We start from the raw sequence: 135,204 nt of genomic DNA, 5'->3' as shown, positions 1-135,204 counted from the left end.
TCATTATTCATGTAGGAACATGTGTTTTGGTAAAATCCCGGAACAGTTAAAGTAAAGCTAATAGGTTTGCAGGTTGAATAATTCAGCAAACAAATTATCAGACAACTTCTTGATATCGTTTATCCTTAACGATCTGTGGATGTGTATGAAAATTTGGTCAAATATTAGGCAGGATAACTTACGTGATCAAATAGTTACAGGAGGCTAAGGTAACTAATGCGACCCAAATCCCAATAAGAAGCAAAAACGACATTTTAGGTAAGCATTTAGCCCGCAGCACACACGCAAACAAATTAATTTTGACGGTTCTGAATTTGAGATTTAGAGAACAGACATCAAGAAAAATTTGGTAACGCGCCTAGCAACGAATTTTAAAAAGCACATCAAAACTTTCATCGAAGCATTAATTATTGTGATTGAGGAAGCGCTTCACAATTTTTTTTTCTTCAAAAACTTCATTCCATAATCAGCATATTCAGATTTCAAGTCAACTCATGCAATTGGGAGAAACCTTCAAGGAAAGCGGAAGAAGTGCAAGTTACTCTTCGAAGTCCCGACACTCGCATTTCTTATTCATAAAAAACCCAACAAAGTGCATTTACTAGCTCATGCTCGTCAACAATCTTACGAATAGTTGTGAATCCGATTGTCTCAGTACACACATGAGTTGTAGTTGAATGGTTTGTGTAAGTTACACGCATCTCCCACTCATACTTGCAAGTGCGTGTACTCACACGCAGTTTTCTTGCTTCGCGCGTGCAGCCTTTTAACTGCACGCATTTAAACCAATTATTAAGTCATGGAGCTAGTGAAGCACGCTAAACGTGTCAATTTGCGATCGCGTTCTACTCGAATATGGAATTACAAGGAAAGTATAAACCACAGTTAGAAGAGGGCACTACTAAATCTGTTTCAACCAAGCTCTTTTTTTTTTTTTTTTTTTTCTGTTTTTTTTTTTCAAGGGATGAAATTATTTTACACCGCAATTCAACGGTTTTTGAGCTAAAAGCTCAAAAATTGGTCTCCCCAGGGAAAACGCACATCACATCGCTAACGACTGAAACGAATGCATAAGTGTGAAACAAACCAAAAAAGGGACAAATTTATAGACAAGATAGAATGGGATGCCAAGGTCTAACTCAAGATGGCTAGGCTAATCGGCTTTTCCTTATGAAAAGTTCAAAAGGATACGTAAAGTTGCTATACAGTACAATAAAGACATCTCTGATCTCTCACTATTCAGCTTCACTAGTTTTCCAAAATAACCTGGCGACTTCAGCGGGTAAAACGAAAACTTAGATTACAGATCACCGTTCCATGGGGCAATTTTATCTACTGGGCTTTTCTTTCCTTAGTGTCTTCACAATGTTCACGCAACGCTGTGGTTAATTTCTACAACTTTTCTCTAGTGTATGGATCGCTTTCAAAATCAGCGGCGTAATTTTTGGGGATTTCAGTAGAACGGAGGCAAGCGCGAGTTGGGCGCGAAGTGTAAGTCATTTCTTTAGTCATTTGCGTGGAAAAATCTAAAGCAAAAGTTAATATCCTTTCAAGTTCAAGTGGATCGTTTTAAAAGTGAGCTTCCTGACTTACAGAGACTTTGGCTTCACCAATGGAGTAAATAAATCACCATGCAACTTCTTAATCTTGTTATTATCCAGCCTCCTAGAAAATAAGTGTTTTTTGAGAAACTGGTCCATTATTGATTTAATAAATAATTACGTCTTAAGCAAAGAAATAAGGCAACCTTAACCTTATTCCGGCAATTAATTAGCCTCAAGACTGACAGCAATCGGTGTGAGTATAATTTCACACACATTCGGTAATTGACAAAATTATGTGCAAGTGGTGTTTGAACACAAATAGAGAGGAATACATTCTTTAAGTATCAAACATGAACTTATGTTTTGATTTTTTTATAATTCAGCCAACTCGATGTTGCTATTGTAGACTCCAGGTGGTAGCTTCTCTGGCTGGTTGTCTCCCAAATCTCATATCATAAAAATGTAGCAAAATATTATCGAGGTTGAGCGTAAAATACCTCTTTTAATGTATCCGACGGGCAACTAAAACGCTAATTTGACTACGAGTTAGAGAAGGTTATGAATATTAAAATGCTCACCGTTTAGGCTACCTTAAATCAATTTTGTAGGAAAATTCATTGCCTGACGAGGGAATTCCACGTTAAATTGCACGCGAAAACCGATATCGCGAAGCGATGAGTGCGATAACGGTTTTCAAGTGCAATTTAAAGCCGAGTTAGAGAAGGTTATAAAAAACTAGGTGAATATTAAAATGCTCACCGTTTAGGCTACCTTAAATCAATTTTGTAGGAAAATTTATTGCCTGACAAGGGAATTCCGCGTTAAATTACAGGCGAAAACCGATATCGCGAAGTGATGAGTGCGATAACGGTTTTCAAGTGCAATTTGACGCCGAATTCACGAGTCAGGAAATGGATTTTCCTTGAATCGCATAATAGAATAAAAATAAGAAAAAAAGAAAACAGTCATAATATTATTTGTTTTCATCCTGAGCGCGCGCCAGAAAGCCATTTCAAATTCAACTGTCAGAACTGTCATTGCGTTAGCGAATAGGAAGCAAGGTCAGTCGACACGTTTGAATCTTCGACAAATTTTTATTTGTACCTTGTGCTTGTTTTTACATTTGTTTTCAAACTTTTTAAACAAGCCTCACACTATCTTAAGGATAATAGTGATATTTCACTAAATTTACAAGCCGTTTATCTTTAACATCTTTTTTCAAATTTCCAAATCCTTTGCTCGAGAAAGAAAATAAGTTGCACCTTTTACCTCTTTGGTGGCAAAACTGAAAGAAATGAAGTGTCCAAGCGAAAGCACTGAAAGTGTAACATCGCGATTGACGGTATTTATTTCTTTTTCTGTATATATGGCAATCGACCCTGGCTCTTCTTCCGTTGTCGCTTCTTCGTCTTGTTTGGTTGAACTTTCGCTTGCTATTTTCTGGGCCGTGTTCAGAGGATTTTCTTGCTTTTTCGCTGTCGCGATGGTAGATTGTATTCCTCTGACCAGTTTTGATATATACGGTAATTGAGATCGGATTTCTAGAAAACTTCAGAACCGTGATGACAAATCAATTTTGTGATTCTGAACAACATATGATTTGGAGTTGTTCATTGGACCATTTTTCTTTTTGTTTTGTTTTGTTTTGTTTTGTTTTTTTTTTAATTTGGTGGGATAAATTAAACTAGGAATGAGCCTAAAAAATTTTTAAATATTATTGTGAAGTCCCTAATGAAAAAAAAATTAGCAAATTAGTGAACTCAAATAATTTTTAATATGCTTAAAATGTTGATAAAACATCTTTTGGAATAGAAACAAAAGCATACTTATTTCCAGATTTCTCTGCTCTTCCCATATTTTGAGCAAGGCCAATTCTTAAAGCGACTTGAAATTTCTTGAGTTGTCGGCGTTTGTTTCCACTTCATGCCTGTAAAGGCTATTCTCCAATCATACACTGTTTTGCCTGTCGGCGGTGATCCGTAGAAAGAGGGCTGTTGTTAAAATTGGGAATGGGGAATTGGGAATATGCAGAAAGTCTCTCAACAGAAAAGTGTCCCAACAGAAATAAAAATGAAAACATTCTTTACACATAAAACCTGGAATTGTGATTTGATTTTTTTACAATTCGGCCAATTCGGTATTGTTAGTGTAAACACTTGGTGGTTCTCCTCTGGCTGGTTTCTCACAAGTCCCATAGAAATAGAATGTGGCATAAATTTATTGAGGTTGAGCATTTAAGGTATCAAAAAAATCATTTTAAATTGTATCGATTGGCGACTTAAAAGTGTATTTATACATTAGAGTTCGGTCAAGGTTACCAACATTAGAAACATTTTAAAAGCTTACCGTTTAGACTACCGTAAATCAATTAAAAAATTTATTAAAGATTAGATGACTACAACATGCTAAGGTACTGGAGGAATCCAAAATCCAAAGAGACGAATAAAGCTATAATTTAGGTGATCATTTAACTTCTTGTCTGCAGTTCAAGTTATGCTGTTGTTATGGATGTAGTTTCCTCGTTGTTTTCCCATTGGAGAAGTGAGAGGATTTTCTTTTCTTCCTTGTACGGCTGATCTTTTTCTGTCCTGGAAATGTCTGCCATGCTGAGCTTTTAAATTGCAAACTTCGAAAAGATATTTAAACAGTTGGTACAATTAGAGAATTGTGGTCTGACGTACTTGATCTGACATTAAAAATATGCCGAGTAGCTGCAAGTGGTGCATACCAATGAAACGAGAAGCCCGGCGACTCACAATATTGTGCGATTTGTTTAACGATTGTGATCGGGGGGAGTGCTCCACAATTTTGGTTTGTTTTTAATTCAAAAATTCCATTTTATGATCATTAAATTCAAATCTTCGAGTGAACGCGTGGCAATCGGAAGAAACTGTTCGAAGAAAAGCGGAAGCAGTGCAAGTTAATCTTTTAAGTCTTGATACTCGCATTTCTAATTCGTAAGAAACCCATCAAAGTGCAGTTATATATGCTCGTGCTTGTCAAAAATCTTACGAATAATTGTAAATTCAATTGTCTCAGTGCACATGTTTAATGTGTATACTGAGTTCGTAAAATGATTTGTGTAATTTACGTTTATAACTCACACTTGCAGGTGCGTGTAATGACACGCAGTTTGCGTGTTGCGCGCGTGCAGCCTTCTAACTGCATGCATTTTAAACTAATTATATAGTCATGGAGCTAGTAAAACACACAAATAGTGTCAATTTCTACTCGAATATAGAATTACCAAAAAAGTATAGACCAGAGTTAGAAGGGGGGATGACTAACTCTGTGTATTAACCAAGCTGTTTTTTAAAGGATAAAACTATTTTACACCCTAATTCAATGGTTTTTGCGCTAAAAGCTCAAAAATCGGTCTCCCCAGAGAAAACGCACATCACTTCACTTACGACTAAAATGAATGCATAAGTGTCACATAAACCGAAAAAAGGGCAAGTTTAGAGACAAGATAGGATAAGATGGAAAGTTCCCACTCAAGATGGCTACAGTAATTGGCTTTTCATTATTAAAAGTTCTAAAGGATACATATAGATGCCATACATCATTGATCTCTCACCATTCAGCTTCATTAGTTTTCCAAAATAACCTAGCGATGTTGGCGGGTAAACGAAAACTGAGAACGCAGATCACAGATCCATAGGACAATGTTATTAACATGGGCTCTTCTTTCTTTAGCGTTTTCACAATGTTCACGCAACTTTTTAGTTAATTCTACAACTTTTGAAATTAAATCTTACTCAAGGTGCTGGCTTACACTTTTTGGTGTATCGATTGTTTTCAAAATCATCGGAATCTGAATTCTGATCTTTACCCTCGGAAATCATCGGGCCCTATGAGGAACATTTTCAGGGCTTATCTTACAACAATTTTTCCAATACTTTTTATGAGTATTCTCAATTTTTGAGGTCTATCCTTCCCTATAACTTACTAATTTACTCCAGTGTGATCTGAACTGAAATAAAAAGTCTGTTCAGAAAAATTCAGCCGAAGGCAATCTCGAACGCGCTTGGCTTCTGGGCAGTATGAATCGATGCCCGTGAGTGATGTAGGGTAGTGATAAATTTGACGGGATTGTGAATTCGATAAACCGAAAAAAGGTACGGACTTAATGGTTAATTACTTGACTAAACCTCGGCTGCAAGACCGCTGAAGACACTTCATAAGCAAACTCTATTTCAACTCAACTCTGTGTTCAAACGCTTTTGTACTGTATGGTTTAAGGAAATAATTAGAAAAGAGTCAGTTTCTTATCATGAAACATTCAGAGGAGATAAATAACCGAAACAAAGCCAGGACGAAAAGAGGCGCGAACTCGAGAGGTTAAAAAGACCGATACCCGTAATACGATTTCGACAAATTTCCCCTCTTGAAACAGACTAGTAGCGTATGTAGAATGGACGGAATTCTGTGAAATTGACCAAATGAAGAAAATGAACGTTTTAATTTATTATTTTATTATTATTATTTTTTTTTATGCAATACTTTTCACTCAGCTGACTCGGAAGAGTAACTCGGCGGCAACTTTTCAATTCTCGAACTACTCGACATATCGATTGTCAGTAAAATAAAAGGAATGCAGGAAAATGCAGACATAGTTTGAGAGAGTGATCTCTGATAGCTGACATTGTGCAATTTCATATTTCTGTTTATGGGCTGTTTTGCGTCAGGGCTTTCAGAACGAGGCATATATCCCGTATACTGTAATTCATATTTTTGTGTTAAGCGCGTTCTTTTTTTTAAGGCTTGAAAAACGATATTTGAAGTATTCCGCGTCTGAAGAACGAGGTATCTTTCAAGTCATTTGCGTTTGATATGGGCTGTTCTGCTCCATGGCTTTAAAAAAACGAGGCATACTTAGCTATGTACCACGCTTGCTTCATTTGCTTAAATAAATCGCCGTAAGTCGCTGTAAGTCATTCGCGTTTGATATGAGCTGTTTCGCTTTATGGCTTTAAGAATATAATTTTGCCTATTTTATCGGAAAACTACGTTTCCCATGGGAATCTATTGATGCGTATTGGAAATGTGCGGCAAAAAAAGTCCACATCTACTATTTGTTTTTTTAGTGCTAAGGTCCAAGAAAAACAAAACAGAAAATTAGTTGAATTTTGTTCCACTATTAGTCTTTAAATGTGATGGCCTGGGTTCGAATCTCGTCTGAGCTTGAATTTTTTGTTTTAATCAACTTTTCTGCAATTGGTAAAATTGCAGCTTACCTGCGAGGATCATGTCTTTATTGATTTTAATCCGCAAGTCAAAATAAACTTATTTCATCTCAGATTCATATCGAAAAGTCGCGCAGTAAAATGAGCCTTCGTTTCGACAATAAAATGTTTCTAAATGTTTTGTTATACGCACTTAAAAACATTTGAAGGACAATGACCAGAACATAACTGAAGCAAATATTAAAGGGCTATGAAACATCCTATAAAAGTAAATAAGCATAAGGGCGGAAGAGTTAACATTTACTTCTGTAGCTCAGTTGGCAGTAATATTCTGGGAGGCCTGGGTTCAAATCCCGTCCGAGCCTGAATTTTTCTTAGTCTTCCTTTTCTGCAATTGGTAAAATTGCAGCTCACCTGCACGGATCATGTCTTTCTTTAATTTTACATCGGCAGCTCTAAAATTTTTCTTTTTTTTTTTTACAAATACACAGCTTAAACTTGTGCAAAGAAGAGAACCTTTGTTTTGACAATATACTGTTTGTAAATGATTGAAGTGTAATAAACAAAATATCCCCTGTTTGACCTAACCATGTGTTCTCAAAGTGGAAAGGGAGAGGTGGGAATGTTTATTTTGAGCAGTCATTGTATGAAAAAAAGCCCGAATTGATTATTTTTTCCTGATAATTGCTTACGTTAAGGGAAAGGCTCCATGAAAGGTGAATTTAAATGGGATTAGTAACGATTGAAATCGGATTTTCAATGCAGCCGATCCCATGGGCCAGTGGGGAATAAAAATTTAGAACCGAGTTTTGGCAAATACGCGATGTGATTTGTTCGATTTTGATCTGAATATTACGAACTAACAATATGTTCTCAAAGTGGGAGGGAGGAAGTGGGAAGGAGGAGGTTGGAATTTGTTGATTTTGCTATTCTTGTCAACTTCAAATTTCTTTTCGACTGGCTGAGTTTTAAACACTCCATCTTTCGGTAAATTGCGTCTCTCTGAACCCCTTTTGAAGCTAGTGGGATTAATAAAATTTTAAAAGAAACTGAACCCACTCCCACTAATAACAACGGCGATAGGATTTCTATTAAAATTTGAAACATTTGTGAGTTGTAAACTGGCCCCTCTAGTTTATACGTGTGACTGGGTCTGTATAAGCTTCTTAAAAATCAGTCTCATGGGATAAGCAATAAATGTTGTTTACTTACAGATCAAACAACTTGGTGTTGTAGCTGAAGACTCCACGTGGTAGCTCTGCTATCTGATTGTCACATAAATACCTATGTAAACGATATTAAGAAAGACAATAAAGCAAATTAATAACCTCATAAACTTTTAACAGACCTACAGAGTTTGCAAAGTACATCTGTGGGAATAGAAATTAACTCTCAACTTTTTTCCAGACATCTCTCCTACTGAGAAAGCCCTTGGGAATTTAGGTCAAATCCTTCGATACCTTGGTTACTGGTCATAATTTATCGCCCAAGTGGGCGAAGGGGAGGAGTCAGAGGATTTGAGATGTGTTGTGATAAAATTTAACTGATCCCCTTGTATCAGTCACTATAAAAAATGTGGTCTTATGTGAGGGGAAAACACCATGAAAGGTGAATTTAAATGAGATTTTGAAAGATTGAAATCAGATTTCTGGTATATTGCATAACTGTCATTTAAAGATAAAGGTATACTTGTCCTTCCCAACAACATTTTTTGTAAAATATTTTGAGATTAATATTATCATCTTGGACTGGGGGTCGCAGTTAATTAATATCTAGGAGGCACGGGTTTGAATCCCGTCCGAACCTTTATGTTTTTTAATGCTTCTTTTTTTCAATCAGCTGAATTGCAGCTTACCTTCAAGGAACATGACTTTATTTTATTTCCAATCCGTAGGTCCAAAACATTTCATTGTAAGAAAAATGAACCTTCGTTTTCGACAATAAATTGTTTTAAATGATTTACTGGACGCACTTCAAAACATTTCTCCAGTATAATGAGCACAATATTCCCGTTTGACTTTACAAAATGCTTGCATATTTGTCCTTGGACATAAGTTGTTTTTTTTGAAGCTCACATTTGTTCTCAGCTCGTGCCCGGCTCTCCGTTCTTTTTCGGAACAGATAATGTGTTACACCTTGAAATTGTTATAGATTGTCCCAGCATGGGAGGGGGGGGAGGGGGGTGTTGAATAGATGTGGCGTCCATCTCTTCTTTCGTAGTGTTTTCCCTTTTACAACATGGTGTCAGAAGTGAGATTCCGATTGGCAATTGGTAAACTTGCAGCTCACCTGCGAGGATAATGCCTTTCTGTGATTTTACATTGGCAGCTCCAAAGAAATAATTTGCGCAAAAAAGAGAACCTTTGTTTTGACAATATACTGTTTGTAAATTATTCAAGTGTAATACCAAAATATTCCCCTGTTTGACCTAACCATGTGTTCTCAAAGTGGAAGGGGAGAGTTGGGAATGTTTATTTTGAACAGTCATTGTATGAAGAAAAGCCCGACTTCAAAAAACATGATCTTGCGTGAGGGGAAAAAAAATCCATGAAAGGTGAATTAAATGGGATTTTGAACGATTGAAATGGGATTTCTGTTGAATTGCAAAACTGTTATTTGAATATAAAGGTATACTTGTCTTTCTAAACAACATTTTTTGTAAAACATTTTGAGATTAATGTTATCATCTTGGACTGGGAGATGATATGGTCTTAGTTAACTAATATCTAGGAGGCTCGGGTTCGAATCCCGTCCGAGCCTTTATTTTTTAAGGCTTAGTGAAAGAGTTACAACAGAGAGGATATGTCACATTGGGAGCCTAGAGTACTGTAATAAATGTCAGGACCAGTCAATATCAGGGATCAACAACGAAGGACTAATGTCAAAACTAAAAAATATGGGCCGCAGAGATGAAACAACGAAGGGCATGGTCTAGTATAAGACAATGCTACAGGTAGCCAAGAACTTTTGGCAATTGGAGAAGTCTAAAGCAATAATGCAACAAGCTTACGTCCCCAAGAACAAGTAAACTACACAAACACAAAGACACCCCAAAGTCAGAGCAAAAATGAGGTCAAGATCAGTCTATCCGCCAGCGCAAGGCTGACACCTGTAAATATTGGGCAGGTCTGCACACCCGTGCTCTGTATGCCCGGCTTCAAAGAGAGCGATGCTCTAAGAAGCGCTGTGTGAGAATCGGACATTTTTCCGGTGCATGTCATATGGGAGCACCTTCTTTAGCCATACCATCTGAGGCACCAAAATCCAGGCACACCATCTTGATGCCAGTTCAGGGGAAGAGTATGAAATCGATCTCTTTGCAGTTGATATCAAACCAGAAATATACGCCCAAACTGTCTACAGCACTTCATAAAATCCAAAAGACGCGGCCCTGGGGCGTAATTGTTCAGCCCCTTGGAACTGAGACATAAACAAATGAATCATGCTGCAATTAGATACTGCCTCCACATGCAACACACCACCGGATGTAATTGCTCAATCGTTGATCCCGCTAGGGCAGATGATGAAAACTTATCTCACCCATAGCAAAGCAACCTTATTCAGCCATGAAAACTCTTACCTCAAACCTATGGGTAAAGGGCAAGCCACTTCTCCCTTCTAGCTCAGACTGTGCAAAGCTGATACGGGTTAAGATCCCTGCAGATGAAGTCCATTGACGTGGAACATCACCTGGTAACGGAACACTCTCAAACCTCCATCCTGTAGCCTCAGAACAGCTGCCAAAAACCGAGATCTCGCACGCCCAAGACATCCCTTTCCCACCGGAACCGATACTTGCACCGCACATGTTTGATTTTTTCGCATCCAAACATATCGTTTCCATCCCGCCCTGCTACGATCACTCTGGAGTGGGTACCTAAAGCATTTCCTGATATGCATACCAGTTGAAACAGTGTGGGGAGCCTTTAACTTTTAATTTAGACCTGCTAGTCACCCTAGACCATGACGCTATCCACAGGCAGCCGCTAGCAAGACATGCCAAAATCAAAGAGCAGTTGGACAAGATGAAATGCGAAAGAAAGATATGGCGAAAGTCCGAGCCAAAAGCTTGAGTGCAGTGACATGACTATTAAGGAGGCCAAGGACGAATTTAGAATCTGTTTAGACCCATCAAACAACATTAAAAAAAGCAATGAGAGGCCCCAAGCATCCAATTCACATTTTCGGTGTTAGATTTCACGTGTAGTGTCATATGGCTTTTGATATAAATAAACCGTGAAAGTTCGGACATTGGCTTAACTACCCACGACCCGAATTTTGGCACCGGCATTTTTTTATAAATAATTTCCACCGTCGTCAAGCTTTTTTATGCCCGAAATTGATTTTTTCGTTGTACCATGTTTCATTATTTATCAAGCAAGTTGATATTTTGTTACCACTGAAGTAGATGCGAAGAATGTAGGAGGAAGCGGTTTGGCATAAAATAATTAAACTAATTGTGCGTGCACACAGTGATGTCTCTGATCAGGTATTTTGAGGTCGTTAAACGCAAAGATTATCGAATAAAACCACTTGATATATCTCTCGGTTAGAACGTGCGCTATGATTGGTCCATTTAGTGCGCCGTAGTTCACTGTTCGGCTCGCTAAATTCAAAAGTTTATTTTCACCGCCAAAATGTCTTTTTAAGAATAATTTTGAACAGACTTCTGCCGTTTGTCTTCCTCCAAAAGCTCTAAGGTAGGTCCAGCTCAATCTTAATCTGTCTTAAATCTTTTTGTTCTGTCTGCACCGTGAAATCTACCTGGTAACTTCCCTGGAAACGCCACAAAACACCAATAATCGGATGCTAATCGTTAGAAAGATCATTGTGCTGTTTTCGATCGCATTGATTAAATTTATTCATTCGTTTGACGTTGACATTGACATTGAACAAAGTAAGCCGTTAGTTCGCACTTTCTATGCAGAAACACGTTGTGCTTTGCTGATTTCGGGAATTTCAAAAACTCTCGAAAAAAGAGTTACTTAAAACATGTTTTATCTCAATTTCTTGCAAAAAAACCTTCGTTTACGTCAACTGTTATTTTCGTGCAATTTTGTACTATTATATTAACTATGGGTACTAAACGAACATTTTGAACTTTTGACACCTCAAAGTTCAGTTTTTATTGGAAGCCAATAAAATGTTCTAATGCTTAGGATTTGTTGCGCAATCATCAATGGCCGTTCCGCTTGGATTGAAATCTTCCTCCCTTCTATTTGAATCAAGAGATATCATAAATATCTTACTAGCCTCGCTTTTCTCGGTCCCTACTGCAAGTTATGGATTCTCGTTTTTCCCCCGCGCTTCGAGCTTGGGCCATACATCCAAGCGGAAAAAACTCGGTCCGTATCTTACAGTACGGACCTCGAACTCGGTTAGTAAGAGGTACGTCTGGTGGGAAATTAGTGCTCACGAATCGCTTTGAAACGTAAGAAAGCCTTGATTCTCCTAAATGAAAACTGATTTCAACGCTACGAACGAGTACGATTTTGGTTCCCTAAGTATACTAACAGAATGGTTACAACAAAGAGAGGCGCTTATGGTGCTTGCAAAAACGATTACCAATATCGCGATCCTTAGTAATAAACGCAAACGGCGATTCCTTCAAGTTTTTTCATTTTCCTGGAGCAGTTACACAAAAGGAGAGAAGGCAAAGGTGGAAAGGGTCATGTCATCGAAGTGCGTCATTCAGGTACGCAAAGGACAGATATGTGTACAAGAATAAACAAGAATAAAAATGACGGAGATCTTAGTATTCCTTTACCTCGTCCGTTTGACTTTCTTTAAAGGCTGCACTTTAGCTACATATACATGAACACCCTCTTGTATGAACTGGGTTGTTTACAAAGATTTCACATAAACATCAATAGGCATTTATCTCAAATGATAGATAAGCGGCGAGTCCCTGCCGAATCGGTGGAGTGGTACTCAAATGATTAAAAATGTCGTGCAATCTAAACGGCAGCGACGCGTTCAAATTGTTCACAATCTTCAGGAAAGATGATTTAGGAATTTGCATCTCCTGGATTATTGAATGGTTTGAGGAGGTGGTGTCGTCCTTTTAGAAATCTGGATCCATACGCAGAACCAATTTTTCGATTGCGGAGGCGATTTCCACAATCGAAGTTTTCAACTATCTGCTCGCTGAAATCCCCCGGTACCTGCAAATATTTTTTAAGTTCTGCCACATTCATAGCGTTGAAATCGGTTATAATTTTGTTTACGCTTCGTGCTACATTTTTCGCATCTATTTTGGCGGAAATCAAAGAAATCAATTTTAAGTGTGAACCAGCTTCACGACAGTGGGAATTATCTACAACAAAATGCCGAAGTCCATACACAGAGTCGTGGGTAGTTGACCCAATGTCCGAACTTCTGCTGTTTGTTTACATCTAAAGTCAAAAGTCACTTCACGTGAAATCTAACGCCGAAAAGGTAAATTCCCCGTTTTGATGGTATTTTGCCACAACTGAACGGTGCAAATTATTTTGCGGTAGCAGATGCGATATCTGGTTTCACCAACTTACTTCAGATCACTAATCAAGCTTAGCCACAATTTTCCATACTCCTTAAGGCAGGTTCTAGTGGTTATGTCTACCTTAGCGAGTCTCCAGCGGAAACGAGGAATATCAAACAAAACAGCAGAAAGCCCTGGCAGGACTGGAAGGTCTCTGCAACATTGCTGATCGTGTTCTTTTATATGGATGTGAAATACAACAGGAGGAGGCCGAGAAAGATCATGATGAGAATCTGCATAATTTCCTGCTGCGAATGCAACAAGTCTAACTCAAGTTGAACCCCGCCAAGTAGAGGTTTAAAACCCCAAAAGTGATTTTCACGGGATTCCAGCTCAGCCCTGAAGGAGTTAGCCCTACCCATGGTAGAAGCAATTTTAAGTATGGTGAATGCTGAATTTCCTCGCAAGGTTTTGTCCAAACTTGAGTGATGTGATCAAGGCTTTAGGAGAATTAACCTACAAAGACGTCTCATTTCAGTGGACTGACTCACATGACAAAGCTTTTGTTGAAGCTCATTGCTCAGGGCCCTGTTTTGTGTCATTTCTATTCTCAGTTGCCTACAACCCTTCAAGTGGATGTGTCTAGTGTTGGCGTTGGTGGACGGTTATTGCAAAATGATCAGTCTTTGCTGAGTTTCTTGAAGTGTACTGGTTACATGAAAAAGTTCTTTTTATTAATTTTTGTATTGCTTAAGTCGGGAATAGTACATGATTATGTACGCTCATGCTTGTCAAAAAGCTTGCGAATAATTATGAATCCAATTGTCTCAGTACACACATTTAATGAGTTGTAGTTGAATGATTTGTTATTTACACGTATTTACAAATTACACTTTTTTTTTCAAGGATAAAATTATTTTACACCCTGATTCAATTATTTTTGCGCTCAAAAATCGGTCTCCCCAGAGAAAACGCACATCACATCACTTACGACTAAAACGAACGCATAAGTGTAAAACAAACCGAAAAAGGGCAAATGGCTACGCTAATTGGCTTTTCATTTTTAAAATTTCAAAAGGATATGTATAGTTGCCATACAGTACGTTACAACAATTATTTTTAATACTAAATTTTTGAAGTCTATCCTTTCCTTTAACTTACTAATTTACTCCAGAGTGCAAGACCGATCTAGACTGAAATAAAAAGTTTGTTCCGAAAAAAACAGACGAAGGTAAATTCGAACGCGCTGGGTTTCGGGGCAGTATGAAATAATGGTAGTGACAAATTTGACGCTATCGTGAATTCGACTAACCGAAAAAAATGTACCGACTTAATGGTTACTTGACTAAACCTTGGCTGCAAAACGACTGAAGACGCTTCACAACCAAATCCTATTTCAACTCAACTCTGTTTCAAACGCAGTTGTACTAAGGTCTAAGAAAATAATTATAAAGGGGTTAATTTCTTATCATGAAACATTCAGAGGAGATAAATAACCGAGACAAAGCCAGGACAAAAAGGGGCGCGATTGGGAGAGGTAAAAAAGACTAATACCCTCAATACGATTTTGACAAATTCCCCCACTTGAAACAGAATAGTAGCCATGTAGAATGGACGGAATTCTGTAAAATTGACCACATAAAGAAAATGAACGTTTCTCAATCTTTTTTTTTTCAGGAAATACCTTCCCCTCAGCTTACTCGGAAGAATAACTCGATGGCAACTTTTTAATTCTCGAACTACTCGACTTATCAATTGTCATAAAAATGGAAGGTATGCAGGAAGCTGCCGACATACTTTGAGAGAGTGATCTCTTGTGACTGACATTGTGCAATATCATATTTCTGTTCACCAGCTTCGTTCACCACGCAAAGGAAATGATAAAACAGCTTTTACTTCTATCAAATTCAGTATCTAACCTCGTTTCATGGCCTGACGGAAAAGACATATTTTGTGTATACTGCACATGCCAGTGCAAAACGTGATTTGAGTCGAAGAACGCGGTATGTTTCACGTGATTTACCCTTGAAAGAAGTCGTTTTTGTTCCATGACTTTAAAAACGAGCCATATATTTTACGTAAGCTGCATCCAATTTTTCTGCGTTAAGCGCTGTTTTGTCTAAATGGCGGGGAAGAACGCAATATAAACCAAGTCATTCGCGCTTGAAATGAGCTGTTTTGCTTCAGGGCTTTAAAACCGAGGCATATTTCCCGTATACTGTACATTATATTTCTGTGTAAAGTGTATTTTGCTTTGAGGCTTGAAGAACGAGATTTGAAGTCATCTGCGATTGAAAAACAAGTTATCTTTCAGGTCATTTGCGTTCGATATGGGCTGTTCCGCTCCGTGGCTTTAAAATCGATGCATATTTAGTAATGTACCACGCTTGCCACATATACCTACGTAAAGCGCCAATAGTCGCTGTAAGTCATTCGCGCTTGATACGAGCTGTTTCACTTTTTGTCTTAAAAAACGAGGCGTTTCCCACGTACACTGCATTTAACTGTGTTTTAAAAAAAGCGAGGTTTTTTTTCCGTTGTCCGCGCTTGAAATGAACTGTTTTACTTCATGGCTTTAAGAATGGGCCATACTTCATGCATACTGCATTTGCTGGCGTAAAGCGCTATTTTGCTTAAAGGCTCGAAAAACACGGTGTATATTCAAGTCATTCGCCCTTGAAACGAGCTGTTTCGCTTCAAGGCTTTAAGAACGAGGCATATTTCGTGTATGCTGCACTTGTTTGAGGTAAGGTTTACTACGAGACCAGTAATTCCGATGGACATGAATGGATTCCGTTGGATTCCCATGGATCCCATCGGATTCCATTCGACAAATAGATACGATGGATACCATCGGACAACATTTCTGCCCTCTATGATTTTCATCTGACTTCCGGTACTCTTTCGCGTCAATCGTATCTTACCTCCGCTGAAGGGTGTTAAGAATATAATTTTGCCTATTCCATGGAAAACCTACGTTTCCCATTGGTGTGTATTGAAAATGTATGGCAAAAAGTCGAGATCTACTTTTTCTTTTTTTAACCGCTTAGGTTAAAGAAAAACAAAACAGAAAATTAGATAAATGTAATGAGATAAGGAACGATCGAGAACTGATCTCTGGTGAAGTTTAGAAAAGTGATTTAAAGATAATAGATAAATCATGTACTCCTCGACAATTTTTAAAGTAATGGCAGTGGTAACTTTGGAGACGCGATTCTTGATGTTACTACCCTGGACTGGGTAAAAATATGTTCTGAATAAATTGAATTTAGATCTCTACAGTTTAACTCGTGTTGTATTATGAATGGGATGGAATCAACATTAGCTGCTTACAAAATATAGCAATAAGTGTTGTACAAAACACAGTTTTTAAAGTTTGAAATAAAATAGTATCAATAGTATCAAATATGAAGCTACAAATGTTTCACTTACAGGTAAGTCAACTCGGCGTTGTTAATGAAGACTCCAGGTGATAGATTTTCTATTTGGTTGTCAGACAAGTTACTACAAAGATTAGGCATATGAAAAAAAAAAAAACGTAATTAAGTAGTTAAAGCAGGTTAAAAAATTAATATAATGCAAATCCTAATAAGAAGAATACAAAGATCATTTAAATGAGCCTTTAATTTTTTTTTCTGCTGTTTTTGTCCTTGTTGTCCTTATAGTTGTTGTGTTTCTCTCTACAGAGGCGAGGGGATACTATTATGATTTTTTCCGTCCATCATTATCCAGTTCGGGTTGTTTACACGTTTCTTCAATGCTCTTTTAAATGCAAGTGCCTTTATTTGCCGATTACTTGACTGTGTTTCCAATTATATTTGTCTTTATATTGAACTTGAGTTGTTAAATGATCTAGCATTGCGATCGTTTTGTGTCTTACGTCACCTGCTATGCTAATAGCTTAGAGTTCTAGAACCTGTGTGATATTCATTATTCATGCAGGAAAATGTGTTTTAGTAAAATCCTGGAACAGTTAAAGTAAAGCTAATAGGTTTGCAAGTTGAATATTATCAGACAACTTCTTGATATCGTTTATCCTTAACGATCTGTGGATGTGTATGAAAATTTGGTCAAAGATTAGACAGGATAACATACGTGATCGAATAGTCACAAGAGGCTAAAGTAACTAATGCGACCCAACTCCCAGTAAGAAGCAAAAACGATATTTTAGGTGAGCATTTAGCCCGCAGTACACACGCAAACAAATTAATTTTCTGCGTTCTGAATTTGAGATTTAGAAAACAGACATCAAAAAAAATTTGGTAACGCGCCTGGCGACGAATTTTAAAAAGCACATCAAAACTTTCATCGAAGCATTAATGATTGTGATTGGGGAAGCGCTTCACAATTTTTTTTTCTTCAAAAACTTCGTTCCAAAACTCCAAGTATATTCAGATTTCAAGTCAACTCATGCAATGTGAAGAAACTATTTGAAGGAAAGCGGAAGCAGTGCAAATTAATCATCAAAGTCCCGACACTCTCATTTCTCATTCATAAAATAAGGACATCTCTGATCTCTCACTATTCAGCCTCATTAGTTTTCCAAAATAACCTGGCGACTTCGGCGGGTAAAACGAAAACTAAGATAACAGATGACAGTTCCATGGGGCAATTTTATCAATTAGGCTTTTCTTTCCTTAGCGTCTTCACAATGTTCACGCAACGCTGTAGTTAATTTCTACAACTTTTGAAACTAAATCCTACTCAAGGTGTTGGCTTACATTCTCTACTGTATCGATCGTTTTCAAAATCAGTGGTGTGATTTTTTGGGATTTCAGTAGAACGGAGGCAAGCGCGAGTTGGGCGCGAAGTGTAAGTCATTCCTTTAGTCAATTGCGTGGAAAAATCTAAAGCAAAAGTTAATATCCTTTCAAGTTCAAGTGGATCGTTTTAAAAGTGAGCTTCCTAACTTACAGATACTCTAGCTTCACCAATGGAGTAAATAAATCACCATGCAACTTCTTAATCTTGTTATTATCCAGCCCCCTAGAAAATAATTGTTTTTTGAGAAACTGGTCCATTATTGATTTAATAAATAATAACGTCTTAAAAAAAATGAGGCAACCTTAATCTTATTCCGGCAATTAATTAGCCTCAAGACTGACAGCCATCGGTGTGAGTATAATTTCACTCACATTCGGTAAGTGACAAAATTATGTGCAAGTGGTGTTTGAACACAAATAGAGACGAACATATTCTTTAAGTATTAGACATGAACTTATGTTTTGATTTTTTTATAATTCGGCCGACTCAATATTGCTATTGTAGACTCCAGGTGATAGATTCCCAGCCTGGCTGTCTCCCAAATTCCATATGATAAAAATGTAGCAAAATAATATCGAAGTTCAGCGTAATACTTCTTTTAATGTATTCGACGGGCAACTAAAACGCTTATTTGACTACGAGTTAGAGAAGATTTAAAAAACTAGGGGAATATTAAAATGCTCACCGTTTAGGCTACCTTAAATCAATAATTTGGGAAAATTCATTGCCTGACGAGGGAATTCCGCGTTAAATTGCACGCGAAAATCGATAGCTTACAATGTAGCTGAGGGTGAAAACCTTTAAAACTCGGACTGTCCAGTTTTTTTCTCTTTGAGGATTTTCGCCTCTGCTCACGTTTTAATAACGTAATTTACGGAACCAGGCATGTTTACGAACCTTGGTTTGGTTTCGCCTGTTGCTACTTGCCGACTCGCTCGTTCCGAAATTTCATTTTCAATTATCGAAAAAAGCTAGAGAGAAGTCCCGGAAAAGGTCAGACATAGTACAATTTGGCAGATGGCGTGACAGCTTTAGCTCAGCTCTATGCTCTATACTCTCATAGAGCACGCTCTTTCAACCAATGACAGCGCGCGTTATATCCAAACTTTATTATAAATTTCCCAAAGGCACGCGCCTTACGTCACACGTGTGCACTGTTGAAATATAATGCCCGCAACCTACGTCATCGGTACGAGCGCGGGCAACTTACGATACCTTTTATAAAAGAAATAAAAAAACTTTTTCCTTCGAGCATTGTTGAATTATCTAAGCACTTGGGAATTTTTTCAGAACACTCGAGAAGTGCGAGAAGATTCGCCCTCGGCTCGTGCTTTTCCGCACCTCTCGAGTGTTCTTAAAAATTCCCAAGTGCTTATATAACTCAACAATGCTCGAGGAAACAGTTTTTTTATTTCTTTTGTAGTAGGCATGAGACATACCTGATTAAATAGCTACAGCAGGCTGAGATTCTGGATGCAATCCAAATCTCAATGTGAAGAATAAAGCGACATTTAGGTGAGCATTTAGCCTGCAGAACCGGCGTGACTTTTTCGGGATTTCAGGCGAACGGAAGCAGGCGTGAGTTGGGCGCGAAGTGCGAGACTGTCGAAGGCCTAAATGTAAATACTGTCCTAAATGTAATGACATTTGGTCCTAAATGTAATAAAATTTGATCCTAAATGTAATAAAGTCCTAAATGTAATAACATTTAGTCCTAAATGTAATAACATTTAGTCCTAAATGTAATAAGCCTCCATTGCAATCGTTTAACTGCCCTAGTGCATTATTGTTATAGCAGACATCCACATTGAGATGTTAAAAGTTAAAGTTAAAAAGCCAAACCGTTATACTGATGAACAATTGACATCAAATGACAGCTAGAAAAACAATGAGTGCGCTGACCAATACCTCCCCATATATCACTAGCTCAGACTCTTGAGTACAATTGATTTTTGAAAAATGTGATAAAGTAATATTTGAGCGATCGATGACGGAGTTAACAAGTCATAAACCAAATTACAAACTTGGACAAGGGAGTCCTCTAGCTTGTAGGTCCGGCAATTTGCAGCTCAGATTTACATTTTTGTCTTTCCTTGCCTGAAATTATTTTAATGTCCATAAAAATAAACCTTCGCTTTCAAAAATAAATTGTTTTTAAAGGATGTAATGGAAGCTCTTCAAAAAATGTCTCCAATATAATGAGCACAATGTTCCCGTTTGACCTAACGAAATATTTCTATATTTATCCTTGAACATTAGTTGTTCCTTGAACCTCAGAGTTTTCATCGTGCCCCGCTCTCAGCTCATTTTTAGGAACAGATTATGTGTTACGTCTTCAATTTGTTATAGATTGCCCCAGCATGGGGGATATTGAATAGACGTGGCGTCCATTACTGCTTTCGTAGTGTTTCCCCCTTTAGAACATGGTGTACGATTTACACATGCAACCGATACTTGCACTACTCATGTTTGATTTTTTCGCATGCAAACATACCGTTTCCATCCCGCCCTGCTACGATCAGGCTGGAGTGGGTTCTTAAGAGAGGATGTCAGCATCCATCTGACAAATTTGAAATATTGTGGCAAGTCGCCCAAAATTCGTTTTCACTTTATATGCTCGTTCTCGTCAAAAATCTTACGAATAATTGTGAATCTCAGTACACATGTTTAATGTGCATACTGAGTTAGTAAAATGATTTATGTAATTTATACGTTTTTCAAACTCACTCTTGCAGGCGCGTGTAATGACATGCAGTTTGCGTGTTGCGCGCGTGCAGCCTTTTAGCTGCGTGCATTTTAAACTAGTTCTTTAGTCATGGAAAAAAAACACAAATAGTGTCAATTTCTACCCGAATATAGAAAAAAGTAAAGACCAGAGTTAGAAGGGGGGACTACTAACTCTGTGTATTGACCAAGCTGTTTTTTATAGGGTAAAATTATTTAACACCCTAATTCAATGGTTTTTGCACTAAACTCAAAAATCGGTCTCCCAAGAGAAAACGCACATCACTTTACTTACGACCAAAATGAATGCATAATTGTCACACAAACCGAAAAAAGGGCAAGTTTAGAGACAATATAGGATAAGATGGAACGTTCTCACTCAAGACGGCTACACTAATCGGCTTTTCATTATCAAAAGTCCTAAAGGATACATATAGTTGCCATACATCATTGATCTCCCACCATTCAGCTTCATTAGTTTTCTAAAATAACCAAGCGATGTTGGCGGGTAAACGAAAACTGAGAACGCAGATCACAGATCCATAGGGCAATTTTATTAACATGGGCTTTTCTTTCCTTAGCGTTTTCACAATGTTCACGCAACTTTTTAGTTAATTCTACAACTTTTGAAATAAAATCTTACTCAAGGTGCTGGCTTACACTTTTAGGTGTATCGATCGTTTTCAAAATCATCGGAATCTGAATTCTGATCTTTACCCTCGGAAATCATCGGGCCCAATGACAAACATTTTCAGGGCTTACCTTACAACAATTTTTCCAACTTACTTAACTTACTAATTTACTCCAGTGTGATCTGAACTGAAATAAAAAGTCTGTTTAGAAAAATACAGACGAAGGCAATCTCGAACGCGCTGGGCTTCTGGGTAGTATGAATCGATGCCCGTGAGTGATGTAGGGTAGTGATAAATTTGACGCGATCGTGAATTCGATAAACCGAAAAAAAGGTACGGACTTAATGGTTAATTACTTGACTAAACCTCGGCTGCAAGACCGCTGAAGACACTTCACAAGCAAATTCTATTTCAACTCAACTCTGTGTTTAAAATTTGAATTTGAATTTTGAATTAGCGTTAGAATTCTGTGAAATTGACCAAATGAAGAAAATGAGCATTTTTTTATTATTGTTATTATTATTATTATTATTATTTTTAAGCAATACCTTTCACTCAGCTGACTCAATTCTCGAACTACTCGACATATCGATTGTCATTAAAATAAAATGAATGCAGGAAAATGCAGACATAGTTTGAGAGAGTGATCTCTGGTAACTGACATTGCGCAATTTCATATTTCTGTTTATGGGCTGTTTTCCGTCAGGGCTTTCAGAACAAGGTATATTTCCTGTATACTGTACTTCATATTTCTGTGTTAAGTGTGTTTTTTTTTTTAAGGCTTAAAAAACGAGATTTGAAGTATTCCGCGCTTGAAGAACGAGGCATCTTTCAAGTCATTCGCGCTTGAAATGGGCTGTTTAATAGTTCAGGACTATCTTACTGACTAACAGGAAAATGCAGACATAGTTTGAGAGAGCGATCTCTGATAGCTGACATTGTGCAATTTCATATTTCTGTTTATGGGCTGTTTTGCGTCAGAGCTTTCAGAACGAGCCATACATCCCGTATACTGTACTTCATATTTTTGTGTTAAGCGTGTTCTTTTTTTAAGGCTTGAAAAACGATATTTGGAGTATTCCGCGTCTAAAGAACGAGGTACCTTTCAAGTCATTCGCGTTTTATATGGGCTGTTCCGCTCCACGGCTTTAAAAAAACGAGGCATATTTAGCTATGTACCACGCTTGCTTCATTTGCTTAAATAAAGCGCCGTAAGTCGCTGTAAGTTATTCGCGCTTGATATGAGCTTTTTCGCTTTATGGCTTTAAGAATATAATTTTGCCTATTTTATCGGAAAACTAAGTTTCCTATGGGAATCTACTGATGCGTATTGGAAATGAACGGCAGAAAAAGTCCACATCTACTATTTGTTTTTTTAGTGCTAAGGTCCAAGAAAAACAAAACAGAAAATTAGGTTAATTTTGTTCCACTATTAGTCTTTAAATGTGATGGCCTGGGTTCGAATCTCGTCTGAGCCTGAATTTTTTGTTTTAGTCAACTTTTCTGCAATTGGTAAAATTGCAGCTTACCTGCGAGGATCATGTCTTTATTGATTTAAATCCGCAAGTCAAAAGAAACTTATTTTATCACAGATTCATATCGAAAAGTCGCACAGTAAAATGTTTCTAAATGTTTTGTTATACGCACTTAAAAAAACATTTGAAGGACAATGACCAGAACATAACTGAAGCAAATATTAAAGGGCTATGAAGCGTCCTATAAAAGTAAATAGGCATAAGGGCGGAAGAGTTGACATTTACTTCCGTAGCTCAGTTGGCAGTAATATTCTGGGAGGCCTGGGTTCAAATCCCGTCCGAGCCTGAATTTTTCTTATTCTTCCTTTTCTGCAATTGGTAAAATTGCAACTTACCTGCAAGGATCATGTCTTTCTTTAATTTTACATCGGCAGCTCCAATTTTTTTTTTTTTTTTTACAAATACACAGCTTAAACTTGCGCAAAGAAGAGAACCTTTGTTTTGACAATGTACTGTTTGTAAATGATTGAAGTGTAATAAACAAAATATTCCCTGTTTGACTTAACCATGTGTTCTCAAAGTGGAAGGGGAGAGGTGGGAATGTTTATTTTTAGCAGTCATTTTATGAAAAAAAGTACGAATTGACTATTTTTTCCTGATAATTGTTTACGTTAGGGGAAAGGCTCCATGAAAGGTGAATTTAAATGGGATTAGTAACGATTGAAATCGGATTTTCAACGCAGCCGATCGCATGAGCCAGTGGGCAATTAAAATTTAGAACCGAGGTTTGGCAAATACGCGATGTGATTTGTTCGACTTTGATCTCAATATTACGAACTAACAATAAGTTCTAAAAGTGGGAGGGGGGAGTGGGAAGGAGGAGGTTGGAATTTGTTGATTTTGCTATTCTTGTTAACTTGAAATTTCTTTTCGACTGGCTGAGTTTTGAACTCTCAATCTTTCGGTAAATTGCCTCTCTCTGAACCTTTTTTGATGCTAGAGGGATTAATACAATTTTAATAGAAACTGAATCCCACTCCCACTAAAAACAATGACGATGGGATTTCTATTAAAATTTGAAACTGGGCCTTGGCAAATATGCCAGCTGGGATATAGATTTGGATCCTGCCACTATGAGCTGTAAACTGGACCCTCTGCAACGCATGGACTTGAGGGCAATTAAACTTTGAAACCAAGATTTAGTAATTACGTGAGCTGAGATACTGGATTTGAATTCCAACATTACCAACTGCTATGGTTTACACGTGTGACTGGGTCTGTATAAGCTTCTTAAAAATAAGTATCTTGGGATAAGCAATAAATGTTGTTTACTTACAGTGTAATCAACTTGGTGTTGTAGCTGAAGACTCCACGTGGTAGCTCTGCTATCTGATTGTCATGTAAGTACCTACGTAAACGATATTAAGAAAGGCAATAAATCGAATTAATCATCTCATAAACTTTTAACAGACCTACAGAGTTTGCAAAGTACATCTGTGGGAATAGAAATTAACTCTCAAGTTTTTTCAAGACATCTCTCCTATTGAGGAAGCCCCTGGAAATTTAGGCCAAATCCTTTGATACCTTCGTTACCGATCATAATTTATCGCCCAAGTGGGCGAAGGGGAGTTAGAGGATTTGAGTTGTGTTGCGATAAAATTTAACTGATCCCCTGTATGAGTCGCTACAAAAAATGTGGTTTTGTGTGAGGGGAAAAACTCCATGAAAGGTGAGTTTAAACGGGATTTTGAACGATTGAAATCAGATTTCTGGTAAATTGCAAAACTTTGATTTAAAGATAAAAATATACTTGTCCTTCTAAACAACCTTTTGTGTAAAATATTTTGAGATTAATAATATCATCTAGGACTGGGAGATGATATGGTCGCAGTTAATTAATATCTAGGAGGCACGGGTTGAATACCATCTGAGTATTTGTGTTTTTAAGGCTTCTTTTTTTCAATGGGCTGAATTGCAGCGCACCTGCAAGGACCATGACTTTATTTTATTTTCAATCCGCAGGTCCAAAAAATTTCATTGCAAAGAAAAATGAACCTTCGTTTTCGACAATAAATTGTTTTAAGTGATTTACTGGACGCACTTCAAAAAATGTCTCCACTATAATGAGAACAAAATATTCCCGTTTGACTTAACAAAATGCATGTATATTTGTCCTTGAACATAAGTTGCTTCTTGAAGCTCACATTTGTTCTCAGCTCGTGCCCCGCTCTCCGTTCTTTTTCGGAACAGATAATGTGTTACACCTTCAAATTGTTATAGATAGCCTCAACATGGGGGGGTGCTGAATAGATGTGGCGCCCATTTCTACTTTCGTAGGGTTTCCCCTCTTACAACATGGTGTCAGAAGTGAGATTCCAATTGGCGATTGGTAAAATTGCAGCTCACCTGCGAGGATCATGCCTTTCTGTGATTTTACATTGGCATCTCCAAAGAAATAATTTTTTTTTACAAATACATAGCATAAACTTGCGCAAAGAGGAGAACCTCAGTTTTGACAATATACTGTTTGTAAATGATTCAAGTGTAATAAACAAAATATCCCTTTTTGACCTAACTATGTGTTCTCAAAGTGGGAAGGGCAAGGTGGTAATGTTTATTTTGAGCATTCATTGTATGAAGAAAAGCCCGACTTCAAAAAATATGATCTTGCCTAAGGGGAAAAAAATCCATGAAAGGTGAATTTAAATGGATTTTGAACGATTGAAATTGGATTTCTGCTGAATTGCAAAACTGTTCTTTGAAGATAAAAGTATGCTTGTCTTTCTAAACAACATTTTTTGTAAAACATTTTGAGATTAATATTGTCATCTAGGACAGGGAGATGATATGGTCGCAGTTAATTAATATCTAGGAGGCCTGGGTTCGAATACCGTCCGAGCCTTTACTTTTTAGGGTTTACTGACTTTTTAGGGTTTACTGAAAGAGTTACAACAAAGAGAAGATGTCACAGCCTGGATCAGACCAGTAAAAAAAAAAAAAAAAAGTAGGAGCCTAGAGTACTGTAATAAATGTCAGGACCAGTTAATATCAGGGATCAACAACGAAGGACGGATGTCGAAACTACAAAATATGGGCCGCAGAGATAAAACAACGAAGGGTATGGTCTCATTTAAGACAATGTTACAGGTAGCTAAGAAGTTCTGGCAATTGGAGAAGGTTAAAGCAATAATGCAGCAAGCTTAAGTCACCAAGAGCAAGTAAACTACAAAAACACAGAGACACCCCAAAGTCAGAGCAAAAATGAAGCCAAGATCAGTCCAACCGCCAGCGCAAGGTTGACACCAGTAAATATTGGGCAGGTCTGCACACCCTTGCTCCGTATGCCCGGCCTCAAAGAAGTTATTCTCTAAGAAGCGCTATGCCAGAATCGGACACTTTTCCGGTGCATCTCATATGAGAGCACCCTCTTTAGCCATACCCTCTGAGGCACCAACTCTGAGGCACCAAACTCCAGGCACACCATCTTGATGCCAGTTCAGGGGAAGAGTATGTAATTGATCTCTTTGCAGCTGGTATCAAATCAGAAATATATGCCCAAACTGTCTACAGTACTTCATAAAATCCAAAAGGCGCGGCCCTAGGGCGTAAATTGTCCAGCCCCTTGGAACTGAGACATAAACAAATCAATCATGGTGCAGCTACATACTGCCTCCACATGCAACACACCACCAGATGAAATTGCTCAATCGTTGATCCCTCTAGGGCAGACGATCAAAAACTATCTCACCAAAAGCAAAGCAACTTTATTCACCAATGAAAACTCTTAGCTCAAACCTATGGGTAAAAGGCAAGCCACTTCACCTTTTTAGCTAAGACTGTGCAAAGCTGGCACTGGTTAAGATCCCTGCAGATGAAGTCCATTGACGTGGAACATCACATGGTACTGAAACACTCTCAAACCCCCATCCTGAAGCCTCAGAACAGCTGCAAACAGTCGAGATCATGCACGTCCGAGACATCCCTTTGCCACCGGAACCAACACTTGCACAACACATGTTTGATTTTTTCGCATCCAAACATACCGTTTCCATCCCGCCCTGTTACGATCACGCTGGAGTGAGTTCTTAAAGCATTTTAAAGCACAGTTTGGGGGCCTTTCACTTTTAATTTAGACCCGCTAGTCACCCTAGTCCATGACGCTATCCACAGGCAGCCGCTGGCAAGACATGCCAAAATCAAAGAGCAGTTGGACAAGATGAAATGCATAGGAAAGACATACCGAAAGTCCGAGCCAAAAGCTTGGTGCAGTGACATGACCATTAGAGAGGCCAAGGACGAATTTAGAATCTTTTTAGACCCATGAAACAACATTAAAATAGCAGTGAGAGGCCCCAAGCATCCAATTCACATTTTCGGCGTTAGATTTTACGTGTAGTGGTATATGACTTTTGATGTAAATAATCCGCTAAATTTCGGACATTGGCTCAACTACCCACGACCCGAATTTTGGCTCCGGCATTTTGTTATATTTTTATGCTCGAAATTGATTTGTTTCGTTGTACCATGTTTCATTATTTCTTAGGCAAGTTGATATTTTGCTACCGCTAAAGTAGATGCGAAGAATGTAGGAGGAAGCGTTTTGGCATAAAATAATTAAACTAATTGTGCGTGCGCGCAGTAATGTATCTGATCAGGTATTTTCTGGTCGTTAAACGCGAAGATTATCAAATAAAACCACTTAGGGACTTGTCAGAAATTAGCAGGGGGGGAGGGGGGGTGGATTTGTCTTCCTTCGAAAGCGCTTAAGGGTAGGTCCAGCCCCCAAGCGATTCCATGTCCTTTTTCATCGCGTCAACAAACATCGACTCAATGTCAACCTGTCTTTAATCTTTTTGTTCAGTCTGCACCGAGCAATCCACCCGGCAACTTCCCTGGACACGCCCCAAAAAAAACACCAATAATCGGATGCTAATCGTTAGGAAGATCCTTGTACTGTTTTCGATCGCATTGATAAAATATATTCATTCGTTTGATGTTGACATTGACATTAAACAAAGTAAGCCGTTAGTTCGCACTTTCTACACAGAAACACGTTGTCCTTTGCTGATTTCGGTAATTTCAAAAACTCTCGTTGTTTACGTAAACTGTTTTTTTCTTGTAATTTTGCATTATTATATTAACTATAGGTATTAAACGAACATTTTGAACTTTTGACGCCTCAAAGTCCAGTTTTTATTGGAAGCCAATAAATTGTTCTAATGCTTAGGATTTGTTGCGCAGTCATCAATGGCCGTTCCGCTTGGATTGAAATCTTCCTCCCTTCTATTTGAATCAAGAGATATCACAAATATGTTACTAACCTCGCTTTTCACGGTCTCTACTGCAAGTTATGGAATCTCGTTTTTCCCCCGCGCTTCGCGCTTGGGCCATAAATCAAAGCAGAAAAAACTCGGTCCGCATCTTGCAGTACGGCCCTTGAGCTTGGTTTGTAAGACGTACGTCTGATAGGAAATTAGTGCTCACGAATCGCTTTGAAACTCGAGAAAGCCTCGATTCCCCTAAATGAAAACCGATTTCAACGCTATGAACGAGTACGATTTTGTTTGCCTAAGTATACTAAAAGAATGGTTACGACAAGGAGAGGCGCTTATGACGCTTGCAAAAAAGATTACCAATATCGTGATCCTGTGTAATAAACGCAAACGGCGATTCGTTCAAGTTTTTCCATTCTTCTGGAGCAGTTACACAAAAGGAGAGAAGGCAAAGGTGGAAAGGATCATGTCATCGAAGTGCGTCATTCGTGTACATGAAGGACAGCTATGTGTACAAGAATAAACAAGAATAAAAATGACGGAGATCTTAGTATTCTTTTACCTCGTCCGTTTTGACTTTCTTTAAAGGCTGCACTTTAGCTACATAAATATGGACACGCTCTTGTTTGAACTGAGTTGTTTACAAATATTTCACATAACCATCAATGAATAGGTATTTATCTCAAACGATATATAAACGGCGATTCCCTGCCGAATTGGTGTAGTGTAATTTGTACTCAAATGATTAAAAATTTCGTTCAATCTAAACGACAGCGACGCGTTCAAATTGCTCACTGTCTTCAGGAAAGGTGATTTAGGAATTTGCATCTCCTGGATTATTTAATGGTTTCAGGAAGTAGTGTCGTTTTTAAAAAGTTGGATCCGTAGGCAGAATTAATTTTTGACTGCGGAGGCGATTTCCACAACTATCTGCTCGCTGAAATCCCCCGGTACCTGCAAATATTTTTAAAGTTCTGCCACATTCATAGCGTTGAAATCAGTCCTAATTTTGTTTACGCTTCTTGCTACATTCTTCGCATCTACTTTGGCGGAAATCAAAGACATCAATTTTAAGTGTGGACAAGCTTCACAACAGTGGAAATTATCTACAACAAAATGCCAAAGTCCGTACGCAGAGTCGTGGCTAGTTGACCCAATGTCTGAACTTTTGCTGTTTGTTTACAACAAAAGTCACGTGACACTGCACGTGAAATCTAACGCCGAAAAGGTAAATTCACCAACTTACTTAAGATCACTAATCAAGCTTAGCCACAATTATCCATTTACACGCATTTCACACACACACCCTTGCAAGAGCGTGACGTGACAAGCAGTTTGCGCGTTTCGCGCATACAGCCTCTTAAATGCATGCATGTTTATTTTGTTGATCCAAAGCTTATATTTCCAGCTCTTGAATATGATAAGTTCCTCAAGCCATTAAAGCTGGCTATTGTCGTAAGGAACTACGCTTAAATAGTATAGTAGTAGAGTTAAAAGATTTCTATGGTCTCTTTATGCAACGCTGCCACTCGCGAATCGTCCCTGACCTCTCTTTTTCCCTCTGAATAACAAGATGCATTTTAAGCTCGAAGAAATTTGCACAAACATCTCGTAAATGGCAGGAAGCAAGTCCTTTGGCAGGTAAAATAGTGCTGTCATGTGAAAAATATTTAGGAAGGCGATATTTCACATCACCATTGATGAGATCAGTCTTTTTCCTACGAAGAAAAGGGGGGGGGGGGGGGGGTTGAACCGTTGAACCGTGATTCTGTCCGTGATATCTCCAAGCTTGTTGCCAGAGTCCTCTCCCTTCAGAGGTCTGGAACCAAAGGAGAAGCTCTTTCACCTCTAATTTTTTTTAGAGAAATCAAATATTTATTCAAAATACTGAGTTTCTTGAAGAGTACTGGTTACATTCAAAAGTTCTTTCTACTATTTTTTGTACTGCTTAGGTCGGGGAACAGCACTTGAGCTTCGCTCACTCGTAAGAGATACTTTCAGCACTCGAAGATAAAATTCGTTTCCCCGCGCGGCCATGTAACATCCTCTATATATGCACTAATACTCGTCAAAAAGCTTACGAATAATTGTGAATCCAGTTGTCTCAGTACACACATTTGTGACCCTCCACGGGATTTCAGGGAGTAAGGTGAACGCACGCTCACGGTACATTAGCACGTAAAACAAAAGAACGAGCTTTTAACACGTTAGCTGCTTGTAAGTTACTTACCTCATTAACTACTACGGACGGAGTTTACAAAAAGGTGAAATATCTAATACACTCTTTTCTTATTAACAGACAGTCTACTTGCCAAACTTTAAGCGTTATAGATTCCTTTGACTGTCGTCACCTAACCTGTTTGTAAATGCATTATTTTGGGCAGGTAAATTATTTTCTAGTTTGCGTTTTATGCCTTCTTTATTCTCTTAATAATTAGCAATGTTTACATGCAAGGATTAGTTAAAATCAAAATAACTCAGAACGCGGTTTTGTTGAACAATGGCTAAACTCTGTTCAATTAACCGACCCATAATGTTTTTATGTTAAATGGTGGACTAATTGTGCCATCTCAGTGTTTTCAAAACAAACTAGTTTTCGTAAGTCTGTGAAAAAGAGTCCCCGTGAAGAGAACATCAACAGAAGCAAGGGCGGCAGTAGACATCTTAGTTCCCTTCGCTAAAATTGCGTACAGTTGATCATCTTCCGCTTCCGCTGGCCTAGCGCTAAACTAATCTTCTGCCAGGGATTCTAAATCTTTTTCGCAGTTCAGAAGGTATGAGAATTCACAACTTTGAGATTGCATTTAGAATCTTGATAATGAACGATTACGAAGCGTTTGCTTGTTCCTTTGTGCGTGGAAACGTTTTATAGTGTAAATGACGTAACTATGGAAACCAAAAGCAAGTAAATGCAGACACAGGGTCCAGAGGAGTTTGAAATTTTTAAGTTTCCTCAGTTTGCGAACTGAAAAACTCGTTAATATCTTCGAAAATTCTAATTTTAATTATCCTCGTGTTACAGTTGCGTTACGCAAGGTATAGACCGCAGTGCTAAAGACTAAGAGCTCGTAAGATGCCAAGATCAGCGTACGGTAAATAATTTGCGGCTTCGCTCGGAAAGCTTCATTCAGCGCCGGCTAACTAGCGGTTATTTATTCTAAAAATACCGGTTTACATAGAGTGACGAACAGCGACCGCGTAGGGGAAAAGATTCACAAAGATTCGGTACTGGGCTTATTAACTTATTAACTCGCCTGCAACTATTCAATTCCCGAACTACTCGACATATCGATTGTCATAAAATAAAAGGAAAATGCGGACATACTTTGAGAGAGTGATCTCTTGTGACTGACATTTAACAATTTCATATTTCTGTTTACCAGCTTCGCTCACCTCGAAAAGGAAAAAATTAAATAGATAATACTTCGATCGAGTTCAGCATCTAACAACCTCGTTCTTTGTCCTGACGAAAAAGGCATATTTCACGCATACTGCGTACGTCAGTGCAAAACGCGGTTTCGCTTAATGAGTCGGAGAAAACGATATGTTTCACGCGATCCGGCCTTTAATGAGTCGTTTTGCTTCATGGCTTTAAAAACGAGGCATATTTTACATAAGCTGCATCCAATTTTTCTGCTTTAAGTGCCGTTTTGACTAAATGGCGGGAAGAACCCAATATAAATCAAGTCATCCGCACTTGAAATGGGCTGTTTTGCTCCAGGGGGTTAAAGAACAAGGAGAATTTCCCGTATACCGTATTTCATATTTCTGTGTAAAGCGTATTTTTGTTGGCTTGAAGAACGAGATTTGAAGTCATCCGCGCTTAAAGAACGAGGTATCTTTCAAGTCATTCGCGTTTGATATGGGCTGTTCCGCTCCATGGCTTTAAAAACGAGGCGTATTTAGCCATTTAATAAGTTTGCTGCATTTGCCTTCGTAAAGCACCGTAAGTCGCTGAAAAGCATTCGCGTTTGATATCAGTTGTTTCGCTTTATGGCTCTAAAAACGAGGCATTTCCCACGTGCACTGCATTTGACTGGGCTTTAAGTAAAAAGGCGAGGCATATTTCCGTTGTCCGCACTTGAAATGAGCTATTTAGCTTCATGGCTTTAAAACGAGGCATATTTTACGTACGACGCATTCAATTTTTCTGTGTTAAGCGCCGTCTCACCTGAATGGCTGGAAAAACGCAATTTAATTCAAGTCATCCGGGCTTGGAATAGGCTGTTTCGCTTCAGGCCTTTAAGATCGAGGTGTATTTCCCGTACATATGAAGTGCAAGTCATTCCTTTTTTCACTTGCGTGAAAATATCTAAAGCAAAAGTTATATCCTTTCAATTTAGAGTAGATCGATATAAAAGTGAGCTTCCTGACTTACAGATACTGTAGCTTCACTAATGGAGTAAATAAATCACCACACAACTTCTTAATCTTGTTTTCTTTTAGCCACCTAGAAAATAAGTATTTTTTGAGAAACTGGTCCATTATTGATGAAATAAATAATTACATCTTTTAAGATATTTTTGCTTAAAAGCAAAAAATACGGCAACTTTAACCTTATTCCGGCAATTAATTAGCTCTGAGACTGACGACAACCGTTGTGAATATAATTTCACTCACATTTGGTAATTGACAAAATTATGTGCAAGTGGTATTTGAACACGAATAGAGACGAGTAAACCCTTTAAGTATCAAAGATGAACTTATGCTTTGATTTTTTTATAATTCGGCCAACTCAGTATTGCTTTTGTAGACTCTGGTTGGTAGCTCCTATGGCTGGTTGTCTCCCAAATCCCATGTAACAAAAAATGTGGCAAAATATCATTTTTATTACGTTGATCCAAATAGTACTACCTGCCCTTGAATTTGATAAGTTCTTCAAGCCATCAGACCTGGTTATTGTTGTAAAGATCTACGCTTAAACGCTAAAAGAGTTCTACGGTTTCTTTATGTTCAACACTGTCATTTTCAAATTATCCCTGACCTTTTTTTTTTTTTTTTTTTTTTTTAACCCCTCTTGATAACAATGTCACTTTTAAGCTTAAAGAAATTTGCACACAAATTTGTGGATGGCGAGAAGTGAGTTTTCAAGGGCTGAGGTTTTTCGACTCCCTTGTCATGGAGAAACAATTATTTCTTCAATTCCACGTAGACCCATAGGTAATTTTTTATCGTTATTATTATTTTCATTTTTTACGTTAAAAAGAAGTTCAACTCGAAGTCTGACTCGAAGCATAACTTGAACTCGGAATCCAAAAAGCAAAAGGAGGTGGACTGTATTCCTCTGACCAGTCTTGATGTATACGGCAACTGAGATCGGATTTCCGGTAAACTTCAGAACCCCAACTTTTGGATGATAAGTAAATTTTGTAATTCTGAATAACAAATGATTTCGAGTTGTTCATTTAACGTTTTTTTTTTTTTTTTTTTTATTTGATTGGATAAATTAAACTAGGAATGAATGTAAACAATTGAACAAAAATTTAGCAAATTACTGAACTCAAAAAATTTTAAATACACTTAAAGTGTTGATAAAACATTTTTCGAAATAGAAAAAATAAAGCAAACTTGTTTCCAGTTTGCTTTACTCCTCCCACATTTTGAGCAAGGCAAATCCCAGAAAGTTGAATAACGAGTCTTTTTTTTTCCTATTGTTTTTCCGGCCTATTCGGTAATTGTTAAATTTCAGCTCACCTGCGTCTGTCATGGGGCTCTTTGATTTATCTCACTGCAAAGAGCATAAGTTTCCTCCACGAAAGAGATAAATCCTCGCAAATTTTCCTCACTCCAAGCGTGTGGCTTTCTAGCTCAGTTAGAAGCAGCGCCCAGTGAGTATCTTGGAGGCATGGGTTCGAATCCCATCCAAAGCTGAATTTTTTTAAGTCAACTTTTCTCCAAATAGTAAAATTGCAACTCACCCGCTAGGATCATTATTTGATTTTAATCATTAAGTCAAAGGAAATTTATCTCATTCATCAAATTCATATCGAAAAGTCGCGCAGATGAACCTTCGTTTTCGACAATAAAATGGTTGCAAAGGTTTTGTTATGCGCACTTTAAAAACATTTCAATTACATTGAACGGAATATGACTGTTTGACTAAATTAAACAAGATGCCTGGATACTTGTCCTTGAACAAAGTGGACAAATATTGAAGAATTTCTTTCGGTCAAATGGAAGCGACGGTTCATACTATTATGAAAAGTAACTGATAATCCGTGTTTTGGAATACTTCAGGTGGTAGGTCTTCTATCGGGTCGTATCTAGTCTGTAGGTCGAGGATATATCCTGGATTTGAGTTAAACATTTTTATTCCCTCGTGTATTTTTGTCGTGCATTTTCCATCTGGCCTGGAGAAATTTAACATTTTACGATAATTGTCCGTAAAATGTTTGGGACATGCGATCCATTTCGAGAGTCATTCTAAGTTTACTATTTTTAGCATTAATGTGACCCTTAACAGCACCATTACTCCTTTGGTTCTTGCCAGTGGTAGTGTTCATGCGTACCAGTCTCACTCGTTCCAACTTCTCTTCCTAGAGGAAGACACTGGCCACATGGTATTTATAACAGTTTTGTCTGCGGTTAGGTTTGTAGTCGCCTTAAAGGTTCAAGTCACGAGTTTTTGTGACGGCTTCGTAGGTCTGTGTGGCACGCTGATATTCAAAATTCCATAGGGATAGGGAGTACGAGGAAGTTGGAATTTATCTATTTTTCTATACCTGTCAAGTTCAAATTTCCTTCAAACTGCTGAGTTTTGAACTCTTCAGCGGTGGGTAAAATGTGTCTCTCTAACCAATAGTATCTAATATGAACGTATACATGTGTTACTCACAATATTGTTAACTCGGTGTTGTAATTGAAGACTCCAGGTGGTAGCTCTTCTATTTGGTTGTTATCCAAGTCACTACGAAAAGGATATACACTGCATATAAGTTCTATTGTACGTTAGTAAAAACCAGGTTTTTGAAAGAAAGCATATTAAAAACTGGTAAGATTTTTTAGGAGACCAGGAACACCTTTTGTTTTCTCATCAAAAGGTGTCTCTTTTTGACGAGAAAACAAAAGACATATACAGTTGAAATTTGTTTGTTTTCCAACACCAGTTAAATTCAATTTCTCGTCCATCTTTCTGTAGATTGCGTCTCTCTAAGCCATTTTGGAAGTTTGTGGAATTCATAACAATGGGGATGCGATTTCTCTTAAAATTTGGAACTAGGAATCGGTAAATATACCAGCTGGGATGTAGGATTTGGATCCTGCCATCATGAATTGTAAACTGGCCCCTCTGCTACGCATGGAGTTGAGGGCAATTAGAATTTGAATCCCAACATTACCAACTGTTGTGGTTTAAACATGTGACTGGGTCTGTATAAGCTTCTTAAAAATAAGAATAAGCGATAAATGTTGTTTACTTACAGTCGAATCAACTTGGTGTTGTAGTTGAAAATTCCACGTGGCAGTTCTGCTATCTGATTGTCATATAAGTACCTAAACGATATACCGATAATTTCAGGTTGTACCTGACTTTGTAAACCAATTAGATTCAACTGATGTTGAAATTAGAAGATGGCCTGAGTTAAACATAGAGCAGAGACAGTTGCATTTTTTTATATGTGGATGATGATTACTAGTGTGATCGTCCTCATCAACGTAACTGTTTTTATTCTTGCTTCTTGCTTGTGCTATGTCAGTTGTTTGTTGAAAGTCTTACCATAATCTCCCTAATAATGAAGTAAGATGATACTACAAGTGATATTGTAGACCAGTTATGTAAAGGCTTGATCTTTATCAGCGGTAATGTTTCAAGTCATTAATTAGTATCGCATCTTCATTGGTTTCTGTGCCACTCAGGTATCATTGAAAGGCTATGGAGTGTCCTAAGAGAGTAAATATGCATTGGGGCAAGGGGACTGAGGTTTATTTATTCAGCACGGGAAAAGAGCGAGACCAGGAACTAGGGAAAAGAGTTACCACCTGGTGCGGAAGAAGAGAAGTACGTCTAAACATCATTTACAAAGTTCTTTGAAGTCCTTTAATGCAGCTGAAACTGCATGGAGCTGGAGCTTGGAGAACTATGATTCTTTTAAGAATTCGAAAAAGATCATTCTTTCGAATGGCTAAGTTTCTCTATACAAAAAGTCTAATTTGATCATTTTTTTATTGTTTGCGTCAAGGGAAGATACCCGTGAAAGGTGTTCATCTGACTTGTTTTGAAACTCAAAGGGATCAGTTATGACTGAGATCGGATTTCTGGTAAAAAAAAAGGAGCCGTGACTTGAAGATTAAGGTAAATTTCTCTTTCTGAACAATTTTAACATTTCTGTAAAGAGAATGTAAAAAGTTTATCAGTTTGTACTCTCTTGGATTGATATTATGACATTAGACGAAGTGATGATATGGGCTGAATAAATCAGATTAATACAACATAAAATGCATCCCTCCGACCATTTTTTGAAAGCAACGGGATTGATAACGATTGGTTGGGATTTCCATCAAAATTTTGAACCGGGGTTTAGTAAATATGCGAGCTGGGACAGAGAATTTCAATCCCGCCGTTTTAGTGCCTTTTAAATTTACAGCTCTTGTAGGTTGATCAATGAAGTAAATAGATCACCACGCAATTTTTTGATGTTGTTTCAGTGTGAAAATTTTTAGGTGTTTTGAAATCTGAGAATATACTATTGTTACCAGTTATAGGGATGTGCTCGCATAGGCAAATGAGATAGACACTAAGAAGGCGGAAGTCGTCAACAGCAATAGTTAAGAAATTATCTCTAAGTTACTGATGGAAAAGGATACTTTGATCTATTTAACTGAAACGTTCTACAATCTATGTCGAACAGCCCCTGAGTTTAAATACCCGTACGCTCAGTTTTAACAAAAAGGATAATTTTACTAACTCTATATAGAGCAAGGACTCAAAGAAAGAGCTCAATACCAGAGTCAAGGAGATTAAACTGTATTAAAGAGATTTTCAGATCATATTAGAGACAATTTAAAATATAAACTTATAAATCTGTTACTTACAGGTAAAACAACTCGGAATTGTTATTGAAGACTCCAGGTGGTAGCTCCTTGATTTGGTTTCCATTTAAATACCTAAGAAATGAACATAACTGAATTTAAGATCTCTCTCATTCATTGGTAACTATGATTCCTAGAATAAGTAAAAGTTAAGCAATACTTTTTTCTTTGTAACCGTTTTCATTTTTAAGAAAAATTCCATGAGATGACGGATAAATCTTGTTTTTCTTACTATCTTTTTTTGTATTTCCGTTGAATGAAGAACTGAAAATGGGTAAAAACATCGTAAATAGTGCTATAGAGTCCCTTACCGAACAAAAATAAAGCACATTAATCAGCTCATAAAATTTTAACAGACCTAAATGATTTGGAAAGTACATCTGTGGAAATAGAAATTAACTCTTAACTTCTTTCCAGACTCCTCTCCTTCTGAGGAAGACCCTGGGAGTTAAAGCGAAAGCTCTCGAGACCTTAGAAAACCGGTCATCATTTATCCTCTGGGTGGGCGGGGGGCAGGGGTCAGAGAATTTTGTTTGTGTCATTATAAAATTCAACTGATCCCCCATAAGGCTATGCAATATTATTCTGATCCCGCCTGAGCCAATTTTGTGGCAGTCAATTTTGGTAGTCCACCTTTAAACCTAATGGATGATGACTGATCCCACCCGGCTCCTTTGTTCCTCGAAGCTCTCAGTTTCCCTCGAGCGCCGTGCTCTGTCTGCGGACAATTATTTGGGCATATTTCGGATACTGGTGTGCCGAAGTATGATTTGGTTGTTAACGAGAGGGTCATCTCTGTTTTTCTATTGAAGACTCCAGGTGGTGGCTGCTTCATCTGATTCTTTTCTAAGCTCCTGAGAAAAGGTTGTTACTTAACTCTCAGATGAAAAAAGGAAAATACTTAGCTGACGGCCGTTGAACTTGTTTTATCTGTGTTAAAGGTTGACTGGCTGAATTAGTTGTACATATATCTGAACGTGGTTTTCTTGTAATTGGCCTGTGTAACATGGGAATATTTAAGGGTTGTAACTTACAGCATTCGCAGCTTGACCAACTGAGAAAATGAGTCATCTCGTAACTTCCTGATCTTGTTCTTGCGTAGCCATCTAAAGGAGTTGAAACTTTGTTTAGCCACCACACAAGAGAGTATCACTGCTGTGTTGGTAGAGAGAGCAAAGAGGCGGGAGGGGTGGGCGACGCTATACAGCTAAAGCGAGAAAATCTGCGAGGAGGATCACCTTCCGTATTCTTCCTGCCTCATTTTATCACAATGGCCGAACAGGATATCTAGCGTATGCAAATAAGACAGATACAAAAAAACAAACAAACAAACAAAACTGCATAAAGATAGCGAATGAAAATGTTGCATCTAGACCACCAACATCCTGTGATAGCCTTGTTTTGGTTACCTCCATCTATTCAACACTGCCAATCAACAAACCAACCCCCCCTGTTTTACTGCCATGGCTCATAACTGACTACACCCACCAAGCGTCAGACATTAAGCAATACGTAACTCATTGCGCGTCATTATCAACATAAGCATATATATTGTCTACTCACAAGATGGCCAACTCGGTGTTGTTATCGAAGACTCCAGGTGGGAGCTCCTCTATTTGGTTCTCATCCAAATCCCTGAATGGGGGATTAGTATCCTTGAGTAAAGTCGACCGTTTCAAGTTTGTGTATTCCTTTCCCCTTGCCCCCCACCCCCCCCCCCCCCCCCCCACCAATTATCAAAAAAAAGAAGAACTGATACTTACAATTTCTCCGTAGAAAAGGGCAAGTGACGTGGAACAGACTGTAAACGTTTTCTTTTACATTCAACGCGGGTAACGGCGCGCATAATTCCAACTGCCGTGGTACACCAGCAGGGATATGGACACCCTAGAAAGAAAGGAAAAAGATATGCTTTTATCATCGTATCGTTTGATGTAAGTTAGAGAATACCTGTTTGTCTATTTTGTCGGAAATGCTGCAAGAGTGCATTTGAGTCCTCTGATAAAGCCTCAAAGTTCCTCATGAACACTCAATACTAAAGCGGGTAAGTTCCAAGAGAATCTGTGGTGCTGCGTCTGTCGCTCTGACGAAGGGCTAAAGCTCGAAACGTTAGCTTTCAAACTCTTCACGGTGGCCACTTTACGACATCAACTCAGTTGATAATACTAGATTACCCCGTAACAATCAATAACAATCCAGTCTAAGGCAAGATAATTTTATGCTGGATCAACAAAACTATTGTGTCAGCCTTTTAGGTGCGAAGACAGGTTAAAAAGCGTTAGGATTTGTTAATTTACTACCAATGTGTAGAAACTCTGCAATTTGCGATATATTTCCCTCCTAGCCTTATTAGGTTAAGAATCACATTTTTATAACTAAAACTCACTCTCGATGACAAGACGGATTCGTTTCTTCTGTGTGTTCACCTCACAACTGTAATCGTCATTGTTTTCTCCAGTGATGTTCAGCTTATACTGTACACTTGTACTGTTCTGTACCACAGTGCCGTTCTTTCTCCAAACAATGACCGGTGCCGGTGCTCCTTTTGCTGGACACCAAAGAGATGAGGAATGATTGAGAAGAACGAACTGAGTCTCGGCCACTTTATCAAGGTTGGGTTTGACTGGAAAAAAATAAAAAAATAATTGTTCTTCGCAATTACAAAAGCAGTTGAGTACAAGAAGCACTTGCTATGGCCATTTTTCCTTTATCACAGGTGTAAAACTCCCAAAATGCACATTGTGTCTTTCAGTGGGTTAAAAAAATTCAGTTAGTCAATACTTGCCTGTTGCATTAGCTGTTTTGTTACTGTACGAACCGCTGAAACGGTAATTGGATGTATCTGATTTTCTCAACCACAAGCTCTGTCCACTGGATCGCACAACACCAGAAATTTTTCTCCCACAAAAGACACCAAGAATACTGGAAGACTCGTTGTATCCATCGCGAACCTCAAGGTACATGTTATCAATGCATGGTGTTGGATTTGAAGTCTTCAAGTTGAAACTCAGTTCCACATAATGTCCTTTTGGAGCTTGCAAGAGTTGAGTTGCGTGAAACGATGGGACAACTCCCTGAGGGCGTACTTCAACTATTAATGCAACTGCTTGTAAAATCAAGAGAAAATGGGAGTACACCTCACCAATTCAATTGAAACAGAGCATCTCGAGTGAAAGCTTGTTTTCAAAGACGTTTATGGAAACGCTAAACTTGAAATGACGTTTCTATTAAAAGCTATATACGTTAGACACCACGGAGACTTGTTATATGAAAACTATATGGAAGAGACATCACATAGTGCTGAGCAAAAGGGGAACAACAGATGAAACTGTATCAACAGTATCACACATTCAAAAAAAATAAAGGAAGCTTTAGACTTAACCCTTCCCTAGTATGCATAAATATTAATCTAATATAGACCTCATTCGGCATGAAGTCTTTCTCAACTGAAACTCTTTCGACTGCTTAGCGTTCACCTCATTTCACTGGACGTGTGTGATTTAGACCGGTGAGAATTCAACAACAGAGAGCCTGCATTTTTTAAATTTCTCTCCGATTTTTGAGTGATGAAATACGCCTCCTTTACTTTTGGAATTGCCAATAGCTGATATGATTTGTGGTCCCTTTGACAGACGGCTCTGCTTAGGTCGATAACCAACCGCTCTTCGAGAAAGGAGGCAAAGCTCCTCTCTCAAATAGACCGCTGACCATGTAAACATTGCCTCCCTTTGTTCTTCACTTATCAGATGCCAGTGCATGCTCAAATAACAAATCAACATTTGCAAGTTTCGAAATTTCCGAATTTTCTGTGGTTGAAAAAGAATTTCAAATGGCTTCGACCAAGTTTACGGTCAACATTCCGAGATTATTACATCTTATAGCGATTTTGAAATTCGCCAAGGGTGAATAGTGTTCGTAACTTAAGCGGATTACTCGCCGATGCTTTGAAACCTAACATGATCTGTAGATATTCAGAGATATCTAGACGGCATTGACGTCATTAACTTCCTTGTTTTGAATTTTAAGCACTCAAATTAAATATGCCGATTTCAGCATCGTGCATCGCGCAACTAACGAAAACAAAAATTGGTAGGAAGAAGATATCGCAGGTCGATTGAAATAAACCACAATAAATTCTCATCGCTATTAAGAAATTTCTTTCCCTTAAATACATATTTCATCTTTCTTTTCGGTGTCCGGTTTGCTATCAAAATTTGTTGGCTGAAATTTTCCAATTAAGCGTCTTTTGGACAGGTTTTTGCCATAGGAAATGTAAATGACATAATTACGCGAGCGTGCATTCGGTGCCGAACGACGAAAAGTGAAAAGATTCTGAACACCGTTGATGAGGTTGGTTTTTTCTGTTTTCTTTTTTTTTAATATATATATAATTTTAGAGATGATTGTGACGTAGTACATGGTATTTGGAAATTGAACGAAGAAAAGCAATAACGTATTTTGTTTTGTCGACCATATGCACTGGATAAATTACGTCACGAACATGGTCTGCAGCGCACGTAAACCAGCGATCAGACTCGAATGAGAGGCGAAAATCAACTTCGGCGCTGTGTTGTTTCATAATTTCTCAGGGAGCAGTAACTCTATTTTCGTAATGTCCCTTAGTAAGATTTCTCCACAACATGTCTCTCCCGTGCGCGTGTCGCTCGCTTTCTCCCGAGTTGACCTTTTTCGGGCCAGAATATTTGAGGAAAACGTGTGGTATTCTCATAAGAACGCATACTTTAAGTCTAAACGTAGCAATTTCCGATCCTTTGAAGTAGGTTTAAATAAAACATTTCAGTGGCTTTAATTGACACTCTATGAAATAAAGACAACAGTGCTTACAGAAAGCAATAATGAAACCCCAGAAAGTCCTTCTGGACACCATCTTCTTGTTTTCAGCAATTGGCTGATGAGAAGTTTGAAGATTGAGTTGAGTTTAAATAATATAATCAAATAAAGTAAAATGATCGGGAATGTATTTAATTTATCTGGTAAAATCCCCTTGTATGTTCTTAGAATCTCACTGGAACTTCTCTGAGCCACATATTACACATTTGACAATAAGAACAATTTGAATGATTATAATATTATGAAATTATCCTTTTGCCAGAAAAGAAGGGTTGTAAATAAATTATTTTTATGTTTACTTCTCCCCTACCTTTGCAATTACATTTTCCCCAATGACGTAATTTTAAGGAGGTTTTTTTCTTCAGTTTTTCTTTCTTTTATTTCCGCTGCTGTGTATGAGCCAGAAAGAACGTGTCGCGGAAAACAGTTCACCGGATGTAAAAACGCGAAAATGTTGTTATTGTTATAATCGCAGCGGAGAATGTCTAAATAAATATTAACAAGTAGTATGGAAAATATCAGGAATCAATGGAAAAATTTCTATTTTTCCCTTTTTAAGGTTGCGCAGTATTTGATGTCAGACCTGAGTAACCATGAATTTTTCATCGGCTCTTTAAGAAGACTTATGTAGTTATTCATAATTGCAATGTTTACATATTGAGGTTGCAAAATACAAGTTTTGTTTTCATAAAGTCGAAAGATCCGCCCTTAAACTGGGTTATTTTGCTGTCAAATTTCACTGACGTCTGATCATATCTTTTCGTGTATCGACCTTTTAAGTATCAAAAAGAAGTAAATACCTGAAATATATTTCCGCTGCTCCCTCACTTCGATTCAGATCGAATGCCTATAACAGCGATGAAGTCATATAAAGAAAGCCGGCTGCATACAGCTTTTTCAGATCATTATCTTAAAATGAAATTCTTATGAAAGAGTTTTCTATTAACCTCAAGTCGTTATGGACAACGTCGTCAAACATCCGTCCCATAACGTCTGCAATTATGCCTTCAGCCAGTTTTGCATTTCTATGAACATTTCAAGGCAAAAGGTCAACTCCGGGAGCGCACACAGAAAAGACACAAAAGCCAGTGCTTCAAAATAGTTCAAATACATCCGGCCCTCGGCGAAATTAATGCTTCGGAACGCACTTTTCAGTATATTTCAATCTTGTCTTCCCTCTAAACAACATATCTTCGCCTCTTGGAAGATTTTATAAATATTATACAAAGATGCATGTTTTGTCATCACCGTCAGAAAGTTTACGATGGGGAAAAGTGATTGAATGTTTAATTTATTTCGCCTACCTAGACTAACAGATACATGGGAAGTGCTAGAATGAGAACAGACGCCGTTGAATTATCATACATGGGTCCTAAAACTATGATAAAACTGTCCGTAGATACGTCCAATCCAACGATTAGTCCAGATATCACAGGCCTCCTTAGTCGTGCTTAACTTCAAGAGACAACTCAGCTGCAAGAAATTGGCAACAAATCTAGCTGGATTAACATAATTCCACCAAATAAAGGCAAGAGTTTTATGGGAAAAGTATCACTGAATTTATATTAACTTATAAGGGAATTGATCGCTCCTATATAAGAAACTGAGCTTAGTTAATTTCTAGCACCTTTCCTTCCTATGATGTAACATCAAACAGTCTGGCAGCCTCCATTTGTAAGGAGTTACAAAAGAAATTAATTGCAAGTTTATTTTATACTGATCAAGGTGAAGTTCTATGAAGCCAAAATATTTTCATCATAGTCAAAAGCCTGCGCAAATAGGATTCTCCAAAAAGTAAATAGTCAATCTTTTGATGCGATCGTTCTTTCAAAAATGTTTCTTAGCCTTTCTGTTTATGCCGCTAGTATTTGTGACCTTACCAAACTTTGCAAAGTTTATAAAGAAGATTTTGCAATAGAAGCTACATATCAGTTGATTATGTTATTCACGAACTTTAAGGAAAGAGAGACCACTGTCTTTTTATAATGAATTAAAACACGAGGATTTCTTACTTTATAATTTTCATCCTAGTTCTGAAGAATCACTGATATGTGCGTTTTATTTAAAAAGCAGTAATAATAATAACAATAATAAAGACACTAAAAAAGATATGTCCACCTTCCAATCAGATCCTGTTTAAGACCAAAGCTGTTTTAATAAATTTAAGTATAATTTAGTTATCATTGTGAAGTCTTTGATTTCTCATATTTTTTTAATTTTAAATCCTTCTATTTGTTTGAAGTGGAACATCTTGATATCATTATGAATTGTTAATATTATTGTCATTGTTATTATTACTCTATATTTTCATTAATATTGTCACTGGTAGTTTGCTGAAGGCTTACACAAGCAACTTCTAAGATAGAAATCATGCTGGTCGAAGTTTAATGTTGATGTGCTTTAATCAATAATCCTGTCCCCGAAATGGTTGCCATCGCCAGCAGCGATTGTCTCATGCACTGCCTTACTATTTTTGGTCAAAAATTCCAACAACAATAAAAATCTGCAGCAGTATTTTTTATTAAATGGGTGTAACCTTTATCGCGATAGCGAGTTTCGTCAACCCAGTTTGTGTGATGACGTTTGTTTACTGGAACATATTCACCGTTGCTCGTTCGCACGCGCGAAGAATTAACTCTCAATCGACGCAATGTGATCCTGTAGGATCGGGACACTCCAAACGAAGGTTGAAGTGGGAACTTAAAGGAGCAAAGACTTTGACCATCATAGTCAGTCCCCGCTGTTTGTTTTTTATCTTGTGTACACGTACATGTCTTTACAGGTAACAGAGACATTTACAGTTATTAATCATGATATTCTCTTTCTTCGATAATGTAATTCGCTCTTCAACCCTCTTATTTACAGTGGTATCAACAGACAATTTCGAGCCGGCATTAAAAGTTTTCAGTTGCATAGGAACGAGAGCAAAGAAGAACTCCAAACAACGGCTGCCACCAGAACGTAAAAGAGACATGACAAGATGGCTTACGTATCTTAAGCATTTCGTAAGGATTTTATCAAATCGATATCAAGATTTTAATCAATACCAATCTTCGATCTGTTTTTGTCAGAATCCTACTCTGGCCATGTTGGAGATTGTTTCTTGGAAAGTGGGAGGCTGCCTCCTTACTTAGAAGCAATTTTCTGAGTCGAGAAAAAATATATATTCCCAACAGCAATTTTGCGAGTGGCTCGACGTGTTTAACTTCACGAAAAAAGCAGACCTCTGGAAAAGCCGCGTAGAAATGTGCAGAGGTTTATCAGGCGCGACCAGTATATTTTTATGCTTTTCCCGTTGACGCGCAACTAGTGCTTAATTCTTTTAAAACAGAGATGTACCAGCTTCTTCTCTTGATTTACAAATATGCTCATATTGTTACGGTTTGATGTTTTAATATGCTCTGAATCAAGGCTCGTGAATCAAGACTCGCCTCACAACCTTGCAATTCGATGATAACAACCGTGAAAGTGTTCTTATGGTAACCCTCAATGAGCGCAATCAAAATATCACCATAACATTTCGTCCTAATTCATTGTGTACGTAAATTAATCTAATAACCTCTTAGGGAATTCTTATAAATAAACCGTAGGCCTGGTGTTGTCATTAGAATTCTCACGCAATCGTAATTCGGACGAATTAACGGTCTGGTGAGATTTACCTGATTAGAACTGGTCTCATGGCGACCTCAATAACTGACTCAAATTATTACTAATGTTTTGTCCTTACGGAGAAAGTAAATTTGATTTGCAGCCCTCCTAAGAAACCTTGCTAAACAATTCATGCCTCTATCCCATTAGATTCGCCAAGTACGTATATCAATGAATTTAATTTACGTCTTGTGATTTGGTATAGTTTTCCTTTTTGATACTGTTTTCACACTCATAGCAGTGAAATCAGTGTAAGATCAGTTGTAGCCTGGGAACAGGCTTGTTGGTACATACCTCAGAGGAGAACAGCATATCACTTATTAGATAGTTAGCAGCGCCAGTGGGCATAATAAAGCGAATCCTGTGTTCTCATTGGGTACCCGAACGAGCCAGATGGCCCCATCTTGCCCGCTCGGGATTGCCCGCTTTGATTCCACGCAAGAAAAAATTTTATGTTTAGCAGACTTAAGTAGTTCATAGTTTTTGGACAATGCCGCGTTGGAGTGTAAAAAGCGGTAGAAGGAAGTCAAAACAGAGAAAGCATAAACAATTCTCAGGAGTTTATTCGGTGCTCTAATTACAGTTGGCTTTTTTTTCTTCGCTCTTATATTCTTGATTCGTGTTAAAGCGAAATATTTTCGCTACAAAGTAAAATCCTCTGTTGACCAAGCTTTTCCGGTCAAGATGGCTGGATAGTAGCCTCGTTCTTTTATTCGTAAACGCAAACCAAAAAATTTCGGCCAATATCTAGCCATCTTGACCTCACGCCTCGTCAAACACGTATTTTTTATTTCATGTATATTAACTCGTCTATGAGGACATTCTAACACTTAACTAATATTGTGTCCAGAAGTTACAACTGTCTACGTTGTCTATGGTAGATGCAGCTATCGACAGTGGTCGACACTGTCCACAGTGATGAGATACAGTTATCTGCATTATAGACAATGGACACAGAAGATACAGCCATCTTCGTTGTCCACTGCGAAGCCAGTCAATTGCTCTGTCTACAGTATATAGAACGATCCACAACATCTACTCTTTACGTTTAAATTTTTCTGGGTAATTTCTTTGTTAAAAACATGTTCTGTATTGTTTTCTTCAGACATAGCGAGCTAGTCAGCTGATTTCCACCTTTGGCCGAAATCACATGTGCTTCACATGATATTTTAAGCATCGCACACGTTCTGTTCGCTCTGAATCTCACATTTATCATGTGTTAAGCGGTCAATTGTCATGGTAAAAGCCACTTTTTTACCTGATTACCGTCAAAATCGCACAATAATAATTGTCTTAATGGTTTAAATTTCCTTTTCCGATTAGTGCAAGGCAGGGCTCATAGGGTAGGGGCACATTTAATCTATGATAACAAACCTGCCTGTGGTAAAGAGGTCACTTGTGTGGTAACAAAATGTGCAACAATATATATGAAGAAATTGCAGCTTGTATGTCAACGAGCATGCGATAATTGCTAGCGAATGAACCACTTTCACGGCCTCAAGAAGGGAAGGGTCTGAATCTCCCAGAACTCTGAGCGCGCGCGTTCTTTCCCACGATGCACCTTGAGCAGGTACCGGCCGGTGTCGGACTTCTGACCTGCTTAGGTAGTTGTAGGATTCTCTCGTAGAGGAACTTTAATTCGTTATGGTTCAAGTTCAAAAGAATGTCTGCTTGATTGTTATCGACGGCTGGGGCATCTCTGAAAACAAAGAAGGTACCAGCTGTTTTCATGTCGGCAAAACATATCTTTTTGTGGACTTCATTTCAGCAATTTGTAGTGCGATCGATTGATAAATTCTGTATGTACTGTACATGTTTGGAACATATGTCTTCACTTTCATTGATCCGGCGATGTTGATACTGAGAAATGTTTATTTAAGAAATATGTTGCTTTTGTTCATGAACATAAACATGGTCTTGAAAAATTTATGTAATTTTTTAGTGTGCGAACTTGACAGAATTGTCACGTCACGCTCTGACTCTCATTAATCTATTTTTATGTCAATATTTGAATATCGCCATGTTTCTGATTTTTACATAACTTGCTAATGTTTAATGTGTGTAGTAAAACGTTTACAGACAATCAAATTCCCATAGATTGCGAACCGAAGCATTTTGTGCGCACAATAGTTCTCCGAATCCAGACTCGTTGTTGCGTGACATCTCGAGTGTATTAGTAACGAATGTTTGGTAAGAATTCAGCGTTCAGTGTTTGAAAATGTCAAAATGTTTAGCAACATGAAAACTTTTGGCTTCCATTCTTAAACCTGAAGGGTTGAAGACTGGAGACCAAAAGTGTAACATTTCTGAAAATGTGAACCAGAGAATGATTTTTACATAGATTTATAGATTTAAACTTGGTTTTGCCATGATTTTTACATTTTTTAACCCTTTAACTCCCAAGATCTAAATGGTAATTCTCCTTTTAGTCTGTCATACAGTACTTGTGATGTTAGTTTGGAGAATTTGAGATTGGATCAACTTATAATCCCCTAATTGATTTTTTTCTTTATTCTCATCACTTATCTGCTTGATATTGTATTTACATTGTAGGGAGAAATTCTGTTTTGGTCACTCATGGACATTAAAGGGTTAAAATTAATAATACATGTTTGAAAATTTATACCCCAGTCATATCTAAGCCTTTGGGTGCTGTATCTTATCAATATCCTACACTCAAATTTGATGTTGTTTGTAGGTTCTATTTTTTCAGAGATAAATAACTGTACTCAATAAACAACCAAGTGGAAAAAGGAAATAAATCAGTGATGCTAAAACTTAAATAATGTCAGAGTGTGAAGCAATCTCATTCACTTACCTGCCTTCATACAGGAAATGCCATTGCTAATGCTACGGTACCAGTCATGGATGCATTTTGCACTGGACAAAACAATGCTTACACCACCCTAGATGCTTCTGGTTTGTCAGTTGGCTTACCTGCAGGACTTATGGGTAACAGTGAAGTAGGACATCTGAATATTGGAGCTGGAAGAGTTTTGTACCAGGTGTGAAATATAGGAAACTATGCCATCATATCCTGATTATTCGTATAATCAAAGCTATAATAAGATTCTCAAACATGATTGGTTATGACCAGTCAGATTTCAGTACTAATTGGACAGCATATGCATCATGCTTGTAATTAGACAGTGCAAGTGTCATGGCTATCTAATTGGATCATAGGCATCATGTGTGTGCACTGCTGTTATGATGCATTTTGTAGAATTAACTGTATCTTACAGAGTTACAATGAATGGCTAGTTTGTTTTTCAAATTTTGTCACAGTTTTGATGAATTGGCAATAGGACTTTGTGTTGCCCAATATTGTCTGTAATTGTACTCATAATGAACATGTTGGACTCCTGTTTGGTGGTCATCCCATTTTGTTAATCACTCAGATTACACACCAAATTGGATTCTACTGAGTCCCATTACCTTCAAAACACGACTTGAAGCACGTGGTTACCCAAAAAGCCTAATTGAAAAAATGTTAACTGAGGTCTCGTTTGCTGCAAGGCAGTCGACACTTAAAAAACAAACCAAAAAAACTACAGGCAAAATATTGCCTTTTGTGACAGCATACCACCCAGGGGTTAAAAATTTAAAACAAATACTGATGCAAGAATGGAACCTCATCCAAAATCAGCCACTGCTGAAAACAATTTACAAAACGCCTCCGATTATATCATACAAAAGAGGTAAATCGCTAAAAGACATACTCATCAGAGTGAAGCTTAAATTAAAGGCTTTTGCGTCGCAAACGTAAAACCACACAGGGGAGTCTGTGTAGGCCTGTCTATGACCTTTTCAACCTGTGATTCTTTATAATCAGTAGCAGAGTTTAGGGAAGGAGGGGGAATGGGGTGAGAGATTTGTGATCCCTAAAAAAATAGACCCATGTTGCCATGTGTTTATTCAATGTTATAACACATTAGACTTACTATGGAAATTCTGATTGGTTGAGAGCATGCAGTCAATAGCATGTGGTTGATATCTGTAGCAGATATTGGGTTACCATGTCAAGTTCAAAGTTTGGCTAGTTTCCAAGCCCTTCATCCATGCACATGTAGTATTCTCAAAATGTTTCGAACTCAGAGAGAAGTGCCTGACTTCTGCAGATTGTTTAGCAAATTTACAATAGAAAAAAATATTTGATTCACTGAGTTTTTATCAAACTTCATGTCTGCGTTATCTGCCTCAGCCTTCTGCTTTGGTAGATAACTCATACCTTGGCATTGATACTTCATGATATTATGCACAACCTCTTCCAATAATTGTTTAATCAATTGCAGATGATGCCAAATAGGGTTACAACAAAAGAGGGGCACTTAAGGCACAGCTGAGTGTGTCACTGATGTTCTTATCACACTCTTGTATGTGTGATTAAAAAGGAGCATAAAGTTTTTAATGAAGGTGTCATCTATATGTCTGTCTTCCAGTGGATCAAAATTAGGAGCCAATCAAAATACAAAAATAACTCTGAGCTCATTATAATTATAATAATCAGGTATCAAAAGGCAACAATGATGCATGAAAGTTAAATATCTGATTCAGGTTATTCTCCTAGGCAATGACAAGACACTGTTTTAGGACCCTTAATTGTTAAAAAAAACTGCCAAATGAATTTGATTCAGATTTATGAGCTGCAAAAAAAATTGGATCATGAAATAACACTCAATCAAACTACCCACAGCCAGTTAAGGTTTTGAAGCACAGTGATTTGGATGGAGATTCAAAGTGTTCTGTAGACACATCTTTTAATAATCTGTCTAAAAACATCATTGTATAAAGGAGATGGTCCTTGTTAATAAGTCCATGGAGATTGGGTATGTTTAAGCCAGTGACATAGTAAGGGTCCATATCAATCTGTACACTTATAAAATTTGTTTATTACATTTGTAATTAAAATTATGGCTACTCTTAATCACTCATGCCTTACATTATTGTTTGTCCTTTTTTTCGGTAGGATATTGTTAGAATTAACATGACCTCTGACAATAAGGAGTTTTCAAAAAATGAAGTTTTTGCTGAAGCAGCAGAAAAAGCTAAGGCTTCTAATGGAAGGTTTCATTTATTGGGTTTGGTGAGTAACCATGTCTTAGTAAGATCATTTTCATATGTCTGAACTATACACTAATAATCAACAATTAACTCTTTAACTCCCAAGATCTTAATAGTAATTCTCCTTACTGTCTGCCATATAGTTGCTGCAATGTTAGTTTGGAGAATTTGATATTGGATCAACATATAATCCCCTAATTAATCTTTTCCTTTACTCTCATAACTTTTCTGCTTGATATTGTATTGATATTGTAAAGAGAAATTCTGTCTTGATCACTCATAGGAGTTAAAGGGTTAAGTTATTAATCAAGTGAAGTAATCTTGATCTTAAGATCTCACAGGACAAATATTTAACTCGACTAAAGAGGTCATTCATTTTTCAAGAGAGTGAGATAAGGAAAAGATGTGAGCCCTGCTAAAGGAAACAAAACCTGGGCCTTTGGATTTCGCCGTCAGATGCTCTACCAGTGCAAATTCATTGTTGAGTGGGAACATACATTCATGGGTAATTGTGAAGAGGAGCTCCCCAAAAAACCTGTCGGCCGACTGTTGGTCAACTGTCGGCCGACAGGTTACCGACAGTCTACCAACAGCTAACCAACAGGTTACCGACAGGTTAAGAAAAAAGAAAAATTGTGTTAAAAACGAACAGTTAACGTGACATAACAATCCGTAATGGTTCAGGTTCAGAGACAACAATGCCCTTTATACTGCTAAGATCAACCAAATTGAAAGTAGTCAATCATCAAACATCTGAACATCAATTACACTGTACACAGATTTTTGATTATTTGGACTCACTTCTCTGGTCCCATTTTTTAGGAATTCAATATGAATTAATTAGTCAGATCTGAGATCCTTAACAACTTTTTACCATCAAACAAAGCAGTGTACTGAATCAGTGTTGATTCTACTCCATTAAATTAATACAACTTCAGTGAATGCTAAAATTAGCAATGTACATACACTGTTAGTAGCAGCTTGAAACAAACTGATTTAGGTCAGCATTTTAGGTTGTAAAATGTTGGTTGTCATAAATTAAAGGTTTTTTGTAGGTACTTTGGGAAATTTTTGTAGGATGCACAATGATGTGAAAATGTCCTTTAATTCTTGGATAATATTGATTAAATAATATTGGTTTTATTTTAGGCTCAGTAAGGAGGTATTGTGTTTATTATCCTTCTAATATTTTGCCATGCACATGAAAAATGTTTACAAACAACTTACCGTAAGCAGGGGAAGTGTTCTTTGGAGTGTTCTCTGCAGGTACAAACTTTATGAAAAAAACAATATCTTCCTTCTTCTGCAACAACCACAAACACTCCCTTATCTAATTAAATAATTTGAAGGCTTACATTGTATCATGATGGATTCAAGGTTTGAACATTGGGGAATTTCATTTGGCTGATATTCTTGGATATCACCTAGTTTTAGCTGGGGGATATTCAGGCACGTGTTGCATTTAGACCAGTTGCATAATTGAGCAAAAGGATTTGATGGATCATAATTTCAATTATCCAGACTGTTCAGCCCAGTCTGCACAAACCCAGAAGATAAGGTGGGACTGTACTTGCACACTTGATGTGAAAGTATACATTATGGACAATTTTTTTTTCTACAGGTCAGTGATGGTGGTGTCCACGCCCACATCAATCATTTAGAGTCAATGATTGATGCAGCTAAGGAGCTTGGTGTTCCCAAGTGTTATGTACAGTTTTTTGCTGATGGAAGAGACACATCTCCAACCAGTGGAGGTATAAAATATATTGAAGGAAGCTACTTCACCACCACACTATCCAATAGTAATTAATTGTAATAATAATGATAATAACTAGTGTCATAAATTAAGTGCCAATCAATTTGAGGCTTCAACATCCCCACCCCATCCCGCTCTCTCCTTTTCTGGGCAACCCATGGATGTTTTGACCATTATCTGTGCCTGGGGTGGGGAATTTGAACCTAAAGTGTCATGTCTTTTCAGAAGAATACAAGTGTATCTTTAAATATGGAGATGTTTAAAGGTAAAGAGTTCATTCAGGTCTGCAAGGTCTCGTTTTTGAAAGCCTGGTCAATGAGTAGAAAGTCAGAGTCACTGATTTTGCCTCTAAAATTAAAGAAGAAAACTGACCATTTAATCCAACACTTGGGTATGGGCATTCAAACACGATTTTGCTCCCAGCAGGGATAGGAATTAGAACAAACCAATCTTCAAATACTCAAATACTGGGTTGGGAGAGGAATGTTGAAGCTTTGAATTGATTATTAACAATTAGATCTCGGGAGTAAAACCCATCAATGAAAGAAGTAACAAAATCCCTGCTTTAACATTTTTTAAGTGACATATGTGGAACAAGTCTTGAAGAAGCTGAAGGACATCAATTATGGCTCACTAGCCACAGTTGTGGGCCGTTACTATGCAATGGACAGAGACAAGCGTTGGGAGAGAATCCAGATTGCTTATGAAGCTTTGGTGCAAGGAAAGGGTGAAGAAACTACCCCAGATAAAGTTATTGAGGTAAAGACAGACAGTTGACTGATTAAAGACTGTGCAAGGTGTATCTGACCAGCTCAAAGATCCTTCAATTAGGCATGCAATTCCTCCACCTGCTGTTTATAAATTGTCTCTGTTTATATTATGTTTGAGTTTGCTTTTTTTTTTTTCATTTAAGGTTATCAAAGGTCGCTATGAAGCAGAAGGAGACAAGCGTGAAACAGATGAATTCCTGAAACCCATTATTGTGGACCCTGAAGGAAGAATAAGAGGTTTGTGTTGAGTGTTTAAAACTGATGAGAAAGCAACTGAGTATTAATAGACAGTACATATTTGATTTTTTTCACCATAAGATGCAAGAACACAGTTTGCTATAAATCACATGGTACAAACTTTTAATTAACAAATTGTATTTTTTTTATCTTCTAGTAAAAAGTATTGCTTTCCTCATTAAAGTATTACTGCAATATCTTTTACTAAAAAAGCTTAGTTACTTTCATCAGTTAAATGCTTATGATATCCATCATGAATTATTTTGGCTATTTATTTCTCTTCAGATGGAGATGTCCTTTGTTTTATTGACTTCCGTTCTGACAGGATGAGGCAAATCAATGAAGCTTTTGGAATAAAGCCACCTTTTGAAACAAATGTTATTCCTTCTAATCTTGTAAGTATAGTATCTTGTTATTTGAAGAAAGAGGAACAAAATAATATTTCAGTAAGTCAGGAGTAATGTAATGGTTAGATACTTAAAAAGGACAACTGTTATGGGACACTAGGATCCAAATTTGGACTCTAGCATGTCCAAAATCAGCTGACATTGTCCAAATTCGAATGCATGTGTTAAAAATTAGACATGAAATGTGTCTAAAATCTGAAAATACATGTAGTTTCTAAGATTGGGCAGTAGTGTCTGAAATCCAACACTTGTGTCCAAAATTGGATCCTAGTGTTAAAAGTAAGACACATGCCCAAAATGGGATGTAAGTATTCAAAACTGGATGTTAGTTTGTGAAATTGGATGCTAGCATCTGAAATTGGGTACTGATGTTTTAAATTGGATACTAGTGTCTAATATTGGATCCCAGTATCCAATAACTATTTCATTCAGTTGTCACTTTTCAAGTATCTAACCATTACATTGCTCCTGACCTACTGAAACATTTTTTCACTAGTGTCCAAAATTGGACACTAGTGCCAAAATCTTACCTCACCTATTGTCTAAAATAGGACATTTGTGTCTAGAATTGGACAATAGTGTCTAGTATAGCCCTCTAGGGTCCAAAATCAGACAATGGTGCCCAAAATCAAATACCTGTGTCCAAGGTTGGACCTTTTTTAATTGCATACTGCGGTATATAAAATTGGACGCCAGTAACGAAAATCACTTAGCAATTATTTCCAAAATTGGACGCTAGCATACAAAATTTGACATCGATGTCTAAAAATGGACACTAGAGTTGAGGGTGCATTTATGTTTTTACTGATCAAATTTTAATTTCTCTTTAATTTCAGCATCAAATTACCATGACACAATACAAAAAAGAATTTCCCTTCCCAGTCATGTTTCCTCCTTTTACTCCAAAGAATGTCTTAGCAGAATGGTTATCTTTTCACAATGTTCCTCAGTTTCACACTGCTGGTAGGTACTTGACAAAAATTAACCCTTTAATTCCCTTGAATAATCAAGACAGAATTTCTCTTTACAATGTCAGTATAGTGCCTAGCAGACAAGTGATGAGATTAAAGAAAAATATCAGTTGGATTATTAGTCAATCAAATTCCAAATTCTCCAAACTAACATTATAAGAATTGTATGGCAGACCATAAGGGGAACTTTTCTTATTGCAAATGAGATCTAGGGATCGAAAGGGTTAAGATCACATCTCAGGTTTTTGTTATAGACCTGAAATTAATTTAATTTATAAAATGCTTGTCAGGTTGTGATCATTGCATTGACTGTAGTTGAAAAGAGTAACACAGCCAGTTATTTCCTGGTGCAATGGGCTGGGATCATTAGTTTTGATTTCCTTGGGTAGAAGACAGTTAAGTTTTAAACATAGTAATGTCTGTGCCTGTCCAGGAATAAATTAAGGTCATAGAAAGTGAGGGGTAGGGAATGATTTTTAATGGACCATACCTCCCTGTCATGGGTCAGTGCCAATAAGACAAGTAGCTTAGTAGATTATGGGCATGGTTGAGCATCAGTACCCAAAGTTTATGCCTGTCTTTGCAGTTGGGTTGTTCTTTCTTACATCCAGGCATTTCATTTACATAAAAATATGCAAGGCAGTTCTTTTTTTTTCCTCTGATGGTTTTGTTGCATCCATAGAAACTGAGAAATATGCACATGTAACTTTCTTTTTCAATGGTGGCGTGGAGAAACAGTTTGAGGGAGAAACTAGATCAATGGTTCCTTCACCAAAAGTGGCCACATATGATTTGAAACCAGAGATGAATGCTGCTGGAGTTGGAGAAGAGGTAAAAATAAAGACCAAAAAAAAATCTTTGATGTTGTTACTTAGTTTGTAAATGTGAAGGCTCTCTAGCAGCTTCTCTGTGGTATTTCAGGTGTTGCTCCCCCTTAAAGGAGTGGCACCATGTCCTGGATAAATTCAAAATAGACAAGTCAACTGCATGACCTCGACAATGCCAGCTACTATGAGCAGTCCCTCCCTTTTGGCAAAAGTCCATGGCATGAGTTAAAAGAAAATCAGTGAAGAAGAAATGTTAGTGTGCTGTGTGGGACTCACGCAACAGACTTTGCCAAAAAGGAGGGACTGTTCACAGTCTAGCCAAAAGTCAAAATAATTTATTTAATATGTAGTTTAGCAGGAAGGACCCAAGCTTCCATGCTGAATTTTTTTGATATTTCTATTAACAGGTGTGTAACGCTGTTAAAAGTGGCAAGTACCCATTTGTAATGTGCAACTTTGCTCCGCCTGACATGGTTGGTCACACTGGCAAATATGAGCCTGCAATCAAGGGTTGTGAGGCAACTGGTGAGTCAACAGTGTTGTACAATCAGTTACAACACTATGATGGTTATGCCTTTGAAATTTGCCAAGATGAAAAAGCAAGTGTTTTTTTTTGGACACAGATAAAGCGATTGGTGAGATTGCCAAAGCATGTGAAGAGACAGGCTATGTGTTGATGATAACGGCAGATCACGGTAACGCAGAGCAGATGATGAGTGAGAAAGGTGGTCCTCATACTGCGCACACTACAAACAGAGGTTAGTTGTTCACTTTGTAAACTAGTGAACACTCAATGTGAAAGAAGCAATTTTAAGTCTTTATTCAGGGAAATGATTGGGTGATGGTAACCTGTAAGTCTTTACTGCGCAGGAGGTGCTCATTGGAAAAAAATCTTTGCAAAGTCTAATGAGTACAGCTTGAGGCCTATTATATTTGATGGTGATGTATTTAAGATTCCAGCCCACTGACATGCTTTAGAAGAATAGAATCAGACATAATTTACAGGAAAAAAAAGGGGGGGGTGAAAGGGGTGGTACTTGGGATGAATAGGCACTAACCTTCCCCCGTTTAGAAGAAGTTTCCAGTTTCTTAAGGCCGGTTAGAGGTGGATATGCTCACTTACAAAAGTCAGTCACTAGGTTGGTAATGATTTGCTCTTGGCTTTAATTTTCTTTCAGTTCCTTTTATTATGACTGGGGGACTTAAGTTTAAAGAAACTACCCACAATGCTGCTTTGTGTGATGTTGCTACCACTGTACTAGATGTGATGGGTCTCCCTATTCCAGCAGAGATGGGTGGACAGTCACTACTGGCTAAATAGGGTGTGGCTTCCTTCAGTAATCATGGGTAGTCATCTGCTTTGCAACTTTATAGAAAACTTAAGATGTGGATTTCCTTAAAATAACTGTTAGTAATCACAGAAGTTTATATGTTTTAGTTTTTTTCTTGATAGACAAAAAGTGTGAGATGTGTTTTAAAATGATTAATGATAAGCGCAGTGAAATATTCCTTCTTATAAAGGGCAACTGAATTCTTAACCCCTTAACTCCCAAGATCTCATAGGAAAGTCTCCTTACTGTCTGCCATACAGTTCTTGTGATGTTAGTCTGGAGAATTTAGTATTGTATCAACTTATAATCCCCTAGTTGATATTTTTCTTTATTCTCATCACTTGCCTACTTGACATTGTATTAAAATTGTAAGGAGAAATTCTGTCTTGGTCACTGGGAGTTAAAGGGTTGAAAAAATAAAAAGGTAAGTGACAAGGCAATAAAACAATAAAGATGATCTTGAACTGGAATCATACTATAAGGCCTGGGGTTGCAGATATTTATTTTGAATTTTAGCCAATGAAGTCTTATACTCCCAGCAAATCAACATGAAATTATATAGGAATGCTATAAAATTGCCTTTTATCGATAACTTAACTATATGTTATAACTTATTTTTCCCAATTAATTTTGCCAACTTAGTGGTAATCAACTGAATGAGTATAATTAAGGCCTGAGTATTATCAGATTAAAATGAGAATGAAATCTCTCTGGAAATCACTTTTCCTGATGTAAAAGGATACATAACCATTATTTGCCACCACAGACCTACTTCTAATTCTTAACACCACCTGCCTCACTGCAACTCTACATGCGGTTTTTTCAAAGGAAGGGGTTGGGTCCTCCTCAGAATACTTTGAAGGTGTTCCACCTAGTACTTTGCATTAGTGTCAAAGTCAATAATTGCAAAGAGTGGAACTATACATCTTTTTCGTTGACGCTGTGCCTTTCCATTTTTTATCAGAAGTTGAAAGGGCCAAATAAATATGTTACAACACTTTTGTGGGTTCCTCAATACCCAAAGAGACCATGATGAACAGATCTAGACCTGTTTTCAGACCCTCAAGCTGGAGAACCAACTATACCTTTGAGGCTGATAAATACTTAAATTGCCTATAAAGGAAATTATGCATTTCCTTCCCTTCTATACCACTTCAGAACTAAGGATAAGTGTCAACCTCCTTACTCAGCAATTGGGTGATAATAATATTACACTGTTTAGTCTACTACTGACAATAACTTGATTCAAAGTGGTTGACATATCTTTATCATCCAGTTCACCACTTGTAGCGATCTGGAATGTTGTTCAGAAATTCTTCTTCTGCTGGCGTGTTCTCTCTTCCCAAAGATTTGTTCCTCTGGGGATACCTCCCAAACTTGTCAATAACTTCCTGTTATTAAAAAAATATATTACGTGTACATGGAGTGAACTATTGTGACTTATTTCAACTAATAATAAGTGTCCTGTTTGTTAAAGCACAACTTTATAAAACAACCATGTAGCACATATCAGTGTTTGATTTAAAGTGTATATTTAAAGAGTGATCTTTTTTTTCTGGCTCTGGGTTCATACAAAATCCTCTTCTTCCGGAGGAAAGCTTCAATCTATGTTTGTCTGATTAGCCTGTTCCAGGCCCCCAGTCAGGATATTTTAAGCAAAGAAGCAGATGAGCAACAAATGGCACTTGTTTGTCAAGGAAACAGCCACCTGATCCCTTCCATTTTGTGTTTACCCACTCTTTCACTTATGAGCTTAGCACAGGTTATTTTTCAATGCCTTAGCTAAGACACATTTGGGGATAAATACAATGGTTACACTGCACTTAAAATTGTATCATTTGGGACAAGTAATTGTTTATCACCTAGGAGGGAGTGGGAGGGTTTGCAGGAATTTGGGGAACTTGCATGGTTTTCAGGTAAAAGGTAGGGGGGGGTAAATCATTGCTACAGAGTATAGAGATGGGTACTACAGAAAATTGACTGCCAGCAAGGGAGGGGGGGGGTCACAAGAAGGAGGGAATCAGGCAACTTTGGTTGTGACACAACCAAAATCCCCAACCACCTCCTTCCTCCAGGCAATAACCAGTCCTTTATATAAAGTGTTTAGGCTGCTTATGTCTTTAAGCAGTCCATTTCATCATAAATAACAGGCCCAGGGTCTTTCCAGAGAGTTGGGAAACTCTGAGTTGTTGAGTTAGATTGAATTGCTAATACAGCAGGTTCCTACAGCCCCTGATTAAGGGCAAGGCCAATAGACATGCATTACCTTGTGTCTTGTAGCAAATTCAATGTAACCTTTAGCCATTTCTTCATGCTGTGTACCTTTAAAGTCTTCAGCTAATTTAGACATTAAACTCACTGATAACTCCTGTTAATAAGAAATAAATGAAACCTGTGATTTAAGTCCTAAGTGGGTGTTTCAACAATTAAGCCTGCATGTCCCCAATGTAATTTTTAAGTTTATACTCTCAGGTCTCAAAAAAAAAAAGAAAAAAAAAGAAAAACCAGCTGAACACTAAATATAGGCAAGCAAGATAAGTTTAACAAAACAGATTTAAAAGTGACTAAAGAAAACTAAGGCATGTTGAGAGTCCATGTTTTTTAGGCCAAGACAGGACTTGTATTAATCAACAAAAATTGGAAATTGTAAAACTTCCTAGTTTATGCCTGATCATGGAGTGCTTGATCAGGCATTATAAAAAGGTGAAAATATGCTTCATAATCTGTATTGACACAGGATCTTGGACTAGGAAACCTGCAATAGACAGGGAACCCACTCACCTGATCTTCCTTGCTTTCACTGTGTTCAAATGGCAAATATATGAAGCCTCTCTCAGCAAAATGAAATTCCAAGTGGTTGTGAGTTTTACCATCAATAAACTGTAAAGCAAAGTAATCAGATATGATGAATTCTGAGGTTAAATCTTTCCCATCAAACCACCCTGTTGATCTGAAGGTAATTGCAACCTCATAGTTTATATTTCATGTTTTTTGTTATTGAAAATTATTAACAGTCTCTCTCTCTCTTTCCTTGTCCTTTTCCTTTTCCAGCTGTCCACATTCTGAAACAGTCTGGCATTAATAAAGAAAAAAACCTTGGAAACAAATTAAAAGTTTACATTCAAAAGCCATATGCCATGACCTGATGTCAGTGCCATGTTTTAGATTCCTCACACACTCTCCAAATCACAGCAAATGAGGTTAACTAAGACTATGACATGAGCAGAATGACTCTCACCTTCCTGGCAATTTCCCTAGCTCGGGTGTCACCTGAAAAAGCCTTGGCACTATTCTGTTCAAAAGAACAGAAAAACATGTTATAGCTATTATTGTTTGTATCTTTGCCATGATCTCCTGAACAATTTTGGTATATGAAAAGTATGTTTTGAAAGCTCGATCAACGAGGGAAATATTTTAGGGTTTCCGTCAAAGCCCCTTCACTGGATTAGATAGTTTACATCAAAAAGAGAATTGCAAAAATAATCAATCTATAGGTGCAGTAACTGGTAAGTCTCTTTCGGGATTCTTCTCCTAATCACTACCCTAATTAGCTCTTGAAAAAAAACTTGGAAACACCTCAGGCATGACAAGAACAACTATTATACATTAGACTTACAAATGAAAACTCTGATAGGTCAAGTGCATAGTCAGTCAATATACAACGGCATGTGAACTCCATAGATAAACCTGCAATATCTGCAACAGATATTGGGTTATCATGTCAAGTTCAGAGTGTGTCTAGTTTCCAAGCCCCTCATCTGTGTAGTCTCGCAAACTCAGAGAAAAGTGCCTTCTTTTGCAGATTGTTCAGAAGATGTATAATAAAACAGTTGTTGAATTTGGTTGTGTCTGTGTTACCTGCTACAGCCTTTGGCTTCTGCAGATAACTTAGTCCTTGGCATTCATAACTCATGATATCATGCTCAACCTCATCCAATAATTGCTCATTACAACCCTAAGACCTAAAGCGCTGCTGTTAATTGAATTAAGTGGAATAGTTTGTTATTTAACCTACCCTGAAAATACTCCTAGTAAACTGGTCAGTGAGGATGATCAGTGCCAGTGATGGCTTGGGCTCAGTTTCCCACTCTTTCAGTTCTCCTTGCACAGCTTTTTCAACCTGTAACAAGACAACTACCATTACATGTCACTTTAAATAAAGTGATTGTCGAAACATGTATGCTCAGATCTCTCAGCTTTTCCAAGAGCCAAGGGCGTGGTTGTAAATGGGTAGGGGAGACTAAAGGGTGAGGGAGGAGAGAGACTGGAATATATTAGGACTGCCAAGAAAAATTAATGAGCCATAAAGAATAAAACAGCCTTTAACATGTCCCTTCAGAGCCCAGTTCTTTGAAAACCATGCTCTTCCCCCATCCATGCAGGAATGTAACCAATTGCCACCTCTTGTTGTTTCTGATCATTGTTTTCACTTACCAAAGATGAAAATTTTTGTCTGATTTCTTCATCCACTTGAGCTCCACCGTGAAACCACTTTTTTTCAGCTCCAGGGCTGAACCAGTACTCAAGGACATTTTTCCAATGGTCTGAGTCATTACCAGAACATAAAGACCTAGTAATGACTTTCACAACTGCTCCACGTTTTGTCCTATCCGACGAAGAAAAATTTCATAAAGCAAGTTTAAATATCAGAGAAAATCTTTCGTGGTCCTGAACCTTCACTACAGAACAGCTGTATATTTAGTTCCTATGAGTGCCCTGATTGGTCAAAAAACCCACCGTTTTATACACTGGTAGACCCATAGAATTTTATTTTTGTTGTTGTTTTAAGTTTATTTCATGAAAGCAATAGATATATCGATTATAGATTTACACCGGTTTACAAGCGTACCGGAGGCGAGTGATGTTCAAACGTGCGAGTGTTCTCCTAACATCTGGAGTGGGTTACTTCGCTGCTAAACCGATATAAAGTGTGTTCTGTTATTCAATTAAAGTAAAGATCATTGAGTTGCACAGATAACTTGAATGTGCAGACGCGCTTTTTGTGGGCACCACTCAATCTTTCGAGATTTGCCAATTATTATCTCAATAATTAAACATGTGGTGCAAAGTGACAAAGCTGACACCTTCAGCAATAAGAAAAAGTTTGTTGAAAACTTACAACTCGGTTGGTGTACTTAATAGTACACCAACTTACCATGTTACCATAACTTACCATGTTTTAAGCCTCACTGGGCTAAAAGTCTTGGTAAACACTGCACTAGTGACAAAAATAGCGGCCATCTTTTTCGTCGCGAGTGTCACAAAATTGCGTGACAGTCAAGGAACCTATCGCGCTCGGCTAAAAATACAACCCGTTGATAATCCGTTAAGCTTGTCGCAGAAGAGCTCGTAACAGCTTAGTAATTCGAGGTGGAAGAGAGTTTTGAGAATAACTGAAGATCTCCAAGACTCGGTAAGTTCCTGAAAAATTCTATGAAAATACGATGGTGAATTTGCCATCGTTAAAAATCGAAAACGGAATGCTTTAGTTACCTGCGCCCAACAGCTGGTTCTTTCATGCACACTCAGACAGCGTTTGTCTTTGTCTTCTGACATATCATAGAAAGCCTCGTTTATGTTAAATGTTTTGAAACCATGAACTGTTCAACTTCTTCCTGGGCTTTCTTTTAATTTGTGGAAGCTCATACAAACCACACGAATGGTCAACTTTTCCTAGTTTTACAAGATGTCGTTTCGATCAGGTGTAAATGCAAATTCATGTACTTCAATCCTGATGGAAAAAAAAAAAAAAATGAGAGCCTCGCTCAGTTATATGTCTTCTGTTTAGCATAATCGGTTCTCATTCTGAGCACTTTTTTCTCTCAAAAGAAAAACGATTTGAATCACATAAAAAATAATTCGCAAATGATTTGGCTTGCATTACTTCGCGACATATAAAATATTCATTTCCTTTCTTTAGACAGAGCACCCAATTCCTGAAACTTCCGTAAACAACATTCGTATAGCGTATAGCTATGATTTTTTTGCCCTTTGCTTTTTATTTTGATTTTCTATCCTTTTAAGCTACAAATGATGTTTCGTTTCATATGGCGAGCTTGGTTCGACTGAGATTTACATATACATGAGGCGAAAATTTGTTTTTCGTGATGTTCAGTCGATTAAAATTCAGTCTGCGCGTTATGTCACGCAGGGTGTTTTGGTGGCACGGGTGGTCACGCTTTTAACGCAAAGGTTTGTGTTCCTGTTTGTTTTCCTCGTCAGCAAAAAGACCATGTTTAACAGTCAATATAAGGAAGCTAATGATGTGTTGAATTACTGGTTCGGAGGAGGGGACCGTTCCAAGCGACCAAAATGGTTCGGAGGCGGAGAAGAAGCTGCTAAGGAAGTAAAAGACAAGTTCGGACCGCTGGTAAGTTGAAAATGTCGTTTCATCAAACATCAAGTAGTCTACTTTAATCGATGCACAGGATGCTTACCATTAAGCCAAAAAGTCTTTAAATTTCAGTTTTATGGCAAGTGACAATGTAATTTTTCCAGAAATCTCGTTGGGAAATTGTAGAATACCTACAGATGTATTTTAGTCCTCCGTTTCCAGGCTAGAGAGGGACGAAACAGCTGATAGATTATTAATGGTGCGCGCAATCTTATCCGATGGGTCAAATTGGGAAAAACCATAACAAGGAAAACGCGCCAGAGAGGTCAAGTCACGATTGTTTTTATTTTCACTTTTGCTGACTGATTGAGACTGAGGGTAGCAGAGTTAACAAGACCACAGACGAAGTTTAATCAGGGTAAACAGGAATAAACCTCGTCCTGTTATTCTCTTTAGGTAGTGAAGTGATGCACAATTGACTCATATAAAATACTATCTTATCGCTTGTAAACAGAATAATTGAGAGATGGTAAGTTTTGAGCTCGGTAACTGATATAAATATAGGTGTTTTTCGTCTTTCTCTATTTCTTTGCCGAGCTCAAAACTCACCATCTCTCTTAATTATTCTGTTTACAAACATGATGCTATCAACATTTCTGATCCTAGCAACATGTAGGCGCGTGTCACGGGGAGTGCGGAATCCGAAGGTCTGAGATTCGGTTCCCCATGGCAACTCAGAATTTTTCTTTGTCCCATGCTCATGAAAAGACAGAAAACATCTTTCTCTACCCTATCTTTTTTTTCAATCTCACAATAATGATGATGAGAAAAGTCTCTCTTCTCTTACAAGTGATTCACGTGAATGTGTTTAAAGCGAGAAAAGGAGACACTTTTTCTTTGAACCTTTTCTCTCTCAGGTGGAGAAAGCCAGAAATGACGAGTTGAAGCACTGGGAAAATGATGCTAAAGCCACATTAGCGTTGATCATATTACAGGACCAGTTCCTACGAAGTCTTTTCAAGGTTTGTATAACTACACGCTTATATCCGATTGACCGACGGACCAAAAGATGGCACGTCAGACCGACCAGTCGGCCGACCTATTCAACCGAGCGATCGACCTATCGAACGACCGAAAAAGGAATGAAACACTGATAAACCAACCAGCCAAAAAACAGATCAGGCGAAGGACTTTGTCGCGTAATTTTGTACAATTTCGTTACGAAATAAGAAAACATGCTACTGAGATTGACATTTTGAAGGCGCGTCGGCCTTCGACATTTTTTTGTAAGGCGTGTCGCTTAGATGTGATTTTTCATTAAGCATTACGACAAAAATAGATATATATTACACTAGAGAAGAAGTTAATCGAGACAAAAAGTAAAAGCGAAGTGGTCTTCAGTCAGAATAATTATGTAAACGAGAGAGCGTTTGTCAGTTGTTCTAATTGAATCAGTTTACGACAGACTTATTGGCTGAACATTACAGTCACAGCCGAGAAATCGAGTTATCTTGTAAATTTGACACTTTGGTATTGTCAACCGAGTTAATCATGTAAATTGACCATTGTAAAGAGTTTCTAAGCTAACCTTTTTTTAAGCGTTAGCCCTTCGTCAAAGCGAATAACGAAGGGCTAAGTTTCGAAACATCAGCTTAGAAACTCTTTACGGCGGCCAATTTACAATATCAACTCAGTTGAAAATACCAAATATCTTGTTATACTACCCCACCAACGCAGGACCACAGTAACCGAAAGGCTTTAGAAATTTACCCCTTTATTCACTTATCGAGTGGGTGAACCCGATTTTACTAGAAAAAAAAGAAGGGTGGGAGAAGGAGGTCGAAAGTCGAGGACAATCTCTCGGATGTTAAATTTGAAAGTGCGCCTCTAAGTCGAAGATTAGTAGCTCAGCTGAAAGCTGATGGATAACGCTTACTTTAGAAAATTTCGGGCAAATTAATGTCCATGCATATCATGGAATACCCATCTTAAGATAGAAGGTATTTTTTCCAAATTGTTTCGTTCGGTTATTTCAGGGCAGTCCCACGGCTTTCTCAAGAGATACATATTGTGAAGAACTGGCCAAAAAGGTAAATAAAGTTTCCTCTTCTTCTTGCCAGTATATTACCAGCATTTTTACCTCTTTTTAACATTTATTTCTCACCTTTTCATTTCTTGGTGTTAAAAGTTTATACAACGCGAGACACACGATCATCTAAAGTTCAGCGCCGCTGCGAGAGTTTTCATTTATCTTCCACTGGAACACAGCGAGAACAGAGAGACTCAGGTGAGTCAGCGGCAATAAGATTTCTGGCCGTGCGTATTGAAATATACAAGGAAATATTTGTCATTCTCGTCCAGTCACAGTGCCATAATTTGCTTTTCGCCTGTCCCTGCAAGTGCCGTAAACCACGTTTCGGGAATGCATGAACACTTCTAGACCGAGGAGTTGGGCCAACGGCGACTACTGTGACCACAATATTCCAAGTTTAAGTTACGAGTTGTTTGAAATGTTAAAGTGGAGACTTCAAGTCAAATTGACTTCTGCGCGCGCACAAGCATAATCTCGCTTCATTTTGACCCAACCGTTTACTTTTTCGCTGTAGGAAATGAACGTGCAGCTGTTCGCTCAGTTAGAGAAGGACTGCAAAGGGGGCGAAGACGAGTCAAGTGGAAACGTTTGGTACAAGTTTGCTTGTCTTCACAAGGTGAGAATACTGGTTGGTTTACCGATGGGAGTTGACAATTATTTTACGCGACGTGGGAAGCAAGGATTGCAGACCGATTTTCGACAAATTGCAACCGACAGGAACGCAGAATATTAAATAAAGATAACAAATTTTAAAAAGAAATTGACGAAAGAGAGAAGGAGAGAGAGGGCTAACTTGCCAAGTGATGGTTTGAATTTGCGTGCAATGCGCACCATCTGCGCCAGTGATCATATTTTGAAAACGCTCCAAATCCGCGAAAGCCGAACCAAAGCCAAATTGAATTCCCTGACCGCATGGAAGCCTTCAATAAAGCGGGCAAAGAGCTCAGAACAAAATCCCAGCACTACAATGAATCCATTCCTTCTTTCTTTTGTATTCAGGAGGTAGTGGATCAGTTTGGGCGTTTTCCACAGCGCAACAAAGTTCTTGGCAGAGAGAATACTCCAGAAGAGGACGAATGGCTGAATAATCTTCCCGATCGTTTTAAATGGTGAAGACGACAGACAGCAGAGTAATAACAAACCAGCAGTCTAGATGATATCTAAGATATACACCCTGTAGATAAAATGCGTCGATTAGATCACAGCTTTAGTCCGGATCCCACCTTCACGTCTTATCAGCCTTTTAATCCGACTAATAGAGTTTTTCTCGACATTTTGGTTTTTAAATCAAAAAAAATTCTTTGACTTAAATCTAGAAGTCGATTTACATTTGTAATCAAAACCTGTAAGAGCACGACCAAAATTCAAACTTTGAACATTAAAAGATGTCGCACACTACCCTAGCTGTGTTTTGCAGAAAGCTTCCATTTCCTAGGGCTGCTTAAAGTTCAGTACGCGTTCGAGAAAATTTTGATTTATTATCTTGCTATTAAACAATTGTTCCGCGAGCGCGCGTTAGATATGAGATGATACTCAGATAGCCGTAAGGCCGATTTGGCTTAAATCATTTCATATCCAACAAACTCAACAAGTGCGGGTGGAATCATTGTCTTACAGTTACACAGTAGGATCCGAGTACGAGATTATTCGCTGGGTTCATGGGGCAAAAATGTTAATTGAGCACTTTGTCACCCACTTCAGTCCCTATTTTGAGCTACACAAAGTTGTTGTCGTCTTTATTTAAAGAAAAAAAATCGTAGCTGATCAAAAACAACTACATGCAAAAGCACAAAATTCGACAACTATAGTCTGGGACAAAATATATCGAATTTAAGACTCTTAACCCGCCATTCTTCCATTTCAATGATGGGATTCTATCGCGTCAGCGGCCTTTATAAGGCTTCGTTTATGATTTTAGAATTTATGTCACCTTTATTTCTGTCCAAGATTATTGGCATACTCTTTATATAGAGAGAGAGGATGTCATGAATTTCCAGAATAAGAATAGAATTGGCTTCTTGTGGTAGCAAACTTTTATCTTAACACCGATAGTAATTCTTCACGCTATATCAAATCACCTCAAGTATTGTCACATATTGTGATTGTTGTATTTATTCTTGATATACACCAAATACTAAGACCACAGCAAACAGAGAGTTGTTAATAAAGCTACATTCCGCAAAGTTGTCGGCTTTCTCGTCCCAACAGCACAAACTTCCGATCCGAATCGATTGGCCCATCTTCGGACCAATGTGTGTCACACACACGATCTTGTATCGATCGAAGCCGAGCAGTTTGACTTGAGATTTTACTTCTTCCGAGATTTGCAGTGTTAAATCCCGACACAAATTCGGATCATAGCTCACATTTGCGAGTCTATTGGCCAACACTACTTCTGCAATTCTCTTAGCAGCAACTGTGAAGGAATCGTAGAGGTGGATAAATAAAACTGAGATATGCAACTTTACAGTTTAAGACCAACAAGAAATAAAAACGTACTGTATGTGACAGGAAGAGATCATCATAAAGTGAGCTCAATTTCAATTTTCTGATGATTAAAACTAATCTGTTATCAGCTGTTTCAATTGCACTTATTTTCATAAGTATTTCATTTATATAAAACCATTATATTTATTTATATCAGGATGCATTTTGGGATTTTGAACGTGGCATTAATTTTTTGTCTCAAGAGGGTGATGAGTAAAGAACTCATATTTAGATTTTATTTGAGACCTTTCCGCTGTTTACAATGCTAAAAATATACCGTCTCCATACGCCCTTTAAAGTAACATCGTGAGAAGAGATAAGGAGAGTTTTCTCTATTGGATTAAATTTACTACTGCCGAGACAACGTTGATAATAATTATTAATCACAACTTTCTTTCCCAATTTTAATTTATACTTTTATCTTACTTTCCCATGTTTTTTTTTCATGGATTTTAAAGTCTATTTCACATTTTCGTCTTTCGCAGAATATTTTTGCTTAAAGAATCCATCCTGAGAGTGCCCTGTATTTTTAAAATCCACAAAAATCATCAGGGGTATATTGTTTTTTTAGGCAAAGTGGGGCCACGTGATCTCTTCCCATTGTCAGTCAACGTGGTTGTTCCTTCTTACAGGAGAGAGGAATGGGAAGATGTGTTATAATGAGGAAGTTGTGCACAAGACCAATATCACTTCCCTGGCATCACGCCACAGAAAGTTAACATAAATAATCTTAATAAAAAAGACAAAATAAGATTGCATCAACACGCTTATACTTAAATTAAACAAGACTAGACCATAAATGATAACGTTTACCGGGAGAGAATTTCTTCGCCGGGTCGGGTCCCACACGATATGTGTTATCCAATTTAACAATTTCCGCTTGGCTGTTTTGTTTGAGCTCTGCTTCTTCTGAAAACTCTTCGTCCCGAATTGTACTGCCACTTCTCAGTCTAAGACTGTCATATCCTGACTGCTGATTTAAGGGAGCTTGGGGTGGTTTCTTGACGAAAAAGCTTCGGGTCGAAGTAAGTCCAAGGCTAGCTTTTCTAGATTTTGTTTTGCTCGGTTGACCCTGGAGCGCGTCCGCCATGTTTGAAGCTTCCAGTGCAGTCATGTTAATTCGTTACTAACGTAAGGCAGCCGATGCCAAAATTTCTTTCGCAATCTTTCTTACTCGCCGAACGTAAAAATGATAGAAAAATCAATGATAACAAAAGCGAACTGAAAGCTAAGTTTTGCTTGCATTGGCTTTTTCTCGAAGACTAAATGATGCGTAAACTCGCGTACCCTTTGTTTGCATTAAGAAAACATGCTGTCAGAAGTGATGATTAATGTTCCATAATTGTCCCTTGGGAAATTAACTTCCGAAAGTCGGCATCTAGTAAAGACCCGGAAAAATTGCAGTAATTACAACTTCTTAATTTTTTCCCCGCAAGCCATTGGGCTGAGTAATTATTAAACTAGTAAATTCTAAATGGACTGAATAACACCGTGAAAAATAATTAGATTAACCATCAAGAAACAAAAGTAGGCAAAATTTAAAGAACAATAGGATGTCTTCTGCCTTGAATAAGTTGTCGGCTCTGAAAAGAATCATTAGATATGAGAAAGCCGCGTTCTTCGAGGCTTTCCCCCAGAACTTGTGCTAATAAAGTTTGAGAAGTCACCAAAGCAAATTAAAAGGTACCATCTTGTTCTGATGATCAAACCTGTGAAGATGCGAATATCGCTAAAACGGTTACCTGCGTTGGGGGTTTGGGTGAGGAGAGGCGGTATGGACATGACAAAGGACAGTAAGAGACAATGATACAACACCTCAGGTCAATAAGCATTGATTTTATCATTGTTACAGTTATCTTTTTATAACAGCATTTCCGATTTATTTCAAACCATATATCAGTATCGTGTGCTCAGTGACAAAATTGACCATCAGATAACAAGTAATCTTAACAACCTTTAGTGACAATCTTGAAGTTTTGCTTTAAAAAAAAAATACTAACCTCAACTCAAAGGAAGAGACCTAAAAAAGCACAAAACAGTTTGATTCACCATCATCTGACAAGATCAAAATATGGTAACCGATAAATTCACCCCATTACAGGTTCGCCTCCAATCAACCTTTTAATGTAGGGGGCGAAGTTGCAATGAGGAGAATTAACCATTAACCACAAAATACCCATCTTCATCACAGTTTTGAATATGGAGTTTGAGTCAAGCACTTATGTCAAATTATGTCACTGCGCATAAGAAACTTATTATAGGTATGATTTTCAGATTGACTGTCTGCAGAATAGATCCAGCCTTCCTTTAAACCTATACATCAGAAACAAAAAAATCTCCTTTCTTTTCTCTCCATTCACTACATTTATTATTATACGGCGAATATTATGATGTGCTGAAAGAAATGTTGCACAAGAATATCCTTGGCGTCTGATTGGTTGAGAGTGTAACGCCAGTTCTTTAGACCAATCACAGAGCGAAGTAAAGCAAGGCCAAAGCGGTCAGGATTACTTTCGTTTAAATTCCTCTATGAGTAAACGCATGTCCAAATACCTTTGGCAATTGTAAGCTTTTCCTCCATCTTGATTAGTTTGGTTTGAATAGGAAAACATCAAATTCCGAAATAAATCCATCTGACATCATTTTTAGACTCAAGCTTTCCAGTCCTCCGGGAGTAATGTCACATGTACCTTACATGTAGCTGAAAATGTTTTGGACGAACAATGCGTTCTCTTTGCATTGGTGGATGCGATTCCTCGAGGATTGGTTGTTCTTTCGATCAAATTTGCACTTTCACCGAATTTTTATACAATGGATTACACCAGTAATTTTTTGTGTTTCTCTCAAGGTTTCTAAGGTTTATGAATTGTTAGCAACAACTACTTCTAAATTAGCTTAGCTTCTCCAACTAACCAACAATGGTCTCCCTGAGTTTCAAGCTAAAATAGATATTACAGAAAGAATTTTTCTTACGTGTACGATCCTACCGTTAAGAGCCTTTTTTGGTCACAATTTCGTATTGTAATTGTTATTATCAAATATGATAGCTATACAATTATTCTTACGGATTAAATACTTCAAAACATTTTTCTGTTGCTATAAGTGCCAACGACAGAGAATTTCTTAAATGTATAAACCCGCGTTTTTACAATACAATAATACTGTGAATAAAGAGATCAGTTGAGAAATACTTATCGTCATTTTCGCCCACTCCCAAATGCACCCAAATTTAGAGTTGCCACGAGAACTTTCTTAACAAGAAAAAAGCTTTACATCAATGGCAATGAGATAGTTACGGAAAAAAGGTCCAAAGTCTTTTGATTTTTTTTTTTTATCAAATTTTGATTAGTTTTCCAATTGCAAAGATGGCTTTCATGAAGACGATGCTATAATATATTCGGTCGTGCAAGTTTCACCGGCATCATGGAACCAGATAATGCTGTTAAATATCCTGCATTGCCACCCTTAACGAGGCAGCACGGCAATGTAACTGTCTTGATTCTACAGGAATTTTAAAAGTTGTCCACGTTCATCTTTAGAATTGCCATGATTGAATTCAGCTTCTTCACATTTTTTTAAGGGGAAGATTTCAAATACCAAACCAAAACATCACATTTTTTGTCTGGATTCGTAGTTGAAATCTCTTCTAAAAAATATCATTTATCATTATCAGTTTCTTTTTTAATACAATAATATCATCGATTATATGTTGAGACATGAATAGTTATAGCAATTTCCCATAAATTGAATCATACTGAATATTATGTCAGTCGTTAATTTTTCCAAAACTAACAAAGTCCCTGTATATGTGCTTGTCACTTATTGTGGTACTTGTATTTGGTAAATAGCACCATTGCCAGAAGATCCAAATATTCGACCAATGTCAGGAGACTGGCGCCAAGAAAGAGACCAATTTGACCTCCCACGTCACCTGAAAAATGATGTTAACTCGTATGTTAAGATTGAGGACGACTTCCGGCCTTAGTATTCTCAGTGACCAAGGAAACACTGTGAGTTGACCCTATTGTTAAAGTGCTGGACTCTGGGTCGAGAGGTCTGGGTTAGAACCATGACCAGGTAATTTGTTTTCGGGTAACACTTACAAGGCCCTTCTCCAGTCAGGAGTATACCTGGGTTCAAGTAGCCAGTCAGAGAAACCTGATACAAGCATCTCATTGTAAGGATTATATCGTAAGTGGTGCATTGTAAGTAATGTGTCGTAAGAAAGTTTGTGTATTTTAAGTAATGTATGGTGCCGTAAGTAATGATAAAAAAAGTGAAAAATGACAGTAATCAAAAAAATGATACCCACCTAACAAATTGTACAGATCGTAACTGGGAACCTGTTTCACATCAGAGTAAGTTAGAGATTCGAAATAAATCCTCAACTCCAAAAGGTTATCTCTGAAATATAAGTAAAAAAATCAAAACATAAGAAGTAACTTATACGCGAACCAGAGATAGAGACTTTCATTCTTCAATCGACGACTTAATTATTGAAATATTGACCTTTTAAACCCACTTGTTACTTTCATTTTATCCCTTTGCCCTTGTTAAGTTAACCGATTCGCTCCCTCCCCCCCACCCAAGGAAAATGCTGTTTCGTGATTCCATTGATTGATTCATTGTTCATTGATTCCAACATTGAATGGGGGAGGGGGGAGACGGGGGTCTTCTCAATGATTTAGAGTGTGGTAGACACAGGAGTGTTCTAGTATACATATAAAGGACTCTTCAAGTATGATGTGTCCACTAATTTTGACGCTGATTGTAGCTATAGCTAAATAGCTATCAGTGGTACATAGGTTATCAAGAATGATTCAAACATCTAAAATGCAGACGTTTTTATTCAAAAACGTATATAGTATGAGGACTCAATAAAGTGACGCCTTGCGATGTCACACTACCTGAGGAATCGCCTGTTTTCTTCGGGTGTTCCCGTCAAATTTTTCCGCTTGGACAGAAGCAAATCAGCATAAGCATTGGCTGGATAGCGAGAGTACGACAACTGAGCTGAAAACTCCACGCTCTCACATGCCACAGGACACCTATCCAACTTCTTGTCTTCGAAATGCACTGAAAGTTTTCATACAGAAAGAAATTGCACAAAGGAACCTATTTCTTAAGAATCTGAAAAGGTAAGATTTTCATTTAGATCATGTTTCGTGATAAATTGCAACGGCTATGAAGCCTGACTGATTCCTTTGTTTTGATGTTTGTTTAGGCTTTGGAATTGGCATGAACAATTTTTTGATAATCCGCGGAACAGGCCTTTATAATTAACGCTGCAGGGAGCACGTTTCTCCTTCCGCAGAGATAGCTGGGACTAGTCGAGAAGAGGCCGAGCTCTGACACTCATTATCATCACCAGACCCCTTACAGACCTCACCTCAGCTCACTTAGTCACAACGCGTTCAAGAACACATGCGAAAAACCAAACCGCCAGAAACAAAAGGTTCTACACTGTCGGTTTGCTTAACAACAAACTTTCACCTATGATTTTAATATCTATGACAATAATTCTTCTCTACTAACTATGATTTAAGCCTTTGTTACATGAAAACCTGGTGCAGTCTAAAGTTTGAAGCATAATCTTTTCTTACAGACAACATTTCGAACTAAAATCTAACGTTCTTGTCTAAATCATAAATTTTTTTCCTACTCCCAGAGTCAAGAATCATCTTTGCCTTGACAGCAATGGCTCTATTACACAAACGTATCTTACCCCAAGCCGGCCACATGCACTTTTCGCTCGTAACGAGATCGCAGACAGGAATTCCTTCATCAGCTCCTGCAGAAACATTATTGGTGAGGTCATGAGCGGAACACTCACTCACTCACTCACTCGCAGGAAAATTGATAATAATAATAATAATAATAATAATAGGATGGTGGAAAACATAAAGAAAGTATTAGAAGCGGCTACTGCGACAGAGATTCAAAAGATCTGCGTGCTGGGATCTGCGCAAATCCTCAGAAAGGTGCTCAGTGTATGAACAGAATGATTGACTCGAGTGGCTGATGCCCTAGGTGCATGGTTTGCGCCTGACTGATACACAAAGAGAACACCAGCAAAGACTACGATAATTATAATAATAACAATAATAATGATAATAGTGGCAATAAAAAATAATTGTAAGGACTGAGAGGAGTTCAACCTATGGGAAGCGTATTTTTTATCACAATTGGCATTAATACCGCTATCTGATTGGCCAGTTTGCCGTTGTCGATAAGAGTACAGACAACGCTGCATGCGTCAACGTGTAACGGAAGAGTCAAGCAATGGTCACGCAATGGTCACGCACTGAAAGGATCGATTTACTTGTTTCATTTGTTGCGGACTCACTTAGCCTCGCCTCGTGAGTCCACAACATTTTGATTACTGAAAAAAGACGAATATCGTTGTTGGTAATAGTACAGACAACGCTAAACCACACTCGATTTGTTGAACCGAAAGAGGGAATGAGAGCTTAATGTGAGAACAAGCTCAGTGAGAAGCGGGAGAATAGAGAGAGTTTATTTTCGCACCTGATCGGTTGAGACGATGTTCAAGTTTTTCAGACCAATTATCATTGAATGGAGTGCAGCAAAATCAATGCAATTTCTTACTTTTTCGAAACTCAGTCGAAAATAGCTTTAATGGGGAAAACAGTTGTTATTAGTATGATTGCTCCGCTGTCAAGAGAGATGCGTGCGCTTTGATTGGTCGAAGATTGCGTCATATCCAGCACTAAATTTCAAAATGGCTGCCTTACGCTTTGTCAGTTTTACCGAGGAAGTGATGAAAGCGGTAAAGAAAATGAAATTCGGAAGAGCACTTCTTAAAAGAAAGATATGAAGTTTATACTAATTGAATTGAGTTTACCTATCAAGTTCTAGTGAAAACTGGCTATTTATCGCGGTACTAGTGATGAAAACAATTAAAACAGAATGGTTTCAACATCAAAACGAATATTTAAAACCGAATTCGAAAGAACCTGAGGAATTATACTAAAACAATTATTCGTATCGAGGATTATTCACCAATATTCATATCGCCTTCGGCGAAAAAAATAGTTAAATATCTGAAATGATATCCATGTATAATTCGTCAATGAAAGCAGACTTACCAGGCATGAACCAATCACGGCACTTGCAAATTTCGACAACATAGCGGGTAAGTTTGTCCAAGAAACATTTGGATTTGCTGTATTTGTCAAAGAAGCGTAGCTTTGGCATCCCGCACTTGGTTCGGTAAGGTGAAGGCAAGTTCGTGATCTGGAAAATATTTCCAATACATCAAGAGAGAGCAAAATTGCTTGTAACAGTCTAACTCAAATCTTTTGATTGTATTCTGACCCCCTTCACCACCAATAAGCGACATTTTTTAAACAATAATCGAATGGAAAAACAATGGATAAATAAATAAATAAACGGATGGGTAGATAAATGAATAAATACTTAAATGAATGTATCTGATTAAACTTTTGAGAATGATTGAAGTTTGTATTTCGACTTGAATTCCCTCTTTTATTCGGCAAAAAGCATTATAACATAGCCAGTAAATTTGTGTAATCAAATTCAATTGCGCGAGCGTGCTTCATATTCCTATTGTGCACGTTCATGACATCAGCAAACAAATCCCTCTAAAAAAAAAATCTCCATCGGGTTGAAAATGTTGTAAAACAATTGGTTCACTCAAGAAGCTAGAGTTGCTCTCGGCTGCGCCTCGAGCAACTCTTACACATCTTTCGTGCTCTCCAAACTTCCCGCGTGCTTCATTTCTCAATGAACGCACGCTGACGTATGAACCAACTGTTAAATGTCAATGTCAGCAACATTAGATTTATTAAATCAAGAATACTCCGGTTCACTATAAAGCTACGTTACCGATCAGCCATCTTCCAATTACTCCACCAATTGATTGATTTAGTTTGAGGCTAGCCGCTTCAACAGGATTACGTTTTACATTTTAATTAAGAATCGAAATACGAGATCAGGGCGTAATTTCTACAAAAATCTCAAGCACGCAATACATTTCTCCTAAAAAAAAGGCTTTTTGGATGAAAATTTTTACTAAATAAGGACACCTTGCTATAAATGTGCTAATTCAATTTACTTTCCATTGTTGAAAGGGCAAACCGAAGACAAAATATTAGTATTTCAAATTAAGACTTTCTTGGTTACGATGAAAAAATGAGGAAATCTTATCAATACATCTTTGACTCAATTTTAGAATTAAAAGTAACGATAACGGTGTTGATTAAATAACTTTTACATTTCTTGCTCAATTAAATACAAAGCAATATTTAATCGTGTTGTTCTCAGTAGAGATTTCATCTTTTCAACTTCCCATTTTTAAATTTCCTCAACCAACTTTAACTAGTTGAAAGAAGTATTTCTAAAGGGGGAAAAAGAGTTTCAAACGGCATCGAGATACCGCATTTCTGTTAACGAAAACTTCAAAACATGAATTAGATATAGCCGACGCCATGAAATTAGAAATAGATTTTAAGTTGTTACTTAACTGCAAAAACTATAAGTAAATGAAATCTGAGCGCACCTTTTTCTTCTTTAGTTCCATGTATGTCGTAAACCCAGGAGATACGGCTAAGCCCTGCATTTTAACTGGAGTTTCATCCTGGTCGTGCAAAATAACCTTGAAGCCTGCGCTTTCAACAGCAAAATAATAATCATAATGCTGAACATCGATGAGAAGACGTAAGCCTTTGTCTTCACCCGTTCTGCTCGTCAAAAGGGCCGAGCTATTTTTACCGGAGTTAAACGTAAAACAAACATCTCCATCAGCGTTCTTAAACTCGGTAAAGTTTTTATGGTCACATTTTAAATCTTTTTGCCATTCACATTCCTGAATCATTTCGTCAAGTCGATGGGCGGCATTTGACAGTGTGTTTGTCATTTCTTCTCCTGAGATTTCCTCCATGAGGTGACTGACGTTTTCTCTCTTAATTTTTTTTCTGAAATATAACTCGTGAAAACGAGTTCCATTCATTTTGGAGAAGCGAACATCATTGTAATTGCAAAGAGTTACCGCAGGGAACACCAAACTGTTCTCGTAGACAATAAGCGTGGTGGTGGTAAAAGGGAACTGAAAGTAATTTTTAATACTCACTGTACACTTCTCGAAGAATAACGCGAATGCCCCGAGTAGTAATAAAGTCCATATTACACGGCGCACAGGTGGGTTACCTGAGAAGCAAAAGTGAAACCCATGCAACGTGCACGAGTCCAGAAAGGAAACCCACAATTCGTGAATCTTATCAGACTTCTTCTTTTCATCCAACAGCTTCTTGCAGCTTTCATAATCGTTGTTCTTCTTGCATTTCTCGTAGTCGTTCTCAGGAAACCCCCCTTCAAACACAGCTGGCCAATTTGTCTTCAACGTTTCCGTCACGGCTAATTCTTTACCGTTCGTCTCCGACTTGATGTACACGACAGAAATGTCCTTCTTGCAGTGATTGCAAAACGCATACACATTGTTAGTTCCCGGGCTGAGCTTGTCACCACCTTTGATGAGAATCTTAACATCCCCCGTCTCCTCCGCAGAGGAGTCGTTCTCGTTGTATAAGTTCGACATTTTTCTTTTTGCGTCTGCCCCAGCAAACAACGAACCTTAACCAAAACACCACACGGAGATTGCCAAGCCAAACAGCGTCACCTCAAAAGTTACGGAACTTTGCTAGAACGTTGTCATAAATAAAGGCCAGAGAGATCATTTGAACCAAAACCTTGAAACTTTTTCTTATATATATATTTATTTCTCCATGTCGGCCTCTAATTAAATCTATCTCAGATCTGCTTGGATGAAGTAGAAAAAACCAATCAGATATGGTATTCAGTGCACCATACCTGTTATTCTGCCCATTAAACCTGAATTTGCATGTCAAAGGAAGTCATAAATTTAAATTAGTCGCGTTGTTATATTTCAGAGGATAATTTAGACAGACAGGTGGTAGAATAGCCGAGAATAACCGCACATATCACCCTCTTATTTCTCCCAGTCTAACGCAATTTAACGATACCCCACTTCTTCTCTCACCACAAAGCACTGACAGGAGTTTCTAAGAAAGTTTTGCCGTGTCTAGTCCATTAAGCAAAATAACCTACTTGCATTTATCATTATTGACACTGCTCTACGTATTTTGGAAAATACGTGATTTATTCGTCTTAACGTATTTAAATTGTCGTCAAGTAATAAATTATATGTCATCCAAATATGATGGCGAGTTAATAATATAAGACCGTTTTTTATACGACGAGATAATTTCAAGCAAAAATCTTCTTTCTAACGGTGCGCTGTCGTTCCCACTGAGTTAGTCCGTAGGACGCTTATTGAGAGGCCTTTAAATTGTCGCTTTTTTATGAGGTAGACGCCCACAAATGTTATTTATTATTAATATGCTTTGTCCAATTTTCACGTAAAATCACCAAGAACGAAGAAAAATACTAAAATAACACGAACACGATAAAAATACAGCGACAGGTTGAGAAAAAGGATGAAATATCTATTGTAAAATTTAATTGACAAGTAGTTTGTTTGGCTCGGCGGCTGAGGACACTTCATGAACTTAGAAAGAAAGGAAAACAGTGAAGAAAAGCGAAAACAATAATGGGACGCTACAATCAATAGATGGTTGAGTGAGATTCCTTTTATCCAATTTTGATCAGAAGTTTCAGAAAAACATCTAAATCACGAGCCAAATTCAAGAGATATAGAGGGGAATATTTTCCTATTTTCAATTCCTATACAAATCCATCAAAACAGGAAGAGGCGGGATTTAAGTAAAACCTCCATAGTTGCTGAGACATGAAAAAAAGAACCTCTGAGTTAATTAAACATATTCCACGATAGCATTTATAAAAACATGCCACAATTTCAAGATGGGAAAGACTGAGGTCATGTTTTACTCAGACCTTTGTAAAATTACCCGCTTCTCTTGTCGATTTTTAAAAAGGAAACGGAATGCAAATTGTAAACCACAAACGGTAAAATTAGATTTTTCGGTCATTTTTTCGCAGTTTATATCATTCGTCTCCAAATAAGCAATAAACGTCCCACTAAGCTCAAGCTGAAATAGAGATTTCAGAAACGACTTTTTTTTTTTAACGCAATCTCTCCCGTCGGGAGCTTTCCTTGTCAAAATTTGGTTTACTAATTGTTTTGTTTTTAAATATGATAGCTAAATTATTCTTCTTGTGGATTAAATGGTTCAAAACATTCTTTTACTGTTGTTAGTATCAACAAGGTCGACAAATAATTTTTTGAATACGTTATTCAGTGTTTTTGGCCATCAGACCTTTTGGGACTTAAAATACAATAATCGGCGAGTTCTTAGATCAGTTACGATTACCAAATTTTCATTTTTTATCTCCCACTCGGATTAAAGGCTGTCACAAGAATTTTCCTGAAAGCATGGAAAAAGCTTGGCATCAACATTTAGCTAGCTGGGAACCTTTCCTTTCGTTAGATTACGTTTTTGTCAGCTTTCCAATTTTAGTGATGGCTTTCACAAACATAATGCTACAACCTCTTTGGTCCTCAAAGTTTCAAAAGTATCCTAAACCTGATAATGCTGTTAAATTACCAGCATTGTTTCACTTAGCGGAAAGGCATTGCAATGTAACAGTCTTAAGTTTACAGGAACTTGATTTCATAAATTATCCAGGTTTGCGTAGAAGATATCATGAAATTATCCAGCTTTAGCATTTTTTGCCCAAGAAGTATTTTGAATATCAGAAGTTGATATTATAATGTTTTTTGCGTTATAATATAACCGAGAGCTTTTTCGGTGAAATCTCTACCGAATAAATATAATTTATCATAAACAATTTCTTTTCTAAGAAATACTTTTATGTACAATCATAATAGTAATTTCACATAAATTAAATTATACTGAATATTATGTTAGTTATTATTTACTCCAAACTAACTGAGTCCGTCAATGTTTTCTAATCACTTATTGTGATACTTGTATTTGGTGAATAGCACCATTGCCAGAAGATCCAAATATTCGACAAACGTCAAGAGACTGGCGCCGAGAAAGAGACCAATTTGACCTCCCACGTCACCTGAAAAATGACGTAAACTCATAGGTTAAGACTGGGTACAACTTCAGGCGTTAGTAATCTCTGGTGTTTTAAAATCTGGTGGGTCGAGAGGTCTGGGTTCGAACAATGGCCGGGTCTTTCGCTTAGTCCTTTTCACTCACAGGGCCTCTCTCCCCTCAGGAGTATAAATTGATAACCCTAAATTGTCAGAGTAACCTGAAGAAATACTGAGGAAGGGCTAACTGCAACGGAATATCATCCCACCTAAGCAAAGTGACAGGCGCCTAGCTGCTTCATGATACTAAAACCGTACAGAATCATGTATGTTACCCACTCCCCCCCCCCTTTTTTTTAAACCCGAAACCTTTCCTTGATATCAATAAATGGTTTGCCTGGTTGAAATGAGGAGGAGGTTTTTCTTATGCAAAAAAAATTGTCTCGGAATTAAGCTTTATGATGCGATGAGTGCAGGATTACGTCCATACATGCAAAGCTTGTATTCAAACTACAAGTTGGTCGCAAGCTGAAAGGGAGCAGGGGTGGGGGAAGGGGGCTGGGAGGTTTAAGAAAATTAAATGTTTCAGCATCGTAGTGTTACAGGAGTGGGAAATTCATCGTAGCAGCTCGTTGTAAGTATTATATTGTAAGTGATGTACTGTAAGCAATGTAATGTAAGAGAGTTTATGAAATGTGAGAAATGTTGCCGCCGTGAATAATGCAAATATATATATATATATATATATATAGTAATAAAAAGGAAATAAAAAGTTTCCTACCTAACAAACTGTACAGATCATAACTGGGAACCTGTCTCACATCAGAGTAAGTTAAAGATTCGAAATAAATCCTTAACTCCAGAAGGTTATCTCTGAAATTCAAGTAAAAAAAGTCCAACAATAAGAAATAATTTCATGAATACCGGTGATTGTAATTCATAAAAGAAAACACAAATACACAAGAAAAATAGGTACCAATGTTGGACACGCGATCGTTTGTTTGTTTGTTTGTTTTTTTGTAAGCACCAGGCGCTACCCCCGTGTGGAGACTGGAACGAATGATAAAGTTTTGTTTTGAGCACATGGAAAATGTCAGAAGTGTGTTTTAAGCCGGGACCCTGATAGAATTTCCTACGCCTAGGAATCTCCAAATGTTGCATTAAGGTTTAGAAATCTGACGTCACACTACCTCAGGTACTGTCTGTTTTCTTCGGGTGAACCTGTCAAATTTCTCTCTTTGGAAAGAAGTAAATCAGCATAGGCATTGGCCGGATAGCGGGCATATGACATCTGAGCAGAAAATTCCACGCTTTCACAAGCCACGGGACACTCGTCCAATTTCTTGTCCTCGAAATGCACTGAAATTTAAACACAGTGTTTCTGAAAAATCTACTAAATACAATTTTCGTTTTCTGCCATAGCTAAAGATTAACTGCAAAGGTCATGAAGCCTAACATATGTCTAGAACTGACCATGCACAATGTTCAAGAGCCCACCTGGTATTCTGATCCAGCTGATCAATAAAAGCATGCAATTATTTCATCTGGGCTCGCTGTGTTAACGCACACAATATAAGGCAAAACAAAAGTAAAAGGTTTTGCATTGTCAGGGAGCTTACAAAACTTTTTCATTTTGCTTGTGCTGCTTACATAATAACGTTCCCTTACCAAGTATGATTTTGAGCCTCGCTACTTAAGTAACTGCAATAAGATTGAATCCTTTTCTTTTCTCGTATATTACATTTAAACTTAAAACAAACGCTCTTGTTTGTCTAAATCAACATGTGTGTGTGTTTTTTTTTTCACTCTCCCCTAAGTCAAGAGACATCTTCGACTTAACATCACTGGGTCTATTCATGAACACTTCTTACCCCAGGCCGGCCACATGCACGTATGACTCGTTTCCAGATCGCAAACAGGAATTCCGACATCAGCTCCTACAGACAAATCAATAGAGATGTCAAGCCCAGAAAACTCACAACGGGAAAACGTCGCCCATATATGGAACGACAGTGAGATTTTTGTTAAAAATTTACAGATCCATAAGGGTACACCCTTCGCCAACCAACATCAAGTGTCAAAAGACAGGCCCTCTATCGGAATCCCCAGGGTAAGAGAAAGAGAGGGCGACCAGTGAACACCTGAGGTTATAACCTCGAGGTTGACATCAGAAAGACCGGCCATTCGTGGAGGTAACTAGAAAGGATAGCTAAGAACAGAGGTCTCTGGCGAACTGTTTTTGACGGCCGATGTCGTAGGAGGAGCAATAGGCTTAGATAGATAGATAGATAGATAGATAGATAGATAGATAGATAGATAGATAGATAGATAGATAGATAGATAGATAGATAGATAGATAGATAGATAGATAAGCATCATCTGTCCAAAGAAAAACGGGCACAAAGGATCCTTATGGGCCAAGTTCCATATTATGCATCAAGCTAGCTCTTTATATCGCAAATTCCCTAAGGTAGCGATAGACTAAATGATCTTTCGCTTTTCCGTTTGAGCTGACATGGCATCAAGTTTGCTTGTGATTTCGGTTGTTAGGTTAATTAGGTAGGAAGTGGGTAAACTTGATTGATGGTGATGTCATTAAGAGGGTCTGAGTGGAAGTGGACGGTGGGGGGGAGGTCATTACGTCAGTTGTCGGATAGAATTTCATTAATATGTCGGTAGTCGGTAAAAGTTTTCGATCTTTGTCGGTAGTCAGTTAATCTCAGTTAATGATTAAAAAAATGCAAGTTAATTATTCATATTCGAGTACCAGACGCTGTTGTGGAAATGAGGCCGCGCTCCGACCCGGTCATAAAATAAGTTTGATGACAGGAAATTCTTTAACTGAAACTTAAACTGTAAGAGGTTACCTCTAAGGCTAAAATTCTTTTTTTTAGAATGCAAGTATCGAAAATGTCAGAGCATGTTGGTTAGTACTTACTTGCCGCTTATAAGTAATCTTTTTTTGCGTTTTGGTTCCCATTTACATTTTCGCCCATTTTTGTTAGTCCGTTAACCCCATTCAGACTCTTCGTAAAGGCAAGATTAAGCTCATTAAGTATCATAGAACCAAAACCGCAGAAACCAAAACGGCCAATTGGAGCAAAGGAAAATGTCATAAACTTTGCATCTGATTGGTTGAGAGGATGGCACAAGTCTTTTTGGACGAATATCACTGAGCAACAGACAGGTCAAAAATCAGTTGATGATTACTATAGTATGGTAACTCGCTCAGTGGAGAGAGAAGCTAATTGCTAATATTTGAAATTATTTTAATGTCGAATTCGTCAACTGAAAGCAACTGACCTGGCATGAACCAGGCACGGCAATTGCAGTTTCTGACAACATAACGAGTCAGTTTGTCCAAGAAACATTTGGATTTGCTGTATTTGTCAAAGAAGCGTAACTTTGGCATCCCGCACTTGGTTCGATAAGGAGAAGGCAAGTTCGTGATCTGGAAAACATTTCGAACACACCAACAATGAGGAAAATGGCCGAAGACACTACAGAATAACCATTTTTTGAAACAATAATGTCATTTAATATAGGTTTGCTGTTTTGCGCCTGGAAGTAATAGACTTCCGGTAACTCAATTTGGAAAAATTGACAATTGAAACATTTAAGTAAGCTTATTAATGAAAAGTGGAAAATTTAAATAAACAATTATTGCATTTGTATTTGCTGGAACAAGATTAGTTATAGCTAACTCATATCCAATGTACGCTCATAGAATAGTTATTAAATGAGAATGCTCGTGATTGTATTTTTGAGAATAGTTGAAATTTATCTTTTCCACAGAGACTTTTCCTGTTGATGCTAACAGCATCAGATTCATTAGAATACGACCACTTTCTCCTTTTGGCGAAGAGAATATCAGTGGGGAAAAATAGAAAAAAAGAAAAAGGAAAAAAAAGGATTTGATGCTAGCGCGCCGCATAGAACTTTGGGATTGAGCTCCGCGAAAAGCACTACTTTTTGTGCGCCTTATACCATTAAGCGCTGAAATCAATTCTTTTTACACTGACTTTATTTTACTCGAGCGTCGCACATCGTTGAAAGGCAAAGACGGTTCTACATAATTATTGATTGAAGTATATTCTGGACCCTCTGTGACACCGGTCAAAGCTATCGATTGCCTCAACAGAAATTTTTTTTAGTTTTTAATAAAGAATCAAAACAGATATCCGGACGATCGTTTAAACAAAAAAAAAAAACACCAGTAAGCAACTCATCCTCTAAAAATAAAAATAAAAACGCTTTTGAATGAATATTTCAGTAACTATGAACACCTTGCTATAAATGTGCTAATTCGATTCATTTTCTATTGTTGAAAGTGCAAAGCGAAGACAAAACAGTATTATTTCAAATCAAAGTCTGTTCTCGCTTACGATCCGGAAAGTAAGCAATCTTACCATTTAAAGCTTTGAGAAACAATTTTAGAATTAAAAGTAAGGTTATTTTAACCTCTTCTTAACAAAAATTGAACGATAAAAGTGTTTGTTAGATAGCATCTGCATTTCTCCTATGGTATCACGAGTAAGTAATATTAATCGTGATGTTCTCAGTAGAGGTTTCATCTTTCATCATCATTATTTTTTTGTATGATTTTATCAGCTAACTTCAACTTTTGTTGATAAAAACCTTCTTGAGATAAAAGAAAACTTGAAACAACAACTTCTAAACGGTGTTCCAATACGGCATTTTTTTCGTCAACGAATAACATGAAAATAGAAATTTAATATAGCCGACGTAATGAAATTAGAAATAGCATTTGTGTTGTTACTTAACTACACCAAACTACAAGTAAATGAAATCTGAGCGCACCTTTTCTTCTTTAGTTCCATGTATGTCGTAAACCCAGGAGATACGGGCTAAGCCCTGCATTTTAACTGGAGTTTCAATCCTGGTCGTGCAAAATAACCTTGAAGCCTGCGCTTTCAACAGCAAAATAATCATCATAATGCTGAACATCGATGAGAAGACGTAAGCCTTTGTCTTCACCCGTGCTGCTCGTCAAAAGGGCCGAGCTATTTTACCGGAGTTAAACGTAAAACAAACATCTCCATCAGCGTTCTTAAACTCGGTAAAGTTTCTATGGTCACATTTTGAATCTTTTTGCCATTACATTCCAGAATCATTTCGTCGAGTCGATGGGCAGCCTCTGTAAGCGTTTTGTCATTTCTTCTCCTGAGATTTTCTCCATGAGGTGACTGACATTTTCTCCTTTAATCTTGGTTCTGAAGTAGAGCTCATGCACAGTGGTTCCATTCATTTTGGAGAAGCGGGCATCGTTGTAATTGCAATACTGACTTCGGGAAACAGCCAAGCTGTTATCGTAAACGATAAGCGTGGTGGTGGTAAATGGGAATTGAAAATAATTGATATACTATCGGTACAACTTCTCGAAGAATAAGACGCGAATGCCCCGAGTAGTGAATAAAGTCCTATATTACACTGGCGGGTCACTAGGTGGGGTTGCCTTGAGATAGCAAAAAGGTGAACACCCACTGCAACGTGCATCGAGTCTGGGCAGAACAGGAAACGCGCGGCATCAATTTGTGAATCTTATCGAGACTTGCTTCTTTTCATCCACCAGGCTTCTTGCTAGCTTTCATAATCGTTGTTCTTCTTGGCATTTCTCGTAGTCGTTCTCACGGAAATCCCCTCTATCAACACGAGCCCAGTGGAGACCAGGCCTAATTGGTCTTCGAACGTCTCGCGTCGACGGCTAATTCTTTACACGCGTTTCGTCTCGACTGTGAGGTAGCACGACAGAAATGTCCTTCTTGGCAGTGATTGCACAACGGCATACACATTTTTAGTTGCTTGGGCTGAGCTTGTCACCCACGCTTTGATTGAGGATCGTTAACCTCCCCTTCTCCATCCGCATAGATGAGTCGGTTCAAGTCGTTGAACAAATTTGACATTTTGCGTTGTTCACGTCTGCCACAGCAATCAACTGTCCTCGCAGCCAAAACACTAACAGTATCGGAAATTTCTCAGCCAAGCACAGATACCTCCTCAAAAGTTAGCGGAACTTCGGCTTAGACTGTTGTCGTAAACTTAGGGCTAGAAAAGATCTTTTGATCAAAAACCTCATATCGTTTTCTTATATATCGCATAGTCGGCCTTTAATTGAATCTATCTTGGGTTCTGCTCGGATGAAGAAGGCAAATACCAATGGCAGATATTGTGTTCAGTGTCAGGGCCCTACCTGTTATTCTAGTCTATTCTACCCATTAAACCTGAATTTGCATGTCAAAGAAGTCATAATTTAGGGACGAGTGTTGTTTTAGTTAGGGAATACATTTAGACCAGACAGGTGGTAAGAAAGAGGGGCCGGGGGGAATTACACCACACATATCAGGCGCCTGTGACTCTATTTTCCTTTTCTAGTTTGAACACGCAATTTACCAGCAAAGTTTCATTCTTCTTCTCTCACACACAAACGCATTGTGCAAGAATTTTCTCAAGAGAAACATGCCCTATGCGGCCATTGTCATATTAAGCAAAATAACCGCACAGCGCATTTACATCATTATTGACACTGCTCTCCGTATTTTGGAAAATACGTGATTTATTCGTCTTGACGTATTTAAATTGTCGTCAAATAATAAATTATGGTCGTCCACCTAAGGAGGTGAATTGACAACATAAAACCGTTATTATACTTCGAGAAAAATTCGAGCCAAAAATTATCGCCCATCGATGCGTTGTCATTCCCACTGAGTTGGTCCAGAGGAAGCTTCTCGAGAGGCCTTTAAATTATCGCTTTTCGATGATTTAGACGCACACGAATGTAATTTATTATTAATATGTTTTGTCCAATATCCACGTAAAATCGCCACGAAAGAAGAAAATAGTAAAATAACATGAACATGATTAAACTGCGGCACCAGGTAAAGAAAAAGGCTGAAAGAACGACGGTAGAATTTAATTAACAAGTAGTTTGTTTGGCTGCGCGGCTGAGGGCACTTGTGTGAAATTAGAATGAAAGGAAACAATGAAGATACGCGAAAACAATAAATGAGACGCTAAAATCAAAAGATGGTTGTGTGTGATTCTTTTTTTCTAATTTTCAACAAAAGTCATTGAGAAAATTCTTAACTCCATACCCAAATTTACTAGTATGTCCGGAAATATTTCCACATTTTCAATTTTATGCAAATTTGCCACAACAGGAAAGAGGAAGATTTTAGAAAGACCACCATAGTTGCTACGAGATAAAGAACCTCCGGGCTAATTGAACATATTCCACAAAAACATTTACAAAGCTATTCAAAATTTTGCAAAATCATCCACGTCTCTTGCTGTTTTTAAAGTGGAAACGGAATGTAAACTGTAACCATTACACTAAGTTATCAAGTCTAAAATAATGTTTCTCCCCCAGGAAAAAAGAAAAAAATAATTCTTTTAATTCATATTATTAGGAAATAACCGATTTTAAATTATTTATTCACCAGTGTGTATGCCGCGATTTGGCGCAAGAACCGCAAGTGATTAACCAAGAATTTTACATGGAAAGTTACAACCATAAAAATTAGGACTCCAGTGAGAAAAGTGCTAGAGCAATTTCTTTTTTTTCAAAACAAGAGAAAACAAAGGTCATGCCAAATTCCTGGCACCGGGACACAAAACGTCTATCGCGGAATCTAGTCATTAAGGGCAAATTTATCAAACGAACGATTTGCACCTCAACTTAATGACATTCGGCCCGATAACTAGTGATTTCCACTTGAAATAACTTCAGCAAATGGGATTGAATTTAAAAACTCTAAGAGACTTATCAAGCACTGTCTTAAATCGCCGACGTTTGACGTTAATAAGTTGTATCTCTTGTGGAAAATAACAAAACAAAAATGTTTTCATGCTGCGAAACATCAAAATTAGAAGTTCCATCTCATTATACAATAAAATGACAGAAGCAGCGGTTCAAAACTTAGCCTTGTGTAAAAAGGGTTACTATGCTCACCAGTATAGTCACCAAAAACTGTGTATGTTTATTCCACTGATGCTGCCTACATTTATCTCGGGGAAAAAATAACATAGAAATAAAAAAAATAATAATAAATAAGAAAGCGGCAGTTTAAACTACCCTTGCCGCAGAGATAATTAGCGAGTTTTGCACTGGGATGACAGACAAGGGAGATAGGAGTGAGTCTCGATTAGATGCTTAAACCAGAGAAATCTTTACAGAAAAAAAAATTTTTTTATTCAATTTTTTCAATCAATCACATACTTGTCTGTTGCACGTATTTCTTTTGGACAGTCTACTTTACAATAACATTTAAAAAATCACCACAACAGTGGGTTCTCCTTCACATCGTTGGGCTCTCAAATACTACGGCGCTACAATAACAGCATATTTGTGAACAACATTCCTATAACTCATGGAATTTTTGAAGGATGTTTAGGAACTTAATTTATCCCTGATTTACAGTCGGTATATTGCATTTCACTTTTAAAATGTAAGTGTTCAACTTTTTCTTCTAGCATGTTACTTTTCGCGGTGGACTCAACAAGCTTGTTTATAAATAATAATTGATGCAAACCTACATATTTTGACTGTATTCTCGAGCGGTATTTAGAATGCTGTAGCTTTAGGCTGAACTCTTCAGTTTTTAAGTAAATGTCTTGCAGAAGAGAATCAAAACCTTCCCAAAAATACCCTAATCAAAAACTGAACAGTGAAATAGAGTCTTGTAAGACCAGAACAGCTAAAAACTTGATGTTACCCTGTTCATCATACAGAATCATCACCATTGTTTAGCAACTACTTTTCTTCGTGTTGTTTAAGCTGAGTTTACTGGTTCGAGCAGTTCTATATTTAAAGACTTGGCACGTCGACATGTTACACCACAAGAAGCCAGTCTTGGTTTTCTCACCGAAGTTTTCCGAAAAATTTTTAACACAAGGATTGTTACTGGAGGGACACTTGATTTATCTCTTGTGCCAGTTTTTTTTATTTTTTATCCTATAATTTCTGAATGTTTCACTTCTTCAAGCAACGGCACAGCTTTTGATGCCATTAATGGATGCACTTGTTATTATATATTTTCCAGACGCAACAATACCTCACTCAAAATAATTATAAAGTCACCTTTACCCCCATCCATTTCCAAAAATAAAGTAACCATTAGTTTATTTTCTTCTCTCCCATCCGCCAACTCTTTGCACGTTTCGCGTGCGTTTGTACAGTCCTCAACGGATCTTAACAGGAAATCTCCGGCGCGCCCTTGAGGAACCTTCCCTAGCATGCTGCAATTGCCTCCATCTCTCCCCAGAGATATCTTCACAGAATTCCTTACCACCAGACGATTTGTAGATTGAAACAGAAAATATCAACACAATGGCTGGTAAATAAAAGAAACTCGTCACACATCTGTGCTTTTGCCGCCATACTTTGACTTTAACCAACTGACAACGACCATGACAAACAGATCAATAACCTCCAACAACGTGATGAAACTTGCCCCAAGCACGAGTCCCAGCTGGCCACCAGCGTCACCTGTAAAATACGAAAGTTGACTGTTAGACGACAAAGCGTCGACAAGTTTTGACGTTGGGTGCATCGTTCACAATGGGCGTTAATGACTGTTCTATTAGTAGTTGATGGCGATTTGTGGTTGAGGAATAGTTTGTTTTCCTTATGGGTGGCACGCTATCGAATCAACTAAAACGTATTAAAATTACTTGTTCCAGGTACGGACAACACAACGGACAAGATCGCCGGCCCCAATGAAATAAATATGTCGATGTCATCTGCCTTCCTCTGGTAACACTCGATACTGTTTCGACAAGTGTCACAACAAGTTCTTGAAATCAAGTGCTCCAGATCACTTTAAGACTCTATATCTCATTCTTCCAAGCCTTTAAATAAGTTTGCAAGAGTCCGCAGTTTTTTGGGAATTGATCCTTCTGCAGGATCCAAAATTATATATTCGTTGAGAAAATGAACTTAATATAAATTTTCCTCTTTTCCTTTCATAAAAATAAAAAAAAAACACAAACAAACAAACAAAAAGTTGCCTTACCTACTAACTTGAAGAAGCCATAGGAAGGGGTTTGCTCAAAAACATCGATTCTAAGCTCGCTGAAGAAGAACTTTAACACAACGTAGTAGTCTCTGCAAAGACAAAGTTTAACAGCTTAATATGTATCAAAGAATTTTTTTAAGATAACTAGAAAACTTCGTATCCAAGACGTCTTCAAAATAAAAACACTTACAACATAAATTTAATAACTTCGTCCGTGTCATTAGGTAAGTTTCTGCCTTGTGTGAGTTTCTCGTATTTTTGCTTTACTGGAACCAGTTTCTGTGGCAAGTAAAGAGTTTGAGACAACTGCGCTTCATATGACACCTTCTCGCAGTCTACTGGACAATCAACCGGGCTATTCATCCTGGATTCAAATTCCTCTGAGAGAAGAAAACAGCAAAAAGAAAACTAGGGTGAGAAAAAAACTTTGAGGTATTTCGTTACACTTTTCTGCAATGTAACGGCTGTTAAACAAAACAAAGCGATTTGGATAGGAACAAACAAATTTAGTTGTGGTTTGGAGCAATTCTTTTATTTTAGCGTTGCAAATAATCTGGGATAGCTTTGGTTTTTACAGTCTATGATTGGTCCAAAATATTCTTATAACCTCAACCAATCGCAAATACAACTCATATCAATCGCAACTTAATTAATGGCGTTTAATAGCGCTTGACAACGTTCGTAAGTCTTCCCTTTAGGTTCCTATTGGTTTGTTTGTGACATTTACCTCTTATTCTGATTGGTGATTGATTTTTTTAATCTTGTTTTGTCTAGCGACGCTTTGTTTCACGGATTTATCGTGGCGGTATTGTGTTGGGTCTGTCTTAAGATCACAAGAAAATATCTAGTTGGACCTTTCTGGTGATGAGGGACTTATCTTAAAGATCTCTTACTATCTATCTTCAAAGGACAAGATTGCTCACCCCAAGCTGGCCACATACAATTGATGGTCTTGTTCAACGAACACAGTGTAAAATTATCCTTCGTTTCTACAAATAAATAAGAGAAAAAGGTTTGGAATTTCCAAGGAAGAGCTCCAGTCAAGTTACGAATTATTATTCCCACAAAGACATTCAAGCTGTATCATGTTACCGTGCCAGACATTAGGAGAGAGAGAGGGCGACCTCCCACAATTCATCGAAATAATTTACTATATAAAGGCGTTACTAGCCCTTCAAACCTCAATTGTTTACAGGTAATTTTAATTTGCTAAGTTTAGTATTTTTGTTGTGTTCCTTCTGGGTGGACCTCTAGACGCATCATTTCTTTCTGGCCAAGCGGGCTCACTTTTACCCATCATGAAACATGGTGCTAAATACATATGTATTGAGTTGAATAGGTTTTAGGTAGAAAGTAAGAATCATCGTAGCTATGATATAACTTATGCAACCGGTACTTTATTTACTCACTGACCTGGCATAAACCAACCTCTGCAGTCACACTTGTGAGAGACATGTTTAGTTAGTCCTTCTAGAAAACATTTATTTCTGGAATAAGCGGGGAAATAATCCAACGTTTTTCCACCACAATTTGTGCTAAAAGGATTACGAAGATTTGTGAGCTAAAAAGAGACGAAGAAATGGCAATAGATTAAGAAAACAAAGTGCATTTTGTACAGCTTGCCTGATCGTTTGGTTGTGTAGCTAGTCAAATCTTTCTTGAGAATGATTTAGAGCCAAAGGAAGGTCATGGAATGCAGAGGAGTATGCGTACTTGCTAAGGGCGCAACAACTCATCGGGCAACAAAGAGGAATGACACTGAGCTGCATTGTAAAAAAAAAAACGCATCGCACTAACGTTTGCATGGTACTTGGAAAGTATCTAGCAGAAGACGTATGGATGGCACTTAACTGCAAAAGCGTGATCGATAATCTATTTCCCTCAAAAACGTTCGTAGAGCAGAGACCTTAGTAGCGAATTTCCATTTGAATTATTTCGTCTTTAGCTTGTAATCAATAACCCCTTTGAACAACTGCACGGCGAGTATAGATTTTCTTGGAATGAAAAAAATTGCTTTCTTTCCACTAAACATGCGTCTCTTAAATGTCCGCCACAGCGATGGAGGTGAGAGAAAAAAAAAGAAAAAGAAAAAAAAAAAGGAAGAACAACAGGTATTTCGAAAACACGCCAAGGTGCTACAAAACAATTTGATTACAAGGTTTGGTGGTTTTATCGCTCTTACATCTTACAAAAATAAACATCTTCATTAAGCACCCTGAGAGAAATAGGACTCCATTTACATTCCCTAAGAGCAAGTTGAACACAATTTTTTAAAGACCTTTTCCCGTTTTCCGTGTTGAAAAGAATAACTGAAAAGTTTCGTTTCGTTGATGGTTTCACCTGCTAAGCGAAATATTTTGAAATGAGTTAAAACGCGAACGGTTTTATGCAAATAAAGGCCCCTCATCACTTTTGGAAGTAATTTTTATTTCCCGAAAAAAAAATTACTCTATGAAGATTGGCTTAAAGGATAAAGCGAAAAGCTAGTATCACAAATTAAAACGTCGGAGAACATTTCTAATCTCTATCCGCGTAAATGAATCACATCAATAAACAAGTATGAGACAAAATGCATTAAAATAATTCAGTACTCATCAGCAGGGACTTTCCAGATTTCTGCGATACGGAGAAACAATTTAATAGAAGTCATACAGAGAAGCACTTACAGACCAAAATAAAAACAGTTACGATGGAAAAAAATTAATCGAAAAGTTAGCACTTTAGAAAAAAGGAAAAACATTGTCAATGTAACTCAACTTGTTCGCAATTGTGGATTAAAATCTCATTCGTTTGGTTATTGCAGTTTGATGTTACTCAGATTGAGAAAAACTATCACAAAGCTATACTAATTTTAAAATAGAAAAAAAGCCTTCATGTTCAAAAATCATCAAAAGACCGCAACCAAACTACACCATTTCCGGGCAAGTAAATATCATAAAAAACAATGCGTTTATTACCACTTTCGATGATGTACCACGGTGTAAAGAAAGCTTTAGTTGATTTTACGAGGAAGAGAAAACGCAGAACATGGAATTTGAAATACTGAATTATAGTCGATAATACAAATTTCGTTTTCGGTCCAATTATGTCTTAATTTGATGGTCTCCAAAAATGGTGCACTTAGTTTAAATTGCTGATAAAGATTTTCACTGAAATTGTAGTAAGCCTGTTATAGGATTTTGCATACGGAAAAATGTCGCCACAGATTTCGACTTACCTCGTAAAATATTAATGTATGCGGTTAAGCAATGTTTGTAAAATGCGTCATTCAAAGCAGATCGTGAAATTGCAAATTGAGGATGCACGTTTGGGTATAAATAAAAACTAGCTGCGATAAGGCAAATTGCGACATAGAAACACGAAACGTTTCCTTTTTTTTCCAGAACCAAAAGCAAAACTTTTAGTCCGCCTAGAAATTCAAGTCTGACATCAAATTGCAGTCAATTTTACAATTTGACCAAAAATAAATACCCAAAAACCCAAACTGGGCCTTTTAACAATACATTTGCCATTCATTCGAATTTGATGGTTTAATTTGTTTCGGTGGACCAACCGATGCGCTAAGAAACCCAAATAATTGCCCTTGTCCTCGTCTCCAAAACACTCAGCGTGTTATTTTAAGCTCGTGCTTCTTTAGTTGAGATAAGGACTAAATCCGACAATTTTTCTACCGTGTGCGAGAAGTGGTCACTAACTGAAATAGGAAGTCATTCCATTACGAACCACAACATATCGGAGAAAAGTAATAAAAACCTTAAACAACGTCCCACGCAATACATTAACAAAGAGTGTTGTTGAACAGAACGAGTTTCAACCGAGGACACGTTTCCCTAGAACTATCAAGCGCGCAAATTCTCGGATTAAGTTCAAAGTTTCGTTTGCTGTGATATGAATAAGTCAGTCGATTGTTTGATAAAGAAACCCGCAAGGAGAAAAAGAGAATTGAAGAAAAAATATATATCTACCATCTTTGAGAGGTGAATAAAAAATAACCGACAACTTTAATGTATTCATCTAAAAAGTAATAACGATGCACAATCACTTCGCTCCATAGGGAAAGAATAACTATAAGCTATAACTCCACTAAGTCTCCACAGCGTACAGCTGAAAACGCCCGGGCGCTCGTTACGAAGGAGCCTCTTACACAATGAACGATAACATGGGAGAAACAATTATATAAATTCCTGCCTCTTGTAGAAACTACAAAATTCGCGACAATTCGAACGCAAGCTGCGGGGGTTTACACAAAGCCCAAAACAAAATAATAGAAATTTAACATGACAGAAGAAGACTAAATAAAAATACCTTTTCTTTTTTCATATCCACAAACGTCACGTAACCAGGAGGAACATGAAATCCTACCCGCTTTAGGGGAAGTTCTCCTTGCTGGTGAAGAATAACTTTGACCCCGCTGCCGCCATAAGTTTTCCCCTCCTCCAGAGGCTTCGTGTTCAACACCAGATGTAAACCGTACTTCAGCCCGACATTATCCGTTTCCAAAAGCGTCCTGTTCTCACCCCCGTAATTTAGCGTGTAACATGTGTGCCCATCCGAAGACAGAAACAAGGTAAAGTCTTCGCGATCACAAGGGACTTCTCTACTCTCGTTCACCCCTCGCTTCAAAACACAAGAAATTAAAATGTCGTCTAAGATCGAGAAAGCGTCTTCCAGAACATCCCCCAATACACGTTCCGGATTATGCTCGGTTGAATTTCCTTGCGCACTTCTTCCCCTCCGAAACTTTGCACTCGTTAGTATAGTTTTTCTGATGTCTCTCAGATCGCAAATCGAAATTGCTGGAAGTACAATCTTATTAGGGTAGTCAACAGTGGCGAGTGTACTGAACGGATACTCGAAATACTGAGTTATACTAGTTTTGACCTCGTTGATAAATGCTCCACCGGCGCTTAACAGTATCGCAATCCAGATAACTTTGCGCCAAATTGACTTCGTGTCGAAAACGTAGTGCAAGCCATGTAAAGTGTTATGCAGCAGATAATAATCCCAAACGTGTTTTATTCTTCGTCGACGGTCACCCTGAGGCGTAGTCTCAGCCTCGTTACTGGATAAACATGGTACACTGTCATTCTCGTTCTCGTTTTCATGTTCGTGAGAGAACCCATTGGGTAATGGTTGAAGTTCTTCGGCATCTTTGTCCTCGTCAAAGGAAAATGTATCGTCAGCAATTTTTCGTCGATGCGATGGTGACTGACACGCACAAAATTTCGTAGTCATTTGCTCGCCGTCGAGTGCATTGCACTTTTAAAACGCATTATTCACTCAGCAAACATTGGAACTGGATTCTTCCCAGCGTGCTCGCCCGCGATTGTTACGACGGCAAACGTAAGAACAGGCAACTTCGGCGACTCAGCACTTACAACAAAACATTGATCCAATGCGAAGAGGGAAAAAAATCACTTCCAACTTACAAAACAACAGATAACATCTCAAAATGTTACAACACGCCAACAATTTTTGATTGAGCCAAAATTGCTTTTTATCTCTTTCGTCACTGTTGACATGTAGTACCAACGTTTCCCATTACAACTCGAACACCTGCCACTTTTCAGGAGAGCTCCGGCTATTTATTATTCAACAACAGAACGCTATCTATTATAATTCCACTATCGGCCACTCACAACCTATCTGCATTGTTCTCGAGCGACTGTTGTTCGAAGTATGTTAATTTTGCTTCACATCAGATGAGACCAGCTCCCTTGAACCATTCGCAAAGGCAGAATCTCACTAAGTACGAAGTCACTCTTTTAAAACGATAATGACGATTTGAGCTTTAAAACATCCTGTCGAGAATAATGTTTGCGACAGAGAGAATCCTCAACCTTTATGTAAACAAAGCAAGTCTACGAATTTGCTTTTAATTAGGCCAAGTACCGTCTGGATCGCCACTAATATAGAAATCCTCTAACTTCCCTGCTGTTCCAGAAAAATTTTACTTCGTGTTTCATTTTTCTCCCTTGGATAAAATCAGCATCGAGTCCTACCTAAAAAGTAATTTGTCTGCCTTTATTTATTTAAGCCTTTCCGCCGAAAACAGATACATCGATTTCGATTCCTACACAGGCTGTTTTGAATTTCTTGCTTTCGGTGTTCTCGTATCCTCATTTAAAGCGAATTCTATGGACGCGATATCCTCGAGCTTCTTTTGGGAAAATTGAAATGATTTATTACATTCATAATCGAATTAACGAAAACTGTAAATTACCTTTTGAGTCAAAATCAAAACTTAAGTTCCTGCGAAATTGGAATTTCACACGAACACAAAGAAAGGTGTTTCACGCAAATATAAATTTATTCAATATATTTCCTGACTTTTCAAAGCACCACCACAAAACATGTTCCTAATTGGTTTTTGGTATCTTTCCTCTCGGAGCCAAAAGAGAAAGAAAAACGCTGTTACGTTGATTTTACGTTAAGGCCTTCGCAGCGCATTTACATGACTGCGGTTGTGCTCCTTTGCCTTGAAACCGAATAAAGAACCTTGTAGATGCCAAGGGATTTGAAACAACAAGCGAACCTTCATGATGACTCGAGTTCCCCGTTGTGAGGGCCTAATGAGTTACCAGCCTTACTCCGCCAGTTATAGCAGGTTCTCCTATTTAAACGTCTTTCTGTCCCATTTCCTGTGCGGAATTTGATAGGAACAGAAAAAAAATATTTAGAGCAATTTGACAGAAAATTGATTAATTAACAAGAAAGACTACTTTTCAGTTCTGTACGATATAGTCACCTTTTTAAATACATAATATTTCCGGCGCAAAAATTACTCTCAGCAAGCCCCCTGCCGCGCAGAAAGACAAAGTTTTATCTTTGTTCCATCTATACATCCGCGTCGAGTTTATAGATGCTAAAACGATATATATTTAGCCCTCAGGAAATTGAAATCACAAATGAGAGTGAGGATGGATAAAACTGACATAGATCGCCAGACCAATGTTCCTGCATTGCTTCTGATTCATAGTGTTGGGGAAGTAAAGAGAGCATCTGTAAATTTTATACCTAGGTTGCCGATATTAGTTTTCCGACGGACTACCGAAGTCCTTTCCGTGATTGCAACAACAGCTTGGCGAACGAAAACCAGTTTTCTGGTAAAAAACGTGAGAAACATATCAGTCGTTGCTCTGCCGTTGTCTTGAAGGAAAATGTTTCGTAAGAAATTGTTTACATTTAACCTTGAGGAAAATACTACAAAGTGCATTTAGGCTCTAGGCAAGGCTATACAATAAGGACGAAAACTTTGGGTTTGTAATTTCAGGGTAAAGATGAACTAATATAGTCGGAAATTTAAGTATGAAAATGTTTCTTATCACTCATCAAACTGGTTACCAAGCGATAGATATTCACGTGAGATATGTCTAAATAATTGCCTCATGAAAGATGGATCGGTCGCAAAGTAATCAAATTTTCAAAAGTATAAATGGCCATAAAAATGAACTAGCAGTGATTGCCTATTAACCAGACAAAATGTTGACGTATATGGTAAAAATCACTTTTCACTGTCTAAAGGCGTGTGTCAAAAACGACGAAGCAATTTCAACAGTTGCAGCAGTTTACTATTTCAAAGAGTAAAGACCACATGCCATGCGCGTTTGGACAACTAGCGGTCCACACTAAGAGCAAACGCCTTGTTAGCACATCCTACCTAATTTATTTTAAACTGAATATTACAGTGACACTATGGCGTACTCGAGAATATACTGTGCAGAATATAATAACAACAAAGTTACTATACAAAATGCCAATGATCTTATGATTCCGAACAAACAGAATAAAGCCAGTCATTCCCACTTAAGTGTGTGACATGATAGGAATCTGCAAAAACTGCAGCAAAACTTCATGGAAGTTTTCGCTCATTGATGGAAGAAACATCTTTTTTACCGTGCTGATTGCAAGCTCAAAAGCACATCTTCCTCTAGATCCAAGGGAAGCTCGCAATGTGCTCGAGGTAACAACCAGATTGGACCACCCACATTTTGCAGGTTTTTCAAGCGGCTTTGCAAATGAAAACTCATAGCGAACCGATGACTGGAGATGTTACACCCTTTAACCCTTTCAATAAAATGCTACGAAGAGCTGAGGAACAGCTTCTTGGATTCTTCTGCCGCAAGCTATATTTACGTTGTCACAGTTTGCATCCAATATCCTTAAGTTAGTACAGTACCACTAGGCAAAGGACAGTCAACATCGGATCAACCAGACCCATTCTGCTCCAACGAAAAAAGGTAGTCGAGGATTGTGATAGAAGCCTCACAGTTAAGCTTCTGGAAAAACATGACTTTGGCAGAAACAAACAATAGATAATGTATACTCAGTCACTTCCTTCTCTAGCTCCAGGAAACAGGAAACTAGTCTCTCAAAGGATAATTCTCTTACACTGCTTGCATGTGGGGATATTTTATGCAGATTTAGTAGAAATGAGTTGAGGATATCCTTTTTGCTTACAATATATACTTTTTACATACCAACAGGTAAACCAGAACAATTGGCAAATATCACATTTTAGCGTTGAAAATAGGAGTTTCTTTCGTAAGTGGTCTGTTTTAAATGTACCCTGGTCAAGCTCGGTTTTCCTTTCTCTTCTTTTAATGTCTAAATTTTCCCACTAAATTGTAAAAACTAAAACAAACTGAAAAAAATAATCAATAATGAAGGATTAATAACTGTTAAAGAATGGGCTACGAGATGAACAATCGCAGTGAAGGAGCGGTAACATCCTTTCAGTCATCCTCTCAGTCCGCGTGAGAGGAAGGTCTAGTTTAACTTTGAGAACAGTGTTAATCTTGGTACGGTCCTCGAGCTCAGCTTAGAGAGAGGGGAGTGGGTGCAAAAGGGACTGAAAAGACATATAGTAATAGAACTTTAAAATAAGTTCATGAGTGGTATGGATCTAGCTGACCAAAAGATCCGAAGCTGCCAGGACAGTACAAAGACCTGCGTATGGTACATGAAGTTACTCTTTTACCATATGGAGGTTGTCATCAGGGATTAATAGGGACTTTAAGATCAATAACGCGGACGTGACTGAAGCTGACCGGAAGTAAAAATACCAAAATGATTACCACAGCGCATGATCATGACGTAAACAAGATGCGTCCTTGCTCAAGACGAACGCGCTGAACAGCATTTTCACGTTGTCAACAAACTGTAAGTATTTCGACTTATTTCAGTAACAAAAACACAGTAAATTGGCACTTTTTCTTTGTATATCGAAAGTTTTATCATCCCGGCTGCATTCGTCATTTCGTTTTGTATTTTCTTGTCAGGCTCACTCATATTTCTGAACAGACAAGACAGTTCTCATGGCCTCAAACACCAAACCGCAGTGAGTAGATTCTTGCGTTGTTCGTTCAGTGAATTACGGCTAAAAAACAAATACTGATTTGTTGTATAAAAGCAATGATTACCCGATTACAGTATTTCCTTTACCTTGACGATTTTCCTGGTATGTTCAAATTTATTTTGAGTCCTTTACCAGCACTGTGCTGTATTTTGCGGCAATTCAATTCACACATTGTTTTCCGCAAAAATTGTTTCAGTGAGATTTTAATTTCAGAGGCTACGGGCACAGCATTTTCACAAAGACAAGAAACAGAACTATATACATGTAGAAGAATATGTTTGCCAATTAAGTGCTTCTGTCCGCAAAATGTTTGCTTTAAGCCGTTAGCGGATTTATAACTGGACATACACTTGCATTGGCGAGTTAGATTTAAGTTTTGTTAGAAGTCATCAGTTTCACATAATTCCAAGTTTGCTTTAAGTTGTTTGTAGTTGTACACGTATATTTAAAACATGTATCGCTTCTTTTTGTCTGCAGGATTATGAACTGGACGGAGGAACATGATTCCGTTTTTTGCCGAGAAATAATCTTTGTAAACCCATTCAGTGCTAAGAAGAAATCCGTTCAGCGAAGTGCCTTGTGGCAAAAAGTGGCGGATACCCTAAACGGCATCACAGATCCTGTTTTTTATGTGGATAAACGCTCAGTTCGAGACCATATTGGGGTTTTGGTCCAACGATTCAAACGAAAGGAGGCTAAGGAATTGAAGGAAAGCGGTACGAACCCTACGAAAACAGAAGTAGACGTAGCCATAGAACAGATTATTGCCATGGAAGAGTCTGCCGATGAGCAGCACGACCTGGAAGACGGCGAAAAGAAGGACAAGATGGAGGGAGACAGACTGAAAGCAGAAGAAATGCGTAGGACTGCTATGGAGACAATGGGGAAAACTCAAAAGAGAAAGTCCGAGGAGGGGCAGAGCAAAGTAAAGAAATGCAGAAGAAGTGGGGGTGAAACGGTTGAGTTTCTTAAACTTAAAGCGGAGCAAGACATGAATGTTAAGAAGCAAGAATTGGATTTGAGAAAACAGGAGCAAGAGCAGATGGTTGAAGCACAAAATCAGCAAAGGGATATGTTCAAACAAATGATAAAACAACAACAGGAACAACAGAAGCAAATGCATGACATGCAATCCTTATTAATGCTCCAACAGCAGCAGCAAACTACAGCATTGATGAAGATTATTGAAACACTAGTTCCAAAATAAACAAACTCCATTTTGCTTTAATTTCCTCAGGTCTCCGTTCACTTTGTTGTTATTGAACTAAGTCTGGGCTTCTATTGAAAAGCAATATATTACTAGTGTAACTGTGTTAGATGTTCAAATTGATGACTGTAGTTTAGACTTTATTTCAACGTTTTTGGAAGGTTCAAAATTTAAATTTTTTTGGATAGATTAACGTTGATGCTGAGAAGCATAATAAACCCGATTTATTTGTTGTGTTTAATTTTATTTGACATTAATACGCTCTTCCTGGATCTTCCCATATAATCTAAAACAGTTTTTTGAGTCTTATGTCGGGTGGCCACAACAGACTGCATGATTAGGAAAAGTAATCCTCTAGGGAAGGTGGGTCTACGTCAAAAAACTGGGATGTTGAATTACCGTACAAACATGTCAAAACATTTTGAAGGACTGCACAGACGATGTACATTTTGCCTACTTGGCTAAGCCCAATCTTGAGATTCTTTTTGAAATCAAGAAATTTAAAATAATTTACAATATCAGAAAAAAGCCATTCAACGGAGGAGCGGACTGCACTCATGGAACCATTGTAAGCTTGCTGTTGGAGAGTCAGTACTCGCTGCCGGAAAGGTGCCTGAAGATGTATCCGAAGTGGGTAAGCTGGATCCCCATGGATACACATCGGTTGGCCGGTTGTTGAGACAGCATGTGTCCGAAGACTGTTGTAAAGGCCTGACTCTGCCAACATTGCTGCGTCATGCTTCCTTCCTTCTGTTTAGACAAGATTAGAATTTAAGTATATAGATAAAAAGCAATATTTATGCACAGGCAGTTTACTTGTTTATTGCTGACGGAGAGAAGCAAGGGGAAAATGGGCCGGTTGGGGGTGAGGGTGAGGGTAGTCAATGGAAAAGCCAATGAAATTCGTACTTACTTTTTCCACAATTGTTTTAAACTTTGTTCTGATTATAAGCATAGTAATTTGCTAGTATCACGCCTTACCTACTGGACCATACAAGTGTGAAATCAACCCATTTGGTAGGACCACGGACTGAAATTTCAATCCATGTACGCGTTTGTGGCCGTTGTATAACAATCGCTGGTTTTCCCCGGGTCGAGTAATTGGCCGCACAGTTCCGTCTACGAAACCAAAGCAATTGCTTAGTGGCGCCCCTTGGTTAAAAACAGCTTCCGCGTACTTTTCCAGCTCTGGTGGATTTAAAATGGTTCGGTTCCATTGTGTGATTCTGTGGCTATGATGTGCATAAATCCAGTCTGTTACGGTGTTGCATATCATGCAAAGTTCTGGTACTGGCCTTCCGAAAATAGGTATCATGTCTGAGTATCGACAAGGAAAGGAATATCGCTTCAGAAGCATGCAAAGCCCTTCTGTTCCTTCGCAAACAGTTCCCTGGTCGCATACGAAGTATTGCGGAATCTGAAGAGCATTTCTACCAGAGGAATGTGGTGCTTTTCCACCCTGAAGTTTGCCCTACACTCGGCTTCACTTTGGCTCTCTAAGTTAAACGGCGGGTAGTTATAGTACGGAAAATCCAAGTTGATTGAACTGTTTTCTTCGAAAAACCCAGCAAAATTTCGCGAGTTTCTTTAAAAGTCGCCATTTGCACTGAAAACAATACTATAATCGGTTTCTGTTGTTCAGAAATAAAGTAATTTCACTACTCTTTTTATTTTATCCGCGGGTAGCCGCGTCGTTGAATCCCGCCATCTTAACTTAAAATTTCCCGTCACGAACACGGCGTCCTCGACACAGGCCCCACGCGGCTTCGGTATATTTGACGACGTCCGCGTTGTTGGATCTTAAAGTCCCTAATTTCTGCTCGAGCCAAGTCACCCTTACCACAGCCTTCCAGTGACAACAAAGACTCGACTTATGCTTGCGTTCACGCGCACACTTAACAAGTAATTAATTGGGAGAAGATGAAACAGAAAAAAGTAAACGAACAGACAAAACAGGAGATCGAGCACCACCAGCTAGAGAAAAAAGGTGAACCTTCAACTGCGCCTTTCCCCATTTTACCACCAAGCAGATGACTGCAAAGAGCTTATGCTTGCACGGTCCGTAACGTTAGTGCGAGTCTTATACTCTGCTTTCAAAGATTTCACACTCTAGAATATTTCTACTTCAAGGATCAAACTGACATGGAACTGATGTTGTCGGGGAAAGTGTACGTTGCAAACCAAGGAGCCGAACAAGGGGTCGTCTTTTTATGCAAAGATAATATTATAAAAACATGATGAGAACTCCTTTGCATAACTGCTGACTTTTCAAATGTTAATAACAAATAAAGTGAAATTATTGTTGGTATTACTTGTTACTCATAGACGGATGCTGCCAGAGGGCCTTGTTTAAATTATACACTGATGATGTTACATTTGACATAAAAAAGAACCCAGAGTATCAAGTGGGGGCTTGTTCAATATACTTTTAGGTTTTGTTTACTTTTGAGATGCCAAACATCATATATGCGTTCTTAAGCAATTTTAATGCTACCATTATTTTTCCTTAAAAATGTTTACCTTTTTCTCAATTATATTCTTAGGTAAGACCTTTGGATTCGTTTTTATAAATGGATTATGACAAAAACTCAGAAGCTTTAATTTTATGTGCAAATTGTAAAGCTATGGACAAAATTGACACAGTTGAGAATAATTTTGTGTGGATACCTATTATTAAGTGCATTAATAACTACACTGGAAATTCGCTCGTAGCTGTGTAGAATGTGCGATGAAAACAACAAGCCTTACAATCGTTTTGTATTAGGACAATTAAGTTATTAATAAATAAGAACAGTAAGGACTTTGTATAAGTAGTTAGTAGGTAAGAATGATTGAATGTGACTTGAATCTTGTACATTTTATATCAGTATTATGATAAAATAAAAAAATAGTTAACGCAAGTATCGCGTAAGAGTTGTTCACTAAGCTTTTTGAGATTCCAGAGTAAGTTTCTTCTTTAATGTATTCAGTATTTTTGTCAATCGTCTGCTTTTTGTTATTTTCGTTGTCCTTGTTTGTGTACTCCGTGTTGTAATGAAATAAAAATAAAAACAAAATCAAGCCGTAATTATGACTTATGAGTGAAAAAGCATAGCAAAATGTCTTCTCATACGAAGATTTGCTACACAAAAAGAAGAAAAAATTTTCCTATAACCCTTTCTTGGAAGTGATAAATGAATTCAATTCTATGGAAGCATTTTCATTTCTTACCAAAGTACCGATATGTCTCCGCTATAATTATATTAACAAAATTTAGGTACTCTAGGCATCCCTTAGAAACAGAAAATTAACTATACTGGTACAAAAACTTACTTTTTGAATAATGTCTACCGTTGAGGGTTACTTATTAAACCAAAGAATGACATGATATATAAGGTTTCTAAAAAACACAAATTAGCCTCTAGTAAGAGGTAATCGGCATCTTTTTTCAGCGGATCAGTTTTCCAGTTATGGTTATTTTTGCCCTTTTTGTTGTACTGTTTCTTTCACAGCAACAATCTAACAATGAGAAATATTTCGCATATTGTAATCAAAATATAAAAAGGTCTCAGAAAATACAAATATAAAGATATTTATCCCTTTTGGAGTTCTTTCAATTTTCAAGATATTTTGAGACATCAGTGTCTGGGGTTTAATACAAGAATTCTCTCAACAATAAATATATATGTAATATAAAATTATATTTCACATTTTAAATGTATGAATATCATCTTAAATAATATTTTGGGCCATTAAAAATAAACAAGTGGCGAGATTTTCTCGCCAAAAAGGATACATTATTTCGACCAGGAGGTCAATTTTGTTTGTTTAAGAATTTACTCGTTCTTTCCATTATTCTTGACGCATAGGGCTTTATGAAATTTAGGCAAAGTAAAAAACAATTTAGTGGACCACTTTTGCCAAGGTTATGTGGGGGTACCAAGAAGTTATAGGGAACACTTCCAACATATCTCGCTAGGAGGTAAGGTATAATGGAGACCATTAATTTGTTACCTCTCTACTTGAGAACATCATCTCTGCAAACACATTTTCCTTTCCATAGCGAAGTCAAGTGATTTTCTTAAATCACTCTTTTTATTTCCGTATTTTTAAATCCGCCATTTCAACAATTACGACCTTTTGAATACTTCAAAACAAGAGAGACAAAATGTTTTTCTCAAATCAAACGTTTTCCTCGCCCTGCGTAGACACCAAGTCCTTTTAAATAGAGTATTTAAGTGGAAGTAATCATGACCGATTTTAATGGCTCGCTTTCATAAAAACCTGAGATAGTCGCACGGAGGTCATTGATGTGAGAGCCTGCCTCAAAGGCGTCGTCCAAGCAATCTTACGCGATGCACATTCTAAAGTGGCCATGGAATCCATGTTTGGCTCCAAACATCAATACAGATCGCAGAGGCTCAACTTTATTATTGCGAACAGAAACACAAGAAAACAATAAACAAACTAGACTCATCAATCCAGCGACGCACTCACCCAGCTTATCTGGCAACATCCTGGTAGTTCGTTACCACGGCATATTCATAAATCTGCCCAGAAGGTCTGAGTTGGTTGAATTTGTCGACAAGCTTCTTCATTCTTCTTGCTATCTTACAAAAACAAATTTCATCAGGCACGAGACTCACACCTCTTGCTGAAATTTGTTCATTTAAACCATTAACGAATGGGTAGTGGCCCAGGCAGAAATAGACACCTCAGAGTCATTGACCCTCGATAAGGCCAAAGGATACCCTCAAAATATTCCTGGCGACAAAGTCAATGAACGCAGGCTTCGCCTATCAGACCACTGTGGCAGACAGCCCGAGTTGGAAGCATCCCAGCTGATTCACAGCTCAGAGTCAGAAACTGAGGAAAACAAGTCCGACACACTAACAGCTTTAAGTTGATACAGGTCTGAATTCCAAAGAGTGTTCAGAATGGGAGTCGCCTCAATCAGCGAGCTTTCATGCCATTAGGCCCAATGCACGAATTAGCCTTTTTCTAAAGATCAGAAATTTCCTCTGACGAGATCCTCTTCCAGGCGGAGATACTATCTAACAGGTGTCACGTTGCGGTACAAAGAACGCTTTCGAATATTATATCACCTTTTGTTTTCTTAAAATGTAGCCTTGTTTCGTTTTGATTGCGTGATAATAAAATATCCTTTTTCGGCTAGCCGCACAAAGAGTTATTTCAGTTTAGTTTCCTTTACGTCATAGAAGCATTAGTTTTTAAGGAGTTGTCCCTGGAGCAAAGAGGAGTTTTGTAGGAGTCTTTCTGAGTTTTTTTTTACAAGTTGGAGTTTTCTCATCCCCGGAGCCAAGATCAGACGTAAGTCACGATCGTTAGTTGTGTTTTCTGTCGTCAGATTTGTAGATTAGCTCGTTTCCTTAGCTTAGACAGATCGTGCATTCCCTTTTTGTTTTTACCGCAAGTGTTGTAACAAGTCGGCTAGCCTGATTGCATGATTTAGTCCAATAAACGTGTGTAAGAGTCTGCTGTCCGTCCCGTAATTCACTGTGGTTGACCTGGCGGACCCAACTACGCTGCACCCCGTGTCTGCCGTGCTAGGAACGCAACAACAGGCTTGGCGAAATATTAACACAGGACTTAAATCAAAGCATGTGGCAGGCATCTAAGAGAAAGTGTTAGACGTTTCTCCAAAGAAGAAGTTCCTCCAAGAAGAGAACCTTATGAATGAGACCTTCCATCCTTCAGAGATATTACTTAGAGGACGCACTGATGCTTTAAGATACTTCATTAGAATTGTCCTCAAGTGAAACAAATGGAAAAGATTAAAGCTCGATGTGTAAAAATTGAATAATGATAGGAATAATCTAGAAAGAAAAATATTTAATTTAACATTAACTTAGTTGCCTTGAAACACTAAGTACCACATAAATTTCGATTTCATACATTATAACCTTTTCAATGTTTAGTTGACAAACCAAACAAAATTATCTAAAATATTGTTCTTTAAATAGTTAATTATCATCAGGCATACAAAGCTTGATCAAATTCCTCTTTTGTAAAAACTTGTTTCCTTTTTGCAATAATGAATTCTATTTTTTTTTCCAACGGCTTTGATAAATGTTTTCTTACCCATTGCCTACTGAAATTTGAAAAAGGCAGTTCTTATTCGTCATTCACTGCGAATTATCCCAAACAAATTCTGCTGGAATTCAAACTGGGCAAACGCATCCGTGTAAATGTAAAATTTTCGCAAGCCAGCAAGGCTGTCACCACCAAATCAGAAATAGACGCCACACGGAGTTCCATCACAAAAGGAGATGGAAACCGTGTATTTACATAGCACGTTCAAAGGAAGATTCAGTTGGTTTACCACAAAGTTAAGGATTTCAGGTTGGAATTGGATTTACCCGTTTAGTCTTCATTAAACTCAGCATTTTTAAAAAACCCTCGAGGTCATAACTCGTGACTTTTCAAAAATGCTTTGGTCTAATTTTAATCAGTCATCAAATCGATTGACATTATGCTTAATCAGGAAAGTGACGATACTCGACAAGATATTGCGTTTTCAGCTAAAATCTACGCCCGTTTACTTTTTGTTCTTTTATCTATTTTACTTCACAGCATGTTACCCTTCTAGTAGGCCTCCCCCTCCAAAAGGTGACTGAAAAGACACGTATCACAAGCTGACAAAACAGTTCTTTGGTAAGCAACCTCACAAGGTTCATGAAATAAACCTACAAAAAGATCCTGATGCAACAACAAGGGAACATCACTCAACAGTTGCCCGTTGCAAATCAACCGAGTCTACCCAGCATAATACTTCAACCTTGCACAAAACAATTCAACATTTCAACTCACCACTATGCCACAGTTAGAACCTCATGCACCGAACTGGCATATACCAGAAGGTAATTTAGATAACCTGCTATCAATGATTTGACGAAATGCCTGGAATTCAAGCATCCTTGCATTCAAATTAAATCAGTGAATTTATTCAATTTGCGGCGAATTCAAATATAATAATGAACCATAAAAAATTACGCGCTTGTGAATGGCTGAAAACGAGAGAATTCTCATGTAACACGAGTGCAAATGACAAATGGCACGCGCATGCTTTCAAAATTTCTTCTGTCTTGACTTTCTGTGATGTGTTTTTTTACGTACACCATTAAAAGTAATAATATGATTTTTCTTGCAATTTGGTGTAATGAGCACGAGATGTCTTTGAAACATTCACTCAACACCAAATTGCACTCGAAATCATAAGATAATATTGCCAATGCATAAATTTTAACTGTATTGGGGTATGTTTGTGACTATGCGTATGAGCTGGTTTTAATACTCGTAATAAATATTAAAGTTAGCATCATGTAGAAAACTTGGCTAATTCTCTGAGGGGAGCGTGAGCTGTTTCAACTTGACAAGGAGCTATTTTTTCCAAGGCATCAGAGAAAGAAAACATGGCCTTCAGCTTCATTTTCAACACCACTGACGAAGCCAATGAGTCCTAACAAAGGCCGAAGGTTAAACTTCAACTGAGTGAAATGAGAGTTATCACCTCTAAAAGAACCTGCAACAAGCGCTCCAATTAGGTCTTAAAAGAGGTCTTAACTAAAACTGATCACACCAGGAAGAAAGAATATACAGCACCTCGAGGGCATGAATTTTCTCCCAAGTGAAGAATCCAAACAAAGAAACCCATGGAATCCAGCCAAAGCACCTCATATGATTCAACAACAGCTCTGTGGACCGTAGCAACGGCAATCCACGTGATCACAACCACAATCTAAAGCCAGTTTATCAATAAGCTCTTAGAGAAATGTAAGTGCCTTACTTTGTTAGAGTGTCGTTTCAAAGCTGACATACTGATGGCTAACACAAACAACTGCGTACGCTAATTTGACCCTCGACACTTGTTTCTGATACAACCTGGCAAGTAAGAAGTCGTTCATTTTTCTGCAATTAAAATTTCTTCTACAGTACAACTAACTCTTTGTGAGCAATTCACTCTTAATCAAGAAAGACAGTACACATAAATTCATGACGTCTAAATAGGCGCCATTTCCAAGACAAAAAGGTCCAATAGGAAATTTGACACAAACTTTGCTGCACGAGGTCTTTGAGAGCAAATTTGCGTAATACACTACCGAACAAAGTCTGAAAAGACGAGATATGTCCTGTTATCTTAAACATTTTCACACCTCCAAAGCCAACCTAGAAGCCTTGTATGTAAAGTGCTTGCATGAATCATACATGGGTTCGCAAAAACATAGATGGCATAGTTCACCTTGAAGAGAGTTTTCTGACCACCTGACGGCATGCAGAGCTTGCCAACCACCAGTACCACCGTTAGAAGTCAAGTTAATTTTAATTTCAAATGCTTTGATGACAGAGCGAGGATTTAATGACAAACAATCAAAAACCACAGTTTTGCCAGTCTGACCACTGTTGCTGTGGTTACATTGGTACAATATGGGTATCAGTCTTAACCTAAACATCACTGCGCATTGAAGCATAATTACATTTCACTTCTTCATGGTAAAAGTGCATGAACAAATGCAAATACCTCAAACCAAAAAGATGCATCATCCGCACAAAAAATGGCAACAAAAATTATTAACTTCGAGTAAGATCAGTGTTCATATCCATATACGAAGACAATCGTCTTTTATCCCTCTCACAATGTAGGTGGTTTGATAATGACTCACTGTCTTTGTATAAACTTGGAGACCTGTCAATGGATACTACCTGACATTTCCCTGGAAGGCAGAAAATACGGGGCATCAGCCAACAAAACTCTTTTTAACTGCCTGCAGTGATTACAGCATTCTTACAGTAAAAGTTTTTCACGAGAAAGAAGACTTGTTCTGCTTTCGCGTTCTTGTGTGCAGGTGTTGTGAAGCCAGGGATTGCTTGTCAGGCATTCAACCATAGGGATTGCACCAATGCATTTTGCAGCTGTACTCAACAGCTAATCTGCGCAATACACCCCATATTCTCAAAGAAAGCAAACACGATGATGACATCTTCAATTCGTTCATTAAGGAAAAGAAGTATCATTTTCTCTGCTAAATTTGATGGCAATGTTTTACTCATACCTGTTACCAAACATGTTGTTTACATTTCAACCGAAGAAAACGCACCACTCCAGCTTCCTCCTTTAAAGCGTCCAGTTGTTGGATTGGCGCGGAACCACCTCTTAAGATTCAGGGAACTGACCAAAAGCTATAATAAACATGAGTGGTGATAGGAGATGGGCAAATAATTGATGACATCAGTAACATGAGTACCAAAGACGCTCGTGCACCTTCCTAGTAAACATTTAAAACTAGTTATCGTATTTCCCAGCTTTGCACGAGTCTCATGGATGAAATAAAAACTGAGTGTTTCTGTGTTCTTACCTCTTTGCCTTGTGTTGCACACTGGAGAGGTGGATTGAACTCATCATTCAACACTCTTCTCACTTCTTCAAGCCTGGCGCCAATGACCTGCTCATGCTGTCTCCCCTTGTCCCTGCTATACATATTGGGCACCTCATCTGACTTTACTATAACTCTAAGCGGACTATAATCTGAGTCATTCAATGGATCACCACCAGAAGACTTCGCACGTCGATCAATACACTCTTTCAGGAAATGTAGGTGTCTCTCAATAAAAAGCTGACATTCCAAAGCTGAATAGCTGACGCCCACAACAACAGTAAAAGGATTCTCTGTACTAAAAGAATCGGGATATACGCCTGTGTATACACCCTTCTTAAAGTAAAACTTGGCTTGCCGAACATTTCCTACCTCTCCAAAGCCTTTCACCAACTCTCTTACCAGCGTTGGTTCCCATGAAATGTGTTTATCTTCCATAACTTGGAGAAGATTGGTGACATGATTTAGTTCTTTCTTTGAGATTAGGCTACGAAGGAGTCGATTATACAAGGCTTTCACCTCCCCACCATCTCCAGCTTTATCCAATAGCTCAAACACAAAAGCAAATTCTTTGGAATTCATGAAGTACTCACATAATGATACAAAAACTCGCCTTCTCCACCCCGTCTCCTCAGGGGTCATTATTTTTCCATCAGCTGCACAAGCATAGTTTGTACCACGAAGTACTTCTAAGGCACTGCTATGCAAAGGCTGACTTAAACTAAGACAGATGTCTGCTGCTGTAAGTGCCACTTCGCATGAAGTTAAAGGCCTTTTCTGTACTCCAAATTCACCTGCGTATATTGAGTAGTTTATGCTAAAGTTGTGCAAAACATGCAGCACGGAGTACCCTTGATCAAAAAGTTGCTTGAAGTATGTCAAGTACATTATTGCCACTCCTAACTCACCAATAAAGCGTTTGTCATCATCGTCTAAAGAAGCACTTGGACTGCTGTCGGGTTCAGTATTTGGTACTGTTTGTTCGAGGTCATGGTGTATTTTATTGCAAAACTTTTCAAAGTTTTCTCCAACAGTCTGAATATAGTTTGCTTCAAATGACTGGAAAAAGGCTTTTAATACCTCAGAGTCGATGTCAACATCTTCATTCTTCATTGCCACATAAACAAAGCCTAAGTCTTCCCAACAATTCTGTTGACTGGCATGCTGAAACATTAAATTTGTAACGCACGTCTAAATATGAACACTCATTATATACCAATGGTGAACTAAAAAAGAATAATCCTTCCAAATATCTAAACCAGACTGCACTCTTCGTCCTCGTCTGTACTTTATTTTGATTGAACCCACCGAAATCCATAATTAGTGGTATGTGTTGGCTTCTGGCGCCACATTTTTTTAAACCAATTCTCTCTAAGTCATTATTTTTACCCAGATGACTGCAAAAGCATATGTTTGACACTTTGAAAATCAACCTTGATGAGTGACACTTATTCTGAGCTTAAAAACCATGTACTAATTTAAAAAAATCCTACCTTGATCCTCGGCAGGTAAAACTGTAGACTCCTTTTAGAGGGATAAGGAAAGCAACTGATACTTGAAGCTTCAGGTAAAACAGGGGCAGAGTGTGTTTGGCGATTATGTTGGTCTGTATTTGAGCCATTGAATGAGCTGTCTACGCTATGAGCTCTTCCCGGCAGACAGGGAGAAAATGGATTTCTTCCGGTAAATTGGTTTGTAGCTGCAAGTTGGAAATTTTGTGCCACACCTCCAGTTGGTGTGCGGACCACAGGAGGGGCTAATCGATTAGAGGAAAACGGTCCACCTAAATGAAGCCCTGCTTTTGTTGGAGTACTCCTTATAGCAGTGTGCTGCTGATCATGCACAGGCCCAAACAAATCTGACCCAGTGGCCGGAGCAGGAAACGTACACGGATCTCTGTATACAAAAGGATTTCCTGGTTGGGTGTGGTTCAATGCTTCATTGCTCTGTCCAGTAATTCCTCCTGTTGAAAAACATAATCATAAATACACCAAAAGCATACGCGTGGAATGAAAAGGTTTCTCTTTAAATTGGGGAGAGGAGATAGACTAACCCGAAGCAAAACTATTTTAAATTGGATGATTGTTGAAACCAATAATTTATCTTATAATGTAAGTTATCTCTGAATTATCTTTCATGGCCTTTTTCATACACTCTCCAATGAGTGCCCACTAACTTAAAGTCAAAATCATGCCTTGAGAGTAGTTTCTTCAACATTCACAACTTCACCACTACACAGCTTATTCCTAAAAACCAATTTCGTCAGTCATTGTGATAGCTTGTTTTAAATACCAGTCTGCTTCAGAATGTTGGCAATGTTACATTTCAGCTCTTTGAAAAATTCCAACCTTACTCCAAGTAACAATGAAAAATACGGGGAATGGGGATGGTGCAGTGTTGAGAGCGTTTGCCTTCCACAGCTATGGTCCGGGTTTGACTTCCAGACCTAGCCTCACATATGGGATAATTTTGTCGGCGGTTCTTGTCCTTGTCCTTGTCCTTATCCTTGTCCCAGCTCCATGGGTTTTCTCCAGGTCCTCCGGTTTTCCTTCCCCAATAAAAACCAACATTCCAAATTTCAAATCGACCGGGAAACAGTGGTCGAGAAGAACCACCGCGAAGAATCCCATTTCTCATTCCCATTTCTCATCCCCATACCCATTCCCATTCCCTATTCCCATTATCATTTTCCAGCTCTAGAATTCTAATAAACTTGAAGTATGTCTACCTTGAGAAGCGGAATTCACAATTCCCTGTGAGCTATTAGCATTTGAATGGTGAATAAACGAACATTTGTCGCCATTACGGCAGCCCACAGGAGTATTGAAGTAACGGCACACTCTTCCATAACTGCGACCCTGGGATTTCGAACTGGAAAGTGAATAAAAATTATCGTTTATAAAATAGTGGGAAAAAGATGACACCAATAATGAACCAAACTGCTGTATCAGTAAAGTTATATGGCTTATTTCATTCACATTTTCATTTCTTTGAGACGTCCTGTGAATAGCAATTAAACGGAAGGTAAATTAAAATAAGGTTCCCATGCACGAGTATTGAATGTCGTTCTGAAAGTAATTAGATGTACTGTACTATACTTAAGAGGAAATACGAATCAACAATTATTTAATTCACATGATAGAGATTAAAATTGACACACCTATTCAGACTAGGAACTTCTTCCTTATCATTGCTTTCTGAATGATTTGTAGGATATATACGTCTCATAGCAGCGTAGGGCTGAATAGAAGCAACAGGATTTTCCACCCACTTCTCCAAAGATGCAGTTATCTGTTTATACATATTCACTGGTAGTACAATTTTAGCAGCCTCAAGCTGTAAATAGAAAAAAATATTTTATTTTAGGGTCAGTATTCTCGTAATAATGTGTGAAATTACCAGATGCAACTAACCAGATGTTCTCCCATGAACTTCAAAATTTTATTCAACGTTATGCATGAATTCCATGCAACTTGTACCCTGAAAATTCAGTGAGCTCTTTAGCACACCAAGAAATGACAGAGTCATATACCGTTTAACATCTTTTCCAGACTGTGATCTGGCCAAAATTGCAACAAATCCTGACCTCAGACAGTTCCCTTAATGAATTTGTCCCATTAAGTAGCTGGACCTGAGAGGGTTTCATACATGTTTTCTCTCTCCTACGTCCCATTACCACAGACAAAACGTGTCAGTGCATATCCAAAGGTACCCATCAGGTCATTCTAAGCTCCTCTTAAAGAAACTTAAAAAGAGTCATTTAATGATACCTGATGGAAGAACTGCAGAACACCTTTATAGTTCTTCTCTTTGTCCAGTATTTCAATAGCGGACTGCAACACACTATCTTCAGGCTAAATAAAAAGTAATTTATACCTCATAGTAAGACCTTTCACATAACAAACCAAAATTTTAACCCTAGAAAGTTCATATCATTTATTTTCTCATCTCCCAGCATAATCAAGTGAAGTAACACTAGTTCTTCCCGATGATTTAGAAACAAAAGTAACGTAACGTACTATCAAGGAGTCTTTCACTATTGTCCTGTTATTTTTGGTATTTAGATATCCATGTCGCACGAAAGCATTTCAGAATCATTAATTCTGAGTGAAAAAGTACACGCATTTGAGTGTAGCAAGTGGCGTACGAAAAAATAAAATAAACTCATTTGTGTGTACCCATGCAATTTTTCCACTGCGCACGCGTAACTCACGCATTGGAAGCAAAAACAACTCCATCGCACTTGCAACGTGCGGGAATGCTGCAGTACACACAAGCTGTATTGTACATGTACTTCTAGAAACATAAAGAAACTCAGCACTTAGGGCACTGCAGCTTTACTGTACAGGTAAGAGTAATAAGAGCTAAAAGATGACTAACTCACTTTGATCCAAGACTCCAACATGAAGTGGATTACAATGAGCATACTGGCTGAGGGCCCAGCTTTACTCAAAGCTGTTGAGAGGGCAACCAAACCACTTGCAATAGCATGAGGCTGTTCAAGGACTTTTGGATCTTCCTTAATTGTGTTGAAGAGCTCCAAGGCTGCACTCCAATTGTCGAGATGACATAATGCTCTCATATAGTTATTGATGGACTAAACCATGAAAATAGAATGGAAAGTCCTTTCAAGTCAAGTCACTTTGTGAAAACGCTTACTGTAGATTGTCTAATTTTGCGATAAAGGAAAACAAAAACATCAAGAAGGGCCCCAACCCTATAAAGACGTACCTGTGGTTCAAGGGTGATTCCATTCTGAAGCATCAAGGAGCACACATTCTGAGCAAACAATACATTGTTGCCCGGTAGTAGGCAACACGCCTCTAAAAGTGAATTCCAATCCTATTGTAAAATATAGAGTGAATACAAAAACTTTTAACTGATGCTTGCAACCAGATCATAATTAAACTGAAGTGTGAGAACATACATGTAATATCTGAGTGTTCATGAGGCACAAGAGATTAAATAATTCCTGGCTGCTAATCATAATTCTCTAACTAAATTATGAAAACCTGGCCTATTCATTATTCTGCTGAGCATCTGTTATGCTGTATAATCTACAATTAAATGTACTTATCAATTTTCTCCTCCACTTCCAAATGAAAGCCCTGCCCCTTTGTTCTAGAGTCTGATATATATGTAAGCAATGTGCATTTTCAGAAAGCATTTAGTGTTTCGGATAGGTAACAAAAAATATATATATGTAACACAACAGTAGAGATGAAACTCACATCAGATCCAAGTTCACAGAGGTTTTCTGCTGGAGTCACTCCAAGTACCTCAGTGACCATTTCAATCCATTCTGGCTTCTGAAGTGCAGTTATCACAGCTCCCTTCAAAACCACTGCTGGTGTTGCGAGTGGGAATACTGGTAGTACCGACATAATCTTCTGCCAGTCATTCACTTTTAACAGAGTGCTAAGAGGATTGAATATAGTAGCAAACAAATGACTCACACCTGGGCCAAACACAACATGCACATTTTTCTTCAAAACCTACAGAAAAATCCAGTCCCTACATGTAAGTTCAAAACCTTTCCAAGCACAGATTTTTCATTGAAATATGAGAGATGGTAAATTTTGAGCTCAGTAAAGAAATAAAGAAAGATGTTTTTTGTCTTGTCATGAGCATAGGACAAAGAAAAAAATTCTAAGTCCTGATGAGGAATCGAACCTCAAACCTTCAGCTTCTGTGCTCCAATGCTCTACCACTGAGCCACAGAGACTCCACAATGAGGGAGGTCTATCACAGATTTTTCATTGTTTCAAGGGTGTCTTCCCAATAGAGGTTTACCTTAACAGACTGAGATGATATGTAAATTGGCCACCGTGAAGACTTCTTAAAACCAATATTTTGCACATTAGCCCTTCCCTTTGACAAAGGGCTTGCCCTGACAAACAGTTAATTCTCAAAACATCAGCTTAAGCAACTATTCTCAGTGGCCAATTTACATTATCACCTGAGTTAATAAAACCAAATTATCTTGTTATGCACCAGCGTAGCACCACAGTTTCTTTTGAACTCACCCCCTTTATTCATATGTTAAAGAAGCCAACTATTTCACCAATTTCTTTAGCCAAAAAAAACCAAACCATTCTAATCAGTCACTTATTTTTTCTTACATGAGCATTGCAGAAACAGCATCATTTGAAAGGTGAACTTGAAACTGCAATGCTTCCTAAAAAAATAAACAAAAAACATGAAATTAAAGATAATACTAGTAATATCAAAAGAATAAAAGCCTCAAGATAAGAGCTTGAAGTGATTCAAATTACATGTAATTCCTTGGGAAAGAACCAGTGCACTGGACATATGGGTGGTGAAGTGTACCAGGGCTCAAATACACTTGCATTCTTACCTGAAAGAGTAACCATGTCTTCTGAATAAAGTGTTCTCCGCTGTTACAGCCAAGAAGAATGAGATCACTGCAGATCCTAACAGAAAAATAATAAAAAATGTGTCTATTCGTAGATGTCAACAGAATTATCCAGAGTGAGCTAAATGGAAACTTGTTACATGTACTTACCCTGACTTGAACAATCCTGACTGCTTGACTTCATGCAACAGATTAAAAGCCCTGATGATAAAGGAGTAATAGTAAGGGTAAGTACATTAGAGAACGGAGGATGCTTTACAAAATCTATTCCATGTGTTTTGATCAGTAAAAAACACTCAACATTCACAGACCGTCTTTCCTTACAGGATCCAGTATATTCATGATACAGCATGGACAGGACAAAAAAAATTATTCTTCTGAAAACTTGTTAAAAAAAAGAGGCTCATACCATTCAGGGTCTTTAGCAGAAGCTTGGATCAAGTCAAGAAATACTTCATAAGTTGGCATGTGGTTATTCCTTTTCATGACATCCAGCATCTCGTACGCTCTGCATTATAAAACCAAATGACATCCTTAGAGAGATTTCACCAGCAACAGATCAGCTGTTGGCCTCTCACCATTTGGTACAAATTTTAAATTGATATACAGTATTTCCCTGAAAAGCGGCCAAACTCTAATAAGCACCCTCCCTGAATAAACAACCACCCCCTACACCATTACGTCAAACAAGCGCCCCTCTCAAATAAGTGCCCCACTCACTCCCTTCTGTATTCTCCCTCACTTTCTTAAATAGAAGGGAAAAAGGAAAACCTGTTTCTATCACCACTTTGATAACTTTTTAAACTTCAACTACAGCGGAATCATTACAACCTAATCATTTCTTAATAAGTGCCCCCCTTTTAACTAAACACCCTTCTCCTGATTAGCACCTCTCCTTTATGCCAAAATTTGAAATAAGCACCTGGGGGCTTTCTCAAGGAACTAGGATAAAAACCCCTGCATCACCATTTAATTTTACATACCATACCTGATATATTGTCTTGCATGACATAATGTTCTGATGAGAACAGTATAGTCATAACATGAGCTTACTCAAGGAACTAGGGTAAAAACCCCTGCATCACCATTTAATTTTACATACCATACCTGATATATTGTCCTGCATGACATAATGTTCTGATGAGAACAGTAAAGTCATGACGATGATGCTGTCCACTAACTCTCTTGATTGTGTCAAATGCCTTGTGGGCAACCTACCAAGATTAGAATATCACTGAGTATTACACTCACAATTTGCAAGTACAAATGTTATAGCAAACATGAAAAACATTTTATGGTAACTGTTTGTATGCTTAAATTTTCAATGAAAGAACCACCAATGAGCAAAAAGGGAGAAAGGGAAAGAAAATTATTTAACATAGCTTAGCTTTACAGTAATGGAACCCTTTTTAAGCAATTTATTTTTCTTGTAAGGCATATTACTGTAAACCACATCAAATTAACAGGCACATTGTAATACCTACAGTAGGTTGCAAAGAAAGAAAAACAACACGAGCTCATGGACCATGTAACTGCTCATCCTTCTTGATTGAGTGCAAGAGTACAAAATCTATCACTTAACAGACACAAGCCTACATGTACTCTATTTGTTAATCATTTCATCGAATAAAGGACTTATGCATGAGCCCAGGTTGCTATGGAAGCTGTTACCTGGGCAGCAATGTCAGGTTCTCCTTGGTGTTCACTACAAGTGACAAGAATCCTCCTCACAATCGCCAGGTCAGGTCTGTTTGTTCTACACAGTTTCTCAACCATTTGCCAAGCACCATCTTCACAGAAAAAAGTTTCAAAATAAGCAATGTAGCTGAGGAGCCAATGAAAACAGAGCAAAATCTTCCCTATTCAACCTTTTAAGGTTTTTAAACTCAATCCCCAATTGACCAACATTAAGTAAAAAAAAGCACCATCAAATTCTTACGTAAATTGTTGTTTGTCAGCAGATCTGCAATTAAATTGTAGGATGCTGTGGGATCGTTCTCTGCACAAGGAAGAACAGACATTGGGTTAGACAGTCAGGTAAATCATATCTCATACAATACATTCAAAGAGGGTGATACATGTACATGAAACAATAAAACAAGGTAATGAAGGAGGTTCAATTTCCAAAGGAAATGTGGTGCTACATTGGTGGGGTATCACAGGATAACGTAAATTGGCCACCATAAAAGGATTCTAAAGCTGATGTTTTAACCATTAGCCCTTCTTCAAAGCAAATGATCAAAAGCTAACACTTGAAACGTCAGCCTTAAATATCTTGGTTGATTTACATTATCAACATTATCATAATGACACAAAGTAATGAACCTCATGAAAAAAAGGTTCAGTAATGAGTGGAAGGACTTGCTCTACTTATAAGTTCCCACTGAAGTGCAAATACATGTACAGTGTACATACCTTCAGGTTTTGTCTCTTGAACAGCTACATTTTCATCTGTTTCTAAAGCAGGAAGCTCCTCTAAATCATTCCCTTGGCTGAAAAATTGAGATCATTAAACATCGAGTAAAAACTCCCATACCTTATGAAGTGTTTATTGTGTATTGGATATCAAAGAACTTAAGAGCAGACATGCAGAATTTTCCATCTAAATTTCAAAAGCCTAAAGAACATGGTATTTTCCTTTTAGACACAGAGATTGTTCTGTTACAAAGTACTATTCCCTAGCTACACATGTAAACCCTGAAAATAAGGTTTCTTCTGATTCTAAAATGTACTTACCTGCTTGTGATACCTGCCTGTTGCACCCCTCGGAACTGCAAAACAATAATAAAAAAAAAAAATTCCTTAGATCTTGTGTATGAAAGTCTAAATTCACCAAGTGAGTAATGCAAAATAAAAAGGTGGATGGTGAAGTCTGCACTTAAGCCAGGTGGCCCATCTGGCTCAAGCTTATTTTCTGTTTCTTTAGCATGAAGTGACAAGGAGTGCCTGACATTACCTTCTTCCTCCCCCCCCCCCTTTCCTAGGATGGGATCCAGGTCCATCACAAGGCCCCCCCCCTCCAGCATTTCGTTAGGCTTCCCTGAGAATTTGCTATAACACATTTCCATTCCTGGGTTAGAAAGAGACACTTTGAATGCTAAGTGTTTTGCTCAGGAGCCTGTTTCTCGAATGTCCCAGTAACTAAATCCACCTGTTAAGCTGTTCTAGTAATAATTCCAGATGGAGCTTACAAAAGTGTTGAAAATGATATAGAAAAAAAACCTATCAGCTAAAGATACAAAATGGACTGATTAGGGTACCAGAAACTGCATCTCTACTGCCAAAATTTTGTTTTTGAAATATGGTTTCAAGCCCATTAAGTCACTAAAACTTTTGAGAAACAGGTCTTGGGGCATGAAATCCTGACCTCTACACCCAGATTCCATTCAACAAACTATTAGTCCACTTCATCTCCCACTGTAATATGACATGAACAAGATACAAAAAAATATGTTGTACCTCTTGGAGCTGATTATGATCCATGTGCACATATTTACATTTTGATTTCTTGCATTTTCCAGTGTTCAGTTGCACGAAACAGTAGCCCTTTGGAAAAGGTTTCCTGGTTCCTGATTTTGCAAGGTTTGGCTGAGGCATCCCGTCAGGGCTTGTTGTCACCAAAACCTTTCCTCCATGCACTGTTTCTTCGTCAAGAAAAATACTTTTCCTCTTACTTGATGAAGTTTGTGAATCTGAATCTGAATCTTGCATCGATGAAGAGCTGGTTGGTCTCAAAACAGCTAATCTTGCTTTCTCTATGTCAGTTATTGAGCTGCTATTACTACTGTTCTGAAAATCACTTGGTATGGCATCGTGTTGATATGTAGCCTCAGCAGCATAAGTGGTTGACTCACTCTTTGACACTTCTCTTGTAACAGTGTTTCCTGGATTGAATTGACTTGTAATCCCATTACTTGCACTTAGCTGCTCATTTGTGTAACATGAATTTTCCTTTGTTTGTTGCAACCACCTGGGTGACAGCCTGTCTGATGCCCTTTCTGGTTGAAATTGTGATTCAGTGATGGAGTTTTTAGACACTCTGTTATGCCTGGCATCTTGGGTACTGCTGTGAGATCTCTTAGGCTGATGTCGCGGCGGTAGTTTGACACTTCGCACAGGAGGTCCACAGCTGTTATACTCCTGCACATCATATGCAACTTCACCTGGAACTGGTGGGGGATTTACCAACATTTCAACAGTTTTTGCTATATTATCTTTCATGGCTGCCTCTAGTTCAGCTTTAGCTTTTAGAATAGGTGGCAAAATTGGCGATATTAGCTCAGTCCCAGGTAAAGGGAGGAGTCCATCCCCAGTATTGAACAAAGGTATACCTGGCATCCCAAGCACTGGTTGAACTGGCCCACCAACAACACAACTCCTAGGGCCTAGCCTTGATTGGCATCTACCTCTTCTTGAAAAGCTGTTTCCCACTTGCATCTCACCCTTTCTCTTGGCACCCCTTCCTGCTGAAGGTCTCTTGGTCCTTCTACCAGCCTGTTGGCGAGTGAATGATCTGTTGGTTCTTTGTTGTGATCTAGGTGAAGCTTGTTCTTGTTCGGACCTCCCTTCGACAGCCTCTTCATTCTTATCTTGCTCTTGAGTTTTATCAGTCTGTGGTTCTTCTTTAGTTTTGACTGAGCTACTGGAACTTTCTTGTGACTGTTTCTGTTTTGTGCCAGTTGTTGGAAATCTTCGATCTCTTGATTCACTTCCTGCTCTCTTTCCAGTACTCCTAATGATAAAATGATTTGGAAAAAATTCATTTCACCATCGCACTTGCATCAATATTCAATAGTTATTGTTACTGACGCAAAAATTATAGAATAAACCTTGAAAACATTTATTAGTCTCACTCCACATTTGGATATAGATGTAATACTGTTTTACTAGATCAAAATGCATGTAAACATGTGTTATTGACCAAGTAAGTGGTCAAGATGGCTAGGTATTGGCTGCCTTCTTATTTTTCTTTTTTTTTTTTTTCTTTTGCATTTTTATGGACTGAGACAAAGTTTCAGTGCATAAAAATGAAAAACAAAGAACAAGGCTAATATCTAGCTATCTCCACCAAACAAGCTTGGTCAATAGAGAATCTATCTCACAGTATAGCAAAAAAAGAGAATGACAAGTGTTTTTTTTAGGGCTGAAAAAGAAAGCTTACTATGATGACATGTACTTGTTTTTCATTTGACAAATTGGAAAATTAAGTAATTTAATAGGTCTTCTTTACATTCTTAAAGAATCTCCACAAAAGCAAACTCATTTCTTGCTAAGAAATGACATTAACTTCTCTTATCTTGTTTTCCATGAGACAAAACTGCCACTGTGCTTCCATGTAATTTTTTCAACTTTTTTTTTCAGGTTTTTGTAGCACAATCATCTCACAAAAATCATTTTTATTTTATCATTTAACTGTCTTCTGCTGCTTGAGGATGTTACATGTACATGTATTTCAAAGTAATGAGTATAAAGTCAGTCAATATTGTGAAAGTGAAACTGTCTCAGCAACTTTGTAATGAATTGTTTCTGTTGCCAAACATCACAGTCTCTTCCTTCACTTTCTTTTGTCCATTATTACAAGATTTTAACATTGTACGTGAGCACACATACATGTACCATTTTATTAAACAGAGGCATTGCAAATGTACAGTTTGGTTCAGGACACGTTCATGGAGCCCTGGCATGCCATCAAAGTTAATACAGAACAAATTGTGTACACTGCACCTTTGTCTCATTCCATCATTGTTCACTCCCAAGTCATCTTCTTCATCAAACAAGGAATCGTCAGGATGCAGTGATATTTCGTCATCTTCTTCCTCCTCCTCAGCATTATCTTGCGCAAGTGGTACTTCACTAAAGTCCATAGGGGGATGGAATTGGTGCATTTCATCTTCATTATCTTCAAGCAAGAAATCCTCATCATAATAACTGTCAACTTCGTCACCATCATGATCATGATCATGATCATTGAGAAAGCCATCAAAATCCATCTCAGGGCCTTGCTTGAGGCTATATAAAATCATGCACAAAACAATATTAATTTGGACTCCCTTGTGAAGTGGGAAATCAAGTCAGTGTAAAACAAGGAAGTTATGTGTTGGTTAAACTTTTAATAAGGAGTGTATCCAGCATGAGGGCTCTTAAAATCTATTATTTGAGTTATTAAATTTAGTATAATAAAAACTTTCTATCATAATTTCCAAGATACTGCCATGTTTTCAGGGGTGACACTCAAAAGCATAATGCTCAAATTTTCAAGCTGAAGCATAATTTATTACCATCCCCATAATTATTTTGATTAACGGATGTTGTTCTTTCATGGGGTCTGCTTTGTTACTGACCTACTGTTTACCTTATTACTAACATTCAATCACAGCTCAATCATTTACAACAAAAAATACACAAAATTGCTTAGTCTTCAATTAAAATTGCTTTCATGCAGTAAGTCTACCATAATGACAATCTCACTTAGTCAAGCTCCATTTACTGTAGATTGCAGGAGTTAAGATATTTTTGCTGTGTTTCTGTCACATGGGACACTTAGACCTTACAGAGTATGAATCACATCAAAAGACACCCTTCCAATAACCTAAAATCTTTGCAATCAAACTCATACCTGGAGGATGAGGCACTGTAGGGATGTTTGCTCAAAAAAGTTTTACTTCCTATTGGTGACAGTGAAGCTGGTAATGCTTTGATTGGAATTGTTAACTTTTTAAGTGGTGGTCTGGGTTTCACCATACAGGAAGGACGACTTGATAAAACACTTGACTGTGTTTGGGTGCTGCCAGCTGATTCATATGTACCACTCAACTCAACTTCTGGCCCATTGCAAACATTATCTGCTGAATAATGGAAAAAGTTTTACTTCTTTGCCATTACTTGAGTCAAAATAGTACCTGGGTCAGCGGTTTCCATAAATACCTTGTGCAATCCATAAGGGTTTTTTCAAGAACTATGATATGGTGTTAAAGTAATACCATAGTTTCTCGGTTATAAGGTGCACCCCAAACTTAGCAACTTGGTCGAGCCAAGTTCCCAAACTGAAAATTAAGTGAAAATACTTGGCTATAAGATGCATGGTTGCTCTAATGGTAAAAGCAAACAGCCAAAAACTCTAACCAAAAGTCATATTAAAAGATGTTTGACAACTGAATATCAACACGCCTCTGAGGATGCAAGGTTCGGTGCACAAAAAAGGCTGGATGGACAAAGAAGGTGGATTTTATCTCCAAAAATACTTGGCTTTAAGACAACCTCAATTTCAGCACTAACTTTCCACCAGAAATTTCTTGAAAAAACCATGTGCCTTACACACGAGAAACTACAGTATGTTGGGGCCGGCATATGTCAATTAGTGGTACAAATGATAGTGATACTAGGTCTTCAAAAATGGAAAAACAAATTTATAATCTACTTAGAAGTATAACCATATACAAAGTCTAATTCATCAAGGAAAAGAGAGGTACAGTATTTGAGTACTGTATTTGCTGCTATCCTGATTTGTCTTGCTAAAACATCTTCAGTTATCCAATGTGACAGATTTTTTCTCTTCAAAAAGGAAAATTGTTTTTATGATATTTTCAATTGCTTTCGTGTAATCCAATAGTATTGTATTACAAAGCCTTAGTTCTTTAGGAAGTCTAGCATTTCTATTACTGTATTTCTTTAGCTCTTTAACTCACAAGATCTCATTAGTAATTCTCCTAATTGTCTTGCATACAGTTCTTGTGATGTTAGTTTTGAGAATTTGCCATTGGATTAACTTAATAATCCCCTTATTTACATTTTTTCTTTATTCTCATCACTTGTCTGCTTGATATTGTATTGATATTTTAAGGAGAAATTACGTCTTGGTCACTCATGGGAGTTAAAGGGTTAACTAAACTGCATGCATGATGGAATGTTGGGTTTTTACAGAAGTTTTGCCTATTTTTTTCTTCAATAAATATAAGTAACAGCCATATAAATGGGTTATGGAAACCACATTTAGTCCCTGGTGCTTCTAATCCACCAGAGAGCTTCTCCAATAAAATACAATGCTCATTTTAAGTCAGCACTACGATGAAAGTGTGATGGGAAAGCATACACGCCTCACCGCAAACGTTGAGCCGCTGAGCTGCAGAATACTCTACAGAGTTTTCACATTTCAGAGATTCCAATATTGCTGCAATCAGCGTTAAATGTTACTCCTTTTCAATTCAAAGGGCAAACTGACGAGTCAGTTACACGACAGAAGCTGAAATACAGTGCATACAATAAAAATTTCGCAGTAATCGAGACGATTGTGAATGCAATGTCCACTTCATTCAGTGAAGTTCGAGACAAATTTCACAATTTGTTCGAAAACTCTGCAGTTTCTTCAAACGCACTTGTTGGTTTTGGATATTTCAGACGTATATGTACGGTTCATACCTGGGTCAATGGCACTTGCTGAGCTGCTAGCACAGACCTCGTCATTCTGATTCACGGCATCGTGGTTCCCATCACAAGCTGCATCTGTTGAAGTGTCTCTGGAAGTGTCGTTCATTCTTTGCTGCTTTTCACGTTTGATTTCATCCAGAGACTTAACAGTAACTTTCTCCAAATCAGTGGATTCTGTTATATAAGTGGAAACCCAGTACATGAGAACTCGTGAGCAAAAATTCTAGATAAAACACAACTCCAAACTGAAAACTATACCGGTTTTTCGGTTGATCACTATCTTTCGGGGCTCACTTGCAGTAACAGGAGGTTTAAGGCGAGATGAGTTACTATTTTCATTCGGCACAGTTACAACTAGGTCTGTACTCTGAAGGTTACTTTCTTTCCTTGTTCCAACAGTACGAACGCTTTTCTTCTTTCCATCACGCGCACCCTCTTCGACCTTCATGTCTGGTTCACACACATGAAGTCGCTATCAACATAAACTCCATGTGACAACGTGCGCCGGAGGGAGACGATGTTCTCCTTATATGGATACTCCTGGGACTCGATATCTTTACGAAGAGTTCCGAAAACATCACGAACACGAAACACACCTGACGGACATAGAGCGAAGGAGAGATTGTGGGTTTCTCTTGTGATTTGGTTAGTATGAGCTGGTAAGTGAAATTGCTGGTTTTCTTGTGTATCTGATTTGTCGAAGAAAGGTAGTAAAGCATGTCAGTTCTGTTTATAAACCACGGGAAGTCGATTTTCAAAGGCATCTAATTCTTTGCCTTCATCAATTAATCATTCAGCATGTTGAAATCTTGAATCAAATGTTGCCATTAAATTACTGGTATGTGCCTTCCACTGACTAACAGGATGCTTAATTTGCTTTGAAAACAACAGGAATCCATTCAAGAAGGCAAAGCCGTCAGTAAAACAAACAGTAAGTACAAATTATTTCTGAATTTTCATCTTTTCATCCTCGTATCTCAGATGGGGCTGATAAACAAAGAGAGACAGAGAGATATTTGACAAATTAGAGCAAGCATAATAGGTCAGAGTCCTTTTACAAAATTATGTTTGAGCATGATTATGACGGCTTACTTCTATAAATATATTTAGCAACGCTTTCTATGTTGAAAAGTCCCTTGGCTTCAAATTTCTTACACTGTTTAAAAAGGTTGTTTAGCAGGTGTTATCAAAGTATTAATCAGTATAAAATAAGACATTTTATCTTATACTATGACTGATTTCTCCATGCTTACTCTACCTTAACCTGGGAATCTACATGTAGATGTGTCATTCCTTCCAGAATTTGAAATAATCCAGTGTTAACTGCTTGTAGAGGAAACTAGGATCAGCCCTTTAACTCCCAAGATCTAATTAGTAATTAACCTTACCATCTGCCATACAGTTCTTGTGATGTTAGTTTAGAGAATTTGGTATTGGATCAACTAATAATCCTCTAACTTATATTTTTTTTATTCTCATCACTTGTCTGCTTGATATTGTGTTGATATCATAAGGAGAAATTCTGTCTTGGTCACTTATGGGAGTGAAAGGGTTTGTTGTGGCTGGATGGACCATTTGGCTCCAGTACAGAGTTTTCTTACCTACCTAACTTCTCTTAAAAACTATGGGTTCCCTTAGTACTAGGAGCTAAACCTGGAAAAGAGTCTAGTATCCCAGTTTAACACACCCCAACCAAGGTGTAACTCTTCAAGACTTGTTTGGGGCATTGGTGAGCGCCTGGGCCTGGTTGCTCAAATTGCAAAGGCCATAATGATTCAATTTAGCACCCTTGTTCCATCACGAGGCACTCTCGTGTAAATGCCCCTCTCAAATTTGTTTGTATGTTTGTTTTTAACTAGCTCCCCTAAAGCATACTAAGCACCTTCATTCCGGTAAGCACTCAATTCTAGTAGAGGCCCCTGTTCTGTTTCAGTGATAGCTCTACTAGAGTACAATGTACATTCCCCTACCAATGTAATGTTATCAACCTGAATATTTGTTTCTTTTTCAGTTTCTGTTATTGTTCCTTTTTTAATAAATATCAGTTTCATTATGCACTTTCTACTGTTTCTCAAAAGCTTTGTAAGCATCCTGTCCTCAAGAAGTGCTCTGCCTCAAATAAGCACATTCCTCAGAGATACTACATGCATTTGTAAATAAATAAGCACATGGGCACTAAATTAAATCATTAACCCTCTAAATCCCAGAAGTGATTACCATGTAACTTCTCCCTATAGTGTTCATATATTACACAGCAAACAGGTAGTGAGAACACTCAAACTCATCAGATACAATTTATCACATTGATTGAACACCTAATTCTCATAATCAATCTACAAGGAAATGTGTAGTAGCTAGAGGGGAGAATTAACAATCAGATCTTGGGAGTTAAAAGGGCTAAGTTAAGTAAAACTGGGGTTAAGGTAAACTTCATCTTCAGTCTTACATACTGTACACTTGCAAAGAGTTTCCTTATTCATTTCTCATTACCTCTGGTTTTTGCCCTACAGTGGAAATAACCAAATAGAACATTAACATTCATATGTATTTTTACAATTATATAGGACATCAAAACCAAATACAAATTTGGGAATTTCACAAAGTTTTAGCGATGGAATAAAACTCAGTTTCAACTTTGACTAATTTTGATTCTTCACTGATGACCAAAATTTATACATATAGGTATTTGTGTTGTCAGTAATATAGCCCCTCTTTTTTATGGGAGTACATGTACTAAGATTCATTTTATTCCCCATTGGAGGCCATTTATCCAAACATAGGTCATATTAATTATTAACCAGCCAGAATAATAAGTTTGTTTCCAACTTTAACAAGAGTGTCAATAAGTGTTATTCCAGTTGGAGGATTCCTGGTCTTTTTTTATGATAATTTTAGGACTAAAGCAGTTTATATAAACACAGAGCTTCGTCAGTTTAGTATTTAAAAAATTCTAGATATCAAATCTAGAGTGAAATTCAGACTGACATTCTTTTGTTTACAATCAAAACACAAAGCTTTCTTCCAATCAGTTCCATTGGAATATCAAAAACTTAGAAGCATCAATATTGAAAGGTTTTGGTACAGGCAGGTGTGAATTAAATGTAGTTTATGAAAAATGTTTAGCTGCATTGGCAAGAAGACTAGGGTCAGAAGAAAGTATAACACACTTTGGGTGAGAATTCCTTTATGACAAAGAATGTTTTGTAGAAGTTTTCTTGTGTAGTGCAGCCTACATTTAAGCCTATATCTGGTATTGGAAACTGTCATAAACAACCAAAGAAATTAGAATTCAAGACTTGGACTAAATATTGATTTTAGGTACAAGCGCAGTCTATAACCATGGCTGTTTCATAAATTGTATGATCCAGTTTTTCTGGCAGCACTAAGCCTATTGTGAAGAATTATAGTCATCTATATTACAGACAGTACAATCATGCACATAACCTCTAACCCTAATTATGACAACATATACATTGGTTTCAATCTTTGATTATTTATTCCTTTGCTTAGGGTGACAGAGAATTTGAGAGGGAAGTGGCAAGATTTAACCAGTAAGAATTTCAACAAAAACAATCTTACTATAGCAGAACACAGGCATCAATTGTTATACCTCGTCCAATGTCATATAGTATTACTAAAAACTTTCACATCACAATTTTTTTGAGCCATACATAATTCCTAATTAGGGTTGATAGACCAATAATTTATTCTATCACCTAGCCACCTGTTTTTGTTAGTAATCTCACCTATATTTTCTTGAGCAGATGAAGAAGCCCCTCTTTAAGTAGTTAGAAATCTTTCTTAAATTTGTATTTGTCATGTTTTGAGTAATTCTTTTATTTACATTCAGATTAGAGGGAGCAACAAAGAAAATTTACAAGGACACAAGAAAATATGGCGATGCTCTTTCAGGTGAATTGAATCATTTGACTTGTACTTACTAGTTTTGGGAATACAAGAGGTGAATAAATAAATTTTACTCTGACTTTTTTTTTTTTTTTAATTTTCTTCTCCATTTCAGCCCTGTCAAAATCTGAGCTACGGATTTACCAGGATCTTGCAGCAAGTCCAGTTTCTCAGGAAGAACTGTTTGGGGAACCTGTAAGACATAGTATTTCACTGCTACTGTTACTAATGTAGGTATTCAAAAGGAAACCTGAGAGCTGCCAGTAATGCCAAATTACAACCAGTCAAGATGACTAGTACCCTCCAAAACATGTTTGAAACAAGAACCACTTTTGTCAAATAGTTTGAAAGTGTCTTCTTAAATGAAGTTTTTTGTCAACTAATGCAATCAAAATAAAGAATGAGTGACTACTTGAATCCTGTATAAGATTTAGTTTTTCAGTCTCCATACCAGCCAATTTCATTCAGTTTGAAACCTAGTTTTACTTAACGTGTTTTGCAGTTGCAAATGGGGCATTAGGAAACTACAATGTAACAAGTGACTGTTGAAATTCAGCTGTACTTCAGCATAACTGTTGCCCTCTTTATTAAGAAATAACCATAATATTCTCTCTCCATGGGTCAAATGTACATAAAATTTGTTTTTGTTATTTTTATTGTTTGAATACAATCATTATTGTAGTTGTTTCTGAGAAGAATTGTTTACATTTTAATTTGATGTCTCCAGACTGCTGATGTATGATTCTTGTCTGTTATTTTCAGGTTCAAGAGTGCACAGCCTGTGCAGAAAAGCTAGATGAGCTAAGACAAGAACTGGTGAGTAAGTAGGAAAAATAATATGCTGATTGTTATTGACAAATTCTGAACTTATGATTTTTACATTTAGTGCTGACACTTCTTTTTGGCTGTCTCTACAGCTAAGTACTTCTGTTACACTTTATGAGTTTTATTCTATTTACATAAATTAGATGAACAATCTAAGTTAATAACATTTCTCAACGTATCTGAAATTTGCCTTTTTTATATTGAATTACATCTAACAGGCAGTTAGAAATCAGAAGACTATAACGGATCCTATGAAAAAGTAAGGTTAATTTCATGTCACTGTATGTAATATATTTTTTTTGGATGATATTTTTATTTTATTTATTGATATATCTCCTGATTTTATTTCATTATATTTGCTATTGCATAAACTTGTTTACAATTACTAACTCATCTCATCATAATAACAGTATGCATATTCTCCATACTGTTCTCTATATGTTTGCTAAGGTGCTGACAAGGAGAATTTCTTTAACAATCAAGAGCTTCTCTACTTGGTGATCATTTCCTTTATTCTCATGACCAGGTGTGATATTCAAAGGAGAAATTACTAGGTGCTAGTCAATCTAAGGGGTCAGGTGCATAATCATGTAGAATTTTACATAAATGGCATGAAATCTAATTAGTTTTGTAAGCTTAGGTGCCTTTATTGAAAGACAGAAGACAGAAGACAGCAGCAGATAACATTTTGATGAGGATTCTTTCTCAGGACTGATTTAGACAATTGATGTTTAGGGTGTTTTTGTAGCATTTATGTCAATTATAAATGCTACAAAGCATTCTGAGTATTTTTTGTCAATGGTTTAAATAACTCAGTGCAGATGTCATTAATAAGTATCTAGTGGTTTCATACCCATGGTCATTTCTATTAAAAAAAATATGCGCTGTATCTGGTGGAAATATATTGTGTGTCTGTCTTATGACTCCCAGACCCCACATTTTTGGTACTGGGTCTAAAATTTATCAGCTGTGTATCAAAAATGGGGGCAATATACACCAAACTTAATTAATGCAGGTAGTATTTCTATTTAGCATAAGGAACTGACCTTATTTTAAACATACATAACAATTGAAAACCTACACCAACCTGTAATTGGTACAGGTATGAAACAACTCAATTGACTGGGTACAAATTTTCCTAGCTTAGTAAAAATCAACAGGGTAGTCAATGATGAAACCTATTGTAAGAAATGACAGGTAATCCAGTATTGTGTGTGAAATTAACTTGAATATATGATGCGTCAAACTAGCTTTGATAAATTTCTTTTCAACTCTGACTTGTCACCTGGCAAGGTAACAAATATGATCAAACTGATGCATTTGCATTAGGTTATATTATTTTCCTTAAATGAATGTCATTTATTATTTTTTAATGATTTATTTATAATTTATTGATTCATAAATTATAATTATTAAAATGATTAACATTGGTATTAGGCTATTTTATGGAAGAAACTGCACACCATGAAGCTTGAAAGACAATCTTTTTGGAGAAAATAATAGTTTGGAGATAATTTTTTGCCCTAATTTCCTTCTAACTCTCTAATATTGTTGCAGTTGAAGTGATAATATAGTAATGGCAGTTCAGCTATAGTATAATGAGGATCTGCAAGTGTTATTTGTTACCACTGGAAGGTTAAAATATGAATTGTTTTATCTTTTTGTGATTTACCCTATCATGGAGCTAATTTAGTGACCTTTTGATCCCTAAAAGTAACTAGTATCTTACTTTTCCTTGCAATATCACCCCTGAATCAAATGCTAAGGTCAGGAGAACAAAGAGAATGATCACCAACCTAAAAAAGCTCTTGATTGTGGAAACAAATTCTCCTTGTTAGCACCTGAAGAAATGTATGGAGAACAGTATGGAGATTATGCATACTGATATTAGGATTTACAGTTATAGAGTTTCAACTTGAGTGGGTTATTTGAAGTTGACTAGAGGTACTGCAAAATCAATGCCAAATTATAACTCTAAAAACTAACTAACAACATCATATCATGATGGCACGAGGTTCTCTGATTTTAGTGTCATATGACCTAGTAACTAGCCTTTCATGTAGTTTGTCAAAAAATTTCCTCTTCATCATAGCATTTAACCCTTACGGTACATTCAGGTTTAGCGGAGTGTTCCCAAGTGTGAATGCAGCAATAAAGAGACGGGATCAAGCCCTTCAGGTCTGTGAGCTCTTTTTCTTCCTGAAACATCTCTCTTTATTTTCCCTTTGCTCTGAAAGCTGAAAATATAGGTTCAAATCCACTGAGTAACAAGACATGTAATTTAAGCACGAAAGGTAACAAATATGATATAGCTTTGTTTTACAATGTAAGCCGTTTTTTGTCAAGGGGTTACATTACCATTTATAGGGTGTCCTGTATTTCAATATGGTATCTTCAGGACTTGATTCAAAGGAGTTGAAGAGTTACAAGTTCCCTTTTTAAATCCTAGTAGATGATCGTTTTGGTTTTTTTCAACAACCCTATCAACATAGGGGCAAAGTCACGATTTTTCAAAAGGGGGGGGGGGTGGGTCACATTGTGTCAAACAGAGGGTACTCGCCAGTTTTTGTTACCTGAATATTGTAAGTATTTCGCTTAAAAAAGGCTTACAAAGGAGGAGGATAGGGGTTACGGGCACCCCAGGACCCTCTCCCCTTGCTACGCCTTTGCATCACCATTAGGTAAGAGTAAGGTGAAGTCTGTACTAAAGCCAAATGGCTTTATCATTTTATCATGCATCCCTGGCAATTTGCCGGTACCCATATACACTCCTGGGTGGAGTGGGCACTGTAGGAGTAAACTGTTTTTCACAAGAACACAACATATTGACTCAGCCAGGTTTTGAACCCAGATCTCTGGACTAGGAGTCCACCGCACTGACCAATAGCCCACTGCAACTCTGCATCGTCACTAGTATCTATCACCTGTCCAAGCGCCACGTAAGGTCTTGGAAGGAAAATGTTCAGAGCAAGTTATTTTGTGTTAGATTTGTAAATTTTTACTTAAATTCGATGAACGTGCAATTCCCGTTTTAACTTTAGGATTATCAGAAATATCAAGCTAAAGTGCTGAAGCTGCAAGACAGAGAAAAAACTCCACAGACTCAAGCTAAACTGGATGCGGTAATAGCCAACGTCTTGTCTACCTTTTACTCTTTTTACCAATCCTTCCTTGTGTAAGCTGTTGAACAAAAAGAATCCATGAACAAATGCTCAGCAATAGATCACAAATGACGTCAAAATATGGTAAGAACCAAAAAAAAAGAAAGTGGCACACGACGTACAACCGAGTGATGTTCTTGCTACATTGTACTTTAACATCGCCATTGCGGCAGTGTTAAGAATTACTACCAGTCGAAGATTGGAGTACTAAATTACACCGGATCATAACTGAGGTTAATCAATACTTGTGTTTTACTTAGAATAATCAAGCATTAGCAGCGGCCAAACTGGATTATGAAAGACAAAACGCCGTCATGTTGGAGGTATGTCGCTGAGTTATCAAACTTTTCATGATTTTGATGTGGAAAAACGAACTTGATCGTGATATATTCCCCATTCCGCTCCAGATGGGATCTGTATCCACCAAACCAGATGTAATTGGAGGGAACAATTGTCGTTTGCTGTTTAATTGTTTGCTTGCTTTTGTAGCTAATTAATTCAGATCTTGGAATCATGAAAAGACTCTCAAAACCCTTTACACTTGTATGAATATTCTCCATACTGTTCTGTATGCATTTCCTAAGGTGCTAACAAAGAGAATTTGTTTTACAATCGAGATTTTTTTATCGGTGATCATTTCTTTTTTGAACCTTTTTTTTTAACCTGTATGTGTGAGTCAGGGGTGATGTTGTGAGGAGAAGTAAGATGCAGACTTAAGGGTCTGAGGGCCAGCCCTTTAAATCCCAGAAGTGATTAGCATGTAACTTCTCCCAATGATATCCATACATCATCCAGCAAACAGGTGATGAGAATACTCATACTTATCAGGCATAAGTTGTTATCTTGATCCAACATCAGATTCTCTAAAACATTTTACACGGGAATGTGTAGCAGGGAGAGGGGAGAATTAGCAATCACGTCTTGGAGTTCAAGGGTTAAAACGCGTCCCTGACGCTCGTTATTCATTGGCTATACGTCCCAAATTACTGGTTAGAGGATCAAAGAAAACAAACACCACCAAACAAACACGTGAAGATATGAATCTCTTGTCCTCTTGGGGCCTCTATGTCAAAAGATAAGGACAGCAGACAAACGTTTTATGCAGGTGCGCGAAAAAATGTCGAGTTCAATGTAATTTTGTTCCTTTATCGTAGGATCTACCACAACTGATTGATGGTAGGACAGATTACTTTGAACCCTCATTTGAAGCCATGATCCGATCAGGGGTGAGTGAGTAAATGTGTACCTGTTTTAGGATTCATCCCAGGAAGCATAACATGAGGAAACTGTCAAGTCCGAAGAAAAAGAGTAAACGCCAAAAGCACGAAGTAATTTGAAAATAATTGATCGTTTTAATACTTTATGGTAATTTTCAAATAAGTGTAGAAAGCGTCCGGAAGCATTATTTCGTTATGTGATTAGTCCAGAAATTTCCGCCGCTTTGTCAACCAATCAGATTACAAACCAAAACCGATTGTGACTCGGTCTCCCGCGTTTTCCCGCGCTTTGGGCTGTTTCGGTCTAATTTAGGATGATACGCTTGATGTTTGGACGTAAACACCTTTTTATTATTTCTTATACAGGCAAGTTATTACAGTCAGGCTTCGCAAGTCCTTTGCGACCTCACAAACAAACTGGGCTGGAAGAACGAAGAACTCTCCGACGAGGATCGTCAGCAGCAACTCCAGCAGAAACTAGCTGAGATAAAATCGCTGTCCATAGTGGAGGATGGTTGAAAATTAAAAACGAAGTGAAGAAAGAATATGCAAACGAATGTGCGGACTGGAGGACGTGCCGGGTCAAGGATAAAGCTATATACCGAGGAAACGGAACTGGTTTGGTTCGTCAGCAAACCTGATTGTCTTATCCACATGTAAAGACATCTCGCGCTAGACTGATGATAATTACCGTCCCGTCACTGAAAACAGTTCTTTTTTTCTGGTTTACTCACATCTGGACAACCAGACCACGTGATAAAGAACACAAATAGTGAATAAATGTAAATAATGACCTTAAGAGGAAGAAGAAGAAGATTTTTCTCGACACACAAAATTTCTTTTGATTACTCTTTATTTTACTATTTAAACTGCACAATAGTTTATTTTTTACAAAATTGTTTTCTTCCCTAATTTCCTACAGTCTTTGGTAAGATCTAACAAAACCGAAGAAAAACATTTGCAGTAGAAAAACGCCAGGGAACATACTGACAGTACTAGATGGAAACCACATGAGAGAAATACAGAGAAAAAACCTTTTAAGAATAACTATTTCTCGGGCATTGTTGCGCATTTTGCGGGCTAAAATGGAGATTTTTGTGAGCTAATAACTTCTTACTAACCGCGCGCGAGAGAATATTGGCCCCGGGCTCGTGGCAAAAATGATCGAGGGTCATATTCCCCAGTAACGTCGTCGTCCATGTTGTGAACAGTCGTTTAGTGAATTGTTTGTTAGTTCCTATGGCATTTTCGTAGAGTAAGGTGCCAGATACTCATGAAAGTAGTTTCCCTAATTACAGATTCATTACTCGACTAGTTAAATGACAAACATAATTTTGAAACGAAACATGAAAAAAAAATTATCATTAGAGTGAAAAATGAAATGAAGTAATGATTCTCATAATAGCCAGGAGATTTTCTTTTGTT

General features: G+C 37.7%; 11 protein-coding genes and 1 pseudogene across 13 annotated transcripts; 4 read left to right on the top strand and 8 right to left on the bottom strand.

The window, feature by feature from the left end:
* Nucleotides 1-47,154: 47,154 nt before the first annotated feature.
* On the top strand, nucleotides 47,155-57,649 carry LOC131770912 (2,3-bisphosphoglycerate-independent phosphoglycerate mutase). Its single transcript, XM_066165048.1, has 12 exons — nucleotides 47,155-47,298; nucleotides 48,417-48,589; nucleotides 50,551-50,667; nucleotides 52,267-52,399; nucleotides 52,982-53,160; nucleotides 53,315-53,408; nucleotides 53,694-53,803; nucleotides 54,652-54,778; nucleotides 55,469-55,617; nucleotides 56,021-56,138; nucleotides 56,237-56,371; nucleotides 56,792-57,649. The coding sequence occupies exons 1-12, from the start codon at nucleotides 47,229-47,231 to the stop codon at nucleotides 56,932-56,934; spliced, it is 1,548 nt and encodes a 515-aa protein (XP_066021145.1). The 5' UTR covers nucleotides 47,155-47,228; the 3' UTR covers nucleotides 56,935-57,649.
* Nucleotides 57,650-57,790: 141 nt separating this feature from the next.
* Nucleotides 57,791-62,209, bottom strand: LOC131770914 (uncharacterized). The gene is made up of 7 exons (XM_059086630.2): nucleotides 62,118-62,209; nucleotides 61,379-61,550; nucleotides 60,960-61,064; nucleotides 60,183-60,236; nucleotides 59,726-59,824; nucleotides 59,211-59,312; nucleotides 57,791-58,335 (listed from the first exon to the last, which is right to left on the bottom strand). The coding sequence occupies exons 1-7, from the start codon at nucleotides 62,183-62,185 to the stop codon at nucleotides 58,222-58,224; spliced, it is 714 nt and encodes a 237-aa protein (XP_058942613.2). The 5' UTR covers nucleotides 62,186-62,209; the 3' UTR covers nucleotides 57,791-58,221.
* Nucleotides 62,210-62,225: 16 nt separating this feature from the next.
* On the top strand, nucleotides 62,226-66,768 carry LOC131770926 (uncharacterized). 2 transcript variants are annotated; one of them, XM_059086643.2, is made up of 7 exons: nucleotides 62,226-62,357; nucleotides 63,167-63,314; nucleotides 64,196-64,300; nucleotides 65,315-65,368; nucleotides 65,467-65,565; nucleotides 65,885-65,986; nucleotides 66,370-66,768. In XM_059086643.2, the coding sequence occupies exons 2-7, from the start codon at nucleotides 63,177-63,179 to the stop codon at nucleotides 66,481-66,483; spliced, it is 612 nt and encodes a 203-aa protein (XP_058942626.2). In that variant the 5' UTR covers nucleotides 62,226-62,357; nucleotides 63,167-63,176; the 3' UTR covers nucleotides 66,484-66,768. The 2 variants fall into 2 exon arrangements, with proteins under 2 accessions (XP_058942626.2, XP_066021137.1); XM_066165040.1 differs by lacking the exon at nucleotides 65,315-65,368.
* Nucleotides 66,769-67,449: 681 nt separating this feature from the next.
* LOC131770927 (dynein light chain Tctex-type protein 2B) lies at nucleotides 67,450-69,130 on the bottom strand. Its single transcript, XM_059086645.2, has 2 exons — nucleotides 68,671-69,130; nucleotides 67,450-67,786 (listed from the first exon to the last, which is right to left on the bottom strand). Exons 1-2 carry the CDS (start codon nucleotides 68,969-68,971, stop codon nucleotides 67,482-67,484), a joined length of 606 nt encoding a protein of 201 aa, XP_058942628.2. The 5' UTR covers nucleotides 68,972-69,130; the 3' UTR covers nucleotides 67,450-67,481.
* Nucleotides 69,131-69,693: 563 nt separating this feature from the next.
* On the bottom strand, nucleotides 69,694-77,441 carry LOC131770902 (acid-sensing ion channel 1C). Its single transcript, XM_059086620.2, has 6 exons — nucleotides 76,400-77,441; nucleotides 74,967-75,114; nucleotides 73,583-73,648; nucleotides 72,765-72,933; nucleotides 72,170-72,261; nucleotides 69,694-71,788 (listed from the first exon to the last, which is right to left on the bottom strand). The coding sequence occupies exons 1-6, from the start codon at nucleotides 77,432-77,434 to the stop codon at nucleotides 71,673-71,675; spliced, it is 1,626 nt and encodes a 541-aa protein (XP_058942603.2). The 5' UTR covers nucleotides 77,435-77,441; the 3' UTR covers nucleotides 69,694-71,672.
* A 2,350-nt stretch (nucleotides 77,442-79,791) lies between these two features.
* LOC136282776 (acid-sensing ion channel 1-like) lies at nucleotides 79,792-83,347 on the bottom strand. The gene is made up of 5 exons (XM_066170660.1): nucleotides 83,204-83,347; nucleotides 81,772-81,837; nucleotides 81,091-81,259; nucleotides 80,682-80,773; nucleotides 79,792-79,926 (listed from the first exon to the last, which is right to left on the bottom strand). Exons 1-5 carry the CDS (start codon nucleotides 83,310-83,312, stop codon nucleotides 79,811-79,813), a joined length of 552 nt encoding a protein of 183 aa, XP_066026757.1. The 5' UTR covers nucleotides 83,313-83,347; the 3' UTR covers nucleotides 79,792-79,810.
* A 1,447-nt stretch (nucleotides 83,348-84,794) lies between these two features.
* On the bottom strand, nucleotides 84,795-85,824 carry LOC136279155 (acid-sensing ion channel 1C-like; annotated as a pseudogene).
* Nucleotides 85,825-88,099: 2,275 nt separating this feature from the next.
* Nucleotides 88,100-95,503, bottom strand: LOC131770904 (acid-sensing ion channel 2). The gene is made up of 6 exons (XM_066174454.1): nucleotides 94,240-95,503; nucleotides 91,348-91,495; nucleotides 90,858-90,923; nucleotides 90,125-90,314; nucleotides 89,932-90,023; nucleotides 88,100-89,405 (listed from the first exon to the last, which is right to left on the bottom strand). Exons 1-6 carry the CDS (start codon nucleotides 95,167-95,169, stop codon nucleotides 89,272-89,274), a joined length of 1,560 nt encoding a protein of 519 aa, XP_066030551.1. The 5' UTR covers nucleotides 95,170-95,503; the 3' UTR covers nucleotides 88,100-89,271.
* A 3,738-nt stretch (nucleotides 95,504-99,241) lies between these two features.
* Nucleotides 99,242-100,499, top strand: LOC131770932 (golgin subfamily A member 6-like protein 7). The gene is made up of 2 exons (XM_059086650.2): nucleotides 99,242-99,274; nucleotides 99,770-100,499. Exons 1-2 carry the CDS (start codon nucleotides 99,252-99,254, stop codon nucleotides 100,497-100,499), a joined length of 753 nt encoding a protein of 250 aa, XP_058942633.2. The 5' UTR covers nucleotides 99,242-99,251.
* A 219-nt stretch (nucleotides 100,500-100,718) lies between these two features.
* On the bottom strand, nucleotides 100,719-106,248 carry LOC131770929 (uncharacterized). The gene is made up of 2 exons (XM_059086647.2): nucleotides 101,481-106,248; nucleotides 100,719-101,249 (listed from the first exon to the last, which is right to left on the bottom strand). The coding sequence occupies exons 1-2, from the start codon at nucleotides 101,854-101,856 to the stop codon at nucleotides 100,837-100,839; spliced, it is 789 nt and encodes a 262-aa protein (XP_058942630.1). The 5' UTR covers nucleotides 101,857-106,248; the 3' UTR covers nucleotides 100,719-100,836.
* Nucleotides 106,249-107,714: 1,466 nt separating this feature from the next.
* LOC131770931 (uncharacterized) lies at nucleotides 107,715-125,138 on the bottom strand. 2 transcript variants are annotated; one of them, XM_059086649.2, is made up of 24 exons: nucleotides 124,929-125,138; nucleotides 124,662-124,844; nucleotides 122,863-123,091; nucleotides 121,971-122,255; nucleotides 119,706-120,978; nucleotides 118,983-119,017; nucleotides 118,662-118,738; nucleotides 118,186-118,245; nucleotides 117,918-118,036; nucleotides 117,354-117,460; nucleotides 116,656-116,754; nucleotides 116,397-116,447; nucleotides 116,229-116,304; nucleotides 115,993-116,048; nucleotides 115,102-115,288; nucleotides 114,602-114,712; nucleotides 114,255-114,467; nucleotides 113,641-113,724; nucleotides 113,031-113,206; nucleotides 112,599-112,741; nucleotides 111,364-111,833; nucleotides 109,853-111,034; nucleotides 109,550-109,676; nucleotides 107,715-109,210 (listed from the first exon to the last, which is right to left on the bottom strand). In XM_059086649.2, the coding sequence occupies exons 1-23, from the start codon at nucleotides 125,116-125,118 to the stop codon at nucleotides 109,569-109,571; spliced, it is 5,514 nt and encodes a 1,837-aa protein (XP_058942632.2). In that variant the 5' UTR covers nucleotides 125,119-125,138; the 3' UTR covers nucleotides 107,715-109,210; nucleotides 109,550-109,568. The 2 variants fall into 2 exon arrangements, with proteins under 2 accessions (XP_058942632.2, XP_066030546.1); XM_066174449.1 differs by having other exon boundaries at nucleotides 122,863-123,088.
* Nucleotides 125,139-125,250: 112 nt separating this feature from the next.
* On the top strand, nucleotides 125,251-134,826 carry LOC131770917 (bridging integrator 3-like). Its single transcript, XM_059086635.2, has 12 exons — nucleotides 125,251-125,329; nucleotides 125,562-125,601; nucleotides 128,181-128,221; nucleotides 128,521-128,582; nucleotides 128,692-128,771; nucleotides 129,339-129,392; nucleotides 129,620-129,660; nucleotides 131,519-131,579; nucleotides 132,443-132,523; nucleotides 132,823-132,885; nucleotides 133,717-133,788; nucleotides 134,146-134,826. Exons 1-12 carry the CDS (start codon nucleotides 125,322-125,324, stop codon nucleotides 134,296-134,298), a joined length of 756 nt encoding a protein of 251 aa, XP_058942618.1. The 5' UTR covers nucleotides 125,251-125,321; the 3' UTR covers nucleotides 134,299-134,826.
* Nucleotides 134,827-135,204: the final 378 nt, after the last annotated feature.

This window comes from Pocillopora verrucosa, chromosome 1, assembly GCF_036669915.1.
Source record: "Pocillopora verrucosa isolate sample1 chromosome 1, ASM3666991v2, whole genome shotgun sequence".
In the NCBI taxonomy this organism is placed as follows: domain Eukaryota; kingdom Metazoa; phylum Cnidaria; class Anthozoa; order Scleractinia; family Pocilloporidae; genus Pocillopora; species Pocillopora verrucosa.
This window is presented reverse-complemented; position numbering and strand designations above follow the sequence as displayed.

Coding starts and splice junctions, on each gene's coding strand:
- LOC131770927 (XM_059086645.2), bottom strand. CDS start 68,971: ATGACTGCACTGGAAGCTTCAAACATGGCGGACGCGCTCCAGGGTCAA. Junction 67,787..68,670: donor GGCGAAGAAATTCTCTCCCG/GTAAACGTTATC, acceptor ATTCCTTCACAG/TTGCTGCTAAGAGAATTGCA.
- LOC131770912 (XM_066165048.1), top strand. CDS start 47,229: ATGGTTCAAGTTCAAAAGAATGTCTGCTTGATTGTTATCGACGGCTGG. Junction 53,409..53,693: donor CCCTGAAGGAAGAATAAGAG/GTTTGTGTTGAG, acceptor ATTTCTCTTCAG/ATGGAGATGTCCTTTGTTTT. Junction 55,618..56,020: donor CTGCTGGAGTTGGAGAAGAG/GTAAAAATAAAG, acceptor TTCTATTAACAG/GTGTGTAACGCTGTTAAAAG.
- LOC131770904 (XM_066174454.1), bottom strand. CDS start 95,169: ATGACTACGAAATTTTGTGCGTGTCAGTCACCATCGCATCGACGAAAA. Junction 91,496..94,239: donor TGGATATGAAAAAAGAAAAG/GTATTTTTATTT, acceptor GTCTCTTTTTAG/CTCACAAATCTTCGTAATCC. Junction 90,315..90,857: donor TTGTATGTGGCCAGCTTGGG/GTGAGCAATCTT, acceptor TTCTTCTCTCAG/AGGAATTTGAATCCAGGATG.
- LOC131770917 (XM_059086635.2), top strand. Junction 125,602..128,180: donor AGCCGTCAGTAAAACAAACA/GTAAGTACAAAT, acceptor TCCTTTGCTTAG/GGTGACAGAGAATTTGAGAG. Junction 133,789..134,145: donor AAGCCATGATCCGATCAGGG/GTGAGTGAGTAA, acceptor TTTCTTATACAG/GCAAGTTATTACAGTCAGGC.
- LOC131770926 (XM_059086643.2), top strand. CDS start 63,177: ATGTTTAACAGTCAATATAAGGAAGCTAATGATGTGTTGAATTACTGG. Junction 63,315..64,195: donor AAGACAAGTTCGGACCGCTG/GTAAGTTGAAAA, acceptor TTTCTCTCTCAG/GTGGAGAAAGCCAGAAATGA. Junction 64,301..65,314: donor TCCTACGAAGTCTTTTCAAG/GTTTGTATAACT, acceptor CGGTTATTTCAG/GGCAGTCCCACGGCTTTCTC.
- LOC136282776 (XM_066170660.1), bottom strand. CDS start 83,312: ATGCCAAAGTTACGCTTCTTTGACAAATACAGCAAATCCAAATGTTTC. Junction 81,838..83,203: donor CCGTGCCTGGTTCATGCCAG/GTCAGTTGCTTT, acceptor ATTTGTCTGTAG/GAGCTGATGTCGGAATTCCT. Junction 81,260..81,771: donor GTGCATGTGGCCGGCCTGGG/GTAAGAAGTGTT, acceptor TTTAAATTTCAG/TGCATTTCGAGGACAAGAAA.
- LOC131770932 (XM_059086650.2), top strand. CDS start 99,252: ATGGCCTCAAACACCAAACCGCA. Junction 99,275..99,769: donor GCCTCAAACACCAAACCGCA/GTGAGTAGATTC, acceptor TTTTGTCTGCAG/GATTATGAACTGGACGGAGG.
- LOC131770902 (XM_059086620.2), bottom strand. CDS start 77,434: ATGTCGAACTTATACAACGAGAACGACTCCTCTGCGGAGGAGACGGGG. Junction 75,115..76,399: donor TGGAACTAAAGAAGAAAAAG/GTGCGCTCAGAT, acceptor AATATTTTCCAG/ATCACGAACTTGCCTTCACC. Junction 72,262..72,764: donor GAAAACAGGCGATTCCTCAG/GTAGTGTGACAT, acceptor CTTATATTTCAG/AGATAACCTTTTGGAGTTGA.
- LOC131770931 (XM_059086649.2), bottom strand. CDS start 125,118: ATGAAGGTCGAAGAGGGTGCGCGTGATGGAAAGAAGAAAAGCGTTCGT. Junction 124,845..124,928: donor AGTGATCAACCGAAAAACCG/GTATAGTTTTCA, acceptor CTTATATAACAG/AATCCACTGATTTGGAGAAA. Junction 116,049..116,228: donor AGACATGGTTACTCTTTCAG/GTAAGAATGCAA, acceptor TTATTTTTTTAG/GAAGCATTGCAGTTTCAAGT.
- LOC131770929 (XM_059086647.2), bottom strand. CDS start 101,856: ATGCTTCTGAAGCGATATTCCTTTCCTTGTCGATACTCAGACATGATA. Junction 101,250..101,480: donor ACACTTGTATGGTCCAGTAG/GTAAGGCGTGAT, acceptor TTGTCTAAACAG/AAGGAAGGAAGCATGACGCA.
- LOC131770914 (XM_059086630.2), bottom strand. CDS start 62,185: ATGGCCGCTATTTTTGTCACTAGTGCAGTGTTTACCAAGACTTTTAGC. Junction 61,551..62,117: donor CCAGTGAGGCTTAAAACATG/GTAAGTTATGGT, acceptor TTCGTCGGATAG/GACAAAACGTGGAGCAGTTG. Junction 59,825..60,182: donor CTAGGGAAATTGCCAGGAAG/GTGAGAGTCATT, acceptor TTTGCTTTACAG/TTTATTGATGGTAAAACTCA.